This window comes from Puma concolor, chromosome B1, assembly GCF_028749965.1.
Source record: "Puma concolor isolate L17-30 chromosome B1, mPumCon1.1.hap2, whole genome shotgun sequence".
NCBI classification, from domain to species: Eukaryota; Metazoa; Chordata; class Mammalia; order Carnivora; family Felidae; genus Puma; species Puma concolor.
The window spans coordinates 119,055,614-119,199,792 of NC_141670.1; positions in this window are offsets into that span (position 1 = coordinate 119,055,614).

Sequence of the window (144,179 nt, forward strand, 5' to 3'; positions counted from 1 at the left end):
TGACCCATTTTTTTCAGTATAAATATAAAGCCAGGGTGACACCCTTACATAATTTATTACAAGTTATTACAAGTACAATTTATTGTAATACAATTTATTACAAGTTACTTAATTTACCCTAATCATGGATCTCCTTTTTTGTTTTCCTAAGAAAAGGGCTGTCATATTAAGATGACCACTGAACTGTTATAAATACAACATGTCCTTCAAATTTTCTTTATATGGAACTGGAATGGGGCTTGTGGGTCTCCCCCCCCCCCCCCATTTGACTGATAGAGTGCATTTTCAGAACAGTTTGTTGAGCTGAGGGGTGCTGTGGCAACCATTAATTGGAGCCAGGCTAAATGATCTGTGCACAGAATGGCCTCCCAGCCTTGGCTAAGCATTGAACCTCATGAGCCGGCCAGCTAATAGAACAGGCCAAGAGACCATTGCCTAGGTGTTGCTGGAGAGCTTATTATCAACTTTGCTGACATTGATATAATTGTTCTGTTAACTTATCCAGTAAGTCCTTTTTCTCTAATCCCCAACACAGAGCAAGAACTCTAATATCTATTTTAATATATCCTACAAAATAGCAAGTCATGTATTCTATAAATTAATTGTTCCATGTCCTGTAATCACTTAGCTGGAAAACAACTTGGTGAGCCCAACTATGCTGGAAGTGGCCTTGAGTTTTCTCTAAGAATTCTTAAGAGGCAAAATTTCTTCATAATCTACCCTAACACAAGTTTATGACTCTTATTCATATAGGAAATAGATTAGAGGGAATTTGTCACCAAGAGTAAAAGCTCTGGGACAATATTCCTGGTGGAAACAAAATACTCAAAATTGTATTTTACATACTTTAATTTTCTTGGAAAAGACTATTTTGGTGACAGTAAATTTACAGAGTCTAAGAAATAAAGGGAAGGACCCAAATTTGATGCTTGTTGCCTGTTGCTCACAATTTGAATTAAGATAGTGGTAGGAATGAGAAAATGTAAGGCTATATTGTCAGACGTTTTCATTGTCTTGGATTCACGGAGTATTCTGAAGCAATCTTTTCAATTAATTATTTTGATATGGTCATTGTGATATAGCGTCGTCTTTAAAATAAACACATCCCCTCGGGCTTGGCACCTGTGAAAAGGATGCCTGTCTTTTAGGGCAATTTAGTGAGGGGAACAGGTTGCAGTTCTACACAGTTCCAGCAGGGGTCAATATGTTTTCATCATTACATACTGAATGCTCGGTGAGCAAGCAGCTAAAGTGTTGATCCTAATTGGAGCAGACACAAGGATCTTCTATAATCCTCTGACATCCTTTTCAAATAATAATTCTTAGGTGGGTGGTGGGCTGGTGGCTGCAATGCCAGTGCAGGCTTCTCCACAATGAAGCCTAACCATTGTCAATTATTTTTGATGTATGCTAGCTTAACTTAAGTCTCCTTCTTACTGGCTTTTCCAACCCACACGAGGGTATTGCTCTTCCTAATTATTGAGACACAGTACCCAGGATGGTCAGGACAAGTGTGTTATTTTGGCTTAATGCATTCTCTAAAACCCATTTCCTTCTTTTTCAGCCTCACTTGCTCTTCCTACTCAGCACAAAGAGCTAGCCTACACCTTCAGTCAAATACCTTAAGAGTATTTTACTTATAACCTTAATTGCCATAGTCATTTGACTTTAACACATTAAATGCCAGCACTTGGAGGCACCTGGAGATACAATAATAAGTATATTTGCTTTCAGTTGCATGTTTATAACTTCCCACAGGTTAATAATTGAGTCTAAATCCTTCCCCACCCCACAGACTTTCTGATAATTTGTTTAGGGGCTCTGCCAGCCAGTGGTATTCAGGGAACAAATTGTCATCCTTCATGTGCACGTAAAAGGTGGTTGCCTGAGTCTCAAACTGTCACACACAAGCTTGAGTTCTTGGAGTCAAAGAAAAAAAACCACACATGTCCTGCCCCACATTTGTAAGTTCATTTTTTACTGTCCTTGGCCCTGACAGCAGCCCTTTCTGTTGAGCAGGGGAGTGAATGTCTCCGTGTAGAGACATTTTCAGAAATCGGATTCAGGAGAGCCAAGGAGTGATGTGGTGGGAATGCATTACCGGGATACTTAGAAGGTGGTTAACTGGCTGAGTGCTGCTGCCTGAGCTGAGGGAAGGGAAGCATGGCACACCTGATAGAGCTCTGGCCCCACAAAGCTTAACCGAAGTGGGATTTTCAAGCGATGCCCTCACATGTTTCCATAGGGAGGGGCATGTCTTTTGGAAGGTGAGATACTTTGAGCTGTGAAGGTGAAGTCAGACTTAGCCAGGCAAAATCAGCAGGGACTGCTGATCTGAGTTCATAGGGGCTGGGATCACTTTCCACTTACTTGTTAGAGCTTGAGGGGTGCCTGAAACACTCTCTTGCAGCCCAAAGCTTCAGTGTCAGCAAGGAACATATTTATTCCTACATGCAGGTACGTCTTAAATATCCTCTCTAAAAATGTGCAGAATTCTTTTACTTTCAAAGATTACCAGTACCCTTTAATGCATCGGTAATGAAAACAAATGAAGTCACCTCTATTATTCTTGGAAAAATCTGTCTTCAAAGCTCACATTGGCACATTTAAGCAGGCTGGTGATAAAATTCTTTGATGGGATTGTTCTTTAGCTCTTGCACTCTAATTCCATATTTACTGAAAAACCAAAATTTCCCTTCCTCAAATTCAGAGGGAGGTATGAGGCATACATGTTGTCAGCTGATGAAGAGGACAGCAGTGACTCCAGCTTGGGCCTGACAGTCCCCTGACAGGTGATACCCATATCTTTGATGAGTAGTTAGAAGCTGGGAGGAATTTTGAGCTTCTTTTGGCTGTTGCAGCAGACATATTAATTTCTCTATTTTTAAAAAGGTCATGGTTAACATGAAAGAGAAAATGGTTTAGATGCATAATAATGCATCTCTTAACAGAAGTATATATTTATTCAAGGAATGTTCACTGGGTGCCTACTATATATCAGGCACTGATAGAAGTATTGGGGCTATATTGATGAATAGGATAGGCAAGGGCTGTATTCTCCTGGAGCTTGCTTACTTCTTGTTAAGATATGCATGCTTTGAAAGTATGCTCCAAAAAAACCCTCAGTGTATTTTTATTTCCTCCCTTCACACATTTGCTTCTTCATATTTAAAATGTAGGCTGAAACACTCCTTGTATTCTTTGAAGGTGAAAAAAAATATGTAACTACAGGGTGAACTACAGAATTTCAGTGACTGCTGAATTGCCTCAAAACCTAAATTGAGAAAAAAGTGGCTGTAAGATGGTTTACAAATAATTAGCAGATTAGGATGCTTTTTAGTTAGTGCATCCATTCATAAAACTGAGCAAAATGCATCTGAAGCAGCTGACACCAGAGTTCAAGGTTGCCTATCTCCCCTGCAGGAGGTCATGACAACTAAACACGGCCATTTCTTGTTCTCACAGCACGGCTTCCGGAAAACCAAATGGTCTCTGCCCTCAGAATCCTGATCTCATGAATTAGGATAAGTGAGAGGAGATGGTTTCCAAATTATTTGTTAAGACCTGTAAGGATTTTTTACTATCGTCACAGAATTTATCATTAAGCACTGAAGCAACCTTGAAAAAGAAGAACTAGGTATCTGTTTCATTTATTTATTCAGATATAGCTCTCTGTACCAGAATGACCCCCTATACCTGGTGATTTAAAAAAAAAAAAAACCCACAATTCTGAAAACTTAATAGAAAACCATAATTTGAAGCTCTGCTATATCTTTGCTTATTATTAGGATGGTACCTTTTTCCAAGGTATCTGGGGAGCAGAGCCATAGGCATCTGCTCTAGACTGTGTAAAGGGCACGCAGCTATTTTACAAGCTCAACTTGGGGCCTTTACTACTCACTGATCTTGAGAAGAAAACTCTAGGACCAAAGATAAAACTTCCTCCCTTTTCCATTGCTTTGGCTTTGATAATTCTTCTCTCTTCTCTCTCCCTCCACTAAAATATTTGATGGCTGATGTTTTCTTGTGCAAATTTACCTTGGATTAATGAGTAATCACAAACTAGGTCTTTCTGCCTTTCACGCCTTGAGTACAAGAAATGCTCCAAAATTTCTAAAAGAAACGTAGAAATTTTCTTTTGGAAGGTGGTAGAAAATTCAGATACTCCCTTGCTTTTGAGAGGTCTGAATTCTTTCAAGAAAAGAGGCTACTATTTTCCTAAAGCAGACTTTGTTTCCAGATGTACTTACAGCTCCTTGATATTGTACCTTCACAATCAATCAATCAATCAATCAATCCAATAGGGAAAAATGTTATTGCTTCTCTTGAGAATTCCCCCATCCCCCTCCTCAAGATTGCTTCAATGTTTGTATATTTATTAAAAAGTGAGTATTTGTTTGTTACATGACTGGAATTTCTTGGTTAGTGAAAAGGTATTAAAAGTTATAGATACACTTAAAAATTAAAGTAGTTGAGCATGGTAGAGTCTTTCAGAAACTTCCCAGGCTGATTTTTTTTTTTTCAGGATGCCAATATAAATATTTAAGGAAATAATGATTTTTTTTTTTTTGGTTATCAACTTGGAGCAGGTGCCTTTTTTCCTTGTGAGAAAACTTATTTTTATCACAGTGAATTCTTTCCTTTTCTACTAGGTGTGGGATGATAGAGTTAAGTGAAATCTGGGAACTTTATTAAAACCCATTAATCCAAATCAGTGGGAAATAATTCAAAAGCTCAGGTCATATCTTGGAAATTTAATCTCCAAGTTCTAATTCCTCTCTTAACAATGTGTTATTACTTGATCTTGAAGAAAAAAAACTTTATTTTGGTTCTTAATACGGAGGGACTTTTTTCCTCTTTTCCCTTCCTCTGCTAGGAAACTCAAATCAAATTCAGGAACTAGGTATAGCAATTATATGTATCTTTAAGAATGTGTATTGTGTTTTAACTTTAGTTACTCTATTTTGCTTCTTATTTTTTTCCCTAACTCTATTTTTTTCCTGTTGGATTATATATGTTTGCATAAACTGTCTCAAATAACTTTGGAAGGAAGTTAGATCATAAATAAGTAAATAAAAAATTAGAGCTTACTGATTGCTCATTATGTTGTTAACACTCTTACTTAGGCATTTTACATATGCTATCATAATGATTTTCAAAACAACCACACGAAGTAGTAGTGGATCAGGTAGGAATGCATTCACCTGCAAGTAGTTGAATATCTAACGAATAGTAATGTATATAGGGGAATATTTAACAAGTCTAGAGAAAATGCTGTTAGCATTGATTTGAGATCACATGGGTTTTAGGACTAGTATCCCTGAAATTCTCTTGCTCTTTCTCTCATGGATTTAAAATAGCTACAGTAGCTCTGAATGTTATGCCTGTATTTAACACAGGATTAAGATGGAAGGGCGAAGACCTGTCATGTTTGTTGCTTTCATCAGGAAGCAAAGTTTCCCCAGAAACCCACAGTCAACTTCTGCTTACTTCTCTTAGATGTAAGAAATGGATGCTGGCAGAAGAGAAGGGATTTGGCAGTGGATGTGGAAAGTGTAAATTTAAAAATATTTAACAACTGTTACTGCACAGACACTGACAAATTAGAATGGGCACTGGTTGTAAATAATTAGTAGCACCTTACCAGTATCTATGGAATATCAGCTCTGAGAGCAGAATACCCTCTATAGATAGGTCGTTATAAGCATTTTATAAATAAAAAAAAGTTAGAAAATTTTAACAGCTCAAAGTCATAGAGTAAGTACATTCACTGTGTTGGTAGGGCCTAGATTTTAATCTAGGGTAATTATCTTGACAGTTTTTATTTTTAGCCAATGCACTACACTATGTATCCTAAATTAAATACATTTAAAAATAGTACACATGCATGTATACTAATACTATTGTAGTATTACCAAAACTGGGCTTTTGGAGTATGCTCTGGCTTACTTGGTACCTACTGAATTCGGCATACATAATATGTTTCAAAATGTACTAGGGAAAATCAGCTCTTGGTAGTAGCAGAGTAGCTTGTATTGGACAAGCCCTCTTTACAGATAATAATTATAAACTCTGGGGCCAATTCACAACAACAAACATTTGAAGGCTGAAACTGGAGGAGAGTCAACTCTTGAAAATAGGATGCTGCATTGGGTGACAAGTGAATTTATATAGTTTTTGGCTTGAGAGGACTCTCTGGTCTGTGAGGCTTGGAAAAGCTAGAACCTAAGTAATAAACCACAGTGTTAATGGTTTGAGCAGTCAGAAGATGAAGTCAGCTGCCAGGGTAGGTTAAAAAAAAAGGAAATCTCAGAAAAAAGCAAAATAAGGGAAAGCCCCAAATCTGCAAATAGCCTCGATTCTTGCCTAACCTTGAACTGCACAAGAATAGGTGGGGTAAGGGGGTTGTAAGGAGACTGATGAGAAAGAATAGATTGAAGCCTGAAGTAATTAAGTAGAGATTTCAGCCTGCTCATCACACTGTAGGCATGTTTTGAATTTGAATCCATTCAAGTGAAATACTTGCTAGAATAGAAGTAAATACTCTTCAGAGAAAGGTAACAGAATCCAGAGACTCTACAATGTAATATCCACTATGTCTAGAACACTAAAAAAAATTATTAGACATGGTAAGACACAGCAAAAATGTAACTTGTAGCAACGAGGTAGAGCAGTTCATATTGAAATTAACCCCAAGATGACATAAATGATAAAATTAGCAAAGGTTTTAATGAAGCTATTAAAATATGTTTAAGACTTTGAAAGATATTGAAATTAATGAAAAAATGGGAAATCTCAGCCCATAAGTGAAAATTATAAATAAGAACCAAATGGAAATTCTTAAACTGAAAAATTTAATAACTGAAATCAACTTCAGTGGAAGCCTTATGAGTTATATTGGAAATAGTAGAAATGTTCACTGAACTTAGATCAAAAGAAATTATCCAATATGAGGAACTTGGAATAAAAACTATTAAAAATAATGAATAGAATCTCAATTGTTCCTATGGGACAATAGGAAATATTCTAATATATGTGCAGTGGAGTCCTAGGCAATGAGGAGAAAGAAGTAGGGAGAGAGAAAATGGAGGCAGAAATAATATTTGAAGAAATAATGACTGAAAACTTAGCAAATTTGGAGAAAAATATAATCTATAATTCAGAAATTGCAGCAAGCTCTAAATTATCTAAAAATCAAAATCTCATATAGACAAATTGCTCAGATCTAACGATAAAAAAATCTTGAAAGCAACCAGAGAAAAATGACACCTTTCATATAGGGACTAGTGATATAAATGATGGGTGACTTCTCATCAATATCAATGAAACTTAAAGACAATGGAGAACCATGTTTAAAACACTAAGGGAAAAAAAAGAGTCGCTGTAAAATCTGTACCCAGAAAAATGCTTAACACATGAAGGTGAAATAAAAACATTTTCAGAATAAATGACAACTGGGGGAATTCATCACTAGCAGACCTGTCCTATGAGAAATATTAAAGAAGGTATTGTTATTGTTGTTGTTGTTGATCTCTTTAATTTCATTTATCCTTACCTATTAGAGAAATCACACTAGATGGAAACTCAGATTTATAAGACAGAACAAAGAACACAGGAAATGGAAATATGTAGGTAAATGTAAAATATTCTCTTAATCCCAGGATAACATAAATGTGTATTTGCCTAATAACAGAGATGCAGAATACACAAAGCACAGATGACAAAACAAAGGTGGGAAGAAAAATTTGCCATTATTGTTAGACATTTTGATTTGTCTCTCCATTAGTTTGCATTTGGAGAAGGCTTCAAGATGGAATGTCATATAAGAAATTTTTGGGGAGAGAAAGCAAAATAAGGAGGGTGTTTAAGAAAAGGGGATGGAAGTCCAAGGCTCCTAAAAAGAGAAGGGGAAGGAAAGAGGATTGGGTGGAAGAGTATTAGAATGCAAAACAAGAAAGTTTTAGCCGAGTGAATGGAGAGCTCCTGAGCCAAGTTTTTTTTTTTTTTTTTCAATATATGAAATTTATTGTCAAATTGGTTTCCATACAACACCCAGTGCTCATCCCAAAAGGTGCCCTCCTCAATACCCATCACCCACCCACCCCTCCCTCCCACCCCCCATCAACCCTCAGTTTGTTCTCAGTTTTTAAGAGTCTCTTATGCTTTGGCTCTCTTCCACTCTAATCTCTTTTTTTTTTTTCCTTCTCCTCTCCCATGGGTTTCTGTTAAGTTTCTCAGGCTCCACATAAGAGTGAAACCATATGGTATCTGTCTTTCTCTGTATGGCTTATTTCACTTAGCATCACACTCTCCAGTTCCATCCACGTTGCTACAAAGGGCCATATTTCGTTCTTTCTCATTGCTCTGTAGTATTCCATTGTGTATATAAACCACAATTTCTTTATCCATTCATCAGTTGATGGACATTTAGGCTCTTTCCATAAATTGGCTATGGTTGAGAGTGCTGCTATAAACATTGGGGCACAAGTGCCCCTATGCATCAGTACTCCTGTATCCCTTGGGTAAATTCCTAGCAGTGCTATTGCTGGGTCATAGGGTAGGTCTATTTTTAATTTTTTTGAGGAACCTCCACACTGTTTTCCAGAGTGGCTGCACCAATTTGCATTCCTACCAACAGTGCAAGAGGTTTCCCGTCTCTCCACATCCTCTCCAGCATCTATAGTCTCCTGATTTGTTCATTTTGGCCACTCTGACTGGCGTGAGGTGATATCTGAGTGTGGTTTTGATTTGTATTTCCCTGATGAGGAGCGACATTGAGCATCTTTTCATGTGCCTGTTGGCCATCCGGATGTCTTCTTTAGAGAAGTGTCTATTCATGTTTTCTGCCCATTTCTTCACTGGGTTATTTGTTTTTTTGGGTGTGGAGTTTGGTGAGCTCTTTATAGATTTTGGATACTAGCTCTTTGTCCGATATGTCATTTGCAAATATCTTTTCCCATTCCGTTGGTTGCCTTTTAGTTTTGTTGGTTGTTTCCTTTGCTGTGCAGAAGCTTTTTATCTTCATAAGGTCCCAGTAATTCATTTTTGCTTTTAATTCCCTTGCCTTTGGGGATGTGTCGAGTAAGAGATTGCTACGGCTGAGGTCAGAGAGGTCTTTTCCTGCTTTGTCCTCTAGGGTTTTGATGGTTTCCTGTCTCACATTCAGGTCCTTTATCCATTTTGAGTTTATTTTTGTGAATGGTGTGAGAAAGTGGTCTAGTTTCAGCCTTCTGCATGTTGCTGTCCAGTTCTCCCAGCACCATTTGTTAAAGAGACTGTCTTTTTTCCATTAGATATTCTTTCCTGCTTTGGCCATACGTTTGTGGGTCTAGTTCTGGGGTTTCTATTCTATTCCATTGGTCTATGTGTCTGTTTTTGTGCCAGCCAAGTTGTTTTTTGAACTCCCGTGTGCCAGAACTCCCGTGTCCTCCCTTACTACTCTCAACTCATGGGGCTGAGAACAGCCTGTGGGAAACAGCCAACATCATGGTCTTGTGTGAATGTTGTGGTGGCCCAGACATGCAGTCCTAGGGCCAACAGCCAATTATGTTTCCTACAGCAGAAAATCTAAGTGATGCAATTTCATGGTTTTTCAAACTTTTAGTGAGTGCTAGACTAAGTAGAAAAAAAAATCTTAAGGATAGAGAATATTGGAACAATGCTATTCAACAGCTTGACTATTTGATATTTATGTATCACCATACCCAACAACCACAAAATACACATGCTTTTGTACATGGAATAGTCACCAAAACAGAGTACGTGCTGGACCATAACATGTATCTCAATAAATTTAAAAAGATTGAAATCTTACAGAATTTCTAACAGAATGTTTCTGACTCTAAAAATGTTAGAAATCAATAATAAAATACTAGAAAGCCCCAATTATTTTGAAATTAAGCAACAAACTTCTAAAGAATGTATGAATTAAAGAAGAAATCACAAAAGGAAGTTAGCCAACATTTGAATTGAGTAAAATATGAAAATATGTCAAAATTTATGGGATACAACTAAAGCAGTGCTTAGAGGAAAGTTGATAATTCTAAATGTTTTATCTTGAAAGAAGAAATGGTTATAATCTATCAGTGATTGCATTGAGACAGCTAAGTAAACAATCAACAAAACTAAAAGGCAACCTTTGGAATGGGAGAAGATATTTGCAAAGGACACATCTGATAAAGGGTTAGTACCCAAATTCTATAAAGAACTTATCAAACTCAACACCCAAAATATGAATAATCCAATTAAAAATGGGCAGAAGACATGAACAGATATTTCTCCAAAGAAGACATCCAGATGGCCAACAGACACATGAAAAGATGCTCAATATCACTCACCATTCAGGGAAATACAAATAAAACCACAATGAGATATCACCTCACACCTGTCAGAATGGCTAAAATCAATGATAATGACACAAGAACAACAGGTGTTGGTGAGGATGTGGAGAAAGGGGAACCATCATGCACTGTTGGTGGGAATGCAAACTGGTGCATCCAGTGGAAAACAGTATGGATGTTCCTCAAAAAGCAATATCCAACAATATTACTACTAGGTATTTTCTCAAAGAATACAAAAACACTAATTCAAAGGGACACATGCATCCCAATGTTTATAGCAGCATTATCTACAATAATCAAATTATGGAAACAGCCCAAGTGCCCATCAACTGATGAATGAATAGAGAAGATGTGGAGTGTGTGTGTGTAGGTATATATATATACACATGTGCATACAAATATACAAAAATATACACACATACATATATACAGTGGAATATTAACCATAAAAAAGAATGAAATCTTGCTATTTGCAATGACATGGATGGAGCTAGAGTATTATGATAAGCAAAATAAGTCAGAGGAAGACAAATACCATATGATTTCACTCATATGTGGAATTTAAGAAACAAAGCAAATGAGCAAAGGGAACAAAAAGAGAGAGGGAGGCAGACCAAGACACAGACTCTTAACTATAGAGAACAAACTGATGGTTACCAGGGGGTAGGTAGGTGGGAGAATGGGTAAAATAGGTGATGGAGATTAAGAGGAGTGCACTTGTGATGAGCACCAAGTAGGTTATAGAAGTGTTGAATCACTATATTGTAAACCTGAAATTAATATTATACTGTTAACTGGAATTTAAATAAAAAAATTTAAAAAATAATGTAATTAGAAATTAGGAAGGAAAAATAAAATTAAGAGTGGAAATCAGTGTAAAAAGGGAGAAGGGAGGGACAATTCCCAGGATTAGGAAAAGAGAGGATACAACTGTAGATCCTGCAGACATTTAAAAGATAAGGGAATATTATGAATAACTTCATGGGAATACATTAAATAATTCAGGTGCAAAGAAAAAATTCACTGAAAGAACGCAACCTACCAACATTAAAAAAGAAGTAGAAAATCTGAATAGCCTCATATCTATAAAGTAATTAAATTCATTACCAAAATTCTTGTTATAAAGAAAACTTCAGTCTCATGTGTATTATTGGTGGCACTTATCAAATATTTAAGGAAGGAATAATGCCAAACTTACAAACTCAGAAAATAAGGAAAAAGGGAACATTTCCCAATTTATTTTGTAAGGTCAAGATAGTCCTCATTCCCAAACCGACAAAGATGTTACAAGGAAAAATAGTATCAACCAATATTCCTCATGAACATAGATAGAAAATAATCTTTAGGAAAGTGGAAGCAAATAGAATTCAGTAATACATAAATGAATGATATATCATGACCAAGTGGCATTTATCCCAGGATGGCGTTTTCTACATCATTTGCCATATTAACAAAATAAAAGAGACAAAAATATTATTTCTGATTATGCAGATAAAGCACCTAACAAAACTTAATGTCCATTTTTTTTTTAAAGTTTATTTTGAGGAAAAGAGAGAGTATGTGTGAGTGGGGAGGGGCAGAAAGGGAGAGAGCATAGAGCTGGGTGTGGAGCTGAGTCCCAGGAACTATGAGATCAGGACCTGAGTGGAAATCAAGAGTCAGATGCTTAACCAACTGAGCCACCCAGGCACCCCTACCCATTTTTTGATATTAAAAAAAAAACAAAAAAACTAGATGTAGAAGGGAATGTCTTCAGTCTAATAAAGGACATCTATGTAAAAACTTCAGCCAATAGCATGCTTAATGGTAAAGTATTGAATGTTTTTCTCCTAAGATTAGGAATAATATAAGGATATTCACTCTGCTTTATACAACTATGTACTGGCATTCCTAACTAGTGGAAAAATGAAAGAAAAAGGAAAGTTGTAAAGATTGTTCTAAGGAGACTGCAAAGCAACCACTCAAACTTATTAAGTGAGTTTAACAATCTTTCAGGGTACAATTTCATTACCACTCAATTTTCTATATCCTTGCTGTTAACTATGGGAAATTAAAATGCAATTTATATTAGCATTCTGATTATGAACTACTTAAGGATAAATAATATGTGCAAGATTTCTACATTGAAGACTAGAAAACATTGTTAGTAGAAATTAAAGAAGACCTAAGTAAGTGGGATCATATATCATGTTGATATATTGGAAGAATCAGAACGTTTAAGTTGTCAATTTTATTCTAGTTCAGCTATCCATTTAATCACATCCCAACAATAATCTTATGAGGCTTAAAAAATATTTTACAAATAGATTCTAAAACATATGGCAAGGCAAGGGAACTAGAGCAATGGAAATACTTTTGAAAAGCAAGAGCTGGAGGCTTTAAATTACCTGACTCAAGGTGTACTATAAAACTATAGTAATGAAGACATAATGAAGACATTTTTATTGGCATAAGAATAAATAAATCATTCAAAATAACAGAATAGAGCCCATAAATAGACCCACGCTTTAATGGTTAGTTAATTTCTTTACCAAGGTACCAAAGGAATTGAATGGTAAATTAAAACCTGGTTCAACAAATGGTTCTTGAACAACTGAATAGATGTATACAAAAATTATTGATCATTTCCTCACATTATGCATAAATATTTAGATTGAACATGGAGCTAAAGAAAGTTCAAACTTCTAGAAGAAAGTGTAGGAGAATGTCATACCTTGAGGTGGTCAAAGTTTTCTTCAAAAGAATACAGAAAGTACTAATCATAAATCCTTTTATGATTTATAAGCATTAATTTATAAGCATTATAATTTAGACTTTGTTAAAACTGTTTATCAGAGGATGTTATTAGAGAAATTAATAAGTAAGCTACATAGTGAAGGAAAATATTTGTAAACATATTTGACAAAGTACTTGTAGAAAGACTACATAATTCCTCCCAAGTACAGAAATGAGAAGATGAATAGCCCATTTTAAAAATGAGTAAAAATCTTGAACAGACACATGGCCAATAAACACATGAAAAGATGTTCGACATAATTATCAGGAAAAGTGCAAATTAAAAGTGCAATGGGATGTTAGAATGGCTAACATAAAAATGACTGATAACACCAAATATTGGCTAGAATGTGGTGCGACTGGAATACTCATACATCACTGGTGGGAATGTAAAATGGTACAACACTTTGAAAAAAGATTGTCACTTTTATAAAACTGAGCTTTCACTTTATCCTAGCAACCCCATTTAACAACTGAAATGAATCTTACAGATGATCTGTGGAATAAAAGAAGCAAAGACTAAAAACTGAATGATTTCCTTTATATACAGTTCTGGAAGAGACAACACTAATTTGACTTGTAAAAATATCAGGTTATGGTCTCTTCTGGGGCAGATGCAGAATTGATTGGGTAGGGTTTTAGGGAAATTTCTGGGGTAATGGGAATTAGAGGGGTGTGGATTATGTGGGTGCAAATATTTGTTAAAACATTAAATCATACACTTAAGGTTTGTACATTTTACTGTACATAAGTGATAAATGCTGCTATAGATATTTTGCTTTTCACAGTGGTATGGTAATCAGTTCTGAAACTACTTTCTGTTTATTCTAAGCCTTGGCAAATACATATTTTGGGAATAATGGGAACCAGTTTTCTCACTATTAAAGAGTTAACATGCATGGGGAAAAAATAAAAAAGGAGACTTACAGAGTGTGTGTATACTGTATATATGTAAATATATATGTAAATATAGAGATAGAAATGTAGATAAATATACAGGTGCATATTTATAAATTTTTTTTTTTAACGTTTATTTTTTTGGGACAGAGAGAGACAGAGCATGAACGGGGGAGGGGCAGAGAGAGAGGGAGACACAGAATCAGAAACAGGCTCCAGGCTCTGAGCCATCAGCCCAGAGCCCGACGCGGGGCTCGAACTCACGGACCGCGAGATTGTGACCTGGCTGAAGTCGGCCGCTTAACCGACTGCGCCACCCAGGCGCCCCTATAGGTGCATATTTATAACACACACACATTTCTGAGTTCTATCAGCTATGAAGTCCTAGAATCAAAGACACACTTAAAGTAATGAACAAACAGCATTCAGATCTTGATTTCATGATACTCTTCTCCATTAAAAGGAACCAGTGCTTCTGGAAGAATGGTTACTTCCAAATGGTGACTTTGTCAGTGTCAGAGTAAATGCAAGATGAGCCAGTGCCAGAAAGTAAGGAAATACTAAAAACAAATTATGTGGACCTGTGAGGAAGATATAGGAGCAGTTTCAGCTCTGACATGTAAAGATCTTGAAGGTTATCACTCTCATCTTTACAGTAAGGAAAAGGCAGACAAAATGAAAATCAGTGAGCTTCCTTGAACCCATCAGAGAATTGAGGTCACAGATCAAACCACTACCCTGAAACCTAGAGAGACTGGTACATCAGAAAGTTATGGTAATTGAAATCTGTTTATTTGGAACAGAAGCCACTAGAACCCTAAATAGGTACACTTAACCAAAAATAGGAACACTTAAATGGCAGTTTTGACAAAGTGATAGAGGCTGAGTATGCACTAAAATGAGAGTAAGAAACTCCTGAGGATCACATATCTTTCTAGTGTTCCCTTGACAGAACCTGCAAACTTCTCATAGCATCAGAGAAAGAGCCTCTCTGGCTCTGACAAGGAAAGGGGAAGAGTAAACATTAGAAATATGTCAGAGCCTTCTTCATAACCATGTCCATGGAGCAGGACTTTGCCAGAGTGCAATTCTAAAACCTTTGCCCCAGCTGGAGTGAAAGAATTTCCCCTACTCCTGTGCCCTCCAGCCTTCTTGTCTCACCATGGTAAAGAGAAAAAGCAAGACATAATCAACAGAGGACGGGGGGAAAGGATCATACTGACACTAGGGAACTAGTGTAGTGCTGTTCAGGCAGAAAAATAATACCACTGCAGAAATAGTTGCAAACTTTACATCCCAAGACACAGGCCCACTAGGACACTAGACTTTAATTGGAATATTATGGAATGTCTTCCCTCTTTAATACTTTACCAAAACACCAAAAAGTCGCCAGCATAACAGGAGATTATAGTTGTTAGAGCTGCAAAACACGTTCTTTTGTTGAAAAGAATAGGGAAGGCCAAAGTCAAGAGGGGAGACAAAAACAAGGACACTGCAAGAATTGAAGTACAACTAGTAGATACAGCAAGCATTAAACACAAGTCAACTCCTAGGAAGATTATTATATACCTTCAAAACTAAAGGACTATTTACCTCTGTAATTATTACCCAATACAACATGCTTGAATTTAAAAATTACAGAGCATGCCAAAAGACAAAAACAAAAACAAAAAACCCCACCACACTTTGAGATGACAAAGCAGTCATCATCAAAACCAGATTCAGGTATGACACAGAGGTTGGAATGATCAGACTGGGAACTTCACTATGGTTAATAAGTTAAAGGCTTTAATGGATAAAGTAGACAATGTGCAAAATAGTTGGGCAATGTAGGCAAAAAGATGAAAACTGTAAGAATCCAAAAAAAAAATGCTAGAAAAATAAAATGCGTCAAGTGAAGAATGCCTTTGATTGACAGATCAGTAGGCTTGACATGGCTGAAGAAAGAATAAGCGATCAAGAAGATAGGTCAATAGAAACCTGCAAAACTGAAAGGCAATAAGGGAAGAAGAAAAAAAGGGAAAGTTCACAAACTGGAGAACAATATTGATGTTTAACATATAGAATATTGAAGGGAGCAGAAAGAAGAAGAAAAAGTTGATATGATAATCACTGAAAACTTAACAACAACAACAAAATGACAGATCCAAGAAGCTCTGAAACACCAACTGGGATAATTACCAAAGCCAAAATCAAAAAATTACAAGCACACTTAGGCATGTCATAATCAAACTACAGAAATCCAAAGACAAACAGAAAATATTGAAGGAAGCCAGAGGAGAAAAATAACCTTATCTATAGAACAGTGTAAAAATTACGGTGGGGGAACCTTGATGGCTCAGTCAAGTGTCTGACTTCGGCTCAGGTCATGATCTCACGGTTTGTGAGTTCAAGCCCCTCGTTGGGCTATGTGCTGACATCTTGGAGCCTGGAGCATGCTTCAAGTTCTATTTCTCCCTCTCTCTGCCCCTCCCTCTCTCATGCTCTGCCTGTTTCTCTATCAAAAATAAATAAACATTAAATAAATTTAAAAATTACAGTGAACTTTTTGTCAGAAACTATGTAAGTACAAAAAGAATGGAGTAAAAATGTGTTGAAACAAATTTAAAATGTTGAAAGAAAAACCTTATCAACCTAAAACAGTATATCATCCTTTAAAGGTGAAAGCAAAAATTCCCATCAAAGGTGAAAGAGATAAAAAGACTTTCTCAGAAAACAAAACCAAAACCAAAAAAACCTTGAGGGAATTCATCTCCAGTAGTTGTACTCAATAAGAAATGTTTAAAGTTCTTCAGGCAGAAGAAAAAAATATAGACAGGAACTTGGATCTACACAAAGAAAGACTACTTGAGGAAGAATACATGAAGGTAAAATAAAACCTTTTATTAAAAACTTTCTTAATCTGAAAATTTACCATTTAAAATAGTAACAATAACAATGTATTAGGTGACAATAGCATATAAATAGTTTAAATGAAAACAGTATTGCAAGGGGTAGGAGAGAGGAATTAGAAACACTCAATTTAAAGGTACCTATAGTTCATGTGAAATGCTATAGCATTATTTGAATGTGAATTTAGATTAGTTTAAAATATAAATTATGGGGTGACCATTAAATTTTTTAAAAAAACTGTGTGATACATGCTAACAGAGAAAATGTTTACATCCAGGAAAGGCAGGAATAGGGTAGGCGGGGAACTAAATTCAATGAATGGAAAGCAGTTACAAATGTGGTAGATATTAACCCAACTACATCTATAAACACTTTAACTATGGATAGTATAAATATACTAATTAAAAGTTTGTGAGAGTGGATTAAAAAAACAAGACCTAACTATATGTTGTCTACAAGAAATCTTTTGTAAATACAAAGAAACCGAAAGAGGTTAAACACAAGAGGGTTAAGATATACTATGTTAACACCACTCAAAAGAAAGCTGGAATATAAAAGCTGGAGTAACTATATCAATTTTAGACAAATCAGGATTCAGAGCAAAGAGGAGTATCAGGAATAAAGAGGGAGAGGATAAAATAATTAAGACAAGACAATCCTAAATGTGTGTGCACCTAACACAGAGCATCAAAATACAGGAAGCAAGAACTGAAAAGAGAAACAAATCCTATCCATCAAAATAGCTGGGAAATTAGTGTTTGATAGATGAAAAAGGAAGAAAATCAGTAAGGATATATGGGACCTAAAGAACACTAACAATCAACAAGCTCTGTTTGATATTTATACTCTGTCTAACAAGAACAGAGTACACGTTCTTCTCAAGCCCACATGAGGCATTCATCAAGTTCACATTCTGAACGAGGAAACACCTTCACAAATTTAAAATAATAGAAATCATATAAAGTATATTTTCTAATCACAATGGAATTAAACTAGAAACTAACAGAAAGATACCTGAAACATTCCAAAATATTTGGAGATTAAACCACACACTTGTGAATAACACATAGGTCCAAGAGGTATCAAGAGAAACTTCATGGTCACCTGGGTGACTCAGTTGGTTAAGCCTCCAACTTCAGCTCAGGTCGTGATGTCATGGTTTGTGAGTTTGAGCCCCATATTGGGCTCTGCTAACAGTTCAGAGCCTGTATCCCACTTTGGATTCTGTGTCTCCCTCTCTCTCTGCCCCTCCCCAGCTCACACTCTCTCAATCAAAAATAAACATTAAAAAGTAAAAAAGAGAGAAACTTAAAAAATATTTTCAAGCGTGAAAATATTACTTATCAAAATCTGATGCAGTGAAAGCAGTGTTTAGAGGGAAAGTTATAGCATGAAATGAATATATTAGAATATAAGAAAGATTGACCATAACACCATAAACTTTCACCTTAGCAAACTAGAAAAAGAAGAGCAAACCCAAAACAAGATGAAGGAAGGAGATAAGAAAGATTTAGGAAACATTAAAAAATTAAAATATAAATTAAATTATTTAGAATGTTGAAGAATCCCAGGATCTAATGGAATCCGGGGTGGGAGGGGCAGGTAGGATCTAACTGCATTACAAATGTACAAACCAACTTCTCTGAGGAGATGGGGAAGAAAAGCATTCACTTAAGTGAGAAATGAATAGAGATTGTAAATCTGCAAGAAAAGGGGATGTAATAAGCACTGTCATCAAGTTGCTAAAGCTGTTCCCCATGGGGGGGGGGGTACAAGTTAACAAATTTAAACCACTATATATGCATACTAAAATTGAACAACTAAATAAATGGGTTGTGTATGGTGAGAGACAGGTTTCTCAGGATTGCAGGGGGAGGGTTATAAACCAGCAAGGGGAGCCCTCCACATTAATCCATATAACTGTGACAGTTTCTTAGACTTTCTCTTTTGTTTTTGACAATCTTGAAAATGGTGAAGAGTACTAGTCAGATTTTGTAGAATGTCTATAGTTGGGATTTGTCTGATGTGTACATACGTGTGTATGCCCAGGTTGTTCTACGTGTAAATATTTTGTTGCTTTGTCAGCTGAGCAGGCTTGGAAGCAATGGAACACTTGTAGCAATGAACATATCTAACAGCAATTCTTTGGTTTCTAATACCATTAAAAAAAAAAAAAAGGAAGCAAGGTTTCTTTGAGAAATAACAGGTCTTATAATTGGGGCATGGACTATAGAAGATGAGCCTGGAGAATATTGTAATGCCAGACAGCAGGGAAACACTCAAAAGAAATCCAAACAATGATGAAGGTGTGTTAAAGGAACTTAAGAGCTAACTGAAAGGGCTCCCAGTGGCCAAAGCTGGAATACTTTGAACAAACTATAGCAGTAATGGGTTTTAACTCAAAATATAAAATGTCCATAGGTACATACTGGTATAAAAATTATGGAATAAACGGAGAAAATAGACAAATCTGTGCTGAATGGTTTCAAATACTTTATCCTCAAGGAAATAGAGCATAACTCCACGTTCCTTAAGTGTGCGTTAACCATAGAAACTTTCTCCCAAAGAGTAAAGTATGGAAAAGGGAAAACAAACAATAACTTTATAGCAGAGAAACCTAACAAACACTACCTCTACTAGGTGATCAAAATTACCATCAACAGTGATGTCATACTGATAGCATGCATACTTGATGTGATAGGAATGTCATTTTGACTTCCATGGTCATCCTCCTAAAAACCCATAACCCCAGACTAATCATGAGAAAAAACTCAGATAAATGTGACATGGTATCTTGGATAAATGTGACACCATCCTGGATGGTGTGCTGGAATAGAAAAAAACAACATTGGGTGAAAACTAACAAAGTATGTAATTTAATTAAAAAATTGTTAAATTTTGATAAATGTATCAATAATAGGGCAAAGTGAATGTGGGTTATGGAAACTCTTACTCCGTTCACAACTTTTCTGTAGGTTTAAAGGTATTTAAAATAATTGTTAGGATGGGGCGCCTGGGTGGCGCAGTCGGTTAAGCGTCCGACTTCAGCCAGGTCACGATCTCGCGGTCCGTGAGTTCGAGCCCCGCATCAGACTCTGGGCTGATGGCTCAGAGCCTGGAGCCTGTTTCCGATTCTGTGTCTCCCTCTCTCTCTGCCCCTCCCCCGTTCATGCTCTGTCTCTCTCTGTCCCAAAAATAAATAAACGTTGAAAAAAAAAAAATTAAAAAAAAAAAATAAAAAAATAAAATAATTGTTAGGAAAAAAAGACCTATGAATTAATTTGGAAGACTTCTCATTGGCCAAGGTTGGAGCAACTTATTAAGATAAAAATGATAGCCAATTTGACATTAAATTATATTAAAAAAATAAATAAACATTAGAAAAAATAAAAAAAAAAGAAGTATGTTAAAACAGACATGCCCTTATGGAATGTAATGTACTTAATAATGTTAGAAAAATGTCTTGGACAAATTGAGTGCCATATTGTCTTTATGAAGAAACAAGTAGTATTATAAAGATGCCATTTACCAACAAATTAACAAGTAAATTTAATGTAATTCCAAAAATATTAAGGAAAGTAGAGCAAGAAGTATATATGCCATCAGATATTAAAACATGTGTTAATACTATCTCACAATGATTTTTTATCTTCTCTCATAATATTAAAATGTTATATTGTGTTTAAAACAATAAAAATGATATAATGGATTATAATCTATTGAAAACATAAAAATCCCTGAGCCCTACTGATAAATGAATAAAATAATTGGAAGAGAAGGGGATCTTCTTTATAATACCAACCAATAAATGTAGAAGGGATTATGTAATTAGAATTTTATCAGTAGATTCTTTTTTTTTTTATTTTTTTTATTTTTTTTTTCAACGTTTATTTATTTTTGGGATAGAGAGAGACAGAGCATGAATGGGGGAGGGGCAGAGAGAGAGGGAGACACAGAATCGGAAACAGGCTCCAGGCTCTGAGCCGTCAGCCCAGAGCCTGACGCGGGGCTCGAACTCCCGGACCGCGAGATCGTGACCTGGCTGAAGTCGGACGCCTAACCGACTGCGCCACCCAGGCGCCCCAATAGATTCTTAAACTAGTAAGTAAAAGTTTGATGAGAAAGAAAAAATTTATATAGTCTCAAATTTTCCCCACAAGTTACCAATTTACCATATTGAGGAAATTATGAACTCTATAGTTGAAAAACTTGGCAGAAACCATTTCAACCAAAGGACCAAAGTTAACATTACCAATATTGGGACAAACAATATCATCTGTCTACTGATATGATGTAGTGAGAATCACCCAGAATCATATCTGTGATATTCTTATCAAAACTCTACCCATGAGGAAACATCAGACCTAATTTGAGAGAAATTCTACAAAAAAATATATTTTTTTAAATATCAAGGTAAACACACACACACACAGAAGGGAAGGCCAGAGAATGGTTACAGATTGAAGGACACTAATGAGATATGACATTTGCAAGGTGTGATCCCAGATTGGATCCTGCGGTGGAAAAACATAGCTTTGAATATATTATGATAATTGATCAAATTTGAATATGGACTATGAATTGAATTGTAGCATTGTTAAGTGTTCAGATTTTGATAATTGTTCCATGGCTATATAAGAGAGTGCCCTTGTTTTACAAAGCACATACTGTAGTATTTTGATATAAATAGGTGCAATACCTTCAATCTACTCCCAGATGGCTCCCAAATAACCATATTTCTGTTTCTTTTTATCCATGAACTTATCTGGATAATGATAAAGTGAAAGATGCTACAATAATAATAAATTCGAGTGAAGGATATATGGCAGTTCCTTGTTCATTCTTGAAATTCTTCTGTAACCTCGAAATTATATCAGAATAAAAGTCACAAAATAAAGCCTGTGGGGAATCTGACCTCTGTGTACTTGCTCTTCAAAACGTGATCCACAACCAGCGGTATAGTCATCACCCGTGAGCTTCTCAGACCTGCTGAATCTCCTACCTCACCTCATGCTCTTTTAGAACCTACAGTATAACAAGATGTTGAGGTGATTGTAATGCACATTAAAGACTGAGCAGCCAACTCCTTGTTTTTTCCCAGCAGCCCACTCTTTAGAACTTTGTGTAAAAGTATTTAGCACCATCTGTAGGTGCTGTAAAGAATCAGAGTGGGTGGTCTTTTATCCTTTTGTCTCTCTAGGCAGGCCCAATGGATGTGCTACCCCATTCCCATTTCTTAACTTAATCCATGTTACTCTAATGTGCATGGTACAATGATACATTCAGAAACTTTTCATTCAGTAACATCTGTTTAATGTATATCTTCCCTTACTCTCCTCTTTCAAGCCTCAATTCAACTCTCACCTCATGCATGAACACTTTTCTAAACTCCTTGAATTTAAATCTCCACTTATTGTCATTCTTAAGAAACAATTTTATCTTTTACTTTTTATCAGCTGCTATTTTCTTGTTCTGTTCATGAGTTCCAAATAAATTGTATGTTTCCTACCGTTACAGGCCAGATTTTTATGGATGCATCTGTTTTCCACGTTCTCAATTACAACCCTCCCCACAGTGCGATGCTGATTCTCTAGAGTATAGGGAAGAAGATTCATTAGGAATGACAAAGGAAACACTAGAACTTCTGACTATTTATCAAAAACTGAAAAATATATCTTTTATAAATATGTGATAACTAGATTGGCAGAATATATATAATTTATGATTTTATAAAGCATAGTGGAGATGCAAGCTCAAAACGTTTTGCTGATGTGGGCATAAAATCAAAAAAGTTTGGAGACCATTGCTTTAGAGCACCATAGAAATTAATCAATATATGTTTCTTACTCCTTGTAGTAACAAAGGGAAAACTGAAGAAAGAGTCAAAGACAACCAATGTTTGAACTAAGAATCCTAATGGTAGAGATGTTGGGTTTAGAGACTAACCCATTCCTTACAGGCTTGGAAGATATGGTTACGGGGATCATTCTTAGGTGGCATTGTACCACAATTACTGTAATAAATTAGGATTCAAGTTTCTGCAGCTTATCAATGATTCCTCATTTGACTGATATATTAGGCATCCTAGCATAACCTGACGCTGAGTCAAATAAACTCAGGTTTTATGATTATAAGAAAGAGTATTTTCTGCAAAATCTCTAATCATTTTACATCCAATTTTTAAAAATGCTAGGTCTTTAAAATAATATGCTAGATGTAAAATACTGTGAAACTTTATTTGATGAAGTCCTGATTTGTATAGCTCTTTGATAAATATAAAGCAAAACTTTCTTGTAAATAACATGCCTAAAGTCTAAAGATCCTATTTTAGAGAAATGGAAACAGTTCATCTTTAAAGTATTTGCTGTTTTAGTACTTTTAAGACACAAAGTAACTTACACTAGTTCTAACTGTGAGAGTAGAAGTAGTTGGAAAGGTAATTCACTACAATGTATGTGTTATTTAATAATATGTCCTATTTAAATAGTTTTCTATGTGGTAAAAATAAAATTATTTGCAAGTCGTATTACAGATAAAGGATTGTTATTTCTAATATATAAACTGTTTGCAGAAATTTGAAAAAAAAAAGGAAAAAGAAAAACCACTCCAATGACAAAATAGACACTATGAAAAACACCTACTCAGATAATGCATGATGTTGAGCCAGTTGTATTTCTTTAAGAGATATCTGAATTAAAACTATACTGAAACATCATGTAGCACCCATAAAATTTGTAAAATTTTAAATATTCAGTAACACATCCTGTTGTTGAAACTATAGCATATACATTGTGTTGAAGGTAAGTTGGCAAAACCTTTATGGAGGGCAATTTGGTTAAAATGTTAACATAACAGACTACATATACATTTTGATCAAATGATTTTACTTCTGGAAATTTATTCTAGACATACTTACAGGTGTTAGAAATCATGCACATATTGGGCCTTTGAGTACAGAGACTCACATTGTATAGTTTTACATTTAAAAAAATGAATATTTAAAAAAATTTAAATCTCATAAATGTTATCTATTTAAAAAGTTACCTATTAAAAATTATGATTTTGTGTCCTTATCCGTGCATCCACCAAATTGCTCACATATCTTACTACAAATGATGGATACCTTGATCATATGATTAAGTTAGGATATATCAAATTTCTTTACCACAAAGTTACTTTTTTCTTTTATACTTAATAGTCTTTAATGGAAGATACCCTGAGACTAGACTAATCTTGTTTCTCCTTAAGATTTTGCCTACTAATTTGAGTATCTATTGGTGGGTCTTGGCTGCAATAATTATTGTGGTGCTTGATTAAAGTTGATTCTCCATTTCTCTATTCTAATTCACTAAGTAGGATTTTATTTTTAAAGCTATTCCTTCCTATTCCTTCCTCTATTTACTCAATTATGTATATCACTACAAACCCATGACTATTTAATTTATTCTATAAAATCCAATACCATTATTATTTTGTTGCTCAATTTGATCCAGCTTTGGTCATTAGGACCATTTGGTCAGAGGTCATAAGTCTTGTTGGCTCTTCTGTTCTTTCCAAAGTCCCCATTTTTTGAGCATTTTCTTATTTTCTTACATCACAAGATATTCCAGGTTAACCTTGTATTTTCATTGTCCCAGCCCTGGAATCAAGCACTTCTCTAAGCATCCTTAAAAAGTCATTTTTGTGGCATTTATGCCAAAAATGCATAATCTCATAGAAATTATGAAAAAATTAGACAAAACCATATTGAGGGAAATTCTATAAAATAATTGATTAGTATTTCTCGAATATCAGGGTCATAAAAGGCAAGGGAAGACTGAGGAACTTGTACAGACTAGAAGACCAAGGAGTTATAACAAAATGCAATGTGGGACTCTGGAGAGGATTGTGGAACAGAAAAATTACAATAGTGGAAAATTTGCTGAAATTAGAATAAGGTGTGTGGTTTAAGTGATAATATTGTAACAATGTTTATTTCCTGTTTTTGATAATTATGCTATGGTATATAAGATGTTAACATTATGGAAAGCATAATAAGAGATACAGGGAAATTTGAATATTTTGTAACTTTTCCGAAGTCTAAAATTAGTTAAAAATAAAAAATTAGAAATATTAAATTAACTCACTGAATAGTCTGGACAACTCTCCAACATATATTCTTGAGTCCCAGAAAGAAAAGTTCAATTGTATATTGTGTCAAAATCTGTGTTTATAGATATGTTTGGAAGGACACAAAGAAAATTATCAGTATTTGTAGCCTCTGTAGGGATCTGGGAGACACAGAGTGAAATAATTTCTATTGCATATTGTTTTTTTATGTGCATATATTACCTATGCAAAAAAATAAAAATAAAAAAAATCTAAAGGGCATTACATTGCCAAAGTAAGTGTAATGATTTACAGGGTTAATATAAAATGTATAGGTTATTATTTAAACATATAATTAAATAAATAATGATATTTTAATCTTGATGAGATTAATTCATACATATTAATATCAGAAGATCACTTAAATTTATTTATGTCTCTTTAATTTTTTAAATAGTTGTCTTCAGAGGGCTGTAGGTTTTGGACTCCACTCAAGTAAGCTATAATTTAAAAAATCCTTGATCACCACTGCTATAAAGCTCTTCTCTATCTGAATAATTGATTCTTTTCCACATCTGTTCTCTTGTCTAGAATGCCTTTCTGACTTTTCCCTTAACTAGCTATCTCCTTCTCTTTAAAACTCAAATTAGATTTAATCTTCTCCAGAAAGCTCTTCCTGATCCCTAATCCCCAAATTTGGGCTTGACACGAATCCCATATGCTTCCATTACACTGTGTCATAACCTCCATTTTATTGTAATTATTTATATTTTTAGTTTCCTTATTAGAATACATGCAGTGTAAAGGAAGAGACTCAGTATTTTGTCACTGTCCTATTTATACTTCAGAGAATGACAAACCTTTGTCTAAAATAAGATATTTTTTTAAAGGATGCAATTAATATAAGTTTAAGTATGAATAAAAACATCTTACGTTTCCTGCAATGAAGATCCACACAGGATTGTATCATCTGTATGAAAACAGAGTGAGATTACAAGACCTAAATTCTGAAAAAAAATACACTAAATTTAAAGGAAATAATAGATAATCGTACTTGAAGGAATCTTAGAGATGAACTATTAGAGCCTATTTTTTCCTTCTGTGCTTTTTTTTAAAAGATTGAGATATCGACATATAACATTAGTTTCAGGTATACGACACAATGATTCAATATACGTATATATTGTGAAATAGTCACCACAGTAAGTCTATTTAACACCCATTACCATACATAGTTAAAAATGTTCTTTTTCTCTTGATGAGAACATTTAAGATCTGTTCACTTAGCAACTTTCAGACATACAATACGGTGTTATTAACCATAGCCACCATGCTGTACATTAGATCCCCATAACTTATATATTTTATGACTGAAAGTTTATAACTTTGAGCTCCTTCTCTATTTCACCCACTTCCAATCCCACCCCCCACCCCCCTGGCAACCATCAATCTATTCTCTGAGTTTCATTTTTTATATATTTTTTAAATGTTTGTTTAGTTAGTTAGTTAGTTAAGTTAGTTAAATTAGTTGGTTGGTTGGTTAGTTAGTTAGTTAGAGAGAGGGAGACAGAGAATCCCAAGCAGGCTCTGTGTTGCCATTGCAAAGCCAAACACGGGACTTGATCTCACAAACCATGGGATCATGACCTCAGCTGAAACCAATAGTCTGACGCTTAACTGACAGAACCACCCAGGCACACTGCATTTTTTATGTTTTTACCTATAAGTGAGATCATATGATATTTTCTTTCTCTGCCTTATTTCACTTAGATTAATACCCTCGGGGTCCATCCATGTTACTACAAATGGCAGGACTTCCTTCTTTTTGTTAACTGTGTAATGTTTCATTGTGTGTGTGTGTGCACGCACGCACATGCACATGAGTGTATCACATTTGCTTTACCCATTTATCTATTGATAAACACGTTGTTTCCGTGTCTTGAATATTGTAAATAATGCTGCAGTGAACATAGAAGGTGTGTGTATCTTTTTGGATTAGTTTTTTTCCCCCCAGTAAGTACCCAAAAGTGGATTTGATGTATCATAGGGTAGTTATATTTTTTTAAATAAATTTTTTAAATGTGTATTTATTTTAGAGCGAGAGACAGACATAGAGTGGGGGAGGGGCAGCGAGTGAGGGAAACACAGAATCTGAAGCAAGCTCCATGCTCTGAGCTGTCAGCACACAGCCCAATGTGGGGCTTGAACTCATGGACTGTGAGATCATGACCTGAGTCGAAGTCAGATGCTTAAGTGACTGAGCCACCCAGGTGCCCATCTATTTTTAATTTTTTGAGGAAATTCTTCCTGTTTCCTATAGTAGTTGTGCCAATTTACATTCCCACCAACAGTGTATGAGGGTTCTCTTTTCTCTACATTCTTACTAACACTTGCTATTTGTCTCTTGATAATAGCTACTCTAATAAGTATGGGGTGATACTGTAAGAGCACGCTTTTCATACACATGAGGGAAAAATAGAGTAGCTTGCTGTTTATGTTGGGTACTTTTCTTTTTTTTTTTAATTTTTTTTTTTTTTTCAACGTTTATTTATTTTGGGGACAGAGAGAGACAGAGCATGAACGGGCGAGGGGCAGAGAGAGAGGGAGACACAGAATCGGAAACAGGCTCCAGGCTCCGAGCCATCAGCCCAGAGCCCGACGCGGGGCTCGAACTCACGGACCGCGAGATCGTGACCTGGCTGAAGTCGGACGCTTAACCGACTGCGCCACCCAGGCGCCCCTGTTGGGTACTTTTCATTTCAAAAAACAGATTTAAGTAGCAAAGCGGGACTTTATTCTCACATTTCACTTGCGTTGATATGGGTGGGGCCACAGCATGCAGATTAGAAGACACTGGAGTGGCTGTATGACTCCTACAAAGGTGTTCCTTTGTCCAGGTCACCACGGCTCTGAATGTAGGTGGGGTATCACTATGGTCCTCTGCCTTGGAGTAGACACTTTTATAAAGTACAACCTTTACAAATATTCATCATGGTCCTAGACAAGAGAAATAAAGCCTCACAGAAATCCCAGAAACATTACATATTTATAAAGTTAGTTCTGAATCCACTGTCACACTGGGATCCTAGTAGAAGGAATTCATGGCTATCCTTTCTACAGCTTTACCATTAACATGACTCCGTGGCTCTCCCCCTGACATTTTGCTTATTATGTCTGTTTTACTCCCTATTACCAATAAGCTACTTCTCTGTGTTTATTCAAGACAAAACAAAACAGAAACAACAAAAACTATAAATTGTAACTTCTAACCAGGCATTATGATTTTTTTTTAAAAGTTCATTTATTTATCTGGAGAGGGAAGAGAAAATCCCAAGCAGGTTCCATGCTGTCAATGCAAAGCCCTAATGGGGGCTTGAGCCCATGAACTGTCAGGTCATGATCTGAGCCAAAATCAAGAGTTGGATGCTTAACTGACTGAGCCAGTCAGGTGCCCCAAACTTTGATTTATCGTAACTCTAGTCTTTAGAATCCTTTATGGCCCTTCTCATGGCTTTTCTTTATACATATAAATGTATATATTTTAGCTATGCTTCTCAGTATCTCATTTTTTAATTTCCCAGTTTAGTTTCTGGAGACTCTTTGTGCCTACTAATTGAGTGTGTGTGTGTGTGTGTGTGTGTGTTTGTGTGTGCGTGTGTTTCTTTAGCTGGGTCATAGATTTGTATCTATTGTATGAAATAACCTTTGAATGGGTTAGAAGTCCACACTTGATGGGCTTAATTATGACTGGAGGAGAGTTGGAAGATGGGATGGGTTTTTTCCTCAAAATATGACCTCCTGAAAGTAAACATCAACACTCTAAAAAAATCAGAAATATAATGGGCAAAATTAAGATTATAATTCCTTAGACATTATTGGTCTGTCAAACAAAATCCAAATATGTCTTGGAAATAAGGCCAAAATATATTAGATTCAAAAAAGTCAATTTACATACATTTTGGACTTGTTTATTCATATGCATAGTAAACTGACAATTCTGGGGGTCCAGAACTGCTTTGTATGTGTTAAGTTTAACACCTTAGACACCATGGACATTCCATCAATATTAAGTGTGATAACAGCTAGAGATATTTCACAGGATGCATTTTTCCTGTCTTTTCCTATTGGTGTTCTCAAACTTTGCTTAGAATAATGTTTGAATGAATGTCCCACATTACTTTCTTGAATTCTAAATTTAGTGCCTATGGAAACATCCTGATATTCAAACATCTGAGCCTCATTTCAAATATTTTGGGTAGTTCATTAATTTTTTCTTTGCAATGAAGTGATTTTTATTTTTAAGTTACTATTATTTGAAAAATCACAACTAGAGGACAGAAGAAAACCAAGATATTGGTACTATTTTTCTCTTAGTAATCTTAAGCTATTTTTTTTCTACAAAATTAAAGAATGTGCTAAATCATCTCTTTTCCAAGATCTGAGATGGATTTCCTCACTGGTTCTTTAGTGATCTCTCTGTTTCCCTGTCTCATCTGTCACAAGAAGCATAAATATTGTTTAGGTTCGGTTCACATCTATAACACAGTATACTTAAGGTATTATGGGAAAAAAATCCATTTATGTAGAACCTTTATATGTGACTTAAAGGAATGTAATTCCTTACAGAAAGGTGATTAAAAGCCACAGGACCTAGATGTTGGATATTGGGGGAATAGAAGGGAAATCTCATAGAGTGCATTTAAAGGAAGTGTTGGTTAAATAATGTTGTTTGCTGATTGTATCTACTGTGTTCAATTCACTTGATAAAATGTTGTAACTTCAGGCATCATTTATATGTCATGGATCCCCACTTTGTATTTCCAATCCGACTTGTTTTCCTAATCTCCGGACCTGTGTATCCAACTGTTTACTGGGTATTTCTATTTGGATATTCTATAGAAAGATGAACCTAAAGTGTACCAAAATGTACTTGTCATTTAGCTTTAACATTTCTAAACTACCTTTACCTGGGTTCCTATTTTATTGAATGACACCAGCATCCACTTAGCTAGTTAAGGCAGAAATACATTAATCTCCCTTTCTTTCATCCTCATATTGGATACTTACCCAAGATCACCAAATCTTGGTTATTCTGTGTACAAAATATTTCTATTTCCTTTTGTGTTTGGTCTCCTTGTTCACACCACCAATTTCTTTCACTTAAAAAAAAATATTTCATTGTATCTCTAACTTTATTTTTTAACTCTTTCTCCCCTTGGGAGTTAAAATGATTTTATTAAAATGTGAAACTGGGCATTTCTCTCTTCTGCCTGCTTCTTTAGCAGAATCTGTCTCTTTTCTGATCTTCACACTACATTCTAGCCTTCTTGGATTTCTTTTGGTTTGCTCACTACATATTCTCTTTGCCTGTTTGCCTGAGAAACACTTTCTTTGCCTGGCTAATTCTTACCAGTGCTTTGGCTCTCTGCTTCAAGTTTCAAACTGAGACCTTCAGGTAGAATTCCTCAGCTTTACAAGGTTAAATATCTCACTGATGAGCTTCTAGACTACCCTTTCCTTCCTCTATCCTAATACCATGCTAAATTAAAATTGCTTGTTGAATAGACATCTACCTTGTAGGTTATAAAACTCGTAAGAATGTAAACCATGTCTAACTTCTTATTCCTCATAACCCCGATGTCTTTAAGAATTTCTGGACCTACTAGCTATCAGCAAACACTTGTTAAATAAATGAATGACTGAAAGTATCCTGATTTAACCTATTTAAGGGTATATTGATCCTATCCCATGCTTAATTGATTATCAAAGGCTTCCCATAATCGATATGCAGAGAACACATTTTTTCAGTCTAGATGCTTCTTTTCATATAAAGGGTAATCCATTCACATAACAATTATGGCCTATCTCCCATCCTCACATGCTTCTTTCTTGGGGGAAGTGGATAGGTTATGTGACCTACAAATTTTGGAAGAATAAATTGAATATGCTTGCTTAGTTATTTCTTTTTATCTTTCTCTCTGGGTCCAAAATTGTTCAGAGAAAGTATGCTTCTCTATGTGTTAAGGTTTAGGGATGTAGGCTCCCATGTGAGAAGGCCTGTGGTGTCCTTAATGCTTCATGTGCCCGAACTGGTGTCTGTTAAAATCTGAGTTCACAATTAGGAAATCTGCTTGCCGTAGCTATAACCCCATTATCTTTTATCAGATTATTCAGCATTAAAGGAAATGTTTGTAATAAGTCTTCTCTCTTAGTCTGTTCCATCTGCTACAACACTATACTCATAGCCTGGATGACTTGAACAACAGACATTTATTTCTCATGGCTCTTGAGGTTGGGAAGTCCAAGATCCAGGTACCAGCAGAGTTGGTGGTGACTGGTGAGAGCTTTTTCCTCATTTTCAGATGTTCACCTTGTTGTTAAATCTTCATATGGCAGAAAGAGAGAAAGAGAGAGGAAAAGGACTCTGATATTTTCCTTTTCTTAAGGACACTTATCCCATCATGGAGGCCCCACCCTCATAACCTCAGCTAGGTCTAATGATCTCCCAAAAGCCCCACCTCCAAATACCATCTCACTGGGGACTAGGGCTTTAATATGTGAATTTTGGGGGGACAAAAGCATCCAGTCCATAAAATCCTCCATTTGCTTTTCTTTATTTTTAACTGGCTCAGGAAAAAAAAAAAAAAAGGGAAATAAAGTACTATATACTGAGCCTCACTGAATCCCAGCGGTGACACTGTACCATTTCTGCATTCTAGGCTATTTTCTCCATTCATTTTTAGTCAACAAACACTTATTAAGTGTCTACTATATGCCAGGTAATCTCTAGGAACGTTAATTCTTCCACCTGGGCTTTGAAAACTAAAATAGTCATCAGAGTTCATGGCTTTATTCCCACTAGATTGTAAACATCATGTTGAAGTTGTGTTAGTGTTTAGAGTTCATATTATTCTAAGTGGATTTTAAAGTGTGCACAGTTTTCTTTGAAGAGTATTTTGTATGTATAATTCATTTTGGGAGGCAAGTTTATTCCTTTTCTAGCACTTTTTAATTCTTCTAGGTAAGTAGAATAAACTGTTCTTTAAGCCTCTAAATGTTTCCAACATTGTATCCCTGCCTTCAATTAATTTAATTTGTACTTAAAGGATATCTATAACTACATTTCAGCAAAAACAGTTTCCATGGTAACATCATAGATTTTCTAAATTCAGGCTATGATGTAATCAACTAAAATGACTATCATACCAAAATTCTTATTTATTTCATCTGCAGCATTCCTTATATAAATCTATTGTGATACACATGTATTTTCCACATCTGAATTTAACTTGGAGGTATAGTACATTTTCCAATTGCTTCTATTTTAGAAATTCTTGTTTGATTTCGCAGTATTATGGAATTCACATTTCTGCTAGAGTGAAGATATCGACAGAATAGGCTGGATTATGTAGAGTATATCTATATGATGTTGACCTAGTTTTTATAAAATTATGGAAATTTTCTATCCATGCTGACAGCTTGTGGAATATCATTGTAGTCAAAATATTACAGAAGAGTGAATTTCACACACTAAATTGATTGTTACTGTTAGATCTATTAACATATTACATTATGAAGTAGTTGAGGATCTCGCCCTTGATTTCCTAAAGAACCCAATCTAATAAGATTGTTTTTTTGCATGTATATACATTTTTTGCTTAATTGCTTTTTCATTAAATAGTTGTGGATAGTAGCTGTGAATGCCTATTCTGTATATTTGTATACAATTGGTATTACTCTCCAAAGGGGCTCTAATGGTAGAAAACCTCAAGATCTTTGCTTTTGGGTTAATATCAGGTATTTATTTGAATAAATCTAATCTCTGAAGCCTGTAAACTCTGAGCAGAGAATTTTGTAAATAGATTTTCTTTACTCACATGAAATCTTTCAATTTTGCTTATGGTTTCCTTTGTTCCTTAGTTTTGGCCATAGTTAGAAACAAAAATGTACAGGACAGAAAATCAAGAGCATATATTTGTGGACATAGTGAAGTTATATTGTAGAGGATAAAAGAAAAAAGGGACAAAGGAAGAAAGTCCTTAGGAATGTTAATACTACCCAAGATGGCCCATGTACTCTGTGGAGGCCCCAGGAAAGTTCAGTATAGTTGGGAAACTTCAGAGGGAATCCTTCATAATAATTTACCAAGATAAATCCAGTTGCTTTTTTCCTCTTTATATGCATGGAAGGTTTTTCCTTTTATAGCACATTTTATTACATACATATTATTATATATGTAAATATCTCCTCTACTAATCTCTAGGTTCTATAAGGATAGTAAGTTCCAAGAAAGCATTTGTCACATTGGCAACAGTTTCAGAGACACCAAATAAAGATGAAAATATTCTGGGTTTGGGAACTTTGGAGATTATTGGTGATATTTGCTAAAATAAATTCAGGGGGTGTTTGGGTGAATTCTTCAGAATTCACTCAGGTAACATATGCCATTCCATGTATTCTGTGCAGAAAGGGTTTCATATAGAATTAAAGGTTTACAGAGCTTGTTGGATGAACTGAAGGAATGAAGCTCAGGGAAGCTGTCACAGAGGACAAAGGGAGCTGTTGCCCAAAGGTCAGAGAAATGTACACACAATATTTCAGCATGGACCACTAATGTAAATCTTTCTCAAAAGTTTGCCAGAAACTCCAATGGATACATGAGAAGATGTTCAAAATCACTGATCCATCAGGGATCAAAACTACAATGACATATCACCTCATAGCTGTCAGAATGGCTAAAATCAACAACACAGGAAACAACAGGTGTTGCCAAGGATATGGAGAAAGGGAACACTCATGCACTGTTGGTGGGAATGAAAACTGCTGCAGCCACTCTGGAAAAAAGAATGGATGTTCCTCACAAAGTTAAAAATAGAACTAATCTATGATCCAGCAATTGCACTACTGGGTATTTACCCAAAGAATATAAAAATACTAACTCAAAGGGATACATGCACCCCAATGTTTATAGCAGCATTATCTACAATAGCCAAACTATGTAAACAGCCAAAGTGCTCATCAACTGATGAATGGATAAAGAAGTGGTATGTGAGACAGAGGGAAGATGGCGGCGTAGGAGGACGCTGGGCTCACTGCGCGTCCTGCTGATCACTTAGATTCCACCTACACCTGCCTAAATAACCCAGAAAACCGCCAGAGGATTAGCAGAACGGAGTCGCCGGAGCCAAGCGCAGACGAGAGGCCCACGGAAGAGGGTAGGAAGGGCGGCGAGGCGGTGCGCGCTCCACGGACTGGCGGGAGGAAGCCGGGGCGGAGGGGCGGCTCGCCGGCCAAGCAGAGCCTCCGAGTCTGGCTTGCAAAAAGCGGAGGGGCCTGACGGACTGTGTTCCCACAGCAAGCGCGACTTAGCATCTGGGAGGTCATAAGTTAACAGCTCTGCTCAGAAAGCGGGAAGGCTGGAAGACAAAGGGAAGGAGAGCTGCTGAGCCCCCTGACGACAGAGCTCAGTTTGGTGGGGAACAAAGGCGCTCGCCAGGGCCATCTCCCCCGCCCATCCCCCAGCCAAAATCCCAAAGAGAACCAGTTCCTGCCAGGGAACTTGCTCGCTCCGCGCAAACACCCAACTCTGCGCTTCTGCGGAGCCAAACCTCCGGCAGCGGATCTGACTCCCTCCTGCTGCCACAGGGCCCCTCCTGAAGTGGATCACCTAAGGAGAAGCAAGCTAAGCCTGCCCCTCCTGCCCCTGTGCACCTTGCCTACCCACCCCAGCTAAGACGCCAGATCCCCAGCATCACAAGCCTGGCAGTGTGCAAGTAGCCCAGACAGGCCACCCCACCCCACAGTGAATCCCGCCCCTAGGAGAGGGGAAGAGAAGGCACACACCAGTCTGACTGTGGACACAGCGGTGGGCTGGGGGCAGACATCAGGTCTGACTGCGGCTCCGCCCACCAACTCCAGTTATACACCACAGCACAGGGGAAGTGCCCTGCAGGTCCTCACCACGCCAGGGACTATCCAAAATGACCAAGCGGAAGAATTCCCCTCAGAAGAATCTCCAGGAAATAACAACAGCTAATGAGCTGATCAAAAAGGATTTAAATAATATAACAGAAAGTGAATTTAGAATAATAGTCATAAAATTAATCGCTGGGCTTGAAAACAGTATAGCTGACAGCAGAGAATCTCTTGCTACAGAGATCAAGGGACTAAGGAACAGTCACGAGGAGCTAAAAAACGCTTTAAACGAAATGCATAACAAAATGGAAACCACCACGGCTCGGATTGAAGAGACAGAGGAGAGAATAGGTGAACTAGAAGATAAAGTTATGGAAAAAGAGGAAGCTGAGAAAAAGAGAGATAAAAAAATCCAGGAGTAGGAGGGGAAAATTAGAGAACTAAGTGATACACTAAAAATAAATAATCTACGCATAATTGGTATCCCAGAGGAGGAAGAGAGAGGGAAAGGTGCTGAGGGGTACTTGAAGAAATCATAGCTGAGAACTTCCCTGAAGTGGGGAAGGAAAAAGGCATTGAAATCCAAGAGGCACAGAGAACTCCCTTCAGACGTAACTTGAATCGATCTTCTGCACGACATATCATAGTGAAACTGGCAAAATACAAGGATAAAGAGAAAATTCTGAAAGCAGCAAGGGGTAAACGTGCCCTCACATATAAAGGGAGACCTATAAGACTCGTGACTGATCTCTCTTTTGAAACTTGGCAGGCCAGAAAGAATTGGCACGAGATTTTCAGTGTGCTAGACAGAAAAAATATGCAGCCGAGAATCCTTTATCCAGCAAGTCTGTCATTTAGAATAGAAGGAGAGATAAAGGTCTTCCCAAACAAACAAAAACTGAAGGAATTTGTCACCACTAAACCAGCCCTCCAAGAGATCCTAAGGGCGACCCTGTGAGACAAAGTACCAGAGACATCACTACAAGCATAAAACATACAGACATCACAATGACTCTAAACCCATATCTTTCTATAATAACACTGAATGTAAATGGATTAAATGCGCCAACCAAAAGATATAGGGTATCAGAATGGATAAAAAAACAAGACCCATCTATTTGCTGTCTACAAGAGACTCATTTTAGACCTGAGGACACCTTTAGATTGAGAGTGAGGGGATGGAGAACTATTTATCATGCTACTGGAAGCCAAAAGAAAGCTGGAGTAGCCATACTTATATCAGACAAACTAGACTTTCAATTAAAGGCTGTAACAAGAGATGAAGAAGGACATTATATAATAGTGACAGGGTCTATCCATCAGGAAGAGCTAACAATTATAAATGTCTATGCGCCGAATACCGGAGCCCCCAAATATATAAAACAATTACTCATAAACATAAGCAACCTTATTGAGAAGAATGTGGTAATTGCAGGGGACTTTAACACCCCACTTACAGAAATGGATAGATCATCTAGATACACGGTCAATAAAGAAACAAGGGCCCTGAAATAGACATTGGATCAGATGGACTTGACAGATATATTTAACTCTGCATCCCAAAGCAACGGAATATACTTTCTTCTCGAGTGCCCATGGAACATTCTCCAAGATAGATCATATACTGGGTCACAAAACAGCCCTTCATAAGTTTACAAGAATTGAAATCATACCATGCATACTTTCAGACCACAATGCTATGAAGCTTGAAATCAACCACAGAAAAAAGTCTGGAAAACCTCCAAAAGCATGGAGGTTAAAGAACACCCTACTAACGAATGAGTGGGTCAACCAGGCAATTCGAGAAGAAATTAAAAAATATATGGAAACAAACGAAAATGAAAATACAACAATCCAAACGCTTTGGGACGCAGCGAAGGCAGTCCTGAGAGGAAAATACATTGCAATCCAGGCCTATCTCAAGAAACCAGAAAAATCCCAAATACAAAATCTAACAGCACACCTAAAGGAAATAGAAGCAGAACAGCAAAGGCAGCCTAAACCCAGCAGAAGAAGAGAAATAATAAAGATCAGAGCAGAAATAAACAATATAGAATCTAAAAAAACTGTAGAGCAGATCAACGAAACCAAGAGTTGGTCTTTTGAAAAAATAAACAAAATTGACAAACCTCTAGCCAGGCTTCTCAAAAAGAAAAGGGAGATGACCCAAATAGATAAAGTCATGAATGAAAATGGAATGATTACAACCAATCCCTCAGAGATACAAACAATTATCAGGGAATACTATGAAAAATTATATGCCAACAAATGGGACAACCTGGAAGAAATGGACAAATTCCTGAACACCCACACTCTTCCAAAACTCAATCAGGAGGAAATAGAAAGCTTGAACAGACCCATCACCAGCGAAGAAATTGAATCGGTTATCAAAAATCTCCCAACAAATAAGAGTCCAGGACCAGATGGCTTCCCAGGGGAGTTCTACCAGACGTTTAAAGCAGAGATAATACCTATCCTTCTCAAGCTATTCCAAGAAATAGAAAGGGAAGGAAAAGTTCCAGACTCATTCTATGAAGCCAGTATTACTTTGATTCCTAAACCAGACAGAGACCCAGTAAACAAAGAGAACTACAGGCCAATATCCCTGATGAATATGGATGCAACAATTCTCAATAAGATACTAGCAAATCGAATTCAACGGCATATAAAAGAATTATTCACCATGATCAAGTGGGTTCATTCCTGGGATGCAGGGCTGGTTCAACATTCGCAAATCAATCAACGTGATACATCACATTACCAAAAAAAAAGAGAAGAACCATATGATCCTGTCAATCGATGCAGAAAAGGCCTTTGACAAAATCCAGCACCCTTTCTTAATAAAAACGCTTGAGAAAGTCGGAATAGAAGGAACATACTTAAAGATCATAAAAGCCATTTATGAAAAGCCCACAGCTAACATCATCCTCAACGGGGAAAAACTGAGAGCTTTTTCCCTGAGATCAGGAACACGACAGGGATGCCCACTCTCACCGCTGTTGCTTAACATAGTGCTGGAAGTTCTAGCATCAGCAATCAGACAACAAAAGGAAATCAAAGGCATCAAAATTGGCAAAGATGAAGTCAAGCTTTCGCTTTTTGCAGATGACATGATATTATACATGGAAAATCCGATAGACTCCACCAAAAGTCTGCTAGAACTGATACATGAATTCAGCAAAGTTGCAGGATACAAAATCAATGTGCAGAAATCAGTTGCATTCTTCTACACTAACAATGAAGCAACAGAAAGACAAATAAAGAAACTGATCCCATTCACAATTGCACCAAGAAGCATAAAATACCTAGGAATCAATCTAACCAAAGATGTAAAGGATCTGTATGCTGAAAACTATAGAAAGCTTATGAAGGTAATTGAAGAAGATTTAAAGAAATGGAAAGACATTCCCTGCTCATGGATTGGAAGAATAAATATTATCAAAATGTCAATACTACCCAAAGCTATCTACACATTCAATGCAATCCCAATCAAAATTGCACCAGCATTCTTCTCGAAACTAGAACAAGCAATCCTAAAATTCATATGGAACCACAAAAGGCCCCGAATAGCCAAAGTAATTTTGAAGAAGAAGACCAAAGCAGGAGGCATCACAATCCCAGACTTTAGCCTCTACTACAAAGCTGTCATCATCAAGACAGCATGGTACTGGCACAAAAACAGACACATAGACCAATGGAATAGAAAAGAAACCCCAGAACTAGACCCACAAACGTATGGCCAACTCATCTTTGACAAAGCAGGAAAGAACATCCAATGGAAAAAAGACAGTCTCTTTAACAAATGGTGCTGGGAGAACTGGACAGCAACATGCAGAAGGTTGAAACTAGACCACTTTCTCACACCATTCACAAAAATAAACTCAAAATGGATAAAGGACCTGAATGTGAGACAGGAAACCATCAAAACCTTAGAGGAGAAAGCAGGAAAAGACCTCTCTGACCTCAGCCGTAGCAATCTCTTACTCGACACATCCCCAAAGGCAAGGGAATTAAAAGCAAAAGTGAATTCCTGGGACCTTATGAAGATAAAAAGCTTCTGCACAGCAAAGGAAACAACCAACAAAACTAAAAGGCAACCAACGGAATGGGAAAAGATATTTGCAAATGACATATCGGACAAAGGGCTAGTATCCAAAATCTATAAAGAGCTCACCAAACTCCACACCTGAAAAGCAAATAACCCCGTGAAGAAATGGGCAGAAAACATGAATAGACACTTCTCTAAAGAAGACATCCGGATGGCCAACAGGCACATGAAAAGATGTTCAGCGTCGCTCCTTATCAGGGAAATACAAATCAAAACCACACTCAGGTATCACCTCATGCCAGTCAGAGTGGCCAAAATGAACAAATCAGGAGACTATAGATGCTGGAGAGGATGTGGAGAAACGGGAACCCTCTTGCACTGTTGGTGGGAATGCAAATTGGTGCAGCCGCTCTGGAAAGCAGTGTGGAGGCTCCTCAGAAAATTAAAAATAGACCTACCCTATGACCCAGCAATAGCACTGCTAGGAATTTATCCAAGGGACACAGGAGTACTGATGCATAGGGGCACTTGTACCCCAATGTTCATAGCAGCACTCTCAACAATAGCCAAATTATGGAAAGAGCCTAAATGTCCATCAACTGATGAATGGATCAAGAAATTGTGGTTTATATACACAATGGAATACTACGTGGCAATGAGAAAAAATGAAATATGGCCTTTTGTAGCAACGTGGATGGAACTGGAGAGTGTGATGCTAAGGGAAATAAGCCATACAGAGAAAGACAGATACCATATGGTTTCACTCTTATGTGGATCCTGAGAAACTTAACAGGAACCCATGGGGGAGGGGAAGGGAAAAAAAAGAGGTTAGAGTGGGAGAGAGCCAAAGCATAAGAGACTGTTGAGAACTGAGAACAAACTAAGGGTTGATGGGGGGTGGGAGGGAGGAGAGGGTGGGTGATGGGTATTGAGGAGGGCACCTTTTGGGATGAGCACTGGGTGTTGTATGGAAACCAATTTGACAATAAATTTCATAAAAAAAAAAAAAAGAAGTGGTATGTATGGTGTGTGTGTGTGTGTGTGTGTGTGTGTGTGTGTGTGTGTGTGTGTAATGGAATATTACCCAGCCATCAAAAAGAATGAAATCTTACCATTTGCAATGATGTGGATGAGCTAGAGAGTGCAATGCTAAGTGAAGTAAGTCAGAGAAAGGCAAATACCATATGATTTTATTCCTATGTGAAATTTAAGAAACAAAACAAATGAGGGAAGAGGAAAAGGAGAGAGGCAAACCAAGAAACAGACTCTCAACTATAGAGAACAAATTGATGGTTACCAGAGGGGAGGTGGGTGGGCAGATGGGTGAAATAGGTGATGGGGATTAAGGACTTGTTATATGATGAGCACCAGGTGATGTATAGAAGTGTTGAATCATTATATTTTATCTGGAAACTAATGTAACAACTATATGTTAACTAACTAGAATTAAAATAAAAACTTTAAAAAAGTTTTCCAGAAGCTGTAACATGTCTGAACAATCTGTGGAAAGTACCTAGTAACTGTCTTAGTTTTGTGGGAAAGCATATGGGTCTAATAGAGCTTCCCCCAAAGCCATGGAGGCTCTCCTCTTTACCTTGCTCTTATGTCACCTGCTTTCAGAGAATAGTAACTTCTGCTTTGCCTCAGCCTAATTCTAGCATGACTTTCTCATGATGATAACCTCTAACCTAGAACCATATAGACTGAGGTGTTCTGGGGAGTGACTTTTCTAAGCCTGTATAGGAGGGGTAGTGCTGCTGAGCTGATGGCAAACAGCCCAGGGCAGCAGTACAACCTCCATACAAATGAGACCAGTTACCATGGCTTAAGAAAAAAGTGGGCCACAAAGCAGAGGCATTTTTTTTAAGAAAACTGAGAAAGGATGAAGGATATAGGGTGTATGAAAGACCGTTAAAGGATTTCAGATTTTTCTGACTTAGAACTAGATGGTGGGGAATATCTGTGGTCGTGCTCATAAGGAGATTGACAAAGAAGTCCAGGCTGAGTAAGAAAGAAAGTGAGGCCAGGAAGGGGGCTGAGTAAAAGGGGTAACAATGCTGGGAACAGGGGAAAGAAAAATCTGGAAAGGTTGAAGAACATATTTAGTGTGAATAAAGGAATGAGAAAATGAGAAAAACAACAAGAATTGTAGCAAAGAGTGGATTACTGGGATTATTTTTAGAGGTGTAGCACTTACACATGACAGAGAAAAAGGTTTCAGTTACAGCCATGGAATGGGTGAAGGGCATTGGAACTAACAACATAAAAAAAAAAAAAAAAAACTAAAAAATATGGGTAGTGAGCAGGGCTACTTCTTCAACTGTGTACTACACTATTCTAGTCTACATCATCATCCATATGGACGGTGCCCACTGCAGGCATGCACTACACATGAGTGTGGTCACCCATGGTGGTCCTGGACTGAGTGTTATTTCTGTGAACCTTGTTCACATGCAACCTTGTAGTAGGGATTGCCATATGGTTCTTAGTTACATGAGTAGGAAACTCAGGTCACCATGTGTTTGGAGGCTCTCTGGACAGAGCAAAAAAAGAAATAAAATCCATCAGAGATGCGTTTTACAGAGTTTAGGAATGATCCCTTGAGATATGAGGAACATTTTGATTCACAGAAAGATACTTCACAAATGGAGAGAGCATCAGGAACAAAGGCCTAAAAGCCAGAAAGTGCTCTGTTTGTGTAGACAATACATTCTGTACTTTTCAGAGCTGTTCAGAAGACAGAACTTACTATGATACACCTCATGATATTATGAGGAAAATTATGAATCATGGCATTGTGACGAAAATAGATATCCTGAATGTGGGAGTTTTTTGACCCGTGGAGAATATATTCCAGTGAAGGGAAGCAATTTTGGAGACCTACATGAGAGGGTCAGGGCAAGAAGTTATCTACTTTTAATGGATGGGCAGAAGGTACAAATCACAACCAGAAATTCTCTGCTATTTTTATAAATAAAGCTGGTTGGATTAAAAAAGAAATGGATTAGTTTTTCTTTGTTACTGGAAATAATTATTAGTCCTTTCTAAGCATTTTAGCTTTGTAACTATGAAAATGGAAGACAACAGAATGGATAGATAGTACATGTGCTTTCTTAATTTGTTCCATGAAATTATTCTGATATATTCAGAGTGTTTACTTCAGAGAAACAATTGTTTCTGTAAATAGTTGTTTTATATTTATATTATGCAGTATTATTCATTAAAATTATAGTGTATAATAAAATGAGCATCATTACATTGCTTTATATGGAGTCTTTGCTCCAAGGACCCCTGAAAGATTTATGAAAATATTACAATAATCCCTATAACATCCTTGTGTAAGAGGTACATTTCATTAAAAAATTCTGTTGGTAGTAACTCTCAGAAACAGTGAACCAGTCACCTACATAAAAGCAATATTAGTAGAGAGAAGATGGTGAGAGGCAGTCAACATATAGGATCTTCTAAATTTATGCCATTGTATCAGCTTTGATTGGCTGCTGTAATAAGTAAACCCTATTAATTCAGTGACTGAATACAATAGAAATTTAGCTTCTCTAAAGTTCAGTTGATGGTGAGGAATAATGTAGGGGCAAAGAGGGAAATATGTAGGCACAGAAGTTATAGGAACCTGTACCATTTTCAATGTATGCTTCCAAAATTGGCCTAGACCTTGTCATATAGCCTATGGATGGTAGAATTGAGAGACAGAGCATCATACAGGAGATTTTTATTGGTTATGTACTTTCCATAGGCCAGAGCATAATCACATGACCACATCTAACTGCAAGAGACCAGGGAATGTCAGTGTGTATATCAGGCAGAAAGAGAATGGGTTTGATGAACAACCTGTGAGTTTCTGCCATAATAACTAAATAACAGTTCACAAAACCTGCACATTTTCTTATGTGTGACTATAAAGTATGGCCTGAGTTTTTTTTAAGCAACTATTTGGCATCTTGACATAGGCAACAGTACAGCAAAATTTTCCAGGAAATAGACTTCCACAATAGTACTTCCAGAGTGGCTTAGTAACACAGCTCTCAAGCAAAAATTTCTGGTATGATATAATTATTTGAGCCATGCATACATGAGGGGGTGTTGCAACTAAATGTATCCACAATAAAGAAAAAAAAGAAGCAAGAAGGCAGTCCCTCTCACTCATCACACACATATCCACCCTAACCACACATACAAATCCTGGATACAGTAGTAATGCTGGCTCACATGAGGGGGAAGGGGGCAAGCAGCTCAGATTTATTTGGCAACCCAACATGAAAGTGGGCTTGGATTTATTTCAGGAAAAGAATAAAAGAGGCAAAGACTATCTTGATTATAAGGATCAAGACCCTTCTCAGAAATAATCCCTATGTCATAGGAATGATACTTGCTAAGGATAGAAACGGTGCCTAGAAGAATCCTTCTATTGAAATAATATAACAATTTCCAGTGTGGGTCACTGGTGGACTGAGTGGTTGTGGACTCTCCTTCTCCCGTCATCACAAAGAAAGCGTGAGAGAAGAGATATAGAATACAACCCTGGTTTTTTTAAATGCTTACTTATTTTATTTTTGAGAGAGAGAGAGAGAGAGAGAGAGAGAGAGAGAGAGAGAGAGAGAGAGAGAATATGAATGGAGCAGAGAGAGGGAGACAGAGAACGCCAAGCAGACTCTGCAGTGTCAGCAGGGAGAACTCATTCAGATCATGACCTGAACTGAAACCAAGTCAGACACTTAATCAACTGAGCCATCCAGGTACCCCCAACCCTAGTTATTAAAACATCTGTCTATAAGTGTGTTTTCAAAGAAAACATCCAACTTAAAACAATTAAAAATATAGCAAATGCAAAGTACTCTTGCATATGTTTTTCAGGTAGCTTAAATGCTTGACCTTTACCTAAGTTCCATATTCTTTCTTAAAAAGCCTCCAAGACTAGTCCCAATTAGTTTCAGTCATGCATCTTCACTTTATAGATTTTTCCTTTTCCTGAAAAAATAGCAATTAATAACTAGTGCATATATATGTCTACACAAATATATAATAGAAAATGATTGAACAGACTCAGAAAATCTCTGGGCCTTGTTGACAACTACTTTTGCTTGTTTTCTTAGGAAAATTTGATGAGTTGGACTTTGCTACTGAACAATTCAATAATAGTAAAAGAATTCAAGCACACTAACTCATTCAGAAATGTTAGTGATGTCAGTAAATCCACAAAACTAATAAGTTGGTATAGAAGTATTAAATAACCTGAATAAAAATATTTTATAATTGTTTCCCCAATTTATTAGCTCAGAGGTTAGATGGTAATGCTTTATAATCTCTTTTGAGAGTGAGAGTATCCATCTTGGGGATGACTGGGAATAATCCTGCTTCCGTATGGAAGTTGGCTACCATAATAAAAATGGTGTTAATTGGCAGTTAATTCATTCTCTCACCTAATCCATGATATATACTTCTACTGACTTTATCTTGCTCAAATTTCTTTTTCCAATCTAATATTGAATAATGTCTTGAAATTGAACAATATTCAAAGTGAAAATGGCATAAATATTGGCTTTCATTTTAGATATGTTAATATTTTCTAATTTGGCATTTTGCAAATTTTCCATCTTGTAGGAATATTCTTTTCCGTTTATATTTTTCAGATTTCCCAGTAAAGTTCACATTACTTCTTCAATTTTCTTTTGAAATTCAGGAAGCAAAATATCTCCTTTAAGAAATTCTATGGCAGTTACTTCTCTCTGTTGGGAGGAAAAGGAAGCCAGTCATTGTGACAAACTAATGCTGTCTATTATTTTTTCATTTATTTCTCTCCTGTACTTGGGAATTTATAGTCTAACACTGATTTCCAAGAACTCCTCAAGTACTCCACCTAAACAGGAAGCTTCCTTTAATTTCAAAAACAAATTCTCAAGTTAAGTCATTGAAATTTAATTCAATCAATATTTATTGGTTTTCCAACTAGTGTGGGACATTTAAAAGATACACAAATGAATAAGACATTTGCTGATCTTAAAGAATTTACAGCTCACCGGAACTATTACTAGTTTTTACTTCCTTCAATACATATCCTTATATGTATTAATGGTTGTTAATGGTTTTATTATCTTCAAATTCTGGAAATATGCCTGCTGCAAAATTTGCAAATGACTTCTCTGTGTTATTGTAGTGGGACAGTTTTAAAAAGCCCACTGCTTTTGGGAAACAACATACCTCGAACATGGATGCTGTCATGAATCTTTCCTTGCATTTTTAAAGGATCTTTACATGATGTTTACTCCCTGTGTAATATTATCAGTTTTTGTAGCACCTTTGGTGGCTAAGGTTAAATACTATTCATTTTCTGTTTCACTGTGGTTTGGCTGTTTAACTCTTTCATGCTTTCTCATGTGTGCATTACAAGGAATTTAAAATACTAAAACACCTTGAAAATGTTTGAGGACCTGATGTTTCAATAAACATATTTTAATTCCAGTTATTTCCTCTGTAATTCCCGAGCTTCACTTTTGGGGCTCCCCTCCATCAGGCATACATTCATACAGATATCTGCCCTAAAACCCCAACTGTATGACAGACAAAACACACACACACACACACACACACACACACACACACACACACACACACACACACACACACAGAAAGTAAGATGAGGAGAAATAAGGAACATGGGGAGAATGGTCCCTATGGGAGGGAGGAAATAAAATCAACCAGATAAAATAATCTGAATGATAAAACTGAGTACATGTTTGCATAAAATTAAAAATACAATACCGCTTTTAAAATTTTGAGAAACTCAGACATCTGATTTGGCCATGAGGGGGTAAAATGGCAATAAAATTAATCTCCTGCTACAAATCATTGTAAAAGCTGGACAAAAATAGGAGAAACAAGTATTTCAGGAGCAGGATGAAAGGAAACACAGGACTGAGAAAAGGGAAACAAAGTGGACTCAACAACTACCCAGATATTAGAAGTTTTAGTAATTTCCCGACTGTGGAGCAGGAAGGAGGAACCCAAATGTGGTCTGGTAATTTCATAAATTGAGAAGACAGAGTTCAATGTTCAGGGGGACTGAGTTGGCTAGAATTCATGGGACAGAGAACTTGAGATTATGGAGTTACACAGAAAAGGAACCTAAGGGAACTACTTGCCAAAAAAAAATTAACACTCCTTAAAGGAATAAAACAAAAATGGGTCTTCAAAGATGCAAAATTCGGAGTGTCCAATAACCAATAAAAAATGTCTCGGTATGTGAGTATATACCTGCAGTGGAGAGCATGGTTGAATGGTCTCTCCAGTTATTGTCATTCTGGATTCACTCATAGTTTGGTGCTGAGGGCATACTGCCTTCAGGTTGTTCACAGCCAAAGCCTTAGCATGGTGAGGGCCCTAATGTGGACCTATTACAGAAAGATCTGGGACTCCTTTAATGGGTGACCTTGGCTGAAACTCTCCCTGTTGACCATGTCAATCATTGTTTTAGAAACATACCACAGCTCAAGAGTTTTCTCTTTCCTTTATTTCTCCTTCTATAGATGTAAGATCTGTGTCATGGTCTAAAGATACTCTATCCCTTCTATTGCTCCCTTCACCATTTAAGCTGTTGCCTACCTAAATCCCATCATGCTGTTTGATTCTCAGTAAACCCAAACTTGGACAGATGGTACCAGGAATTGTACCAAGTAAACAGGCATAGGCATTAAGATTGGACATAGGACTGGCTCATTCACTCAAGGGCAGGCAAAGGTGAAACTATCCTGAATGGTAGGTAGGACATGGAGAGTTCCTGGCACATGGTAGTGGCATGATTGATTGAGATTTCACCATTGTTGAACTAAGTAAATGTGGCAGTTGAACCAAATGCTCTTGAAGTTTCAGTGAGACATTTGAAAGAAATGGCAAAAAAAATTACTGCAAAGATAGTGGAATTGACTGTTTACTGAAATATTGTATTTATGCTACATAGAGGGATAATGAGAAACTGAGGATTGTTAACAGGTAAATACTAAGTGTGAAAGCAGGAGGCCTCATTTGTAACTTTCATAAAGATCCTTTTCTCCTGCAGTACAAGGGCAGATATAACTGAGTAGTGAACTAATGATCTGATAGTTATAATTGCAGAGTTCCAGAGTCCTTTGAATACTCATCCATGGCTTATCTGTTATGCTGAGGTTAGGGCCCTGACTGGGGAAGCTTAGGACCCTCAAACATGGAATGGGGGCAAATGGTTGGATACCTTTGAGGAAATACTATGTACTCTCCCTCTTCTCTCAAACCTTCAGAACTTTGAGAACCCGCTGTGTTTCTATAGGAGTTAGTACTTCTCAGATAGACAATACTGCAGAGGTGTCTCTCCCAAAAGACAGAAGATGCCCCTAAAAGAGGTTGCCCCAACTTGTCTCTTGCTTGCCGTATTGGTTCATATTTGATCAAGAAGACTGGAAGGAAAGATTGAAAAAGTAAAAAATAATTAATTCAAAGCACTTCCTCAGCATGAGATTTATTATCCTGGTAAGGACCCTAGAGAAAGGGACAAAGTTGTTATTATGGTTGCCCTTGAGAAAAGTGGTGGTGGGGGTGCCTGGGTGGCTCAGTCAGTTAAGTCCGACTTCAGCTCAGGTCAAGATCTCACAGTTCGTGAATTTGAGCCCTGCATTGGGCTCTGTGCTGACAGCTCAGAGCCTGGAGAATGCTTGGCATTCTGTGTCTCCCTCTCTCTTTTCCCTCCCCTGCTCGCACTCTGTCTCTCTCTCTCTCAAAAATAAACATTAAACAAAATTAAAAAAAAAAAAGTGATGGTGGATGCACCTAGGTGGCTTAGTGAGTTAAGGGTCCAGCTCTTGATTTTGGCTCAGGTCATGATCTCACAGTTTGTGAGTTCAAGTGCCACGTGGGTCTCTGTGTTGGCAGCTCGGAACCTCCTTGGAATTCTCTGTCTCTGGCCCTCTGCCCCTCTGCCGCTCAGCCTCTGTCTGTTTCTCCCAAATAAACATTAAAAAAAGGAGATGGTGATGGTCAATGCTGAGCAAAGTTAGAAATGTCTGAATTGTCCTGACATACTTAAAGGAATGAATAAAGATGCTGAACAGGACACCTAGGTGACTTGGTTAAACGTCCAACTCTTGATTTCAGCTCAGATCATGATCTCATCATGATTTATGAGTGCAAGCCCCACATTGAGTTCTGTGCTGACAGCATGGAATCTGCTTGGGATTCTCTATCTCCCTCTCTTTCTGCCCCTTCTCCATTCTCTCTCAAGAATAACTAAATAAATATTAAAAAGATACTGAGGGAGTTGGAATGGACATGTGAAATAGGAGGACCCATTAAGCACTGGTTCCATAGGAAGTCTCAGAGGACATACTGTTTATTAAGGCCATTAAGAACACACTGATAAGAGAGGCACCATCATCACTAAGTTCATTGGTGTCCTTTGCAGGACAGGGCTGAAGATAGGAGAGGTAGTCACAGACCTGGTCACAGACCTCAGCTTGTTAACATACACGAGAACGTTGGGGCCCTGAAGTAATGGAGGCCAGGAGGTGGCACTTAACCATCATAAATGAGGAGGCTGAAATTGCTTTAATTACCAGCAAGATCAAAGGGGCAGCCAAGAGGACTTGTCCCTGAGGAAATTATAGAGATGGTTAACAGAGCATGGTATCTCTTGGGGCAAAACGGTGTGGCAACCAACAAGCATACCAGTAACATCTATGACCAAAGAATTGTAAGAATGGAGGTGTGGAGGGTGGTCAGCCCAATAAGAAGTTATTACCTATGACTCATTTTCTGAACCTCAGCCAGTTTTCAGATCCAGAACCTACTGACCAAAACGGGAGCTGGGTCCATAGGAGGAAATGCTCTGTAACACCATAGCACATGGATGCTGTAGCCTTCTCATTTGCCTTCCCCAAAGAGAACTATGACCGTTTATTTCAATGACCACACGTTAGGGAAAAGGGATGCATTTCTTCCTGTTTGCAGCCAGAACACACCACAATAATTTTAGTAGCTTAAAACAATATCCATTTATTATTTCACAGTTCTGTAGATCAGAAGTCAGAAGAGCGTAGCTCAGTTGACTCTGTTTAGGGTTTCATAAGGCCAAAATTATGGGGTGGGTAGTGTCACATTCCTTTCCGGAGGCTTCTTTCTTAGGAAAAAAAATGCTTCCATATCACTGAGGCTGTGAGTAAAATTCTGTTTTTTAGTGTTATAATGCTGAGGTGTCCCTTTTCTTGATGGCTGTTAGATAGGAGCCTCTCTTGGCTCTTTAAGGCCACATTTATTCCCTGTCACATCGCCCTCTCTATTCTCAAACTGGCAACAGTGCATTGAATTCTTCTCACAATTACAATATTTTACTTCTAATGGGTCTCTGACTTTAGTTGAAGAAAGTTCTCTGCTTTTAAGAGTTCATGTGATTAGACTGGGCCTGCTTAGATAAACTAGACTAATTTCTGTACTTAGCCTATAGCCTTAATTATGTCTGCAAAGTCCCCTTTGCCATGTCATGAAATATATTCACAGCTTTTAGGGCTGAGGGCATGGCTATCTTTTGAGTCCATTCTACTTACCGCAGCAGAACGCCAAGACCTTTGAGGACCTTTGGGACTAGGTCTGAATTGATATTGATGCCTAGATGGCCTAAGAATCATCACCTTATCAATGTATAATTGGAATTGATATGCTTGGTAGTTGGAGCAATTGTCACATTGCCTGTAGACTAAGAGTTATCATAATGGGGAACATCAAGTGGGAACTTCTGAAATGTCTTTGCTGTTCCTCTCCCACTCCTCCCAGGTAAAATAGTAAACAAAAAGTGATATGACACCTTCAAGGAAAGGCAGGTATTAGTGAGGCCATTAAAAACCTATAGCAGAAAGAGTAGGGGTTCCTATCTTACCTGTTTAAATTTCCAGTCTTGCTCCTGTATAAACTAGATAATCCTGGCAAATGACTATAGATTAGATCAATCTCAGTCAAGTGGTGGCCCCCATAACATCTATTCTTCCTTATGTGATTTTTTTTTTTGCTAGAGGAGATTAATAAGGTCTTAAGTACATGGTATGTAGCCATTGATTTGGCAAACTCATTATTTTTCAAGTTAAAAAGTGGATCTGAACAGTTTACATTTATGTAGGATTCATAACAGCGTTCAGTTACAATTTTGCTTCTGGACAATTTTAACACTCTAGTATAGGCTGAGGAAGTCTGAAGTTTTGGATATCCCACCAGTCTTCATACTGGCCTGTTAAATTTATTGCATGATGCTGATGAGATAAGATGAGTACGATGTGGCTAGTGAATTGGAGATTTTGCAAAGACCCATGTGTACCAGAGATTGGGAAAGAAATCCTCTGTAGTTTCAGGGACCTGCTTCAGAGAAAAATTTAGGGGTCCAGGGGTCAGGGTGCAATGATATACCCTCCAAAATAAAAGACAAATTGTTGTATCTTGTACCCTCTACAACAAAAAGTGAAGCAAGTATTTGGTATACCTGTTTGTGTTCTATAAGCATCCCAAATATTCTACAGACACTAAAAGTATAATAAATGGATATTACAAATAATCTGATGACAATGATTTGAAAACCTAGGTGAAATGCATAGATGTCACATAAAGCACCAATGACCAAACCTGATGAAGAAATTGAAATCTTAAACAGTCCTGTATCAAGAGAAATTTATAATCATATTCCCACGCAAAAGTCCTCCATACTTAGATGACTTTACTAGCAGCTATAACATTTAGAAGACGTTATGAGGAATTCTGTTTCTATACAGAAGGATAGACTTTTCTAATGACTTTACAAAGCAAGCATTACTTTGGCCCCCAAATTGCACAAAACATTGTATTAGTTTTCTGGGGCTGCTGTAACAAAGTACTACAAACTTGTTGGGTTGAAACATCTGAGACTTACTCTCTCACAATTATTGAAGCTAGAAGTCTAAAATCAAGGTGTTGGCAGGACATTGCCCTCTCCAAAGTCTCTAGGGAAGGATTCTTCCTTGACTCTCAGCAACTGGTAGCTCTGGGCATTACTTGGCTTTCAGCTGCAGTACTCAATCTCTACCTCTCATTGTCATATGGCATTCTCCCTATTCCTTCTTCTTAAAGAATAGTAGGCCTGGGGCGCCTGGGTGGCGCAGTCGGTTAAGCGGCCGACTTCAGCCAGGTCACGATCTCGCGGTCCGTGAGTTCGAGCCCCGCGTCGGGCTCTGGGCTGATGGCTCGGAGCCTGGAGCCTGTTTCCGATTCTGTGTCTCCCTCTCTCTCTGCCCCTCCCCCGTTCATGCTCTGTCTCTCTCTGTCCCAAAAATAAAAAAAAAAAAAAAAAAAAACGTTGAAAAAAAAAAAAAAAAAAAAAAGAATAGTAGGCCTGTTGGATTTGGGCCTTCCCTAACGACCTCAACTTAACTTGATTAGTTGTGGTATTGACCTTGGGGAAATGCAAAGATTTCTTAGGTGTGAAAAAGAAAACTGAAATGAAACTACATGAAAATTGAAAACTTCAGAAAAGGCAATTCATATATGGGGCGAAAATATTTGTAATACATAAAACTACAAAGTACTTGCTTCCACAACAGGTAAGGAACTCATAGTTCAATAATAGAAAATCCAATAATAATGAACAATATAGTTTAACAGTCACTTAAAATAAAGGATATATAAATGGCTAGAAAGCCCATGAACACAGGTTGAATATCATTAATATCAAGGCAATGTAATTAAAAAAATAAGTTACACCAATATTTCCATTAGAATGGGTAAAATTAATGTGACAATGTCAAGTCTTGTAGAAGATTCAATGCACGTGGAACTTCCACACATTGCTTGCGGGTAACCAAGATCTTAAACTACTTTCCCAAATAGCAGACATCCACACAAGAGAAATAAAAACACGGGTCAACACAAACACCTATACAGTAATGCTCTTAGCAACCTTATTCATAGTGGCTCCAGATGGGATAAAACCCAAATGTATATCAGCAGGTTAATTGACAAATAGTGTTATATCCATGTAATAGAATACTGTTTTATGCTATTTGTATGTAATTAACTATAACTGTACTATTTAATTATAAGAAAGAACTGGTGTACCCAACACCATGGATGAAACTCAAAAACATTATGCTGAGTCACAGAGCCAGTCCAAAATAGTACATACTTTATGATTTCATTTCATGAAACAGATAAACAGAGACAATTGTGATAGCATATCAGTGATTGTCTGTGGCCCGGGTTAGGATGGGGACTAATTCCCAGGAGTACTAGGAAAATTTCTGATGTAATAAAACTGTTTTAGATCACTATTATTTTGGTGATAGTTTCAGTGCATACATTTGTCAAAATTCACATGTACACTTAGGTGGGTTCAGTTTACTGTATTTAAACCACACCTAAATGTAGTTGTTTTTTATAGAACTTTTACCAATCTGAGAAATTGAAGTAAGAGTATTAAAGTGGTCAGAGCTATCTTTTCTATTTTATTCCAATAATGCATAAGGACATTTTCTCATTAGGATTGGTTACAGACCCTGATAACAATAAATATGATTTATTCCTATGGGCTATTAAAAATATGCCTTTATTAAAACATATACATAGATTTTTCTTCCAAGTTTTTATTTATTTATTTTTAAAGTTTTGGTTTATTTTTGAGAGAAAGAGCCCAAGTGTGGGAGGGGCAGAGAGAGAGAAGGAGACACAGAATCCAAAGCAGGCTCCAGGCTGTCCGTGCAGAGCCCCACGCGAGGCTTGAATCCATGAACTGTGAGATCAGTTCTGTGAGATCAGACCTGAGCTGAAGTCGATGCTTAACCGACTGAGTCACTCAGGTGCCCCTCCAAGCTTTTATATAAATTTTAGTTAACATACCGTGTAATATTAGTTTCAGGTGTAGAATTCAATGATTCACCACTTACGTACAACACCTGGTACTCACCACAATAAGTGCCTTCCTTAATCCCCATCCCCTATTTAATCCATTGGTTAACCCACCTCCTTTCTAATAACTGTCAGTTTGCTTTCTATAGCTAAGATTCTGTTCCTTGGTTTTTTACTTTTTTTTTTATTTCCCATATGTCCGTTTGTTTTATCCACATATGAATAAAATCATATGGTATTTGTCCTTCTTTGACTGACTTATTCACTTAGCATAATACTCTCTACCTCCATCCATGTCATTGCAAATGGCAACATTTCATTCTTTTTTATCGCTGAGTAATATTCCTGTGTGTGTGTGTGTGTGTGTGTGTGTGTGTGTGTGTGTGTGTATAAACCACTTCTTTATCCATTCAACAGTTGCTGAACATTTGGGCTCTTTCCATAATTTGGCTATTGTTGATAATGCTGCTACAAACATTGAGGTGCATGTATCCCTTTGAATTAGGATTTTTGTATTTTTGGGGTAAATACCTCATAGTGCAGGATCATAGGGTAGTTCTATTTTTAACTTTTCAAGGAATCTCCATACTGTTTTCCAGAGTGGCTGCACCTGTTTGCATCTCACCAACAGTGCAAGAGCGTTCCCCTTTCTTCACATCCTTGTCAAGCCAACACCTGTTGTTTCCTGTGTTGTTAATTTTAGCCATTTTGACAGGTGTGAGATGATATCTCATTGTAGTTTTTATTTGTATTTCCCTGATAATGAGTGATACTATCTTTTCATGTGTCTGTTAGCCATTTGGATGTTTTCTTTGGGAAAATATCTATTCATGTTTTCTGCCCACTTTTTAACTGGATTATTATTTTTGGGAGGTGTTGAGTTGTATAAGTTTTTTAATGTATTTTGGATAATCTATATCAGATATGTAATTTGCAAATATATTTTCCCATTATTTAAGTTGCCTTTTAGTTTTGTTGATTGTTTCCTTTGCTGTGCATGAGCTTTTTATTTTGGTGAAGTCCCAAAAGCTTATTTTTGCTTTTGTTTCCCTTGCCTCAGATGACATATAAGTAAGAAGTTGCTATAGCTGGGGTGCCTGGGTGGCTCAGTCGGTTAAGCGTCCGACTTCGGCTCAGGTCATGATCCCGCAGTCCATGGGTTCGAGCCCCATGTCGGGCTCTATGCTGACAGCTCAGAGCCTGGAGCCTGTTTCAGATTCTGTGTCTCCCTTTTTCTCTGACCCTCCCCTGTTCATGCTTTCTCTCTGTCTCAAAAATAATTGTTAAAAAAAATTAGAAGAAAAAGTTGCTATAGCCAACTCAAAGAGATTACTGCCTGTGTTCTCCTCTGGGATTTTGATGGTTTTCTGTCTCACATTTAGGTCTTTCATCTATTTTGAATTTATTTTTTTGTATGGTGTAAGAAAGTGGTCTAGTTTCATTCTTCTCCATATTGCGGTCCAGTTTTTCCAACATTGTTTGTTGAAGATACTATCATTTTTCCAATGGATATTCCTGTTTTGTCAAAGATTAATTGACCACATATAGTTTTAAAAGGTACATACACACATTCTTTGAAAAAGCATTAGCAGGCTAAGCTTGTCAATGTTCTTCAGATTAGAAATTCAGTTTCAATAACTTGAATGAATATGTGTAGAGACAGTTGTCTCCCACAAGATGAGTAGTGATGAAGAGGACAGTAGGGGGTTTTGCATGGGAAGCTGTGGATGAAGTTGGTGGTATGAACTGGGAATTACTGTAGGACCAGCAAGCAAGTCTCTACTTATATCTGCTGGCAATGCAGAGCCTTTGGGCGTAGGTTTTAGAGCCTGTGTTTTTGTCCTAATGCTCCAAGACCCATTAGTGAATTGATCTAAATGATCCTACTTCTTTGATGGTGTCTCCTGGGACTTAAGCTTCCCAGGAATCACCATTTCTCTCTTGTTGTTCCCCCCTGTACTTCCATACTCGAGACAAATGGTCACTTTACATTCCCTTGTCCTATCAGTCAAGGGAGCAGCACTTCTTTTCCACTTTTACTAACAACTCTTTCTCACTTTTCAGTAACTTCTTAATGTCTGAAAGGTAATTCATATGGAACAGAATCTCCCATGATCACACACAGTATTTCCAAAGACCCACATCTGGGTCTTTTCTACAAGCCCGATATTGTTCTAGCATCAACTCTCATTTGCCTAGTATGCTTGGCTTGTATCCCTATATTATAGTAAGCAAATACTATGCAGAATGACGAAAAGTTAAAGAACCACTACATACCTCTGTCCTCTCTCCCCTCTGCTGCTCCTTTCCATGTGCCCCCACCTTTCCACCACCTATTTATACCTTCTGTTCCTTCTAGGTTCCAGAGTAGATGTCGTTAATCTTTTTGTTTCTTCAGTATTCATTGCCCTCAACCTCACCTTGCTGCTCTTGAAATCCTCTGACAACCACTCATGTAATCTGGTTTACTGGGAGGCAAATTTGCTTCTTCCTTGAAAACTTCAGTTCCCCATATTTACACAGTGATTACCGTGATCACATTTTCTAGACTTTACACATACATCCACTCCAAAACAGAAAATAATAAGTTGAAACAATTTCTCCTTACTATACTTGACACATTCATAATTGTAGTTAAAAGCATTTAGGAACAGCTTTAACCTTGTCCTAATACCTTTCTCTTTCTACTAATAATATAAGGAGATGAGAAAAATAATGTTAGTCATCACGTCTACATTTTCGTTTCTTTGCAAAGACAGCCAATTTTCCCTCTTTGTGTCACTACTCTCTGAGGAACTTGTAGTTTGCTTGTGTTCCTTTTTTTTTTTCCTTATGGATTTGTTTTCATTAGAATTTCTCTTCTCATTAATTCTGGTTTTAGTGTCACATGGGGCCTGAAGATGTTCTGAGGAAACTACATCCTTAACAAGATTATTGGGGTTCAGAGTTGATGTTCAGTTACATTTTATTCTTCTTGGTTCTGTTATTTCTGATCAGTAAAGCTCATTCTGCCTGCTGTTTATAAAGACCATAGCTACTGAAGTTGGGAGAAGTTCTTAAGATTAGTTACATAACATTTTGTGTTATGTGAATATTTCTCCATCCCCAGCTTGTGGACAGAAAGCCAAATTACAGCATGGTATCTGAGACATAGGATCTCATTAATATTTGTGAATTGTCATTAGATATTTTCGCCATGTTCAATATGTTACCTTTATTGGTAAGGATAGAGGATGCCCTGTCTCTAATTTGAATAATTTTTTAAATGTTTAATTTTTTTAATTTTTTTTAAATTTGTGTGTGTGAGAGAGAGACAGAGAGCAAGCAGGGGAGGGGCAGAGACTCTGAAGCAGACTTCAGGCTCCAAGCTGTCAGCACAGAGCCCGACGCAGGGTTTGAACTCACAAACTGTGAGATCATGACCTGAGCCTAAGTAGGATGCTTAACTGACTGAGCCATCCAGGTGCCCCCTTTTTTTTAAATAATTTTTTTAATGGTTTTTTTTTTTTTTTTGCCCTATCTCTAATTTGAATGAGAGATTTGTGTTGCATATGGGGAAAATTATGGCAAGCACTTGGGCATTTGTATCATGCATTAATGGTCAAAAGAGATAACAGAGTCTCTTAGCCTGATTTCCCCAGAAATCAGAACCAAAGCAAAAGGCTAATGTGCCATTATGTTATAGGGGGGAAAATTCCAAAAAGGAAAGAGTGAGGAACAAAAGGAGTAATTCAGGGAAAGAAGCAGGGCCAAAAAGCGGCAGTACTATTGAGCTGACTGCAGTACCATACCGTGGGGATGCCTACAAATCACATCTCTGGATGACCATTCCTGGGGAAAGAAGGAATAAAGCAGAAATAATGTATCCACTGGCTCTTAAAAGCTATTGGCAAAGTCTACCTCATGGCATATTAGCTTTCCCATACTTCCAGGTTGTATGTGCAGGGTATGGGAACCGATCAGAGTCCTATGGTATCATCAGCAAGGCAGCCCTGGGGTGGGAAATCAGAGATACACGATAGGGGTCAAAGACGGGGCATTATCCAGTTGCATCTGTGTGAGCTTTGGTCAGAAAATGTGGAAATCTGCAACAAAGATGCCAAGAAGATCTGAAGAGAAGGATAATTGGTATCTGATCCAAAAAGTCTTTATTTCTTTCTGCAGACATATATGGTATAGCCATATCTTTGTGGACCTGAAACCTTGTAAGCCCAGTCTCTGCACTGCATACTTCTTTCTTATTGGAAGTATCTCTTTATTGGATGTGGCTGGTGGGATTTCTGCTACCAAAGGCTGATGCATGGGGGACATTCTAAAGTAGATGGAGAGTCTTGTGGTCCCTACCTGTAGAGAGAAAAATGTAAGAGCATGGTTGGAAGTACAATTTTTCTCTTTTGGTTGCTTTTTTGGGAGTAATCTTTATGGAGAATTTCTGCTTTGTTACAAGGAGAACTCACAAATGGAAGGCTGTACATTGCACACTTCAGAGTGGCAAAGAACAGCTGGTCATCTTGCTGCCAACACTGTAACTGACAGAAAGATGATGCTTTGAATGAGGATCATTCCGCCCAAGTGAGGATGTGCGGAAACCTCTAAAGGGGTTAACGACATGCTGAAAATAATTCTTAGAAACAAGTCTTGGTTCATGAGTCAATATTGATTTCAAATTTCTTTAAGAACTTTCAGACATAGACATTATTTCCTTAAAGTATATTGCTGTGTGATTATACTATTTTCAGAAAGGAAAACTGAGTAACAGTTAAACAGGTTGGTTTTCTGTTCACTTTAGTTTTATCCCAGGACTAGAACCCAGGCAAATTCTACCTTTTCAGGGGAGACAGAAGTCCATCATGAAGAGTATGGCTGCTTTTTCCAGAAAAAAGTGCACTTTTCACTTGTCATCTTATGCATATTGGTGCAAATATACAAGTGCATAAAATTTCAGACCTTTGAAATCTCTTTCTCTAATGAAAGCAGAAACAAAAGGATAATACTACATGGTAGTTATGAAACTGTGAATAAGAATTAATTTTAAGCAAACCTATTTCCCAAATAGAATTTCATGCTTACTTTCCAAAAAATTACATAAATTATATATAGCACTCTTTATTTTTTCTCATTTTCAGGAAATTACTGAATTTTGAATGCATTTTTTCTCTCTGTGGACAAATTAATGTAATTCAGAGGAAAGCCGCAAAATATAAGAAATCCAGGAAGGATTGGATATATGATAAAAGGTTAGTAGAGCTGGGAATTTCCAAATCTGGAGAGAAGAAAGCTAAGGGTGACATGATAGTTTCTGAAAATACGTTAAGGGATATTATCAGGAGGACAGGGACCCATTCTCATTAGTCAATGAGAGCAGAACAGGAAGTAATGAGCTTCAACTGCAGCTGGGAAGTGTAAGTTAAACACAAGAAAACTTTTTAACCGTGAGAACAATTAAGCGACGGTGCAAATTGTCAAGGGAAATAATGAATTCACCTCTACTAATAATATTCACAGTAGCGCTTGACACTCATCCATCAGGGATAAATTAGGAATAATAAAAATCAATTCTACCAACATTCTGGGAATAGATTAGATGATCCAAGTGGGAATACTTCTCAAAATCCCCACAATGTACAAAAATAGACTCATTGGAAAAGTGTAGTTTTTAAAATGCGTGAGAACAAAATATTCTACAAATAGTTGTTCATTTTCTACCACATACAAAATTCAAAGCTAGTCTCTATGGAGGAAAAATAGATGAATTTCAAATGGCTCAAGTCCTCAAGTTGCTTATTTCCTGACAAATTGGCACTCTCAGATTTTTTATTATATATCCTTATTAGGAACCTTTATTTTCAGTGCCCAACCATAATAAAAATATATTAATGTATGGATGTAAAACATACACATTACAGAACAAATGTAAATAAATTAAAAGGATGAGATGAAGATGAAATTTTATTTCAAGAATATTTTGCTACTTATGATACCTTCATCTATCATTAGCTTATTATTTAAACCTACAATAACCAGTTAGGCAAGTTTCATCTTTAACCAGGCTAAGTGTTATTGTCTATGTCAAACCATCTTCTAGCTAATTTTAAAGTTATTGACTGACTTCTTGTTACATTTGGTTAGACTGTCATTATTTTTACCTTGTACCATGGTATTTTATTGCTATTTATTTATTTTAACTAAAGCACTCCTACTAGGCATAGGAGAGTCACCAGCTCTGCTACTTAAGATTAGTTTCTATGCTTCTGTTGTCAGTGTTACAACCATCTGTGATTCCTCCACAGGATAATTTTTTAGGCTCCTCCCTTGTGTGAGGTCTGTTTTCCTGAAACTACATAATACAATCCATAAAGCTACTCAATTGACATGTTGTCAAGGCCTCACATTCTGTTGAACTTAGAATCTAGACAGAGTGATGGTACATCCATCAATCTATATGTTGAATATTGGTAAAGTTTAATTATGTTTATAGGAAATATAATGGAAACAGACTGCTGCTTCCAGAATTATAGTAGACTAGATGATTCTAGAAGACTTTTAGCAAGTCAATTTAGATATAATTTTTTTTAATGCTTTATTTACTTTTGAGAGACAGAGACAGAGAGAGAGGCAGAGAGGTGGGGCAGATAGAGGGAGACAGATGTTCTGAAGCAGGCTCTGCACTCCCAGAACCCAAAGCAGGGCTCAAACCCATGAACAGTGAGATGACCTGAGCCGAAGTCCAACACTTAACTGACAGCCCCCTAGGTGCCTGAATCAATTTAGACTTTAAATAAACGTACTTTGGAATATGTTCAAGAACTCGGGAGAATTTTAAAGATTCCCAAAGGGTTCTCCCCATCAATAAGTATAAATCTAGAAAAAAAATATTTAAAGAATACAGACAATAGGAAGATATTTTTCAGAAATAACAGTGTTACAAACTTATCATCCTTAAAAAGAACTCCTAAAAGATGTTCAAAAAAAGAAAAATGATTTTAGAAGATCCAAAATGCAAGAAATAATGACAAAGATATTGGTAAGCATGTCAACAAATATAGGCTTACGCTGTATAAAAAAATAATGACCGTGTCTAAAGTGTGAGGTTCAGAATCAAATAGAAACCAAGGGAACTAAAATATTAGACAATAATATAAAGTAATTGTGGATGGAGGCCATCAAATTTAAAGTACTGAAGTAGAAATATTGTAAGATTTTTATACTGTTTTGTAGAAGGGATAAAAAAGGGATTTTTTTTTAATGTTAAGAATGGAAGATGGAACTTCGAAGATAACCACCAAGAATATATTACTTTGATATAGAGCCAAATGTTGTCATGAAATAGTAATTTTAAAAAATCAATGCAATCAATGCAAAAGAAAGAAGAAATGAGAAAAAGGTTGCATAAAAAGTGGGACAGATAGAAAACAGAAAATAAGAAGGAAAAGTACAAATATATCAGCAATCACAAAAATGTAAGTGAATAAACTATTAAACCAATTAAAATACTGGTATTTCTTGATTGCATAAAATACCAACATCCAGTAAAAGCTATTTGCCAAGGACTCACCTAAAACAAAGGTAAGCACATATTTTAGGGTAATAAATGGGAAAAATATACCAGGCAAATAAGCCTAAAAATGATAGATATGAATAATCATTTCTGACATTTAAATCAAAAGTAATACGAAGGATGAAGAGAATCACTAGACACTGATAAAATTCCAACTCACTGAGAACATATAACGATCGTAAACCTGTATATACTTGATGAAATATTGAATATAAAAGGCAACACTTGACAAAACTATAAGGAGAAATGAATAAATCTATTAGAATGGGAGATTTAAACACCTCTCACGCTTTGTGATATTATTTAATCGGAACAACTCAATGAACAACTGTTTCAGTGAACTTCTGAGGAACTCTGCAATCAACAATTATAGAAAACCCACTCTTCTTCAAGTGCCATGAAGAAATAGAGATTTCAAAGGACACATTCTGTGGATACAAGACAATGAAATTAAGTGAAGAGATAGAAGACTTTTCAAACATTTAGGGGAAATAAACTTATAAATAGCATATGAGTCAAGAAGAAATCTTGGGGTGCCTGAGTGGCTCAGTTGGTTAAGTGCCCAACTCTTCATCTCAGCTCAGGTCGTAATCTCAGGGTTGTGAGTTCAACCCCTGCATTGGACTTCATGCTGGGCATGAAGCCCACTTAAAAAATAAAGTAATCTTAATACAAATTTGGAAACACTCAGAATTGGGTAACAAAAATGTGTCAGTTTGTCCATTCAAGTCCTCTGAGACGGAATACAGAATTAGATGTACAAGAGATGCACTGTGGAAATGCCTTTGAAGGATGAAGTGGGAGGAAGCAGGAACAGGTTGTAGGAACCTTTAAACTGTATTGCAGGACTGATAATCTGTGAAAAGAACAAAATGGGAGGAAAAACTTCAGACAGTGGCATAGTTCCTAGAAATCCTCCACCAAGCTGATGGGAGTCCCCATGTCAGATCTGTCCATTGGAGGAGTCCCACATCCAGCAAACACAGCCCTGCTCTGGTACCCTTGCTATACTCAGTCTCTGGCCAGAAGCAGCCTGGAAAAGTGTGGTCTTGGTGAACGCCATAGTAGATCACAAGTTGCAGCAGCTGGAGCTGTCATTCACTGGTGTCCCCAGAGCACATCCTTTTGAAGGAGATAACAGCACACCTTCACGGCCACCAGAATACAAAACATACAAACCTATACTTCTGGAGTAGAATTAGAGGGAAATATAAGTAAGTATTCCTGTTAGAATAAAATTTAATAAGCTTTATGTTCACCCTAAAAAGACAAAAAGTCAGTAGAATAAGTCCAAAGAAAATAGGAACAAGGAAATGATAAAGATAGCAGTATATTGTTAATGTGACATAAATTAAAATATATATCTATGGGAGAGGCACCTGGGTGGCTCAGTCTGTTTGGCATCTGACTTCGGCTCAGGTCATGCTCTTGCAGTTCATGAGTACAAGCCCTGCATTAGGCTTGTTTATCATTTATAAAATGATAAAAGAATAACATGAACAATGTGAATGATAATATATATGAAAACTTAGATGAAATGGATAACATTACTAGAAAAATGACACACTAGAAGTGATTCAGGAAGAATGAGAATACCAAATAACTCTAACTGGCCCAGAAATTAGATCAATATTTTTAAATCTTTCCACCAAGGAAACACAAAGGCCAACTAATTTTTAGGTAAGTTCTGCCAAACATTTAAGGATATGATCATTCCAAATACAAAAAAAAATTCTTCTAGAAAATATAAAATGGCAAAACTGTCTCATTTTATATAATCATATATAAAATTATAGATATTTTATATGTAGCATCTACATATTGTATAATATATATAATATGTGAATATTATATAGTATAACGTTATATATTTTATAACAATGTAATATTATATATTGTATAATCATGTAATATGTATTATATATATAATATATATAATACTCATGAATGTGGATGTTAAAATCCCATCATTATTATACATCCAAATCTAGAAATCCCTGGGATATAGGCAGACAAAAATTGCAGGCATTAACTATAGATGAGAGGAGGTCTGTCTACAATTTTGGATGCAAAAAGGAATGATAAGAGAGTTTTGTTAAGATGATGATCAGATTCTATTTTCTCTGTGAAGGTGGAGGGAAGGTCATCAGCTGCTGTGAGTTGAGAAGGAAAAGTTGAAGGTCTGAGGAACAGTGGTTTTAACCAGTGGCTCTTACCCTTGTCTGCTCATTGGAATCACTTGCAGAGTTGTCAAAACTCCCATGCTGGTACCTCAGGCAAATTAAATTAGAATATGAGAGGGCAGAACCTAGAATCAGTACTTTGAGTAACTTCTCAGGTGATTTTTATCTGCTATCAAGGCTGAGAACGCTGTCCTAACTATGGGCCCTGAATTAGAATCATTTCGGAGAGCTTTGAAAATTACCCATGTCTAGATCCCACCACCAGAAAATCTGATTTTATGGGTCGCGGATTAGGCCCACATATCAGGATTTTTAAACAGTGCTGCAGGATTCTAATGTGTAGCCAGGGTTGAGAAGCCCTGAGGTACACTGTGGTCGGGCAACACTGAGGACTTGGCGGAAGTTGGAAATGTCAGGTTTGTACAGCAAGAGCTTGCAGAATGGATGTATGTGGCACTCAGCAGTCCTGTTACAGAGCTGGAAAGGATGGATAGTTGGATTCGTCCGAGCTCAGGGTTTTATTGTTACTCTCTCAGAAGGAAAACAGAGAAGGAGACTTTAACAATAGAAGGATTTGAGTGATGGATTAAGAGGTGTAGGCTTAATAAGAAAGGAGGTTAAGACATGAGGGTTTCCGTAAGGAAGAAATAAAGGGATCCTGAGTCAGGAGCTTCCTGTGAGGTTGAAGAATAAATGTAGAGCAAGTAACTGCATGAACGAACCGGTAATGTTTATGGAGGATAATCTAAGATGGATTTTATTTTTTAACTTTTTCTTGTTTATTGACATTACTGACATAGGTTAATACTAATGTTAGTAGTTATGCCAAAACGAATGGACAGGTAAGTATTAGACATGATCCTTAAATAAAATGCTGTGCAATTTTAGGATAATATGGAGTAGCTGCAGGGTCTTAACATTTCTGGGTGTATTTTGGAAGTGTTGACTCCTCTTTGCCCTTGGCGGTTACAACAGATGCCCAATTCTGATGCTGTTTTTAAAGGTTGGCGTCCTTTAAGACCCTGCTGTTTGCAACAGTGAATGAACCTGGAGGACAGTGAAGTGAATAAAATAAGCCAGACACAGAAAAATTAAAGCTGCATAATCTCACTTATATGTAGAATCTAAAAATACTTGAGTACAGAGAAGCAGAGAGTAAAACAGTGGTTACCAGGGATGAGGGGGTTGGGGAAATGGGGAGATGTTGGTCAAGGGGGTACAGAGTTATGTAGGATGAATAAGTCCAGAGATCTAATGGACAGTACGATAACTATAGCCAATAATACTGCATTGAATACTGTAGATTTGCTAAGAGAGTAGATTTCAGGTGCTTTTACCATGCACAAAAATTGGTAACAATGTGAGGAGAAGATATATTAATTGGCTTGCAGTGATCATCTCACTATGTATATGTCAAATCACCATGCGACCTTACATATAATAAGACAAATACTATTTTAAAAATAAAATTAAAAACAAAATAACAAAAAAGAGGTTGGGCTCCTTTATAAAAACCCTCACAGAAATCTCCAAGGCTTAATTTAAGATCTCTCTGGAGAGCTTTCTGTGTGGCCTTACACAAGACATTTAGCTGGACCACACCTCCTAACTGTGTACCCTGAAACTGATCTTCCTTTTGGGGGTCCCTCACCCTGATGAGCTGCCTCCACCAATCTTGGCCTTTGGGGATACACTGCTGTCTTATTTAAATGTCTGCTCAAATGGTGACACTATTTTTTTTGAAAGGGTGTTAAGGCAGACAAAATGTTTAAGTGATAAAGGAGAAGGAAAAAGAAAACTTCAGAAAATAGGAAAGTAAGAAAAAAAAAATGACGTTTCCAAAGCTGAAGTTTCTGTTTCTAACAATTTAATTCTAAAACTGAAGGCATTTGTTGGTCTTGAGTCTCTCCTTGCCTCTTTCAGGGCTTACATGGTGTGTTTAACTTTATTTCCTCTCACACAGAAAAGTTTATACAGAACTTGTACCCTTTTGAAGCATGTCTTAGGCATTTGATGTAATTCTTCTTCCATTCTGGGGCTCCCCTATTCTGCATGGGTTTCCACTGTTAGTGCCAATGGCAGGGCTACAGTGAGAGGTACTCAATTATGGAGTAGATCCCTATAATGCCCAGTCACCAGAAAATACCTTTTATCCATTATACAACAACTAAATATGTAAATATTTATATATATTACACGTATTTATATATAATATGTTACATATATTTACATATAATATACATAATATACTTATATATAACATATTACACATATTGTATAACTTAGTTCATATAAGTAATAGCAGCTAATATTTATGGAGTATGACTATGTATCAGACACAACTCCAGATACACCACGTAATCTTTACATCAGCCCTCTCTTTTACAGATGAACACGTTAAGATAGGTTTCTCAAGATCATATAGGTAATACATGGTTGAAATCTATTTTTGATTTGAAAATTATGTTCCTGATAAGATGGCTAACTATCCCCAGCTGTTGATTCTGTCTTCAAATTCAATATAGGAAATACCAAGGTGGTATCAAAAGATGGGGATTCCTGAATTAACACAGAAGCTGTCAAGATATCCCTGAGGAATTTCCCCTTCCCATCATCACTACAAAGCTAACAAAGCAAAAGCTCTTGGCTAAAGTGCAAGATATCAGCAAGAGGGGATGATCTTTGAGTTTAATATAGTTTCTGTGTGATAGCTATACATTCTGGAATTACCAAATATCAGAGCCGGATCTCCAGGTAAGGAAGTATACTTCCTATCCTTTTTTTAAATTAAATATAATTTATTGTTAAATTGGTTTCCATACATCACCAAGTGCTCATCCCAACAGGTGCCCTCCTCAATGCCCATCACCCACTTTCCCCTCTTCCCCACCCCCCATCAACCCTCAGTTTGTTCTCAGTATTTAAGAGTCTCTTATGGTTTGCCTCCTTCCCTCTCTATAACTTTTTTTTCCCCCCTACCCTTCCCTGATGGACTTCTGTCAAGTTTCTCAGGATCCACATATGAGGGAAAATATATGATATCTGTCTTTCTCTGCCTGACTTATTTCACTTAACATAATACTGTCAAGTTCCATCCACATTGCTACAAATGGCCAGATCTCATTCTTTCTCATTGTCAAGTAGTATTCCATTGTATATATAAACCATGTCTTCTTTATCCATTCATCAGTTGATGGACATTTAGGCTCTTTCCATAATTTGGCTATTGTTGAGAGTGCTGCTATAAACATTGGGGTACAAGTGCCCCTGTGCTTCAGCACTCCTGTATGCCTTGGGTAAATTCCTAGCAGTGTTATTGCTGAGTGATAGGGTAGATCTCTTTTTAATTTTTTGAGGAACCTCCACACTGTCTTCTAGACTGGCTGCACCAGTTTGCATTCCCACCAGCAATGCAGGAGGGTTCCCATTTCTCCACATCTTCTCCAGCATCTATAGTCTCCTGATTTGTTCATTTTAGCCACTCTGACCGGCGAGCTTGTATCTCAGTGTGGTTTTGATTTGTATTTCCCTGATGAGGAGTGACGTTGAGCATCTTTTCATGTGCCTGTTGGCCATCTGGATGTCTTCTTTAGAGAAGTGTCTATTCATGTCTTCTGCCCATTTCTTCACTGGATTATTTGTTTTTCTGGTGTGGAGTTTGGTGAGTTCTTTATAGATTTTGGATACTAGCTAGCACTGTGTCTGATATGTCATTTGCATACAAGTATCTTTTCCCATTCCATCGGTTGTCTTTTAGTTTTGTTGATTGTTTCCTTTGCAGTGAAGAAGCTTTTTATCTTCATGAGGTCCCAATAGTTCAATTTTGCTTTAACTCCCTTGCCTTTGGAGATGTGTTGAGTAAGAAATTGCTGCAGCTGAGGTCAAAGAGGTTTTTTCCTGCTTTCTCCTCTAGGGTTTTGATGGTTTCCTGTTTCGCATTCAAGTCCTTCATTCATTTTGAGTTTATTTTTGTGAATGGTGTAAGAAAGTGATCTAATTTCATTCTTCTGCATGTTGCTGTCCAGTTCTCCTATCACCATTTGTTAAAGAGACTGTCTTTTTTCCATTGGATATTCTTTCCTGCTTTGTCAAAGACTAGTTGGCCATACATTTGTGTCCGATTCTGGAGTCTCTATTCCATTGGTCTATGTGTCTGTTTTGTGCCAATACCATACTGTCTTCGTGATTGCAGTTTTGTAGTAGAGGCCTATTCTTACCTCTCTTCTAACCTAGCTTTCCCAGCAGGAAAAGAATCTGCAACACAGCTTGGTTGGAGATGGTTTGTTTTGGGAAGTGATTTCTTGGGGGTGGTAACATTCTCCTACTTCCAGGAGTGCTCACATTCATACCTGGTGGGTAAACCCTACCTTGGAAGCCTTCTGACCTGCACAGCAGGACTTGAGTTGATAATTGGCTAATCTGAGGTTGTCTTCTCTTTTTTCAAAGTTAAGAAGTTAACCAAGGGCTTGTTAATGGGACATTATCTCCCTTTCACTTCCAGGCTGTTCACATCTGAGTGGCTGACAGTTCCTAATGTCCCAAACTGTTGTGGAGTCATTGAAACCCCACGAAATAAAATCAGTGATATTTGGAGTAGCTTAGCCAAAGTGCTGTCAAGATTCATCCTGTATTTCTGGTTACTGCAGCAGAGGCTAACATACAAGGTAAGCCAAGGGAGGAGCACAGAAGAAGTCCAGTATACCTTCTTCCCAAATGCTTCTTAAGTAGAGCCCTCTATTTAGATGATGCTACAAGTGCTCTACTATAACTGTTCTGTCATGGAATATCAGAGCAGTAAAGAACTTCAGGGATTTTCCTTCACCACTGTCTCAGATTGGGGCTGTAGTACTTTGGTAGTCCATAGTGACTAGTTGTAACAACATACCAACATAATCTATTGGTGAACTGAGTCTACATTTTTTCTCTTCTGCCATTTGAGTTATACCATTGGCAACATCTGTGACACATTAGGTGTTAGTTAAAAGAAGGCATTGGTGATAAAAAGGTAGAAGAAATGAGATTCTTGGCCACATATTCCTAGAATTTTCGTGTATTCTCTGAACGTGCTTGCATACAATCCATCATACAATGGGTCACTGTCTCATTTACCCAAATTTATACCTCAATGGTTGGGGTAATATTCAGCTTTGGTGGCATATTCTTTAAACCCCACAGTCAAGGTATTCTTTCTCTACTAAGGCTTAGTAAGCCAGGAACTGCTTTTCAAATGGAGAATGGTTCTCTATGCTAATACTCTCCTATTGGAATTTGCTGTACATTATACTCAGCATCAGAACCCACCACAGACACTTCTAGAGCCATTGAATCTGTTATGTCCTATGGCCCATTGGTCAGGGGAGCTTGCACTGGATTTAGGAACTGCTGAAATGCCATCTCTTGCTCTAAAACACACTCAAAATTGGCAACTTTCTGTGTCATCAGATAAATGGGTTTGAGAAATATTCCCAAGCATAACATACAGTGTCACCAAAATTCAAATAGGTTTACTACATGCTATACTTCTATCTTAGTAGTGAGAATACAAGGTCTGACATCTTGTCTTTTGTCTTACAGGGTTAGGTTAGGGTTTTGGGATATCTTGGCTTGCTCTGGACCTTTGACCCCTAGAATTTTACTGATGTGGCAGCTTATAGGCATAGATGCTCTAGCTTCACATTTAAACATTCTCCTATTTCTTTTTTCTGAGGTTATGACTCCTTTCTCAATCCTTTGCTAAGGCAGTTCTCATATCTCTGTATTATTTATCGTAGACCAAGCTTCAATGTGCCATCCTAACAGCATATTGAGACTGGTTCTAGGTTTCTTCACTAGAATGTTAAATTCTTAAACATTAATGCTTTGTGTCAATAGATTTTCTCTTGTGCAGTTTTACAGACTAACCACCTGCTACAAAATGTCCCCATATCAAGACTTGGAATGCCATTTGTTTTCCCATCCAGTCTTTGAAGTTGAGATATAAAAGTTATCTAACCCATGCATTCGATCTCTTTTGTAATCCTGTTCTTATAATTAAATCTGAGGCTTAAATTTCAATAAAGTCTGTCCTGTAGATACAGGAGACAAGACCCTCTCTGAATGTTTTCTTGGGATCCTTATGACTTATATAGTTGGGAACTAAACTCTGGTTCTCAGTGTTGTGGTACAGCATGTCAGGAGTTATCAGGACCTCACCTGCTACTACAGTGATGGGGTCTTTATCTCAGTGCACTTGTTGAATCATCCAGTTCCCAAATCCCACATAGAGGGCCTGCTTTCCAAGGCCACTTGTTTCCTAGTCTGTGATCCACCAACAAAACATAGTTTGAGATAAGGACTAGTATTCAAGCAGTATATTTTGGGAAGTGATTCCAAGGCACAGGAATCGTGGATTAGGAAACATTAAACAGGGAGTGGGAAAGCCAATAAAGATGTAATTTTGAGTTGATCATCACTGAGGGGAAATGGGATTTCATCCTACCAGGATCCTTGGAGAAGCTATGTAGAATCACCTCAGAAATGTCTACTTGAGGGATAAAAAAGAGGAGTTTTGTCCACTGACTCTTGTCCTGTAGTGATGAAAGTTTCCCTCATTGGGCTTTAACTTCCTTGCAGTCTCAGGCTGCACATATGTAAGTGCCTGATGGATTTCCTGAAGCATCCATATTGTGTGATGAGATTACAACTGAGGGAAACCAGTTGTTTCCCTTGCAGTGAGGACTGGAGTGAGAGCTGGGCCAAGAGGCTATAAACTGGGCATAAGAAGTGACCAACAATACTCTTTTCTTTTTTATAGCACTTTCCACCTGTCTGATCTTACATTTTGGATCTGTTCCAGGTGCCCCATTAATCTGTTTCTGTCATGGAACCATAAACCATTAGAGCAGAAAGGAACTTCAGGGAACTTTATGAAGGCCCCATTGCACAGATGATAATACTGAGGTACAAAAAGGCTCAGGGCCACAGTTAGACCTAGAACCAAGGACTCTGGGTTACCTGCATTTGGTGCCTTGAAACTTTCAACCTCTGGAGTCCAGGAAGTCATATCACTGCTAATATGGGAATAATCTTTACTTCCATAATCTTTACTTCGTGTTCTTTGTTCTCTGAGAATATCTTTAGTAATGCTACTTATATTTATCCAGTACTTCACATTCTGCCAAGCAATTTCATGCACATCAGCCCATTTAATCCTCATAGGAACCCTGTGAGAGCTTTGTTATTGTCACTCCATAGATTAAGAAATAGAAGTTTAGGGATTCAGTCACTTGTCTGCCTATGGTCTCAGAAAATAGAATTCTGTCTTCTGAAATAGTTAGAGTTCTGTCTTCTGAATTCATTTATTAAAGCCATGGGGAAATGCTTTATAAACGCTGAAGGAGTACACACAGACAAAAATCATGTCATTATTGTGGAATCTTCAGTCTTTCATGGACATGTGCGAAGTCAAAGCATCTCTCTCTCTCTCTCACACAAACACACAGAGAAGATTTACTAACTTCAAACATATAAGCTCTTGGTGTCATGTGCAAAATAATTGTTGTTTATGGTATTTATTCATTCATTTAAAAAATATTAGTCACTTATTACAGGCCAGGCGTCGTTACAGCCCTGCAGATTATAGTCAGAACATATAAAGCCTTGCTTTCATTCACCACATTATTCATATCAAAGTCCACATAATTTATTGTGCTCATGGCTGGAACTCAAACTGACCTCTTGTGGTATTTTTACTGAAGCAAACCATGAACGAAGAAAGCACTTAGTGCCTCAGAGAGGTGAGCTGGAATGCACATTCTTTACATTGTAGGTTATTTTCAAAATTGTTCCTCTGTGAGGACAGAGACCAACAGGAGAAAAGAAGGTGAAACAAGGAACTGCCTCCAGCTGAGAGTGTTGTTACTCACTGATAACATTTTCACTTAAGTCAAATTATCATCCCCTCTTCTCTGTTCCTCTAACAGGGACCAACTTCCCTGTTCTTCTCAGCCACCAATAAAAGCACTGTCCTCATTTCTAACTTTCAACACTTGCCTGCTGCTTTTGCCAGCATGTAGTTACCTATGGGAAGGCATTTTATGGACTGAAAATGCCTGGCTTAAGAAACTTCTTTCCCCCCAAATATGCATAGCAAAACTGATGGTAACATATGGCCCTATATTTTTTCCCTTCTTGCCAGTTCACTAAAATAAATTTACTTTCAATTTACATATTCTTGTCTACATTTCAGAGCTTTAAAATATATTTGTAAGGTCTGTCCTGTCTATCTTTTTCTAAGATTATGCAACAGCTCTGCATGCTGTTTAGGAAATAACAGGAACTTTTATGATTTTTAGAATCTTTCATTTCCTAAGAAATTTAGAAAAGTTTATGAGATCAGAAAAAGAAAGGCCAGAATATCCTTAGAGATGTAAAATTATGTAAAATGTATAATAATTGTTTCCATAACTAGCTGGTAATATACCTTTCAAATTTAAAAGCTAGTCTACTGTCTACAAAATTCTAATCAAATTCTATTAGGTAGGTTTTGCTGTCTCTATACAATTCTGTTTGGACTCCTTAAGCAAAGGTCATATTGTTATAATTTGCAGAAATATTGAAGGGGCTCATGGTGGGGATTTCAAAATAAGCAGAAACTTATAGACTACAGAATTTGCTAAAATGGAAATAATATTTTCACTCAAAGATAAGACAACTTTGTTTTTCTGTGAGGGAAATTGGTAGGCTTTGAGAGAATATCTCCAAAGACTGTCTTCCCTCTTCTGGGTTCCAACCTCAACCATTCTTGAGATTTTTGTCAATGGGGTGTTAAATGTAGAGACATGTTCTGTAGGCAGAATATCATGCACCTGTGACAAGAGTGTTCCAAAAGTAGGATATGGAGACACCTGGTCTGCTTTACTTGCTTGTTTCTAGATTTCATTGTGGAGAACAGAGCTGTGACTAGGGTTTTATAAATCTATGATGGGATGGGTCACCAAAATCCTTTTCTGATTGTGTGGCTAACTGAACACTACTTAGCCATTACTCATGGGTCATGGGTCAAGAGTGTGGAGTGCTTAAACTCCAAGGACCATTGCCTTTGCACTGAAAATCATATCACAGGTAATGTTAGGGATGCTTATGAAATCAAGAGTAAAGTGAGACATCTTAAGATTGTTTTAAATGGTGGCTCTCAAATGGGGGAAGCTTTGCCTTCCAGACAGGGGACACTAAACTGTGCCTGGGGACATTTTTTGGTTGTCACAAGTGGTTAAAAGCCTACCAATATCTGATGGGCAGAGGCTACGGGTTTTGCTAAACATCTTTGTTTTGGTTTCTTTTGTCTTTGACATAGTCATTTGAATGTCTCAAACAGCAATATCAAAATGTAAATACGGCTTATTGTTTCCAATATGTGCCAAACTTTGTACCATTCCAGAGTTTATCCTCTTCCTCCCTTCTTTGCTAAGCCTCACAACATTTCTCATAATATCCTCAAATCTCTCCCCATTCCAGACACCCTTCATATCCTATTCCTGACCCCATCCCCAAGCATCGTCTCATACCTCAGTTTCAACTGAAGGATTGGATTCAAAGATGTTGTAGTTTAAGGGAAAAAAAGACAGATGTTATATTTCTTTAGGCTGCAGAATGGCTTCATAGAATATGATGTGCCCACACAGGAGGACTCTTCAACACATTTTGCCTACAATACTCAGGTGAATTCTGACTCCTTTTCATTAGTGGTATTTTGCATTATGGAGAAAGCATCCTCTCACAGAAGAAATGCCTATTGCTGCCCACAAATTTGCTACAAACAGTCCATATTGGCCATGGAAAGGAGATACAAAAATCATCAATAATAAAAACTATAGGTGACCATTTTATTTAAAAAGGAAAAGAATATGACAAAGCATCACATACCACTTCTTTTCTGCATAACAGAGTAGGTAACTTATATTGTTGTCAAAAAAGAGGAGTAGGATTCAGTCTCTGAATTTTCAGAAAGGTAGATATTTCTTAAATCGGTGAGAACTATTAGTCATGGTCAAGAAAGATAGAATGAGTACATAGTAGAAGAAAGATTACAAAGCTGGACAATGATTTAAGTTTTTTAAAAACAATTTTACATTTGAATTGTATCTAGAGACATGAAAGACAAGATTAGAGACAGTCAGGGAGTGGTATTACTGCATGTGTGCTCAATCATGAAGGTTTAAAAACAGTATAATTAAGCTTGCGATCTCAAAGACAGTAGCGTGTCTGATTGTGGGGAAGAGTCTCATTGTGAAAGATGGAGCAGATGTTCATGCTTGTGAGACACGGTGACAGAGATGTCTGATTTGGAGAGATCAATACTTTATGATTGTGGAGTTTGACATTACTAATCTGATAAAGAGAAAACTCTCACATGGTACAGACTGTTCTGCCCCTCTTGAAAAATACAGTGCATTTAGAATGTTATTTCTCTTTTAGTTAGGCAGACAATAAATGACAGTCATATGAAACTATTCCTTTCTAGGCATTTTCACTAGACTAGAAAGTCATAAAATTGCAGAGGAAAAGAAAAGAATAATGAGAGCTAAGGGTCCATTTTGCTCTGCAAATTCTTTTGGAAGGATGGTCTCACCTTCGGATCGCAATGGTAAATCACACACTCCCCCCCCCCCCCATTCTAAATTAAGAATGTGTCATCTATGTTAGCCTCTTTTGATCACTTATATCTCCACCCAAAACACTTTCCCTCAAAAGGAAAAGACAATACATGTATAGTAGCCAGTGGAGTCTTTTATTTTTAATTTTACTTTATAATTTCTCTAAGCCACTTTTTGTAATCGCTTACTTCAAACAAATGAGCACAGCCAATTTGCCTGGGGAGACAAGAAATGCTTCATGTCCTGAGGACTTTCTGTCTTCCATAGAGAGCTGAAATTTGGCATCACGTAGCCCCATCATAGCCAAGAAATTAAAGGATTTTCTATTCCAATAGCTAGCTGAATTCAGTGATGTTAGCCTATTAGGAATGTGTGTGTACAGTCAATAGCACCTAAGACTGATAGGAAATGAGATGTGTCAGAGAATTCTCTCAAAAATTGCTGCAGCTGCTGGGTTTCTGCTAGAAAGTAAATAACAAATATATTGACATGCATTTTCCTTAGAAGAGCAGCAGCTCTGATCAATGCTGTTAGAGGGCTGCCTGGCCAAGTCGGGAGTTGCCTATGACAGTCTGAGCTGACGCCACATACACTGATGTCCTTGTTAGTCTGATTTGCCAGAGGAGAGCCCAATTCTTCCCAGTCAAATTCTCTAGATACTCTTCTAAATTGACACTAAAATTATATGCCATTTGGGGAATGATAACGTGTATCTCTCAGTATTTTCTCGTCACTGAAATTTCCTGAGTTGAACCATGAGAGAGGCACATGACTCCCCTGCCCTCACTCTCCCTTTCTGTTTCTCCAAACAGGCAGTGAAAACATTTTGCATAAACAAACTCCCAATCATAACTAATCATATGGTAGCTGACAAAAGTATGTTATCTTACACTATGAAAATACTAATCAAAGCAGCTTGTCAATTGTTAAAGTTAATGATTTAGATATGCAACACTCTGTCTAAATTTTAGTAGGTAATTACATAATTATACACAGGTTAACACAATCAAAAATAGTAATTGCCTCCTCAGTCTTTAGACTATGTCAGGGGACTGCAATCCCATTCTGGAAATAGCTGCTTATCTCATGGTGTTTGAAAGCATGGGTATGACGTAACTATTTTGCTTAGGAAGGAATTTCACACATCTGGATTCAACTCAATAGATAGGGTCAAGGTAAAGAAAATATTTATCTGTTGGGGTTCAATAAAATATGCTCTTAAAAGCACTGTAATTACAAGTTTTTATCTCTTTTTTTTTTAACATTTATTTATTTTTGGGATAGAGAGAGACAGAGCATGAATGGGCGAGGGGCAGAGAGAGGGAGACACAGAATCGGAAACAGGCTCCAGGCTCTGAGCCATCAGCCCAGAGCCCGACGCGGGGCTCGAACTGACAGACCGCGAGATCGTGACCTGGCTGAAGTCGGACGCTTAACCGACTGCGCCACCCAGGCGCCCCAGTTTTTATCTCTTTTGAAGGATGAGCAGGCTTGCTGTTAGTTACACAGTGATCCATTCTAATTCATAGTGTCCCTTTTCCCCATCTCAAGCTTCAGAATTTAAGTACAAGTATTTGTTAATTTATAGATCTAAAGCACTTCAGGACAATTTTCCTCAAAACAAATTTCTGGAAAGCAAAACTTTTCTTTATTGATTTTTATTGTGCTATTGAAATCATGTTTCATTCAGAAAAAAATAAATCTCCAGAAATTCACTTACAGTATTTTGTGGTATAGAGCATTGAAGTACTGGGATGTTTTCTAGAACTTTCAAAGCTGTTTAGATTATTTTAACTTTGGACTCTCTTCCTCAAACCCAAAATCTGGGAAGGAAGGAAAAAATGGAAGGAGACTATTGTACATTCACTGTACAATGAATCATATACATTCTTATGTTCTTTCCCTTTTTCTCCTTTTGGCCTTCTTCACCCCTTTCCCTTTGTTCCTTTTTACTGAATCTTTATCATGTGTCAAGAGTCATGAGACATACTGGGGCTATAAAAAATGAAAGTAACACAATCTGAAAATTTAGGAAATCCTCAATAGAGTTTAAAAAAACAAGTAGATAGCTGCTGTCTGTGAGCTAAGGTATCAGAATAGCAATATAAATTGGAAATTATGAACATGGAGGCAGGAGCTTTTAATTTTGTAATAAGAAGGGAAAATTGGGAAAGCTTAGAAAAACCAAGGCCTTTATCTGAATCATCAGTTATTCAAAGCAGAAAGTGTATGTGTTTTGGGAGTGAGGGGGCATTCAGGTGGAATGAATAGCCTGTGCAGAGACATGGAATTCTGAGAGCTTGATAGAATTGTTTGAAGAGCTTTGATATATCCAGAATTTATGTGTAGAAGTATTAAAGGGGACCTGTAGGAAAATCTCTTATGGTGCCTAATGCTTCTAGGACCACAACATAATGACTTCTCTCCCCCAACTTACATAAACATGTAGAATTAACAAGCAGTGGCTATTTCCCTAAATTAGGATATGCCAAAGTCTTCTTGTCCTTTCCTTCAGAAAGTCAGTATAGCATCTGTGCCATCTGTAAATCCCCCACGGAAAACCTTTCGCTCGTGCTTCTTTTTCTTTTTATGTTTCTACAAAAGAATAGTGATACACTTGTTCTGTGGTATTCTAAATGGGTTAAAGACTTTTGATTGGACATTATTATGGGCCAATAATTTCTGCTCATGACGGCATTCAATCAAAATAATGAAATTTATCAGGCATTCTCTCTTAGCCTTAGAAAACAGAATGAATCTGAGGCAAAATTTATATGCTAATGCTTTATTGTAGAATATAATTCAGGGGCAGCAAGAATAAAGGGAAACAAGAAATGAGGAAGGGACAAAGGGAAATGTAATGTAATGTGATGTGTTGAAGTGGCCACAGCTTCAAAAGAAAATACAGACATTTACTTAGCTTTTGGGATGTCTCTGGAGAACTATAAAGACCATGTTTTTTTTTTTGTACAATTTGCAAAGGGGAGGGATGGAGAGGAAATTATCTTCTGGATCTTTCTGTTTTCTGTTCAAAGTGTATCCCATGCCATTACCTCCCTCACCCTCCCAGGTAGTGTGGCCAGCACATGCAGTATGTGGCCATGCTTTAGTCCGTGCTTCCAGAAGGAGAGGACTCTAGAACATAGTAAAGCCCAATACATATGGGACAGTTTACTGAGAGGAAAGGACCAGTCTGTGGAGTCTTAGACATGATTCTTTTGGCCAGAAGTAGCATGCTGAATGCTATCATGGACAGAAAGGTCCGCTCACCTTAACGATATACTTAACTTACTAACCATATGTTTTGCAAAAGTTTCTAGGTCAAATTCAGTCCTTGGGGAGTAGTTGTAGATTAAGTCAGGCTGGAGGGAATGCAATCCCTCTGAACAGACCTATTTACCATAGGACACTGGGAAGATCTGACCTATGGCTTGCTGTGACTGCATGTTATATGGCTGGAGGTCACTTCCAGTTTGATAGTTAACATTAAGAACATTTATCAGAATGACTTTTCCTCTTGCTAATAGAGGCTCTTCCCACCACCTCATCAGAATATGGCCTTTCTTTAAAAATATAGCATACAAGTGTTAAAAGTTTTAAAACCTAATTCTAAGTTTCAAAAACAACATTTTGTAAATGTCATTACAAAAATAGGATGTTTTCCATGCAGGCTCATCAGTTCCTTCTAGGCATAATTCCTGCAATGTAGGTAGCCAATCCTAAGTATACAGGATTGGCCATAGGTTGTGGAACTCAGACTGAATAAGTCATTCTTTTCCTAGTACGATTACTTGAGATAAATGAAAAAATTCACACTTCCCTACTAGAATGAAATCTTTTAAAATAGATATATATGTATATATATGTACATATATATGTATAGATATATATACACACGTAATATATATACAGGTGAAATACATATTTTGATGTCACCTTTCACTTTTAATTTTGATTTAGATGACAAGAATTTAATTTCTACTTTGCAATTACATTTAAGAGTTCGTGTCTTAGATTTGAGAGTCATGGCTGAAATAAATACCAATATCTATACATAAGTTTGTTTTTAATCTATTTTTAATTTCTGTTTCAGTGGAACCTGAAATGTTGATCTATTGTCCTTCTTTGCATTGCATTGAACCTATCCGTTGCTCTGCTCTCAAATGCTAATATTTCTGTGACATGCAGAGCCTTGCTTCTATAGCTTTTGCTTCAAGCATCACCTCATTATTCTTTTTAGCTCCTTATTAGAGAAAAGCCACTGACCTCTTACCTGGGTCTCCCTATCCAGTTAGTACTTGTGAAAGGGCAACTCATCTCAAGGCTTCTATGTACCTGCTGTGTTTCTAAATCACCTTATATTCTTATCTTTCCCATTGCCATCTCAGAATAGAAATATATAGACAAAGTAGTATCTTTCTGCTATTTCTTCCCTTATCAAAAAGCCCATGATAACTTACCTTCATTTAAAAGATGGCTGCTTTATAATGTTATTGCTGATGAAAAGAAAATTTCCTAATATTTATCTTTCTAAAACTCACTTCTATCACTTCTTTCTTTCCTTATTAATGACTACTAATTAGCGTTGCTTAGAAAATACAACTCTGATGCTATATTTTCTTTGTGCTTTTAAGAAAGTCCAGTTTTCCTCATCCCACTCCTAGTTTTAAATCTGAGTTCTTTTACTTCTTACATTTAGACATATTTTGAACATAACATGTCAGAACTGTTTTTAAATGAAGTGTTTGGTCACAGCAACAAATACTGAAGTCTTTCTGTTAATGGAAATCTTTCCCAGGGCCCACACCTTCAGGTGCTTTAAAGCTGATGGAAACAAAATATCATTCTAGTACCTGAATTTAAGATATTTCCATACAAATTCAAACCAAACAGACAATTTTCACAGATGACCCCAAATTTCACAGTTTTTTTTTCAGTGAGACTGATTTATGTAAGACTTTTACTTTGATCAGTGACCCTGAATGAGAATCCTTCTACCACTTCTGACCAGGTTTGAGGATGAAGTCAAAGGGCTGTATACTATGTAAAGTGAAAATATTAGTGTATACAGATGATGGGTTTACAGTGTGTGCCCTATCAAAAGCCAAACTGAATACCACAAAGGTATAACACTGAGAGATGAGATAGGAGCAGTTTCAGGAAAAGGAAAACAAAACAAAACAAACCTGACTAGTAAGAAGGTAACAGATTTATTATAAGTAACTCTAGGTGAATTACTTTTGGCTGCTATAATGTTTCTCAAATCAACATAATCTCCACTTTTGTCATTGAGTAGCAAGGTAAAGGCAAGCATTAAAACTGGATCAGGTATAGGACTCCTGGGTGGCTCAGTCGGTTAAACTTCCGACTTGGGTTCAGGTCATGATCTCATGGTTCGGTTAGTGAGTTTGAGTCCTGCGTCGGGCTCTGTGCTGACAGCTAAGAGCCTGGAGCCTGCTTCGGATTCTGTGTCTCCCTCTCCCTTGGCCCCTCCCTCTTCCTCTATTTCTCTCTCTCTCCCAAAAATAAGTAAAAATTAAAAAAATGTTAAAAAAACTGGATCAGGTAAAGCCTAATGTTTACAAGGAGGAATGCTGTTGCATGCATCAGCAACTTCTCATGTGCCAATTTTTTTGGAGTACACAACCTTTGGCCAAGGTTTCTTCCTCATTCTTCAGAATGCTGGAATTGGTGGTGAGGAAGCATAGTGTGTAAGGTCTCTGCACAAATGAAGTTTTAAAAAATATGTTTAAAATTTTAAAGCCTTAAATTTTAAATTAAAATATTTATCTTTTATATGGAGAGGCCCAGAGTATTGAAAAAACCATTGATAAAGCACAAGGGAGAGAACTATTTTCATTGATGGCACTGTATAATACTTGTGTTTTTGCTTATAGCAGTGTTGGTTACCAAGTGATTTCTCCAGATGTAGAAGAAGACTGAAGATGGTTATGTCTTTGTTAACCATGAATGAAATCAGAACTGGGGGGAAAAAAACCCAAAATTATGCATAGAGGCAATAGACTTGAATTGCTGATCTAGACTTGGAAAGCTAGCATACTAATGTTTAATGAGAAGCTTCTGGGCATTACATAATAAAAATCTGAGGGACACTTACTTTTCAAGTTGTAAGACATAGCAGAATTATTTCTTGACCACTAGGTCATGATCAATTCTGGAAAAAAAAGGGGGGGGTGGGGAGAAAGTGAGAAATTATCCTGATCCCCTTTATCACCTAAAAAATTTAAACCAGTCATCCCCCATGTCTTATACTGCCATAAAGTTTGTCCATTTCGTGTTACTTGCCTACTTGAAACCCTTTATCAGATAATGTATAATTTCTTGAATAGTATAGAAGTTCTTTCGTCTTTCAACTCTTGAAATAAATATTCAGTTTTGTCAAGCCACTTCCCCAGTTAAACCATGCACTGCAACTGTCTGTATTATATATAATTCCCTGAACATGATGACTTTTGCATACATTGTTCCCTTAGCTTGGATGCCTTAGCATCCTACTGTTTCTATGTCTATCAGACTCCTACTTATTTTTGAAAATCAACTATCACCTACAGACAAAACTATATGGATATAATCCTATTTACATTGTTTCTATTCTCTGTATATGTTTTCCTTATTTTTCTCCTGTAAGTTTGTCATTTTACTTGTTTATCTCTCACACTGTAAGCAGTTTGAGGGCAAACTCTAGACCTTTTTCAACCTGCACACCAGTATATAGCTTGATATTTAATGCACAAGAGTTACAGGACAGAAATTCTTGTGGGAATAGTGAATGGATGAATCTAGGAAATACAGGTAAGTAATAAGTATTTTCTGGATACTAGTTAAATCCATCTCACTTAGTTTGGAAAATGGATCCCAGCCCAAAGGGCAGCTTTGGATTTAGGGATCTCTCCAAAGAAAGCTTGGAATTCTGTTCTTCAGAATGGAAAGCCAGCTTTCACAAATCCAGAATTGCCTTAGCTGTCCCTCATTGGAACAATAAAGTTGATATTACTGGGATAAGTCAAAGTCCTTTCTTCCAAACCAGTTGTGTTGTCTGGTATATTTGTCTTTGGAAGAAACCACAGAATAAATATTGTGGTGGATTACTTAATTTTGAGTTGGTTAAGTCTTTTAAAGATACATTCATGAAAGTATAAAAGATTGACACTTCAAGGTAGCACTTCTGCAAAACACTGAACCAACTTGCAAACTGCTGACCTACAGAGGATCATAAGAATAAATAGGGAAGATGGGGTAAGAGTGGCTCTAAAATGAGGACAGAGTTTATCATGAGAAGAAAAGAGGAGCATTAGGAGATGACTTATTCATCTTGCATTTTCAGCACCTAGAGCAGAGTTTGATACTTGGTAGATGCTCAATATAGTTTTGTTGAATAATTGAATGAGTGAGTGAATGAACAAGCCAGGCAGACAGAAGGAGGGAGATATGAAGAGCTGCTATATTTGGTGAGTTTTCAGTAGAAGATCACAGAATGAAAAATGTTCTACTCTGATCATGAATAAAAAGCAGAGAAATATATGAAGTATTAGCAGGAGAAGAATAGAACAAGCCTAGATTTTTAGAAGCTCTATGTACGTGTCATTTACCATTAAATCTACTGATATTATATGTACACTTTGATGGAGTTTTATTAAATTTACAGTTGTTCAGTCAGCAACACAGTCTAGTTGTACAACATTTCATTACCCATCAAAAGTTCCCTAATGCCCATTTCAGCAAGTTCCCATTGTTATCACAGCCTGAGGCTAACACTGGTCTGCTCTTTGCCTCTGTAGTTTTGTAGTTTCTAGAAGCTCCACATAAATGCACTCCCACTGTACATAGTCCTTTGGGTGTGGCCCATGTCACTCAATGTGCTGTTTCTGGGGTTTCAGACTACACTACCCAGGATTCCTTCCCTTTTCCTTATTGAGTAGTATTCTATTGAACGGACATACCACAGTTAGCTTTGCCAGTTACTCTGGATGGACATTTGAAGTGTCTCCATTATTTTTTAATTATCAACAGTGCTCCTATGAACAACATTCACTTTACATTTTTTCATGACAATATACTTTTATTTTGGGGAATGTGGGCAGATTCTGTGGAGTAGATTTGCTTGGTCATATAGTAAACACTCATTCAACCTTTTAGGAAACACGAATCTACTTTCCAAAGTGCAAAACTGCATCTAAACTTAGGTTTATTTTGTTGTTGATAGTTTTTACTGAAGTTGTTTTCTTTCATAGGTATTGGTGTTAAGTAATTAAACTTATCTAGGGTCAACTAAGCCACTTTCCCCAAATTTGTAAATGGAGATGGGAGAGTCACTGTGTTTTATTTTATTATCTTATTTTGTTTAGTCTTATTTTATTTTATCTTATTTTATCTTATTTTTTAATTTTATTTATTTTTTGTTTTGTTTTATTTTATTGCCAAGCAAATCAAAGCAAGACAAAACCCAAGAGCAAGAACATAAAAGCTAGAAGTGTGCAAACTTGAAAACCAGAGTCTGTTTTCATTTAATAAATCTGAGAATTGTGATACAAAATATACCTTGTTTGTATATATATCTCATATATCCTTCCATATATATATATATATATATATATATATATATAAAATTTCAAATATTTATGTTATTCACACTGTACATTTAAATTATACACTTGAATTGTCATAATTTTTGATAAAGGGGATATGTGATTATATAATCTAATTCATAATAAATTCTAAATGTCTGTGATGGAGAAAAATCATTACTTCTAGTCCATATAACCAAGTGCTAAATGCTATCACTTTCCTATATTGCAAGTAATAATGTATAGTAAATGCTGAAAAACAGAACAGCATTTTATTGGTAGAATAAGTTTCAGTTTGTGAAACTAGACAATTTTATTATTCCCACTTAAAAAGTCTCTCTTTTCAGTTTTAAACATTGTAGCATAAAGTCACTTTTGAACATTCATTATACAACTTGGGCCAGGCTCAGCCACAAGTGAAGATGACCATGATTAACTCCAAACCGCAAAAGAATACGTTTTGGTTAGTTACACAAAATAGCACATGATTCCTTATCAGCCCTGTGTATATCTGGGCATACATATGAGCATACATATGAGCAAGAACCATTCATGTTTTCCAGGTTTTGAAATCTCTTAATTACATGAAAGGAAAAGCATTGTCAGAGAAAGGCACGTTAAAAGCTTCCTGAATAAAATTGCTGCTTTGGCTTGAGAATCTATTCTCTTAAATCACTCTAGTTGCACAGGGTTTGCATTTCATTTCTTATAGTCATAGTACACATGGTATGAGACAAAAAGGGTTGAAGATAAACATCAGGCACAAGAAACGAAAAAGAAGAAAAGGAAATGGCTTCTTTGTTTTAGTTCCTGGACTTGGCTCTTTAAAGCACTCTCTACAATGGGAAGGGGAGAGGCAGGTGGTAGGTAGGGTGGAGTCACCCCAGTGGTTCCTAAGGATGAGGCCACCTGGTTTAACATCACCCTCCTGGGTCCCAGCTTCCACCTTGATGTGTATGAGACTACACAGCATCTCTGCACTGACTTGGCCAAAGTCCTGGCACTGGTGTTCCTGAGAATGTCTTTTATTTATGCTTGTGTTCTCCTTGTCTTGTTCTCTTCCTGAGAAATATAAGTAACACAAATGATAGGGTTTTTGAAATCTGTGCTTCCATGAGACACTCATGTTTCTCTTTACAACCAGAGAACAAAGTTCTCCATCCTTAAAATGCTGTAAGGTGAGTCAGCCAGTTAAAGCAATGAAATCACCACTGTTCAAAGTGGAACTCACTTATTTAAAAAAAATAATGGACTAGTCTATACATTATGTAAAGCTAATCCTTGGCTATTTTTAAAGCCAGTGATCCAGAATTAAGGTGAAAATAAACATGGCTCAGCGAGTGGCAAGTAATTTTACAAAAGAAAAGAGGAAGTTTAAGAGGTTAACAGAGGTGATCGTCTGCTCATAACTCTAACTATTGATGAGACTTCTTTGGCATCCTAATATTTTGTCTCTTGTCTCTTCTGTGTGTTCTCACCATACGTTTGCTTACACCTATATCTTATTTATAATATCCGTAACTATAATTTTGAATAGTCTCAACTCTACCACACTTACAAAGAAGATACAGTTTTTTTTTTTTTCTCAAATGACCACCTTCAAATGGTTTTCCCATCTAATAACAGGTGAATTCATGGCTGCCTGATCACTTTCAGGTATTATAAAGAAGATCAATCCAGTGAAACTTAAAATTACAATCTTACATCCAGTGTAATTCCCCCTTCTCTCCAGCCCAGGTTTGACCAATAATTGAAGTTTGGGGCGGAGCTTATCTGCTACTTAACTCCTCCTCTCACAATTTGGTTTTGTGTTGGGGCGCCTGGGTGGCGCAGTCAGTTAAGCGTCCGACTTCAGCCAGGTCACGATCTCACGGTCCGTGAGTTCGAGCCCCGCGTCAGGCTCTGGGCTGATGGCTCGGAGCCTGGAGCCTGTTTCCGATTCTGTGTCTCCCTCTCTCTCTGCCCCTCGCCTGTTCATGCTCTGTCTCTCTCTGTCCCAAAAATAAAAAAATAAAAACGTTGAAAAAAAAAAAAAAAACAAAAAAACAATTTGGTTTTGTGTTGAAATAAGCAGGAGGGATCTGTCATGGGGTTTTAAATTTTTTTTTTTCAACGTTTTTATTTATTTTTGGGACAGAGAGAGACAGAGCATGAACGGGGGAGGGGCAGAGAGAGAGGGAGACACAGAATCGGAAACAGGCTCCAGGCTCTGAGCCATCAGCCCAGAGCCTGACGCGGGGCTCGAACTCACGGACCGCGAGATCGTGACCTGGCTGAAGTCGGACGCTTAACCGACTGCGCCACCCAGGCGCCCCTGTCATGGGGTTTTAGTTGTGTGTCTTTTGTGGATGCTGCTGCAGACTCCTGTCAGTCATTGCTCTTCCCTGGCGATCTTCAACTGGTCATAGATACTATCTGGGTGGCACAGTACCTAAATGAGAGCACTTATTTGAGGTTCACATGTGGACTCTTCAGGAGCCTCATTACACAGTGTTCTGACGTGAGAATCTATTCTTGCTTGAATTCTTCTGAACGCTCCTCAGCTCCTCCTTGATGAACCTCCCACCCTCACTCCACAGCCTCCAGATGCCTGGATATCGCTGCCCAGTTGCTAGCCTTCTTAGGTGTGATATCAACATACTGATTTAAGCCTAGCTGCTGCTTCGACCATAGGAAAGGCATCAATTCTTGCTAATCCACTTCTGAGGCAACTAGTATAGCACCATGCAACATTCTAATTACAAACCCTATTTCAGTTGCTGACGGCTGACTTCTACTTCATTGCCCTGAAACGACCTTGAGGACAAGAGATGGAGAGGATCATGGTCATTTGTGAATTTGTGCGTGGCACAAAGTATGAGTTCGTTAAGTAACTGAAATTAGTGAACAGAGGAATTAACAAATGCATTTTTTATAATAAAAAATCACAGGATATTGATATCATAAAGAAAACATAAAATATAATCGTTTATTGAAGTATATTAACCGACTCTTTTCCTACTCTTTATTTTTAAAATTCCACATATCCTATGATACTTCAGATGAATTAATCATCATTTGTGACATATTTACACTCATTTTTTCTAATACTCAGCACATCTTGGGAAAAGCTGCATTGTGGAGTCTGTGTGATAGACAGACTTTGAGACAACTCAGCCAAGTAATCACTTCATTTAAATGTCTCAAGTCAGAAGTAGCCCCACAGCTTGGGAGAAGCAAACTGTCCTTGGCATCAAGATGAGTAGCATTTCTGCGGGTCAGTTCCTCCACACTCCATTTCACCTCCTTACTTCTGTGAACATGGTTTCATAGTGAGCATCTGGGCCTTCAGGTCAGACTGTGGGGGTTTTCCTGTGTGTGTTTGTTTTGTCTAGGCAAGGCCATACGGAAAACATATAGTAGTAGCAGTTTCATTTTTGATCAGTGACAACAATTTTTTATTACATAATTTTAACCATATTCTGATTTTTAATGAACATGAAAAATGTAAAACTGCATTTCCTAACTTAGCATTTTTGTTTACCTTTCTATAACTTTTCCTTAACAATCCCTACATTTCAGTCTCCATCCCCACATTCTCTCACAAAAAAAATTCCAGACAATCCTATTTGTTAACAAAGCTTTCTAGAAGCCACTCTCAAATATCAGTGGAAACAAAGACAAAGGCCTCATTGGACCTGTGACCCGGTAGTTAAGATGATGTGGAATCAAGTCCCAGTTTCATAACTGGGGACCCTAGGACAGTAGCTAAAACTCTTTGTATCTTGGCTTCCTCATCAACAAAGTGAAGAAAATAATACAACCTACCATTAAAGAGAGCCACGAACGAAACTCATTTATCAATAGATAAAACGTTGACATTTTACCAAAGATGTGTGTTTGCTTTAAGCACTGATTGCTCAAAACCTCTTATAACATGAGAAAGATCAGTTTTAATTTCATGACCCAGGTTGTCTCTAGATTAGAAACCTGCAGCATAAAGAGTGATTTGCTGACAAATATTTGTGCCTCCTCTGCTCAGTCCAAACATCGTGAATGCAGGAAGTGCTTGAGAGTCATGCTCTGGGGGTGGTTTCGAAGGGTACTCCTAGAGGTCCTCTGCTTGCTGAGTTTCCGTCTGAGAAGGGCTTTTACAGTTGTACAGCACTTTTCCCTTGAAGATGTGCTATGAACTTTACTAAAACTCTGAAAAATTGTCAGAACAGGGATTACTGTCCCCATTTTACAGATAAGGAAAATGAAGCTCCCAGAGGTTAACTGAAGTGTGTAAGGTCCACATACCTATTTAATAGCAAAGTTAGGATTAGAACCCTGTTCCTGATTTTCAACCCCGTGTTCTATCTGCTGTGAGTTGGCAGGGAGCTGGAAAGGTTATCTCATGATAACAGAATGAAAGTTAATTCAGCAGATTGATTAACCCGAAGGGGAATCCTTTCAGTGTTGAAGAGCCAGAAGAAGCACTTATCTTTCTACGCTGATGCTTTTACCAGGACAGTATAATCTCTCCTTTCTGGATCAAAATCAGAATTCCAAATATCAGAACAAGTTAAATCACTCTTTCCTCTCTGTCTGTTTTGGGGTGGTACTTATAATTTATATTGTTAAAATTTTTAGCGGGCAGCTTGGAGTTAACTCTGTTATACTAGTCTTTGTGGTCCTCCCCAGCATCTTTCTGGATTTGTGGTTGTGGATGATTAATCTAAGAAAAGAATAAATATTCACGTGATTCAGAATAGAAGTGTGAAGGCAGCTTAGAATTTCTGTTAGGTCAATTACCACTCAGGAGGATATTTCTAAAGCAAAACTTCCTCCTTTGAGTGGACTACTGGCTCACATTCAAGAAACAGCGTTTTGAGTGTGGCCTTCTACTTGCATGGAGAGCTTGTTTCGTTTTAACAGCCCGAGGGAATCAAGATCCAGTTAAAACCAAGAGGGTCAGATTTTATGACCTCTTTACAAATATGAAATATGTGTGTGTTATTTTCATTTTCATAACAAATAAATAGTCATATTTTAAACTCATATATCTGTTGCAATTTTGTGTTGCTGTAATGCTGTTTTAATTTTGTTTTTTCATGTTCCATTTTTCTCTGTAAAGAGAAAAGGCTGAGTATTCATTTTGTGTTAATTTGAATGCATGTGCTACTTTTAGCATAAATACCTATATTTCTCATTATAATCAATATTTTCTCATTAAATCTGAAACCATCCCACCTTACTATTCTGTTTCTAAAGCACCAGTCTGCTCTTGCACATCCACGACCTCATTTGATTTTTGCAACATCTTATGAAGTAGAACTTTATAAAAGACACTGTTTGCCATTGCAAACCCATATATGAAAATCTGGCTTTTTTGCTTTGGGGGAAATTTTATTTTTGGCTTGAGTATTACCTCATTTGTGAACGTGAGAAAAACTGGAATAGTTCTTTCATTCGTAACTTCCTAACTTCAGGTGGTTTTCCAGAAATGTTTATACTGTCAAAGTTTAGATGGATTCTAGGGAAATTTGAGGTATTTTTAAAGGGTGTTTTAAAAATGAGTTACAATGATAATTTTATTTAGGGGAAAATTGGGGCAACTTCATATTTTTATCAGTTTCTTGGGATATTACTTATTTTTAATTTGAAGAGATTTTCTCTTTTATGTTTTCTGGTTATCCAAAGTATGTTCGAGTTCTATTTTCATTTGGACATGATCTATTTAACAACTGATACCTTGTTCTTTATCATTATTTTAGGTAAATATCAACAGAAAAATGGAATAATTCTGCAATCTAACCTGTCTCTTTAAGATGTGCAGCAAGGGCCAGGAGCAAAGAATCTGCAATATTCTTTATAATTTCATGGGGTCTTCTGAGGAAATGTGCCAATTTTATGGGGACTCATAGGGAAAAATTTTGATTTCATGTGGATTCGAGTGAAAAGGTAAATTTCATGGGATTTCTAAAAATGGCTGGATTTCTCAGGATCCATGAAATCTATGACAGCCATGGAGAAAATGCACTGCTCTTGTCATGGAGTAAATTTTAGTGCGGTTTGGCAAAACTTTATTTCTTATACACCTGCTATGTGTACATTACACATTTTGGGGTGTTTTTTTTTTTTGACCATTTACCTTCTTATAGACGTGTGAATACTAAAGATGTACTTTGTGTACGTAACAATAGTGTGGTTACTTTGTTGGTTGCTGAGAGCATACGTTGTGTGGTCACTAACACATGTGATTCATGAGGTCAGTTATGCTGCTGTCAAGGTCAGGATAGTGGTGCTTAGAGTTTTGGTGGTCCTAGTCAGGGAATGGAGAGAAGACTTTCACCCCCATTGTCATAGCTTTCAGAAAGTCATAGAATATTAGAGGAGGCTTTAGATGGTATCCTGTACAGTGGTCTTTCAAGGGTGTCCCAAAGTCTGAACATCTACAACAGAGTCCCCTGGGGAACTTGTTAAAAATTTATACTCCTTGGGGCTCCTGGGTAGTTTGGTTGGTTAAGCATCCAACTCTTGATCTTGGCTTAGGTCATGATGTCACCATTTGTGTGAGTTTGGGCCCAGCATTTGGGCTCTGTGCTGGCAGTGCTGAGCCTGCTTGAGATTCTCTCTCTCTCCTTCTCTCTCTATCCTTCCCCCACTCATGCTCACTTATGCTTGCTCTCTCTCTCTCTCTCTCCAAATAAATAAATTAATGAAAAAACATAGATTTTCACTCCTTAGCCTTACTCCAGACAAGTCAACCCAGATTGTCAGAGGGTAGAACTTGAAATCATCATTTTGAATTCAACTTTCTGGGTAGTTCTGATCCTGCAGTACTGTCTAGTTTGGAAGCCACCGTTCAAATCTAATTTCCTTTCCAATTCAGAACTGTCTACTACATTGTCTCTCGTGACTTCTAGCTCTTCTCTAAGACATCTTCTTGAAGCAGGGTCGTGACCTGGTGAGGTGTCATTAGTTGGACTTATGGCTGGAATTAGGGCCATAGGGAAGGCTGTTGGGGAAGAAAAGATGCTGAAGTCCAAGCCTGGAAGCTTGTGCCCATGGAAGCCCAGGGAATACAGCAGCTGTAACAACTGACTGATTCCGGTGTGTCACATTGGTGACAGGCAGTTGTTATTGTCACTGTTGTTGTTTCTGAACTGGTGAACAAATATTGACAAAGTTCCAAGGAAAATAGAATAAAATTGTACCTCTATTTGGATGGCTTCTGCTGCCATGTAAAATTCAGTGTATATTAAAACAGTAAAAATCAACTTATTTTAATATGTGAAATGATGTTAGATTCTAATTCAGATAATCAGTGAAAGGTTTTTCACACACTTGAATGTTTAATAGGTCGTTAGAAAGTAGTGTCAGGTACAGGAACCATCTCCCTTATTCAGGACAATAGGCACTGCAAAGTCTCTAGCATCCCTGTACTTTAATTTTCTAAATGCCATAATGCCTCTGAACTGCCGTGATAACAAAAACCTCAAATTTCCAAAACGTCTTCTAGGGTGGTAGGCATTTTGAGAACCGTTTTCACTGGTTTTCTTACTTCTCAGCCATATCATATGCAGATCTTTCTGAAATGGAAACTTTCTCATGTGATTCCCTTGCTTGAAATCTTTCGATGTTTCCCCATTCCCTTTAGCGTAAAGGGCAATGTGTTAGTTTAGCCTACAGAAACCACCATTGTCTGCTTATTCTCATTTCTCTGGTTTCATCACTAATGACTGCAGGTATATTGCACTGTTTAAATACTGTGCTACTTTATGCCTCCCCATCTTAAGATGTGCATTTTGCTCTTCCTACAGTATGATCTCTCTTCACTTTGCTCATCCAAAACTCAAGGATCACATTTTTGATAAGGTCTCTTGGACAGCCAGCTTTGATTACATTGACTCTCCACTGTGCTCTTATAGCAGTAATCTAGGCACACATTGTACTGTGTTATTGCTGCATTCAACCTCTTAAAATAAGAAGTTTGATATTTTTCTATAAGGTATCTGTATTTCTTATCATGGTCTACCAAAAAGTCTTTCAAGATATGATCCCACGTATCCATCTAGCCTCATCACTCTTCCCACCAACACTCAGCATTTCACCCACATCTAAAACTTGTTTTACTGTTCTAAGAATTTACCTTACCCTGCAGCCTCTACTCTTGGACATGCTGGAAAAGAAATTGCTGTTGTCATCACCTGTATAACTCCTGCTCATTCTGTGAGACTCAGCTGAGATTGTCACCAAAGTCTTTGAGAAGCTTTTAGAGGTCGTATAGAAAGCTTGGTACTGAAGTTGTTGAAGTATGGAGGCATGGTCTATGTTTATAGAGAGCTAGTAATCTAGTTATAAATCTTCCCTCTCTCCTGAGGCTGGATTAAGAGCCTTTCTTCCACCCAGTGTCTGGCACAGTACTTTTTTCAGAGTACTGTGTTATATGTGGACTGTGAGCTTCTCGAGGAAGGCCAATGAGCCAACTTCACTTCTGTGTGATTAGCACCTGGCTAACCATAGTAGACACTGAAAGAGTAGATAAAAACCTGGGAGGTTTACTAATGATCAAGACAACTTTTATTAAAAAGTTCTCGAGTGGCAGTTTTGAGGATACCTCTTCCATATTTTGAGTCCTGATCAGTAGCAAGTACAGTATTTTGAAATAGATCTTCACATAGTTTTCTAATGACTTTTTCTTCTTCCTCACTTCTATTAGAGTTTTCCTTCTTCATAGCAGCGCTGGAGCTCTGACTTGTCACCCCTGATCTCTCTAACCTCCTATAAAGGGCAGGTTGGGGAAAGCAGGTTAACATTTGCACAATTCACCTTGTGTGGATTCTGTGTGCAAGTGATGGGGGTCAGCTACATGGTTACCCCCCAAAATTAAATAACTGAAAGGAAATGTTTCTTTTTGAAACCCCCTAGTTACCAAAAATTTAAAAATAAAAGAAGTCTGGATCCTACTTTTACCTGATCCTTCATGGAATGCTTGATTTTCTAGGTAGACAACCTCTGATTTTGTTTTCTTCCTATGAGTAGGCTCCTGCTTAATATGAAATAAACTCATATTTTGAAAAAAATGTTCTGTGAGTTTATAATTTTAATTTCCAGAGCACAAGTCTGTAAGACAACCAGATGCCCCCTTCCCCACATAACATAAATTGAAAAATTGAGTTTCTTACATTTTGTTATTCTGATTATTTGTAATGAAATTAAAAAAATTAACTTTCTAGCAATACAAATGACACTGAGAAAAATTATAGAAATTGTCATATGGATTCAGAGGTAACTTTCAAAAAACGAAACTTACCATCTTCTGTGAAGAAATACACTCAATGTATATTTTAGAAGTATCGCCTAAAATAGTTTCTTTTTTAAACATAAAATCCAATAAAACTATAAATATTAGAAGCTATAAGATGTTTACATAATGATTTTAAAACAATCTTATCGAATTCCCTTCCAGTAAACATTTCTACTTTTGTCTTTGAATCATAAAATCATAAATTTGGGAAGTATGTTATTTTTATAGTAGAAAGCAAGAAAGACAATTGCTCATATAAGAGATCCATAGACGTAGGACACAGTGGTTTCAGAAAAACCCCGAATAATTTGGGTTGGGTACTGGGCCCATCCTTACAGGTGGTGGTGTTCTCCTTCCTTGTAGAATTACATCCATTTTATTTTTTCCTCTTAGAATCACAGTCTCAATTTTTGCTAGCTCCTGGTATAGATTTCACAACTGAATTCTGGGAGTATTATCCTGGGCAATCAAAGGAGCTCATTCAGGGGCTCCCACCCTCTTGAGACATGAGCAGAACACAGGGCTAAATTCAGGGTTAGGGGTTAATGAAAACTCCTGCACTTACCTTCTATACATCGAGTAAAGCATTTAAGATCCAATGGACGATGGGTGTCCTTGCAGCATCCATCCCTTAAATTTGGTAAGAAAAGAAGAACTGCTCATATCTTTAGCTTGTAGGAGGAGATATAAGATAAAATGCAAGAAGAACTTTGGTATAAAGAGGAGCCGAAAACACGATTTGTCCCTAGGGAATGTCAGCTCTCCTCTGTCTGACTCTCTTTTCACTCACACACACAAAAAAAAAATACTGAGAAATTTCAAAGTCACTGGGTTAAAAGAAAACTTTAAAACAGCCAGGGTACCTACAAAGCAATCCCTATTCTGCCCTGAGTTATGTAGAGAGCAGCTTGGATCTTCACATATCTAATACGGTGTCAGAGCCCAGCCAGTCCCCAGATTGTCATGAATCTTGCATGAAGGCTAAGTGTGGCTTCGGTACACTGCCATTTGGGGGTAGGAATTGGAACCCCTTTTTATTAGAGTCCCAAGATCCCCAAATCCCTAGACATTTCAGAAGAAGCATTTGAAATTGTCATTTAAAAAGCAAATGATCAAGTGAGATTTTCCTTGTTGCATTCTTTATCAAGAATTAGCTGGAAGTATTTTGTTGTTGTTTTTCCTATTAAGACAGAGAGAAAGGTAATAGCTTGTTGTGTCCCAAAACCACTTGGATATGTTGCTACATAATTTAACCGAATTTCTCCCAAATTCCTAGTGATTAGGTATTATAAATGCAATTTTAGATGGGCGGGAACTTGCCCAGGGAGGTTAGGTGACATGTTGAAATCACACAGGGTTTAATATGTAGTAGATCCCAAATTTAAAATCAATTTTGTCTGATTCCAAAACCCATGCTTTTTCTACTGACTCCTAAAGCCTCATAGAAAGTAACGAAATTGTGGGGCGCCTGGGTGGCGCAGTCGGTTAAGCGTCCGACTTCAGCCAGGTCACGATCTCACGGTCCGTGAGTTCGAGCCCCGCGTCGGGCTCTGGGCTGATGGCTCAGAGCCTGGAGCCTGTTTCCGATTCTGTGTCTCCCTCTCTCTCTGCCCCTCCCCCGTTCATGCTCTGTCTCTCTCTGTCCCAAAAATAAATAAATGTTGAAAAAAAAAAAAAAAAAAAAAAAAAGAAAGTAACGAAATTGAGGTACCTGACCTAGCCAGCGAACTGCAAGGCGGTATGTTTCAGTTCCCTGGTTTCTGAGCAATTTCTCCATGACACCATATTACATCTCAGCATTGTCAAAAATAGTGAATACTGGTAAATTTTTAATTGGGACCAGTACAAAACTTAGTATCTCTCCCTCTTGTCTACTCACAAACCTGAAACTTCTGTATACACTCTCTCTGAAGAGATTTCTCCGACCTTCCACACATGCATTGCTCTGTGTTAGCATTTCCTTATCAAAACACCTGTTTTCCTACCTTATTTGCCTCATGGGAGTTTGAAATAGCGAAGTAGATAAAGGTTTCAGAGAAAAAGGAAAGAATAATAGGTCAGTTGGTCAATCACACATTCTCCTGGATTAAAAATGATGAGTGAGGAAGTATGATAATAGGAGTGCATTGTAACTTCTAATTAAACAAATAGATCAGGAATGAAAAGAATCATTTTGCCCTTGCCTCAACTCTACTTCGTGGTCCACAGTTGGCTTGAGTCAAATGAATTTTAATCCTTATTTGCCACTAGCAATAAAGTAAACCATTATCTGGCTGGAAGCAAAAGGTAGGCACTTCTGTAGGAGAGAGCTAATTTATATATTTATTTGGTAATATTTACTCAGCCTTAGAACTGTGTTTGGGGCTTCAAAAAATTTCTAAGGAAATGCAGTAAAAAATATACCATCCAAGATTTTCCTGTCACTGTCAGCTATTTCTTTAATAATCTTCCTTTGCCTCTTTACCAGATTTTAAACTCTGTGAGGGCAAAGAGTAATTTATTCTCATAACTTGTCTGTTTTAAGGTTTTTGCTATATTTCAGGCATTGTTCTAGGTACTAGGGGGATAATGGCAGGAAACAAAACCAAGGACTTTTGATAAGTAGCTAGTATTCTAATGTGTGTGTGTGTGTGTGTGTGTATGGGGGGTGTTGAGAGGGTGTTTATATGCGTGTGTGTGTGTGTGTGTGTGTGTGTGTGTGTGTGTGTGTGTATTGAAGGAAACTGATAATAAAAAAGATAAATGTTTCAGGTGCCATAAATGGAGGCCAGTGATGCTAGGTGCCACAAAGAAAAATAAAACCAGGGTAAGAAGTTAGAGAGTGGCTGGGGAGAATGGTACTTCCTATCTTATACTGAATAGTCAAAGAAGATTCTGAGAGTTTATGTTTTGAGCAAACACCAGAATGAAGTGAAGGGATGAGCCCTGTAGTCATCTGAGTAAGAACATTCCCAGCAGAGGGAAAAACAGAGACAGTGGCTGTGGAGTAGGAGCATGTGTGGCACTTTTCAGCAACAGCAGAGAGGCCACTGTGGCTGGAAGAGAGGAAGGAGGACATGGTAAAACAAGCAGTCAAGGACCCTATATATAGGGCCTTGTAGGCCATGGCCAAGATTTGAGATTCTACTTTGAATGAAATGGGAAGCGTTAGTGGGTTTTGAGCGAATAGAGCTTGCTCTGACTGCTGTGCTCAGAATAGAGTGGAAGACCAAGCATGGAGCTCTGTTATGCTTATTTCCTGCCTGGATAAACTTAGAAGGATGTAGAGGGATTGAGTGAGATGATACACAGAAAAAGCAATGAAGTGAGTTCATACACCTGAGGATCCCAGAACTTGGGAGTCTTCAGTGTGTTAGCTTGGGAGCCAGAGATGAGCTTGGCCATGTTACTGTCTGTGTCCAATTCCAGCTCCATTTCTTGTGTCATTTGGGAGAAGTCACTTCAGTCCTGCATGCCTTGAATTTCTCATCATAAAGTGTGAAAAATAATAGTATCTACTTTGTAGAATCATTGTGAAGATTAAAATGAGTCCATATCAGTAAAATACACTTAGAGCACCACCTTGCACACCGTGAACACTCACTAAGTTTTCAGCATCATCGTATGATGTTTATACTTGGCAAAATGGTTCCACGTGCTCCGTTGTCTCACAAGACTTAAATAGTAAATTGTGTAATTGTTGTTATTCCCATTTTTGTAAACAAGGGGGTTGAGGTTCAGAGAAGTAAAGTGGCCAAGCTGGAAAGCAGTGGTGCTGGGACTCAGCCCAGATCTTCCAGGCCCCAGTACTCGTGTTATTATGTGTTCCTGCATGTGACTATTTGCATGTGTCTGAGAAGAACTCATGGTCAGGCTCCCTCACTCTAAAGTGGTTAATTTTCTCTTATCATGACCCTTAAAACCTTTGTAAGATATGTGGATGTATGCATTAATAAAAGAAATGACATGAGAGAGGAGGACCCTTTAGACAGGAGACAACAAATTTAGGTTGCTAGAACATGAAACATGGATTTAGGAGACTGGATACCAATCAGTTGGTGACACATTGTGTAATTCTGAGAAAATTGCCTAACATCTTGAGTCCTTGGTTTCTTCATATGCTAAATGAAATCTCAGTATATTCTCATATCTGCTGGCTAGATCTGTGAAAATATATGCCAAGATAAAGATGGAAACATTTAGGAAAAAAATGCTACATATACCACATGTGTTGCTACTATTAAACTTCTCTAAGAAAATTCAGATCTAGACACCTCTAAAATACCTTCTGGGGTTGGTTAGTAAGCATTTGCTCAAAAACTTGAATTCTTTGCACTTTTCTGGGGGAAGGGTGAGTGTAGATTTAAAAACTTTTCCTAGTGTCTTAAATTCATGGGGAGTTTTCTGGCTAGCTTAGAAAAAGGTGTCCAGTCCCACCTTCTTGACTTTCTATGGTAGAAGAAACCACCTGGAATGCTTTCCCAACCATTGTTACCGTGGGAACTCGAACATCCCACAACCAAAGTTAACAAAGCCCTTTATTGATTTCACTAAGTAATTCCTGGGTATCTGTCTGAACCAGTTACTCCACTGGGGTAGGCCAAAAAAGATAAGACAACATCCCTGACCTCAGGGAACTCAGAATCCAATGGGGAATAGGGTGTTGCAAACCATGCAGAGACCACATGTCATAAGCTTACAGACTTCCACAAAGTGCTTTGGGAGGATCAAAGGATGCCTAACTCTGACTGGTGTTGGGTGAGGAATATCAAAGAGAATGCCACAAATGATGTTTAAACTAAGCCTTCAAGCCTAAGCAAAACTTTTCCCAGGTAAATAATTGGAGTGAGAGAAAGGTATTCCAGTAGAAGAGGACTTTTGCAGTGTCATCAAGGCACAAGAGAGTGTTTTGTTCTCAAGGACATTTAAAGACTCAGAGAAGGTTGGATGGAGCACACGAGGGATGAGACTGGATATGTAAGCTGAGTTTAGAGAACTTTTTTTCCAGTGTTGATGCAGTAAGCAGCCTGGTCTAAGCAGGACACTATGTGATCAGATTTGATTTATGCAAAACTTTTCTAATGGACAGACTGGAGAGGAGCAGGACTGGAGTCTAAGATACCAGTGAGGAAGCTGTTTCAATGGGTCAAGTGAAATCCAACTGAAATAGGAACTAAGGCTGGGATGCCAAAATAGAAACTGAATCTAAAAAAATGTTTAAAATAAAATGCATAGAACTTTTGGCCACTTGGGTAAGGATGTTGAATAAAAAAGAATAACCTAGAATTCTCTCTCCATTTATGAGTTTTCATTAACAGAGGCAAGTAGAAGGACGAGGGGAAGGTTGGCAAAGGGAATGATGGTCAATGAGTTACAGGGTTACAAGTAATAGGCTTGGGGTATGTGAAGGACAGTCAGAAAATGTCTTGTGGACAGTTTCACTTGAGGTTTAGAACCCAAGGAAGGTTTGGAATGGAAATAAGAGACTTGGGATGTTTGGAATGTGGATGATATTTAGATATCAGATAAGGAAGATTAGAGGAAATAGGAGAGTGAAGACAAAGAACAGTGAGATAATCTTGCAAAACACCAACTTGAAGGAGTACATAGAGTAAGAGGAATCATGGGAAAAAACAAGGAGGAACAAACAGAAAGGCAGAAAGACAGTGAGAGGCCTTGATGGTTATTTTTGATGTTGTTTTGTTTTTTTAAAAGTAGGCTCCACACCCAATATGGGGCTTGAACTCAGGCCCCTGAGATCAAGAGTTGAATGCCCTACCTATAGCCGCCCAGGCACCCTGCATTGATGTTTTCGACGCCAAAGAAAGCGAGAGTGTGAAAGAGAATGTAAACTCTCCAAGAACACCCCAGACTACAAAATGTTCATTGATTTTGTTATTAGGTGGGCATGAGTGACCTTTACCAAAACAGGTTTAGTGTTGAGGCCAGCAGCCAAATTGTAGAGGCTGGGGAATTAGTGGGTGCTGGGGACCATGCAGAAGCAGGGCCCATGAGTTTGTGTCTTTTTTTTTTCCAGAGAGAATTTTCTTTATAAAGATCTGGACCACAGTTGTAGCTAGAGGGGGCACTTTGGGGGGAGGTATTCAGACATATTTATGCGTTGAAGGGAAAGAATGAGACTATTTTATTTTCTTTTTTAAGAAAATCTTCTTTTCTTTTTTCTTTTACTTTCTTTTTTAAAAGTTTATTTACTTTGAGAGAGAGCAAGCGAGTGCAAGTGGGGGAGGGGCAGAGAGAGAGGGAGAGAGAGAATCCCAAACAGGCTCTGCACTGTCAGTGGGGCTCAAACTCATAAGACCCCTGAGATCATGATCTGAGCTGAAATCAAGTCGGGTGCTTAACCAGCTGAGCCAACCAGGTGCCCCACGACTGACATTTTAGAAGAGAAATTTAACACAGTAAGATCTCCTGGATGCAGGAATGTTGTATTAGTTTGAAAGGAGAATGATGTTCAGTGAGGCTGACCTTCCACCCTACAAAGGGATGGAGGTGACTCGAGCAGTCATCATGGTGGGCATGTTCTCTGGGATTGGACACCTTTCAATGTTCAGGGAAAGTGGAATCTAGGGCATACATCCTCCTAGAGAAGAACAAGTACTGGTTTGCCCTGAACTCAGACATTTTATCAAAATATTTTGTAACAATAATAAATCAAATTATGGAAAAATTCGTTTGTATGGATTACGTTTTGAATTTTTACCCTGCTTCTAGAGAATAAGAGCTAGTCGGGTGATTGGAAAAAAGTCAGCGGCTCTATGGGACTGACCAGCTGAGATAAATTCTCAGTACAATATGGTGTTTATCAGGACTGAACCTGAATTTCAGACCTGGAGGTTTGTCCAGCTGACATCCTATCTGGTTTATGCTTTTTCTGATAGGCAAGTGACTCGGGATCTGACATACAGACACCAGGCCATCCACATATTGATGATATTATAAACTTGCCATGAAGTGGACTAAGCCAAATTAAGCATATTAGGAATGAAAAGTGTAGATGGAAGCTGATGTCTTTGGGATTCCAGTAGGTGACTCTGCCAGATCAGTGTGTTAACTTAATGAGGGAAAGCAGCTCCCTTTTTCAGGAAGGAAAACAGCCACATTGTCCTGACAAATACACCAATCCCTTCATGCAGGTCCTGTGTCTGTAGAGTGTCCCCCACCCCCAACTTATCCCCCAAAAGCACTCATCCGACTCATTGTAAAAATACACTCAGGGTTTAGATGTTGCCCTTCTGATATCTGTAGCCTTTTCTGCAGACCAATTACTCTGTAAATACGTTGCTTCTGAATTCCCTTTAATGCACAGTTCTTTGTTCCTTTCTGTTGACGTCTTCTTTAGTTTGTGAGCCATTTCCTGCTTCTCTCTTCTCAATACTCATCAGAGTTTTAGACACCTCAATAATTATCCCTCCTAATCTCTTCCTTTCTAATGAACATAAAGCTAATTTTTCTCCCCTTTCTTTGCAATTATGAACCCGGGTACCACTTATCATTTTGTTACTGTTTCTGTATTTCTTCAAGTCTTTGATACTTTTTCTGGCAATAATATACTTGAAGCCTTGCACAGTATTTCAGTGGCCCATTGTACTGTGATTAGTGTCCTTTGCTAATTTTTGTCAGATTTGTACTAGTTTTATGTCACTCTTTGTTTAGAATGTTTTAGATGACATTGAAGCATTGGTTTTGAATTTCTGTTTCCTTTTGGCTCTAGACCTCTCCCTTAGTCCATATAAACTGTCTTAGTCTATTGGGGCTTCTATAACAAAAATAGCATAGACTAAGTAGCTTAAACAGTAAATATTTATTTCTCATAGTTCTGGAGGCTAAGAAGTCCAAGAACAAGGTGCTGGCAGAGTCTATATCCGCTCAGAGCTGGCTTCCTGTTCATAGTCTTTTGGCTGTGTCTTCATATGGCAGAAGGGGCAAGGCAGCTCTGTGGGGTCTCTTTTATTAGGCCACTAATCCCAATCATGAGAGCTCCACACTAATGATCTAATCATGCTCCATAGGCCCCACCTAATACCATCACATTGAGGGGTAAGATTTCAACGTATGAATTTTGGGGCCACACGTTAATCCAGAATATGCTTCACAGCTTGTGAGCATTTGGGGTTTTACTCTCTGTAGCTTTTACACACATTTACTTCTCTATCTGTATTAACACAGTCTTAGGCTGGACCCATACCTAAATCATTCATATCCTTACTTGTAGAATGCTTGAGTAATCAATTGTCCCAGACTCAGGAAAAAGCCAATATGCCATTTGTATTCCATTTGTTTTTGTTTTTTTCTTACATAGCTATCTCCCTATCTTAGGTCCCAGCCTGTAAATAAAAAAGGACTTCCCTTATCAAAGCATAGAATGTAAGGGAAAATGTCAAAGCTCTTCTAAAGAGAATTTGTGGCTAGAGTCCATTATATCAATGTTTTTCAAAGTGAAATGCTGTCTCTTTTAATCTATTCCTTTTTGCCTACCAAGCTTAGAGATACTGTCTACTCTTATTTCTTATACCCATAACTTCTTATCACCCAAGCCAACACCTAGCTGCAGAGCTAGATTGGGGGGAGGGGGCAGAGCTCTAACTGTACCAGATGGCAACCTGGCATAGTTAGGATTCTCTGGAGTTCTTCTGTCCCTCCATCCCACTGAGCTTACCATACGCTGAGAGACTTAGACTTGACGAAAGTCTAAGGAATTGACCTGGCTGGAGCAGAACCTCCATATTTTCATTGCCTGTACACAGCAGTTGACTCCCCAAACAGACTTACTTCCTGTTACAAGTAACATGTATCACACTCACCTTTCTGTCTAGGAAAGGAAGTTTTATGTGGGGCTTTTCCATTTGCACATTTGATAAAACCGAACTCCCTGGGAGACAGTACCATTTTGCCTTTGTCTCATTTGGGTGAGACAGGGAAGGAAAGAGGTCCAACAAAGGAATATTCTGGGAAGAAAGTCTATTCCCTAATAGTTCCAGTTTATATATAGAACCTCAAGAACATCATGAATTTTAAAAAGGATTTAATTTAGAAGTATGTACATATTTTATCTTCTAGAGATGTGGTGGCGTCTTTATGCAAAAACTCAAATAAGAGGATACTTGTAGGGCAGTAGCTGTAGTGATTTACTGAAATTGTATCTTCCATGCTGCAGCAAGCCTCCACAACACAAAGGGTTGAAGCGGCCACAGGAGGACTCTGGCAGAGTTAGCAATCTGTCCATTTAACAAAGAGGACAGTGAAGGGTTGGTAGTGTTAACTCACAAGGTAGAGAGAGGTTGGAATAATTGAGGGAAGTTTTCCACTACCGCCCAAAGAAATTCTAAGAAGCCCATTGTGGGACGAGAAGAGGAGACCTTCCTATGTAAGATGAGCCTATAGGAAGAGTAGAAAGGGACCGAAGAGGAGGTGATACACACAGCGGTCTGTCTGGGATCCCAAGATATAGCATCTGGACAAGGATTCCCTTGCGATAGAGTCCAGACTATGGTGGCAGTCCCTGCATGGGATGGTGGCTGATATTGCTGCAGCTGCCACATCTATGAAAGAGGATGGTAAAGAAGCAGAATTATGGTCTTTACCCATTCATTTTCCCCTTACTGGTTCCTGGGGAAATATTATTATTTGCACAGTTATGAAGAGAAACATATTCAGGTCAATTTAACAGGCACTTATTTGGCCCTCTCTACATATCAAACACTTTGCTAGATTCTGGAAATACAGAGGCATAGTACACGATTCTGCCTTCAAGATATATTTTCGGATGTTTTGCTCATGTGAGAAGATCATTGTTTTTCGTGAGGTGATGTATAAGCCCTCACACAAATGGTCCCTAACTAGTTAAAATGACAAGTTTATACAGGTTGCTGATGAGGGGCCATGCATTCTGTTTCCTGTCCAAACATCACAGAAGGTGATTTCATGTAATAGAATATATTCAACCGGTTAAACCCTTAGAGAAACTTGAGACCACAAGGCACACATATTCTGGTTCCCGAACTCCTTGTCTCTTTAAAGAATATATACACTGCATGCTGGTGTAGTACAAGAATGAAGAGTAAGGCTGTTTGATTCAGGGCTTTCAAATGACTTACTTATGCCCAGGGAAGCATTCAAGTTCAAAAGGTATGGAGACAAACAATTTGAATTACAGAAGCATAAATGGAGACAGTATCAAGTTTGTGACAAAAACATGGGAAAAAAAAAAACAGTCATAGATGAAGTGGAAATCTTGCTTTAGATAATACTGAAATATCTGCCTTATTTCTGACAACCCTCCCCTGTTTCTACTACAATTAGGCTTTTGGTTTTTTTTCTGTTTTTCTGCCCCCCCCCCCCTCCCAAGAGACAGGAACATACTCAAGGACATAGAACCCTGTATTGGAGCCGGGGTTGAAGCTCAGATATTTTTGGCTTCTAATTCTCTGCCGAGTCCATTAGACTGTGTCTCCTCTTAGTTCTATTATTTGATTTTCTGTTCCCTGTGTGTTTACATACTCAAAGTGATAAAATACATTTTTGTTCTTATGTTACTAATGCAGTAGATGTATTTTTCAATTTTGCTGAACTACAACACTCTTAACATGGCAAATAACTGCTTTCAACAAAATGTTTTCAAGGCATGCCTTGAAATGGGAGTTAAAAATAGGAATGCAAATGCTAATAACAGTATTGATAAAAGAAACTCTGGCTTCAGAAGTGAGAAATTCAATTAGAAAAAAAAGCAAAAGTATTTGAGGACAATACAATGTATGAGAGTACTAATGGAAAATTCAGTTCCATGGCATTATTACAAATTAGATAAAGTTTTCTGCAACATAGTTACCTGCAGGTCAGCTAAAATAATAAGAGGAGTGGGTTCTGGAACTCTCAATTCTCATTAACTTTCCATAGGTTACATCTTGGAACTTAGATCACTTTGACATTTGTAAACAATGAAAAAACAAGATGACTAAGTCCAGGATTTACCCACTGGACCCAGCCTGATAGCTTAATGTTCAGCTGTTCAGACCTATCAGAAACTTTATCTGCCTACATCTCAGAGGTAAATGCCTCACTGACTATCTATTTTAAGATCATCTAATATACAAGTGCTTAGGTACTAAGACAAATGCTTTTATATATATAAAGTATTTCTATATCTCTATCTCTATCTATCTATCTATCTATCTATCTATCTATCTATCTATCTAAAGTATTTTTTATATGGTCGTCCCCAAAGGAACTCAGAAGCATTTATCAAACTTCCTGTCATTAATTTTCACAGCATCTTTGTGATGGAGCAAAAGTCATTCTGTTCATTGTTATCATCAACATTTTTAGATATTATATACTTAAGATACTCTGTAAGACTTAAGAAAGCTGTTGTGTCCATCTGCATGGAAGTTACAAGCTAGGAAGACCTGATAAGATCAACATCACAGATATCAAAACCATTTATAGCAATGAAGAATTAAATGCCCTCCAGAGCCAAAAAGAGACTGTGTTCTCCCTCAGTAGATTTCAGTTAATAATTGAAATCTTAATACTTTATGTTTTGATATAAAGCTGCTTACTCCAGATCTTTTCTTAACAGACATGGAGTTCAGCCCATCATAAAACTTTGTGAAAAGGACTTAAAGTTTTTGTTTTTGTTTTTGTTTTTGTTTTTTTTCTGAAGGCCTTAGGTGAGTGGGAAATTGGCATATCAGAAAGGAGTTTTAATATAGCCTGATCATTTGCTCATAGTTGCAGTGGGGATCGTCATGACAAAGACTAGCCTTTTAAATACATATGGATATGTGGGATTACTTTATATGCTTCATATAAATAATACATATTTATATTAAAAGAGAGTTGGGGGGGCGCCTGGGTGGCGCAGTCGGTTAAGCGTCCGACTTCAGCCAGGTCACGATCTCACGGTCCGTGAGTTCGAGCCCCGCGTCGGGCTCTGGGCTGATGGCTCGGAGCCTGGAGCCTGTTTCCGATTCTGTGTCTCCCTCTCTCTCTGCCCCTCCCCCGTTCATGCTCTGTCTCTCTCTGTCCCAAAAATAAATAAAAACGTTGAAAAAAAAAATTAAAAAAAAAAAAAAAAGAGAGTTGGGTGAATACTAGCTCTTAAGCCAGGCTTTTAAGAAGTATATATTCTGGAACACTAGTTGCATAAGATACTCTTGAAATAAAAGGCCAATAAATTTGATAAACTTTTCATTATTATTCCCTTTTAGATATTAACCATATGTAGTCCTATTCTAAAGACTCTGAGACATCTTAAAGAAACATGTTTTAATCTTGTAAAAATTGCCTGAACTTATTTTAATGCCAAAACATTTTTCATGTAGCATTGGGAAAATAAAAAACACTGAGAAAATAACCTTAATTCATTTCATCTGAATATTTAACAAGTTCAGCACATTCCTTCTATATGAGGGATGAGGGGAGATGTGTAAGCCAAGAGGTGTAATACAGGGAGAAGGATTTTATGAAAGGTTGGTGCCATCGACTGAATGTTTGTGTTCCCCTAAATGTGTATGTTGAAAGCTGATCCCCAATACAATGGTACTTGGAGGTGGGGACTTTGGGTCGTGACTAGATCATATGGGTAGACACTCATGAATGTAACTATTACCCTTATAAAAGACCCCAGAGAGCACCCTGGACTCTTCCACCATGTGAGGACACAGAGAAAAGACAGCTATCTATGAACCAGGAAACAGGCTCTTGTCAGACACTGAATCTACCAGCATCTTGATCTTAGAATGTCTGGTCTCCAGAATCATGAGAGAGAGAGAGTGTATTTCATTATTTGTTTTTAAAAAATTTTTTTTCAACGTTTTTATTTATTTTTGGGACAGAGAGAGACAGAGCATGAACGGGGGAGGGGCAGAGAAAGGGAGACACAGAATCGGAAACATCCTCCAGGCTCTGAGCCATCAGCTCAGAGCCGGACGCGGGGCTCGAACTCACGGACCGTGAGATCGTGACCTGGCTGAAGTCGGACGCTTAACCGACTGCTCCACCCAGGCGCCCCATCATTATTTGTAAGCCTCCCAGTCTTGGTGGTTTGTTTATAAGCTACCCATTACAGCAGCCCAGATGGACTAAGACAATTGGGTAGTCTCAAGCGATGCCGAAAGGGGCAAAACAGTCAAATTGTATGGGGCATGGTCAAATTGTGTGGATTGGAGAATGGGAGAAGGGAAGGAAGCTAAGCATGATATTCCATCTTCCAAGGATAAGCCAAGAATGTCTGATTGACTGTATTCATGCTTAGTAATTACAGTTTAAGGAAAACAGGCTTTATTCCTCAATCACTAGGCTTAGATGTATCAGTAGATCAGTAGACTTCACCTCATAGACTCCAGTGCGGCTGCTGCCACCAAAATTGCTTACAATAGAAAGATAGCCTCAGGCTCTGTTCATTTCCTATCAGACTTCTCACTTCTCTGTCCAGGGTCTTCTGATACAGCTCCCAAACACATCCAGCCCTAATCCCCAGAACCTGTAAATGTGAGGAGATGCTGCTCATTAGGTAATTTTGCATGGCACAGCTTTCATCCTAGATTTTCTTGGTAGACCAAAGTAATCATATGAGCCATTAAAATTACAGCGCTTTCTCTGCTAGCTGAAGAGAAAGTCATAACGATGAAGAGTCCATGAACTGTTGCCATTCTGAAGAGGGAGGGGCCTTGTGAGAAGAAATGCAAGTGGCCTTCAGAAAATGAGAGAAAGGCCAGTGGATGATGGCGAGAAGGGAAAGGGAACTCAGTCTGACTGAATTCTGCCAAAACGTAACTGAGCTTGGAAGCAGATTCTTCCCCAGATCCTCCATAAGACCATAGCCCAGCTGACACCATAACTTTAGCCATATGAGACCCCAAGCAGAGAACCTGTCTGAGCCCATTTGGATTTCTGACCTACAGAACTGAGATGATAAATTGGTGCTGTTTTAAGTTAGTAAGTTTGTGGTAATTTGTTTATGCAGTCATAGAAATCTACTACAATACCCTTAGAGTTTATCTCAGGAAAAGATAGTAAGGGACTTACAAACCATACCCCTTTTCGTCCTACACTTAACCCCATTCTTCATATAGTCTGAGAGACTTAACCATACACATTTCAACTTTATCTACACCTTCTGAAAACAGCTATTTCTTGGCCACTCTTTGGACCTAGATATGCACAGATTTGCCTCATGACTCATTATTAGAAGGACGGAGTCAGGAAAGAGGCTCACACAGGCAGAACCCAGGCAGGTATCTAGAGCATAGTTCCACTTAGGGAACAAAAACCTCTCGGTGGGTAACTACCCTGGCCTATAGATTGCTTGTCAGAGGTAGAAGGTGGGGGGTTGGAGGGAGTCATGGTCAGATGAGGGCTCAGTGGGTCCTCCAAGTGCAGAATCCATGATCGGGCTTCTGTTAACAGGGTCTAGTTATCACACAGTCTCTGATTAGTGCTTTTGAAAACTCAAAAAAGCGAGAGTTCCTATACAAAATAGGTTAAGAAACCACTGTAATGGAAGGCTAATTAGGTTTTTTTTTCTTTTAAGTCAGCAGAATAATAAAAATGGAACTTGAGTTCTCTTTGATTCAAAGTTAGGTATAAATTGGATTTGAAGTGGAAGAGATTGAAAGAGGAATTAGCAGATGAGGATGCTTTGCAATAATCTGAACACAAGGTGAGGATAACTCAGATGCAGGTAACAACACTGGAAATAGGTAAAATAACAACAACAACAACAACAAACAGTGCAAATATATTTTGTAGTATTATTGTATTTGAAATTCAATAGTATTTCTAACTGGAGATGTTTTATATGTAGTTAATGCTATGAAACAGATTGAAGAAACAATCAGCATGGATAGAAAGAGGCACTTTGCTATAATTAGCATTATGGGAATACCCGCAACTGTTAGGATATAAGGTTTTTCAGTGGGGTGAAGTACAGGGGATGAAAATAAACCTTAGAGAACTATGAAAGATCAGGAACAGAATAAGAAAACCTGGAGGCAGAGAGAAAGGGTGTGCACAGAAATACCTTTCTAGACGATCCCTCTGAGATGGACCTGAGGAAAAGAAAGGGTGAGGCTCTGAGTCAGGTGAACATGAACCTGGAACATCCTCTCTCTCCTTCCATGATCTTCTCCCTTACATTTCTGGCCTCTGAACCAAACTTCTGATTCTCTCTATAGTATTCTGACTTTGGATTTATAACCATGTTTGGATTTTCTATGTCTCTGAACTTGTTCTTGTTTACTACCTCTGTTCCTCAAAGGTCCTAGATTCAGTGCTCCTGGTATCATCTCTGCCCTCATTTCTATCTCATTAGAACTGACGGAGTTCAGTTGGCTCAAGACTTTTTATCCAGCAATACTGGGTGGTCCTTGAGGTTAAATGAAGCAAGAGGGAGAATAAAGATTAAGGAAAGGAGTTAGAGATTAGGTAGTCATTACTGGCCTTGAAAAAGACCATTTCTTGCCAGAAAAATTAAAATAAGTTGATAAATCAATCATCTAACCTTAGTCTTCTCACTCTGTAGTATTGATTTTGCAGGGAATTTTAAGAGTGGCCAATATGAAAATTAATTTTGTGCTCATTGTTTAGAGGAAGAAGGTAGAGCCAGAGTTCAGAGAGTTTGTCATCATATTTCTCATTTCTGTCTTCTCAGAATGTTAGAAATGACTTCAATTTTATTGACCTGACAGGCTCAGAAGTAAAATATTGCATGAACACTTGACTGAAGATGTGACGTAAACTATGAGGATTCCTCTAATCATGATCTCAATCATACACAATGCACAGTCATCCAGTGCATACATACTTATTGAGTCTTACACTGTTTTGTGGGCTATTCCACATGCTGAATTTAGAGTGGTAACAAGAGTATAAAATCCTTGTCCTCAAGGAGTTTACATTTTAGTGATGTGGGGTAGACTAAGTTAAACATGAGAACAAATAACATGTTTGCAAACACAGAAATCATCTATCTTGTAATTTCACTTATTTATTTATTTATTTATTTATTTATTTATTTATTTATTTATATTTTATCTTGTTTTTTGAGAGAGTGCTTGCACACATGCATGCGAACAGGGGAGGGGCAGAGAAAGAGGGAAAGAGAGAAAATGTTAAGCAGGCTCCCTGACACAGGGCTCCATCTCACAACCCTGAGATCATGACCTGAGTTGAAATCAAGAGTCAGACGTTTGACTGACTGAACTACCCAGGCACCCCTCTTGTAATTTTAAATGCAAATTGCCTTTTCATGTGTTCTCCAAATTCTAATGGGGCCGTTTTCTAAACATCACTATACCAAAATTTTCCAACGAATTTGGAACCTAGCCTGATAGTTGGATCTTTGTTAGATGTTGCTTATTTGTGTCCTAGTAACTGTAGCGTTAACCTCTAGTATGCTCTTGATTTATGCAGTAAGCAAATCAGAGAACTGGGAATCATTGTACACTCCCTAACAAGGAAATCTATTGGTCTACATGATGCCATTTCTCATTTTTACCTCTTTAACATATCTAGAATCTTCCTCATCTACTCCAACTCCATGGTTACTTAACTAAATGGCATTATTTATTGCTTTGAATTATTTAAATTGTCTACTAACTTGTCTCTCTTCCTTCCAATTTGAGTGAGTCTTACCTCAAAACCTTAAAACTTAAACCTTAAGGTTTTAAGGTTATACCTTAAAACTTCAGTACGATCATGTCATTTACTCATTTAATATCATTCAGAGGCATCTTGTTAACCAAAAGTAAGGTGTAAACAGCCTCCCTTGGCTTACACAGCTTTTTGTGACCTGGCTTCTGTTCAACTCACCAGGCTCAGTTCCACCACTTTCCTTCTCGTCCACTCTGATCCAGATGCACTAGTGATCCTATGACTTGGAAAAGAACATAGACTTTATGGACCGTTTGGACTTGGCTCCAAGCCAGGCTGACATACAGTGGATTACTCAAAGCTTTCTTATGTTTAGTTTTGTCTTAAATAAATATGATATTGCCTACTTTAATAGATTGCTATGGGGACCACATAAGATACTGATTGTTAATTTGATAGTTATGAACCCTAACATGTAGTAAATGCTTTAAATGATAGCTATTATTAAAATTCCTCTCTGTCTAAAATATTCATTCTCTAATGTTTACCTGTTCATAAAACAGGCTTTAATTCTTTTTTCATGATTCAGCACAGACATAACCTTCTCTAAGACACTTTCCATAAACTTACAAGAATAAAGTTCTTGAGTTTGTTGGAACTGGGTTCAATCTTAGTTCCATTATATTCAATATGTATAACTTTCAGCAAGTAGCAGTTTCTCAGATCTTCAGTTTTCTCATTGGTGCAATGAGGATGAAATCCCTATCTTGTGAGTTTCTATGAGTATTATTTTTGAAAAGACAAATAAATCTGCTCCTTCTTTCCCAGTGCACAAATGTTCTCTCATGCTCATGTTTTTTGTTTTTTTTTTTCCTCCATCTCTTCGGTGTTTTTATCATTTTCAATATTAATGGAAAACTGGTCCTATTTTTTGAAATTATAGGCTTATTATTTGTCTCTTTAAACTTTCTTTCAAAGCCACTACCAATGAGCCTGAATTATTTTAATTATTTCTTTCTGTATTCCTTTCAGAAACAGGAAGACTTTTATTTATTGGTAGAATCAGAGCATGAATCATGTGCATTTATTTGTTTATATTTTTCAAGTATAAATGCATGATGCTACATAAAACCTGCACCTTAAGGAGTCCACCATCCATGGAAATAACCATGTATAGCAGACAAAATCATGTGGTCTGATTTTGTGTTCGGTAATGGTAAATGAGGTGTAGGTCCTGTTTGGGGTGAGAAACACTTCATTTTCTCAAAAAAGAGAGAAGTTATTTCGTGTGGTAGAAGAGATCCTTTACAGGAAAATAAGCCAGCACTAAAAAAGACCCATGGTCTTGAGCAGAAGAAATTTTAAATAGGCACCTTTAAAAAATTACTACATGGTTATTTCTCTAAAGTGCATAAAATATATATTGATCGTTACCTTCTGAATAATAATGATCATAATGGAATACTGTGAAATTTGCAATCTCTGATGTTTATACATTTTTTTCTTTCTGTTATCCTTCTTTAACATTATAAATACATTCCTTTGTAAACCTCTCCTGATAAAACTTTAAAATCTATGCACAACCATGTGATTTGAATAATACTATTTGAATGGTCATATGAGATGATGAACTGAATTGATAGCAATGGCTTCTGTCGTTTTAATAATCAGAGAGTGCTTATGCTACCTGGTCCTTATAATGCTTAACGATTGGTCACTCTATGAAATCTACAGTAGGCAGCCTATAGTCTTATTTCCATCTCTCTTTCTTTCTAAACATAATTGTCTTCAATCAGTTCTTGTTTTATGGGATTTTAAATTTGTGTAGAATAGCTTCCTTTATTGATATAATATGGAGTATCTCAGCTTTAGCCCTCATACCCTGGTTGAAATGTCTCTGTAATAACCTTGCAAATTATAGGTATTATACTAGCAACCAATTGCTGATGGTTTGTTTCGTCTTGAGTAACCTTATAAAAGATTCAGCTTTCTTTCAAAATTTTTGCAAACTGTTTGGATCAGGCTGAATGATTTCTTGAATGAGTTGAGTCATCTCTGGCTGTTTCACACACACACACACACACACACACACACACACACACACTCCTGAAAGAGATGAGTCACCAAGAAGAGTGAACCTTGAGCACAGACTGAAGCTCTGCCAAGTTAAATATCAAACCAAATAAATCAGTGTTTCCTTTAGCTGGGTTGCCTGTAGACTAAGGAAGAATGGGCTACACATTAACAGAAGCCTTCAAATCTCACTGAACAGAGTAGAGAGAAGCTCCAGGGATGGGGAGATCCTGACACAGTCAATCAAATCATTCTGGATTGGAAAGGCTCAGAGAAGCTAAGAGAGAGAGAATGCCGTAAAAATGCGTCAAGTTAATTTCACGCTTTTCCACCTTCAACTTTTGCGCAAATTAAATTTAATGCTCCTCAGCCTGAGTGGTCTGCATGCAAAATGGTACCACAGTGGCTGGGGCTGATGGAGATAAAAAGGGTTTAGTGTTATTTACAAAATAGTAAGAAAATATTTGTGATCATGAGTGGCTTCACAGTAATTAAAATGTCCTCTCCGCTTCTCTTTAAATATACTAAAACTCTTGTAATTCACACTGCATTAACATTAAACCATTTACTGTTCCTTAATATGAGATACCAAGTTAAAGTAACTAACTACCTCAATGTCTCAATTTCAATCTCAACATCAAAGTGAGAAGTTTTGTTCATTAGATGATTACCTTTGGCACTTTCCTGGTCTAATGTTTTAAAATCTAAATGGAGTCCATCCTTGGTGACTGTCTCAATATGAAGGTTAAAATAAAACTCTGCAGGACAGGGAGATGTGTGTGTGACCTAACCATATGTTAACTAAACTTATTATGGTGATTATTTTGAAGTATACACAAATATTGATTCATTATATTGTTTACTTGAAACTAGTATAATGTTATATGCCAATTATACCTCTTTAAAACAAAGAATAAAACTCCACAGGACTGGGAAATGTGGTGTGTGCATGGCCTGAGCTGTATCTGAGAAAAGATACAGACACATTTTTCTTTCTTTCTTTCTTTTTGACACATTACTAATATTCACTAGAATTGATGACACCAATCTTCACCTATGATGAAACAAATCCAAATTAACCATGTTCAAACAGGACAACCCTTAGTAGTAGCTAAGAATTAGAGTGTTTGACTCTAATTCTGTAAATATTTGTGCAAAAATCATATACAAATGTGTATGTGTATGTAGAATATAACATCAATTTACCTCGGCACTTTGAGTTTTTGGGCTTAAGGAAGAGCTCACCTTCTTCCAGATCTGTTTCTTCAGGAATGAGGAAAGGATGGAAGCCCACAGGAAATGTGTAGGGTGTAAGAGCTCGGGGGAGAATCTAGGGGAAAGGAAGGGACTTGATAGAGTTGTCAAAAAATAATCTCTCCATTTTTCACCTCAGTTAATATACTCCTCTTGCACTTCAACACCCTCAGAACATTTTTTTCTCTGTTATCCTCAAATATGGTTGTGTCCCTAATAATTATTGAGGGAAGCTTTTCCCAGCAGCAACTCCTAGGTAATCCACTGGTCTTGCAATGGTGAGTTAAAGGAAGAAGTCAGGAGATTGCCCTCACTTGGTTGGGCTTAGTTTGCCATGATGTTACTTTTTGTTGAGGCAAATGAGGTGGTGAGAGATTTTTTAAAATGTTTTCCCAGATATTGTATGATTTCAATCATATATGGAATTTGAGAAATTACGTAACAGATGAACATAGAGGAAGGGAAGGAAAAAATAAGATAAAAACAGAGAGGGAGGCAAACCATAAGAGACTCTTAAATACAGAGAACAAACTGAGGGTTGATGGGAGTAGGGGGTGGGTTAAATGGGTGAAAGGCATTAAGAAGGGCACTTTTTGGGATGAGCACTGGATGTCATGTAAGAGATGAATCACTGGGTTCTACTCCTGAAGCCAAGAATACACTGGATGGTAACGAACTTGAGAACTAAAAAAAGTGTTTTCCCTAGTCTTGAAATGTATATAAGGACATTATAGATGCAGAGACACTGGATTGCCATAGTTCTTGTCCTTTCTTTACAATACAAGGACACTCTTGCAAGGAGAGGAGAGTGCTGTCACCTACTGAACTGCTTCACAAGGAGAAGGCAGAAAAAAAAAAAGGTAAGAGAAAATGTGTTTACTTCAAACTAAACTGAACCTTCTTTCTTGGATGATGCTTAGATGTGCCTTGATAATTTTTGTTTATCACAGCATCTCTATAAAATATGACATGAATCTCAAAGATTTCATCTTTTCAGTAGGAATTACAGTGAACACATATGCTCTTGCCTTGAGCAATCTCAGGCATTTGTGGAAAAGAAACTGTTTTTGCTTTAATCCCATAAAGTATTTGAGAAATATTATTTTATTTTTCCCTGAATTTCATTCCATTTTTTTCCCCTAAGCCTCCCTTAAAATCTTATAGCTAAGCCAATGTCCGTGCTTTTCTCTGTTGGAATCCCTCCTCCATCTACCCAACCCCTTAAACTGTAGTAACTCTCTCTTTCTTCCCCATCAACATTGCCACTTCATGGACTGGTGGCCCTGTAATTGTCCTTTTAAAAGTTGCTCAGATAGTTCTGTGAAACCTTCTCTGCCTGTCCCAGAAGAGTTAGCTGCCTGATCATTTGTGCTTTCAAAGTACCTTGGAAACCCTTCCATTACCACCTATCTGATTGCACTGTGGTTATCTGCTCACATCTATTTCTCCCACTGGACTGTGATATCCCTCAGGGCATGACTGTGCCTTTGTCAACTCTGTATCCCTATTGTCCAACCTAGTACCTTGCCACTCAACAAATGTTTGATCAATGTATGAATCAAGAGTAGGAAAGAAGAGAGGAAAGCAGAGAGCAGCATGAAAGAATTAAAGCAAGCATATAAAGGATGGCATTAAAGGCTGTCTGCTGTCCTACTCCCTGTCCCCACATCCCCTGGGGAAGACATTGGGCAGTATCAATGTGGATAACAGGAGTCAACTTTGAAGAGGTAGCTAAAACTGGTCAACAGGATGCAGTAAAGCAAGTGAAGTCATGATCTGGTGGATTCAGCTAGGAGGAAGTTGTTGTCACGTACCTGTGTGATAAAGGACTAGTGATTTTAAAATCACTTAAGTGTGCTTGTAGTTTATAGGCACAGTAGTAATTTGCAATAAGCAATAATAACAATGATGAGTTCCAATATATAAAGTACGTACAATGTGGTATATGTCTATTGTGCTAGGCATTTTTCTATATTATTGATAAGGATCTCATGAACCTTGTATCATTTTCACAATTTTAATATGAAGAAAAAGAAGCTATGAACTTTTTAGTACTTCTATCTAGACCACACAACTTTTAAGTGTTAGAACAGCCTAACCTGGCTCCATCAGTTGAGGCCAGAATCAACTTTTGCCAGAGATCCACCCCAGGAAAAGTTTGTAGAAACCAATTAAATCATTACCTATGCAACAGGGGTGGATTCCTCTGATGTATGATCAAGTAAGGCTCCAGTTGATTCTGAGTTGCTGGACTCCTATGATTTGCTACCTTTTTGCCAGAAGAATTTCAGAAAGTCCTTAATCATTTTTTGACAGTGCTTCGTTAGACCTTGGCCAAATGCTACATTTTGCCAGAATAACCAAGCTTGCAGCAGTTTTGGAGCTTTAGCCTACAGGAGCATTAATACAAGTTTCCTGAGTTTTATTTAGAAGCTTACAGAGGAAAAATGCTTCATGCCTTACATTCTCCTTTCTTTGGCCAAGGCCCATATGAAAGTCTTTGCTGATTGTTCCCTTAAGGTACACTCAGTCTAGGACTATCATCCAATTCTTTGCAGATTCATTATTCCACTTCTTAACTCCTCCCAACCATTTTCTTTCCTTCCTCTGATACCTCTGAATCATGGTAAACACAACTTCCCACCTGTCCAACTTCTTCATAGAAGGTTCCTCCTATCTTCTATTTTATCTGAAAGTGGAATCTCCCTTAAAGACACACATTTTTTCCCCTGCACTCATCCATGGGGGCAAGCAGTTGATTATTTTCTGTCTGGATGGCTGCAGGTGAGGGCTGCCTTGTCTTATAAGTTTCAAACTCTACAACTCAGCTGGGACCCTTCAGGCTTTATTTACAATTCTCTGCTCCTACTGACTAATCGTCACTGTTTTATTTTGATTTGTGTAGTCTCCTTTAAAGGCAGGGACACTTTCATACCTGCAACTTCTCTTCAGCAATCAACTGTTCTATAAAAGTCAGCATTTTCCACAAATAATAAAAATAATGACAAAATCCTTCTCTACCGAGACTCTTTCCTTTTCTCCCACTGCTTCCTCCCCACTGACTTCTGCTCATAACTGATTTAGTTGTATCACACTGTACTTACTATTTCAAATCGTTTTTTTGCTAGTTATTTTAGCCTCATGCATTCAGAACATTTAAGACTAAAATTTCCCTTAAGTTTCTACTTTGCACTGCATCTCAAAGTTTGATATAAAGTATTGTCATTGTTCAGTTCAAAATTATTATTTGTTATAATTTCTTCTTTGATCAATGAATTTTTAGAAGTGTTATTTTTATTTTAAAATATATCTTTGCTCTGGTTTGTAACAATTCGACTGTAGGCAGAGTCCACATTCTACATGATCTATATTCTTTGAAATTAGTGGAGGATTATCTAGTATTTGCCTCTCCTGTACCTTTAAAATATGGTTCATGTGTGCCTGAAAAGAATTACAGACCCAGGATTCTATATATGTCCTCAAATCAAGTTTGTTGTATTCTTTGTCGACAAGTTTTTGTGTTGCTTTACCTAAGAATAATATGGAGAGGTGTGTTGAAACCTCTCCCGATGGTGGTGAGGCATCTGCTTCTTTCTGTGGTTCTGGTTGTGTGTGTGTGTGTGTGTGTGTGTGTGTGTGTGTGTGTGCGCGCGCGCGCGCGTGCACGTGCGCAATTTTTAAGCTATTTTATAAGCCCCAAGTTTTGAATACATTGGTCTTCTTAATGTTCGATCTTTTATCAAGTTGTAACACTCGCCTTTTTAATCTCTACTAATTCTTTCTTTGGCATAAAATTGGAATAGATCCCATAGTGTTATTTGGGCTGATATTTCCTTAGTATCTCTTTTGCATCCTTTTACTTTCAACCTTTTAACAGCTTACATTTTAGGTGTGTCTCTTTGGAAACAGCATAAGACTAGCTTTATTCCCCAAGCTGAAAATCCTTCTCTCCTTTGAAAGGAAGTCAGTTCAACCAGTTTTATGTTTGCTGATATTTGGATATGTTTCTACTATCTTATTCTGTGTTTTCTTGTTGTCTTGCTTTTCAATGCTTTTTTTTCCCCCCTTGGTTTATTAAGGTTTGTTTTCTCATTCCATTTTTCTCCTCTACCTCTTTAGAATAATAATATATATTTAAAAAATGTTTATTTATTTTTGAGAGAGAGGAGGAGAGAGTGAGTACAAGCATGTGAGTGGGAGAGGGGCAGAGGAGGGAGGAGAGGATCTGAAGAGGCCTCTGCACTGACAGGAGTGAGCCTGATGCAGGGTTTGAACTCACAGACTGTGAGATCATGACCTGAGCCGAAGTGAGACACTTAACCAACTGAGCCACCCAGGTGCCCGAATAAAATATATTTTCATTTCCTTATTGATTATTCTTGATATTTTAACATTTATGCTTAACAAGGATTCATCTATCTTAACCCATGCCTGAAGAACATTAGGACTTCAGAACACTTTGAGATCACCTTTCATTGTTTATATGCTATTGTGGTCCAGTATCTTATCTTCCCCTTAAAAAGACTTGTAAATTAAATATTTTTATTTTTTGTAAGGTGTAATTCTCTCCTAACTGATCACCCTACTCCCACTCTGCCATCCCTAAGGTTCTATTCACAACAGAGCAGCCAAAGAATCCTTTGTCTTAAAACAAAAACAAACACAAACAAAAAAATTCACTTTTATTAAAATGTATAATATGCATGCATATAGACCAGACCTTATGTGTACAGGTTGATGAATTTGCAAAATGAATACATGCGTACCACTATCCACCTCAAGAAGTGAAAAATAACCAGTATCCCAGAAGCATCTGTTGTGTCCTCTTCCAATCATGAGATCTTTCCTTCTCCTTTATGAGAGCCACTAGACTGATGGGTAACACCATAGTTTGCTTCATTTTGAATTTCATGTAAATGAAAACATGCAATGCATATTATTTTGTGTCTAGCTGTTTCCACTCAACGTTATCCTTATGAGACTCAGCCATGTTGTCTCATGTAACAGCCACCCATTCATTTCCATTGCTGTGTAGTATTTCACTGTATGAACAAAGCAAAATGTATCCATTCTACTCATTTTTTGAAAAAATAAATGTTTATTCTTTTTTTTTTTTTTTTGAGAGAGAGAGAGAGAGAGAGACAGAAAGAGAGAGAGACAGAGAGACGGGAGGGGACAGAAGATCTGAAGCAGGCTCTGCACTGACAGCAGTGAGCCTGACGCAGGGCTCAAATTTACAAACCATGAGATCATGACCTGAGCTGAAGTCAGACACTCAACCAACTGAGCCACCCAGGCACCCCATAACCATTCTACTATTGATGGACACTGGGCTTGTTTCCAGCTTTTTGCTATATTTAATAATGTTACCAAGCACATTATTGTATAAATCTTTTGGAGCACATATGTATACAAATCTGTATGACATGATATATCCTTAGAAGTGGAATTATTGCAAAATACAGCATCTATAGGGTTATTTTAAGAAGAAGCTGTTAAATCATTTTTCAAAGTATTTTTAACAATTTAATTTTATGCTGCTGATGAATATCAGTGTATGGATTCCCATCGTTCCATGTCCTCAATAGTACTTCCTCCTAATTTTTAATTTTGCAATAATTTTAGACTTACACAGGAGTTGCAAAAGTGTGACAGAGGATGCCTGTATCTAATAACTAAAGGAGAGTCTGGGTAACATCATGCCAAATCATCATATGTTTGTCAAAGCTAAGAAATGAACATTGGAATAATACTAGTAATTAGACTACACATCTTACTCAGATTTCACTAGTCCTTTAAACGTCCTCCTTTTTTCAGGATCCAATCCAGGATCCCACAATGTGATTAGTTATCATGTCTCCTTAGTCTCTTCTACCTGATGACTTCGTCTTTCATGACTTTAACATATTTAAAAGGTACTGGTGGATATATATGTAGAATATCCTTTTATTTATGTTTGTCAGATGTGCTCTCATGATTAGATCAAGATTATGCATTTTTGGAAAGAATGCTACAGGGGTGATGTATCCTTCTCAGTGCATCAAGTCAGGAAGTAAATGATGTTGATATCCATGACTTGTGATGCTGATCTTGACCATTTGGTTACAGTTGTGTATGCCAGTATTTCTACTGTAAGCTTGTTATTTTCCCCCTGTGTGATTAATAAATATTTGGAGGAATATACTTTGAGAATCTGTAAATATCCTGTTTCTGATTAAATTTTTATCACTACTTTTAGGATCCACAGGTGAATCCTGCCTGCATCAATTATTATCATGCAGTTCCAATGGTGACTTTCTATTCTCCTCAGTTATTAATTATAGTTCTTCTGTAAGGAAACATTATACCTTTTAACTCATTTATTCACATTTTTATTTATATTGTCAGGATGGACTCATGGATATTCATTTTATTTCTGAGATATAATCCAATACTATTATTATTTATTTTGCCCCTAACGTTGTTCTGATTATAGCAATAGGAGCCAATGGGAGGATACACCCTCATTCTTTTTTTTTTTTTTTTTCAACGTTTTATTTATTTTTGGGACAAAGAGAGACAGAGCATGAACGGGGGAGGGGCAGAGAGAGAGGGAGACACAGAATCGGAAACAGGCTCCAGGCTCTGAGCCATCAGCCCAGAGCCTGACGCGGGGCTCGAACTCACGGACCGCGAGATCGTGACCTGGCTGAAGTCGGACGCTTAACCGACTGCGCCACCCAGGCGCCCCAACCCTCATTCTTAAACATTTTTTTGCATTAATTTGCTAATAATTTTTACCTTCCTAATACCACAGATGCTTCAGGTTCATCTTGTATATTTCCTGCCCTATCCTTGGAAACAACCACTTCTCCAAGGACCTCTGGTTGCTTTTGTTGAAGAATAGTATTTAGAAACCAAGAAATCAGATACCAGTTGTGCTCAATGCCATGGGGCTGCCACTGCTTCTAATACCTTTCAGTGGGTAGAGCTATTTCTATTACATGTATGTATACTAACTCAGGTGTAGACATACATCTTTGTTAACTGTCTAGCATCTACTTCTGCATTCTGTGCCTCTCTATGGATCTGTCTTAAATCCATGATTCCATACTGATAGATGTGACTTCTGCACACCAGTGTTCATGCTATCCTTCTCTTTTTCTTTATTTGTAATTTATTTCTTTGGCAATTAGCAACCTGGCTCTCATCTTCAAAATATGTACTTATTTGTTCAAGCCTAATATACATGTACTCTAATTACATAAATTCTAAACATAGTCTTGTGAATGGTATATTTAACAACTACACCATAGTATTTGCACAGATCTTTTATTTTAGCTTTATGGTATTGCTCAAAATACTTTTTGTCCAAGTTTCTTAGGACAACTTTCTTTCCCACATCTTTCAGTGCGGCTATGTAATTTATGTTTAATAAAGTTTGTGTCATTGTTACAGTTGGCATTCCTTCTTGAGTTTCCCCAACATCCTAGTTGATCTTCAAAATTCGCATATAATAAAACTCACTCTTTTTGGTATACAGTTCCATGAGTTTTGGACAAAGACATGGAGTCAGACATCCATCAACAGATTTTCTTACAGAAGAATTCCATCACCCCCAAGATTCTCTCATGTTGCTTCTTCATAATTAATGTGCAGTACCTTCCTATTCCCAACTTACCTATTTTCTATGTGTATATTTTTGCTTTTCCAGAGTATTATATAAGCGACATCATGCTGTTTATAGTCTTTGGGATCTGGTTTCTTTCATTTAGTAAAATGTGTGTAAGATCCACTTATGCTACATGTTTGTTCCTTTTTTATTGCTGATCGGTATTCCATTGTATGGATGTACCACATTCTGTTTTTTTATTTACCATTTGAAGGACATATGGATAATTATGAAAAAAGGAATTGCTCTAAATATCTATGTACAGGTTTTGGCATGAAACTCAGTTTCCATTTCTTTTGAGCTAATAACTAGAAGTGAGATTGATGGGTCATATGGTACCTATATGTTTAAGTGTATGAGAAACTGCCGAGCTATCTTCTGGAGAGCTGTACTGTTTTTAATTCCCATCAGCAATGTATGAGAGCTCCAGATGTTTTGCATCTTTGTCAGAACTTGGTAGTGCTATTCCACCCCCCCTACCTTTTAAGAAGAATGGGTGGTATCACATAGTTTTAATTTGCATTTACCTAATTAACTATCTCTTAATGTGCTTATTTGCCATTCATATATTCTTTTTGGTGAAGTGCCTGTTCGGATCTTTTGCCAATTTGTTTTATTGGGTTGTTTGTTTTATTACTGTTGTGCTTGGAGAATTTGTTTTATAGTCTGAATACAAGTTCTTCGTCAGAAATGTGATTGCAAGTGTTTTCTCCTTGTCAGTGGTTCTTCTTTTCATTCTTTTAACTGTGTATTTACCAGAGCAAAAAATTTCAATATAGGCAAAGTTTAATTTATCAATATTTCTTTTACACATTGCGCTTTTGGTGTTGAATCTAAAAACTCATCAACAAACCCAAAATCATTCAGATCTTTTCTTATATTTTCTTCTAGACGTTTTATTATTTTGTATTTGCATCTGGGTCAATGATCTGTTTTGCATTAATTTTCATGTAAGGTATGAGATACAAGATTGCCTGTTGATTTTCAATTATTCTAGCACCAATTTGTTGAGAAGACTAACCTTACTTAATTACTTCACTGAATTGCCTTTACATATTTGTCACAAACCAATTGTCTGTATTTGTAAGAGCCTGTTTCCAAGCTATTTTGTTCCATTGATCTATATGTCTATCCTTCACCAACAGCACACTTCTTTGATTAATGTAACTTTATGCTAAATCCTGAAATTAGGTAGTGTGATTCCTAGAGTTTAGTTCTTTTTCAGAATAGTTCAGCTGTTCTAGTTCCTTTAGAATCAACGTGGCATCTAAAAAAAAGTCTGCTAGAATTTTAATTTATACTGTGTTTAATCCATGGATTAAATTGGAGAGAATTAATAATATTCAGTCTTCTAACACATGAATATAACATATCTATATATTTATTTGTATTTATTTATTTCTTCAGTATTATATAATTTTTAACATACATTCAGCTTATGTTTTTAGATTTATATCTAAATATTTTATTTTTCAGTGCTATTGTAAATGGAATTAAAAATTTCAAACTCATTGCAAGCTTACAAAAATAAAATTGATTTTTGTATATTGACCTTGTATCCTGCAACTTCACTAAGCTCATTTGCTAGTATGTTTTGTATAGATTTTTGAGAAAGACAGATTTTATTTCATCTTTTCAAGCTGTATGTTGTTCATTTTTTTCTTGCCTTACTGCATTAGGTAAGACTTCTAGTCTGATATTGAAAAGAAGTGATAAGTGAAGACATTCCTTGCCGTGTTCTAGATCTTAAGGAGAATACATTAAGTTTTTCATCCTTATCTTCTGTTTTTTTCAAGACACCCTTTTACAGGTTGAGGAATTTTCTGATTCCTAGTTTGCTGAGACTTTCATCACAAATGAATGTTGGAATTTATCAACAAGTTTTTCTCTATTAAGATGATCATATGGTTTTTCTTATTTAGTCTGTTAATATGGTGAATTATGTTGTTTGATTTTTGAATATTGTACCAGGCTTGCATTTCTGGAAAAGCATACCCACTTGGTCTTGATTTATTAATTTTTTTTATATTTACTGGATTTAATTTGCTAATATTTTGCTGATGATGTTTGAGTCTTCATTCAGAAGGTATATTGATCTATAGTTTTCTTTTCCTGTAATGCCTTCCCAATTTTAGAATTAGGGTATGCTCGCCTCATAAAATGAGTTGTGACTTGTTATCTCCTGTTTTATTTTCTGGAAGAGATTGTACAGAATTGTTTTTTGTTCCCCAAATATGTAATAGAATTCAACAGTGAAAACACATTCTGAGCCTTGCTTGTTTTGGAAGATTTTTAACTACCAATTCAATTTAACAGATACAGGTTATTTATTCTTCTTAAGTGAGATTTGGTAGTTTGTGTCTTTAAAGAAATTGGCCCATTTCATCTATGTTTTTGAATGTATGCATACAGATTGTTTCTAGTATTCTCTTATTATACTGTTCAGTCTCTAGAGTCTGTAATGATATCACCTCTTTTATTCCTGATATTTATAATTTGTATTTTCTCTCTCCTTCCCTCCCTCCCTCTCTTTCTTTGTCTCTCTCTTTATTTATTAGTCTAGTTAGAGGTTTATCAATTTTAGTGATTTTTCAAAGTACCAATTTCTATTTTTATCTTTTTTTCTATTTTTGGTTTTTAATTTCATTGATTTCCACTATTTTTATTATTTACTTGCTTCCGCTTAATTTGTGTTCATCTTGCTCTTCTTTTTCTAATTTCTTAAAGTGGAAACCTAAGTTATTGATGGAGAACATTTACTTAACTAATACAGCATTTAACACTATAAGTTTCTCTGTAAATATTGCTTTAGCTGTATCCTACAAATTTTGCTATGTTGTATTTTCATTTTCAGTCAGTTTGAAATATTTTATTTTTAAAAACTTTATTTTGAGAGAGAGAGAGAGAGAGAGTGTGTGTGCATGTGCGTGCATGAGTGGGGGAGGGGAAGAGAGAGATTCCTAAACAGGCTTTGTGTGGCATCAGTGCAGGCACTGACATGGGGCTTGATCTCATAAACTGTGGGATTATGACCTGAGCTGAAACCCAAGAGTTGACCGTTTAACTCTCTGAGCCACCCAGGTGCCCTAGTTCAAAATATTTTCCAATTTCCCTAGAGATTTCCTCTTTGACATAACATGAGTTATGTAGAAGTGTATTGTTTAATTTTCAAAGACTTGAGAATTTTCTATAGGTCTTTCTGTTTTTGATCACTTTAATTCTATTACCTGAGAAGTACTTTGTATGAAATTTCAATGTGAAATTGAAAAAATATGTTCATATTCACATTTGTATCTGTAATATAGTGTTATTGTTGGTAGAGTGCTGAGGACACTCAAAATTCCATCACTAGACAATCTTCTAGTCTCATTCTTGTTTAAAAAAACATTAATGTTTATTCATTTTTGAGAGACAGAGACAGAGAGTGAGTTGGGGAGGGGTAGAGAGAGAGAGGGAGATGCAGAATCCAAAGCAGTCTTCAGGCTCTGAGCTGTCAGCACAAAGCCAGATGCAGGGCTCAGACCCACAAAGTGCGAGATCATGACTTGAGTCAAAGTTGGACGCTCAATGGACTGAGCCACCTAGGCGCCCAAGTCTTATTCTTATTCAAACTCCTGACTACAACTGTGATATACATTTTAAGAATTCTACCTGCAGCATAGATACCTATTTTTATGTCTAGGCTTTTATATGCGCTCAAATATTGATTATACTTTTGGAGGCTACAAAGACTCTGAAATCAATAGGCCCTCAAATAATTTAAAATAAACCCATTCTTCCTAATTGGGTATTATTTTCATAATCTACCCAGTTGCCCAACTGAGACATGTGGCTCATTCTTGACTTCTTTATCTCCCATTCCAATAATCAAATCAAATAATAATAATCAAATAATAATCAAATAATAATAATAATCAAATCTTGTCAATTTTCTTCTCATTTTCATAAAACATCCTTATTTTTTACCCTAATCTTTCCAGTAGTTTCCTAATTTGTCCTTTTTTCTCCTGATTTGAATATCATCGACTTTAGTCCCCGTAACTGTATTGATCTGTTTGAAACATGAATTTAACAATTGCCACTTGCCAATTTTTCCTTAAATTTTTCTATGACTTTTAATTGCCTTAAAGATATTATAACAAACATGCACATACCTTAGCCTGATCCAGCTGGTTGCTTGTAATCTAACTCCTCTCTGCTGTATCTCATTTTACTGCCACTCTTCCATTCTTCCTGCACCTTACATTTGACCACACTGAACTGCTAGCAAAATATCTCCTGCCCTTCTCTGAAATCTTTTCATCTCTTATGCATTACATTTGCTCCCGAAATTTATGTTTAATCAGTTAATGTATCATATCATCATCATTTGCTATTTGTATATTTCCCCTATTAGATTATGAGATCTTTTAGGGTAGGAAATGTAATTTCATCATCTACACAATCCCTTCCTGTACCCAGTGGAGTGTCTGACTTATAATAAATACTTAATAAATCTTGTTTTGAATGAATGGCTAAATGAATGATTTATTGAATGAAAGAAGAAGCAATTGAGGCCAGACTGGAAACTGTGTATTCTACTTCTAACTAACACACTGCTATTTTATGTATGTATGTATGTATGTATGTTAGCAGAACAATAGTTACCTACTGCCCTATGTGCCATTTCAGTAAAGGACAGGTCTTATTTAAATGAGTAAAACAATGTTTGCTCTTTGATTTTACCTTTTTTTTTTTTTTTAACATTTTTGGTTTATGGAAGCAACTGTTACAATGTCTTAGATAAATATTCCACAAAGATATTCAGTTCTAGTATTCTTAAAGGATGTAACTGATAGCTAAATGCATGCTTTTCACTTGCTCCCGCAGGAACTTGATTGCCACTTTTATGCCATCTCATGGTATCATGTTATCTTGCTACACCACACTCTCATCAGTTTCTCTTTTCTCTAACTGTCAGAGCTTAGTGTTATCCATAACTCATGAACTCCCTCCAGTTAATTCATAAAAGGTTAAAGAAAATGGTCCCAGTCTAGGTTAAATAACAAAATTCTTTAACTGAGTATTACAAAATACTCTTTATTTTGTAAATCTTAACTAAATGTCTTTTTTTTAATTTTTTAAAATCTTTATTCATTTTTTTTTAATTTTTTTTTCAACGTTTATTTATTTATTTTTTGGGGGGGACAGAGAGAGACAGAGCATGAACGGGGGAGGGGCAGAGAGAGAGGGAGACACAGAATCGGAAACAGGCTCCAGGCTCTGAGCCATCAGCCCAGAGCCTGACGCGGGGCTCGAACTCACGGACCGCAAGATCGTGACCTGGCTGAAGTCGGACGCTTAACCAACTGCGCCACCCAGGCGCCCCTCTTTATTCATTTTTGAGAGAGGAGTAGGGGAGGGCCAGAGAAAGAGGGAGATACTGAAATGGAAGCAGGCTCCGGGCTCTGAGCTATCAACACCGAGCCTGATGCGGGGCTTGAACTCATGAACTGTGAGATCATGACCTGAGCTGAAGTAGGACACTTAACTGACTGAGCCACCCAGGCGCCCCAATCTCAACTAATTTCTAATCTGTACAATAATACTCCAAATCTTCCGTGCTAAGCTTTGCCAAAAATATTTTGAATATTTAGCTACATTAAATTCAATGTTTTTTCCTTGTATAAGCATATTTTCAGCCTCACACATCTTTAAGGCATTAGCCAAAATGCAAATTGCCATATAGACATTGAATTGATGTGGCATGATGAAGCTGTTGGTATTAACACATAGATGCCATAGATTGCTTAAAAAGTACAATGAAGTGGGGTACTTGGGTATCCTGTTAAGAAATTTAGATGATGAGGGGCACCTGGGTAGCTCAGTTGCTTAAGCATCTGACTTCAGCTCAGGTCATGATCTCACAACTTGTGAGTTCAAGCCCCGTGTCCGGCTCTGTACTGACAGTTCAGAGCCTGAAGCCTGCTTCCTATTCGGTGCCTCCCTCTTTCGCTGACCCTACCTTTCTCTCTGCCCCTCCCCTGCTCCTGCTCTGTCTGTCCTGTCTCAAAAATGAATAAACGTTAAAAACTTAAAAAAAAATTTTAGATGATGATTTTGTGCTATAAAAGTTTTGAAATACTGCCTCTTTAGGTCTGTTGGCAAGGATGAATTATGGTGGTTTGTAAACCATCAAGGCAACCCATTAAGTAAGCATGGGCATTAGCACATAGTAAAGTCTTAATAGATGCAAAGATGCAAGCCTTTATAATTATTTTTTGTTCAAATTTATTCTTCAGGAAGCTGTAAAAATGAATGCATTAATTGCTATAAAATTCTTACTAATCCTAGAAAATAGAAAAATGAGATTTTGCAGTTACTGTTCTTGTTAATGATATATTTGTTTTGATTCCCGGATTATGTTCTCTAATATCAAAGAATTATTTGGTCTCAAAAAGACTGTTGTGGAGGTCCTGCTCAGGGCTTTTCTATTTATTTCTAACAGCAACTCAACATTTGCAGCAAAAATTATCAGAAAGATGAGAGTTAAATACCAACTATTATGATTTTATTGTTTTCTTATTGAAAAGAGAATAGTGTGCATAATGACCCCTTTCTTGAATGAGGAGGATAAATGGAATGCCATTCATAATGGCACATTTCCTCTTAGGGATTAAGTTAATTTCTTCTTCAAAATGTCCCTCTGCACCATCTCATGGTCTTTTCCGAATTTCAGATGCTCATTCACAGAATAGGGCGATATTCTGCATGGAGTAATAAAAACGAAATGTAACAAAGATGGAAAATCAGATCTGGCATTTAGGAGACAGTTTTAATATGCCACAAATTCTCACATCCTAAGACCGTTGCAGATTTAATAGACTTATTGTATGTCCTGTGGAACCATGGTACAGAAATAACTGATAAGGAAACAAATTAGCTAAATCATAGTTAAGACACTGCTTTTGTAGTGATTGATTAAAATTTGGTTCACGGAGTATTATTTGTGACTGACGCAAAACAAGGAGTCAAACCAATTAAGGTCATTAAAGAGCCCAGAGAACTTTACTCCAAAAATCATGTTTACGTTTGCTTTCAACTGAAAGTAATTGTTTTCTGTTCACCTGAATTTTCCACTTCACTCACCCTATTCCTTGAACAGAAAACCTCAGAGTGCTTTCTCATTATTAATCTTGATTTGCTTTCTCTCCCTCCTGTCCTGCTTCACTATCTGCTCTCCTCACTGCACCCCCACACCCAGCACATCTTTTTACAAGCAGCTTTATTTAATTATCAGTTTAGCACCTTCTCTTAAGATGGTCATCTGCTGAGAAAGCCATCATCTCCCCAGCTCTGCTTCCCTTTACCGGAGGGAATAACTTTCACAGATATTCTGCAACAATAGGATGACAAGTGATAATCCTGGTTCTGACCCTTCAAACTATATCCTCCACCTCTTTTCTCCACTAAACGTGTAATTCACGTGCATTAGCCTCTGTTAAAAGAAATGCAGTACACCAGGACCCAGTAGCCCCACTGTCCTTTGCAGGGGTCAGGGAACAACGAAGTGCTTCAGTCAGTGCTGGCACCACTTTTTAAAGGGGACATTGTCAAACAAAAAAGGTAACCAGTACAAATGTCCAGGATATTCAGGAGTGTTAAAAAGATAGCAGAGGACAGTTGTAGGGAAGTAGGGCTCTTCAGTATGGAAATGAGATTTCAGAGAAGTCACATGTGCTGCTTTTCAATGCCTGAAGGGATTAAATTGAATCTGCATTTCCTTAGAGGGCCAGACCAAGTCAGTAGGTAAAGATTACGTGGAGATTACTGTAACTCAATGTAAAGAAGCAAATCTTATTGACTCTACTTCTACATCATATTCTGATCTTTCCACTTCTCTTTTCTGGTCCAAGGCACCATCATCCCTCACACCAAGTGCTTCACTAATCCACCATCTGGTCTCCCTGCTTCCACTTTTTTTTTTTTTTTTTTTATGCCTCTCCAATCCATCCTCTACGGAGCAGCCAGAGAGATCATTTTTAAAACCTAAATCAGGTTGTGCATACCCTGCCTCTCTCTAGTGTTCTCTTACTTAGCATAAAATCCAAGTTCCTTTTCATTGCCTACAAGGCCCTAAATGATCCAGTCCCTGCCTATCTATCCTCTTTCCTGCTGCTCCGTGTGTTCCAGTCATACTGGCCATCAATCTTCTCTAGGAACCTGCCAACACTCCTTCCCAGCTTCAGAACTTTGCATTGGCTATTGCCCCTGAAGGAACACTCAGCCCCCTCAGACTCCCCATCACTGACTCCTTCTTGCTATTCAGCATCAACCCAAATGCCGCATTCTAAGAGAGACTGTACCTTGCTACTCACACTAAGGGAAATTTCTCTTGTCTTTGTAATATATCTTTATTTTTCCCTATAACCCTTATGACTCTTTGAAATCATCCATGCTATTTATTTTTGTGTTTTCTAACTGTAGCATTAGATTCATGATAGCAGAACTTTGTTTAAATCACTACTACAGTTGATGCTGGAACAACATAGAGGTTAGGGACACTGACACCACCCCCCCATGAAGTCAATAATTCATGTATAACTTTTGACTCCCCCAAAACTTAACTACTAATAGCTTATTGTTGACCAGAAGCCTTACCAATAACATACATAGTGAACATTTTTTTTCTATATTATATGTATTATACACTATATTCTTATACTAAAGTAAGCTAAAGAAAATGTTATTAAGAAAATCAAAAGTAAGAGAAAAAATGTATGGTCCTATACTGTAGCTGTTGAAAAAAACCCCACATATAAATGGACCTATTCATTTCAACCTTGTGTTGTTCAAAGGGTATATCCACCATGTGTAGGGCAATGTCAGACCCATGACAGAATCACTAAAACTTTGTTAGATTTGGTTACCTCTCTAGCCCCTTATATTCTAAAATTCTATGATTCTAGATCTCAGTATTCTTAATTTCATTATGTCCAGAAACAAGTTCAATGTGGCTTATTTCTTAGGTGAATAGTTATTTACATTTAAATATTGTATCTACAGCACATTATATCTACCATATGATGGAACAGTAGTTAATATGATCCTCAGACCGTGAAATTCTAACTAGATTCTGTCAAGCAGCATTGTGCTAGTTATTTAGACTTTTTATTTTAAATATCTGTATTTACAATCTGGGGATAATAACAGTAACCCCTCATCATGTGTTTAGTTGAAAAAGTGAGGACATGTGTGCATGGTATTTAACACAGTGCCTGACAAATGCGAGGCTCTAAATTAGCCATTAGGAATAGTAGCGGTTTTAATGTTTTTACACAATTGTGCAACTGTCAATCATGTCCTTTTATACGAGGATAAGTCAATACCAATTGAATAATGGCCAAGAATTTAAATATGCCTTTAAAGTTGTTTAGTCCAGAAAATGAAATGTATACCATTTTTCATTGTTGCCCTTTCCAACCTTACATGTTTATTTTGACAAGTGATAAGCTTTCTGATTACTTCAGAGGGAGAGGGAAAAAAGAGATTTGATAAAAGAGTATTTCCATCTTTTAACCATTACATAACTCAGGAATGTTCTCAACTGTACTCATATTGTGTATATATTATATGCATTGTAGGCTGTTTCACTTTTATGTGTTTTATGATAGAAAAGGTAAAAAGAAATTACATTGATGTTCAATATGAAAGTAAAATGATTTTAAAATATCAGTATGTAATCAACATTATTTAGCAAAAGAAACAAACTCTACATGTTCTTATCTGCATTTGTAAGAGCATATAGAAGTCAATATGATAGACACATAATTATGCATATCTACTAGCTGTTACAATTCACCTTAAGTATTAATTCTTCTCCATTCATATGAATAATTCATATGAATAATTAGAATTAGTTTTTTTTAGAATAGCTTTACTTTAAGTTTTTTTAAGTATTTTTGAGAACTAGCACATTTCTAAGGACTAAATACCCTTGATCTATGCTTTTTGATCATGATTCAATGAGATTGTTTTTCTTTCAATTTATCTTTTTACAGCATATAAAATAGCCAGCCCACAGTTTGTATTTCATGACCGCCCCCAACTCTTGTCAAAGAATGACAAAATTGCAGTCCTGTCAAAACATATTAGCAACTGTGGACAATCTTTGGGTACCTATAGTTTTCATGCATATTCATATCCTTAATATTATAAATATAATGCTTGGTTAAAAAGGTGTATTGATCTGATCCTATTTAGAAATGCCCTCTCCTTTTAGGAATAAATGATTATTCAATTACTCTGTACACTGTATTTCTTTATCATCTTAAGTATGATTTTCTTAGCAAGGTAAATTTTCTCTGACTTGTGAGAAAAGCAAATTGGAAAGCTAAATTATTTTCAATAGAAACTCAAGGAAACATGCTTGCACGAATTCCAACTGTTAGTTAAAAGAAAACGATGTATGGATTGATTGTCTAACTAGGGTACTAATTTCTCTACACATATTTATCATTAATCTATGAACCTAGCTACTCATTTTCACATCTGGGTACACATAGTGGTTATTGTTACAGAATCAGGTATGCCACCAAACGTACTCATTTAGCACAAAGTAAATATACCGTGTCCACCACTTTCGTTCAGTTCTCAGCAACAAAAGCTTAAGTCAAGTAGGCATTTTCCTAAATCTAATGAAACCACCATCAAAACAGAATGACAAAGTGCCAGCTGTCTCCTGTTCAGCTTTTGGGGGCTTTATTTATTGACTGAGTGGCTTGTGTCTCTTCAAGGCCCCCATTCACTTTTCTAAAGCCTTGACCACAGACCACTCAATTGCTTGGATGTTAAATTTTCAGCAGGCAGTGGCTATTTAAATATAATCTACCAAAAGTCCAATTTTCTGACACAAGCTACAGTGTAAATAGATACCCCTCCCAGAACTCACCCTAGGGGAAGCAATTCTTATGCTCAGGGAGATATAACAACATCTGAAAAATGTGACAGGGAGAGCCGAATATGCCTACATATTAGTTGTTTAAGCTTTGACTTAGTAAAAGTTTTATGTTGAGGATACTCACGAACCATGCTTTACATACAAAATAATACCCACCCTGAAGATATATTGCCAGGGAATGATTCTCCTAGTAGAGGATATTGTATGTATCATGATCCAGCCACATCTGAAAGTTTTCCGTGTATGTGAGGGAATTTGACAGTGACACCTACCACTCTTAATAGACTGGAAGCTCTTGATATGACTGCTAGGAGAGTGCTCCTTTCTTCTTCTTGGCTTCAGAGGCATTGCTCCTTTGTCTGTAGACTCCCTTTGGAGTATCTTTATTTGGAAAACTGGCAAGAATTTAGGATACAGTTAACTTGGGGTTACAGGCTTAGAGATAAGAAACTGAAGTATTCTGTGAGTTGATGAAGTGGGTCCATAGGGGATATATACCCTGGTCTCTTATACTAAGAAAGAAGTATGCAATTGGGCACTGGCATTTCTTCTAACCCTAGGATCTCAGTAATGTCACTTCAACTTCTCAAGCCAGGTAATAAGAGCTGTGGGATTGGAAGAGAATAGAGGAACCCACAGAGAGAAACAAAAGGATAAGCACTACAGTGGATGCTAAGCCCTCAGGAGAAACTTTGAGACTTTTATCATGATTTTAAAACAAAAACATTTACTGTTTGCCAAAAAGACAACTTACTGTGCCTAAAATATTGTAAGAAAGACATAAATTTGTATGCTGATCAATGCAGAGGTATACAAGTAACAGCATCAACAGTCAAATTCATGGGGACAGGCAGATAAAATGGAAAGTAGATAGAAGTGGCATTATGACAATGTCATCCGTGATAAAAAATATATAAAAAAGTACCTTTTGTTTTCATTCAGTTAAACATTTGTCATTTGCTGCTGAATTTCAGTAAAGAGGTGCAGCTTAGAATGATGAAGCAAGGTAAGGCAACTGGCCATAGTTACATGCTCCAAATTGGGTGAATAGACACAGATGGCATCAAATACCACTGGCATGTTGAATAATATTTGAGACATCTGTGTGATTAATCATGACTCCCTTCTCCACCAGTGTGTTATTAGAAATAAGGCTTACTTTATTTCTAAAAGACAGCTATCCAAATGGAGATTATAATTATCTATGGACAGTCACATAGAATGTCTGATGCACAACAGAAGAAAAGTAATGGTACATTCAACTAACTGTAAATCTGTGAGTAGATGTGTAAGCATGGAATATGACACCTTGGAAACACAAAAACAGATCATGCAGAAATAGTGCAGTCAAATGTAGGGGAGGAGTAATTGGAATGACATGTCATACCGACATTACTAAAAAGCTGGGTAGCAAGCGGTAGTAACCACTGTGGGCAGCAGCTGATTTACAAAAGGATGCACACATAATGGTAAGGGACACACTGGTGCCCACAGAGGTACTACATTGAAGGATAATGTCCAGGATCCAAATCTGAGCTCCGTGATGCTAACCAATGCTCTTCTAGGATTTCTGGTGCCTGGTTCTGGAAGGATATTTGTATATCACTTTGTGATGAAAGTTTCTGGAGTATTTCTGTCTGTTGTTTTGAGCATATTAATACACATACCAAAAAAAGGGGGGGCCCTTTTAGTGATTATCATTATCAATTAGAATCATCAAATATTCACAGAGAGTGCAATTCTGAACATTCTGTCAAATTGTTTGAATAGATCTGTCACGGGAGAGAGGGAAGATGGCGGCGTAGGAGGACGCTGGGCTCACCGCGCGTCCTGCTGATCACTTAGATTCCACCTACACCTGCCTAAATAACCCAGAAAACCGCCAGAGGATTAGCAGAACGGAGTCGCCGGAGCCAAGCGCAGACAAGAGGCCCACGGAAGAGGGTAGGAAGGGCGGCGAGGCGGTGCGCGCTCCACGGACTGGCGGGAGGGAGCCGGGGCGGAGGGGCGGCAAGCCTGCCAAGCAGAGCCCCCGAGTCTGGCTTGCAAAAAGCGGAGGGGCCTGACGGACTGTGTTCCCACAGCAAGCACGACTTAGCGGCTGGGAGGTCATAAGTTAACAGCTCTGCTCAGAAAGCGGGAAGGCTGGAGGACAAAGGGAAGGAGAGCTGCTGAGCCCCCTGACGACAGAGCTCAGTTTGGTGGGGAACAAAGGCGCTCACCAGCGCCATCTCCCCCACCCATCCCCCAGCCAAAATCCCAAAGAGAACCAGTTCCTACCAGGGAACTTGCTCGCTCCTCGCAAACACCCAACTCTGCGCTTCTACGGAGCCAAACCTCCGGCAGCGGATCTGACTCCCTCCTGCTGCCACAGGGCCCCTCCTGAAGTGGATCACCTAAGGAGAAGCAAGCTAAGCCTGCCCCGCCTGCCCCTGTGCACCTTGCCTACCCACCACAGCTAAGACGCCAGATCCCCAGCATCACAAGCCTGGCAGTGTGCAAGTAGCCCAGACAGGCCACCCCACCCCACAGTGAATCCCGCCCCTAGGAGAGAGGAAGAGAAGGCACGCACCAGTCTGACTGTGGCCCCAGCGGTGGGCTGGGGGCAGACATCAGGTCTGACTGCGGCTCCGCCCACCAACTCCAGCTATACACCACAGCACAGGGGAAGTGCCCTGCAGGTCCTCACCACGTCAGGGACTATCCAAAATGACCAAGCGGAAGAATTCCCCTCAGAAGAATCTCCAGGAAATAACAACAGCTAATGAGCTGATCAAAAAGGATTTAAATAATATAACAGAAAGTGAATTTAGAATAATAGTCATAAAATTAATCGCTGGGCTTGAAAACAGTATAGCTGACAGCAGAGAATCTCTTGCTACAGAGATCAAGGGACTAAGGAACAGTCACGAGGAGCTGAAAAACGCTTTACGCGAAATGCATAACAAAATGGAAACCACCACGGCTCGGATTGAAGAGGCAGAGGAGAGAATAGGTGAACTAGAAGATAAAGTTATGGAAAAAGAGGAAGCTGAGAAAAAGAGAGATAAAAAAATCCAGGAGTATGAGGGGAAAATTAGAGAACTAAGTGATACACTAAACAGAAATAATCTACGCATAATTGGTATCCCAGAGGAGGAAGAGAGAGGGAAAGGTGCTGAAGGGGTACTTGAAGAAATAATAGCTGAGAACTTCCCTGAACTGGGGAAGGAAAAAGGCATTGAAATCCAAGAGGCACAGAGAACTCCCTTCAGATGTAACTTGAATCGATCTTCTGCACGACATATCATAGTGAAACTGGCAAAATACAAGGATAAAGAGAAAATTCTGAAAGCAGCAAGGGGTAAACGTGCCCTCACATATAAAGGGAGACCAATAAGACTCGTGACTGATCTCTCTTTTGAAACTTGGCAGGCCAGAAAGAATTGGCACGAGATTTTCAGTGTGCTAGACAGAAAAAAATATGCAGCCGAGAATCCTTTATCCAGCAAGTCTGTCATTTAGAATAGAAGGAGAGATAAAGGTCTTCCCAAACAAACAAAAACTGAAGGAATTTGTCACCACTAAACCAGCCCTACAAGAGATCCTAAGGGGGACCCTGTGAGACAAAGTACCAGAGACATCACTACAAGCATAAAACCTACAGACATCACAATGACTCTAAACCCATATCTTTCTATAATAACACTGAATGTAAATGGATTAAATGCGCCCACCAAAAGACATAGGGTATCAGAATGGATAAAAAAACAAGACCCATCTATTTGCTGTCTACAAGAGACTCATTTTAGACCTGAGGACACCTTTAGATTGAGAGTGAGGGGATGGAGAACTATTTATCATGCTACTGGAAGCCAAAAGAAAGCTGGAGTAGCCATACTTATATCAGACAAACTAGACTTTCAATTAAAGGCTGTAACAAGAGATGAAGAAGGACATTATATAATAGTGACAGGGTCTATCCATCAGGAAGAGCTAACAATTATAAATGTCTATGCGCCGAATACCGGAGCGCCCAAATATATAAAACAATTACTCATAAACATAAGCAACCTTATTGATAAGAATGTGGTAATTGCAGGGGACTTTAACACCCCACTTACAGAAATGGATAGATCATCTAGACACACGGTCAATAAAGAAACAAGGGCCCTGAATGAGACATTGGATCAGATGGACTTGACAGATATATTTAGAACTCTGCATCCCAAAGCAACAGAATATACTTTCTTCTCGAGTGCACATGGAACATTCTCCAAGATAGATCATATACTGGGTCACAAAACAGCCCTTCATAAGTTTACAAGAATTGAAATCCTACCATGCATACTTTCAGACCACAATGCTATGAAGCTTGAAATCAACCACAGAAAAAAGTCTGGAAAACCTCCAAAAGCATGGAGGTTAAAGAACACCCTACTAACGAATGAGTGGGTCAACCAGGCAATTAGAGAAGAAATTAAAAAATATATGGAAACAAACGAAAATGAAAATACAACAATCCAAACGCTTTGGGACGCAGCAAAGGCAGTCCTGAGAGGAAAATACATTGCAATCCAGGCCTATCTCAAGAAACAAGAAAAATCCCAAATACAAAATCTAACAGCACACCTAAAGGAAATAGAAGCAGAACAGCAAAGGCAGCCTAAACCCAGCAGAAGAAGAGAAATAATAAAGATCAGAGCAGAAATAAACAATATAGAATCTAAAAAAACTGTAGAGCAGATCAACGAAACCAAGAGTTGGTTTTTTGAAAAAATAAACAAAATTGACAAACCTCTAGCCAGGCTTCTCAAAAAGAAAAGGGAGATGACCCAAATAGATAAAATCATGAATGAAAATGGAATGATTACAACCAATCCCTCAGAGATACAAACAATTATCAGGGAATACTATGAAAAATTATATGCCAACAAATTGGACAACCTGGAAGAAATGGACAAATTCCTGAACACCCACACTCTTCCAAAACTCAATCAGGAGGAAATAGAAAGCTTGAACAGACCCATCACCAGCAAAGAAATTGAATCGGTTATCAAAAATCTCCCAACAAATAAGAGTCCAGGACCAGATGGCTTCCCAGGGGAGTTCTACCAGACGTTTAAAGCAGAGATAATACCTATCCTTCTCAAGCTATTCCAAGAAATAGAAAGGGATGGAAAACTTCCAGACTCATTCTATGAAGCCAGTATTACTTTGATTCCTAAACCAGACAGAGACCCAGTAAACAAAGAGAACTACAGGCCAATATCCCTGATGAATATGGATGCAAAAATTCTCAATAAGATACTAGCAAATCGAATTCAACGGCATATAAAAAGAATTATTCACCATGATCAAGTGGGATTCATCCTGGGATGCAGGGCTGGTTCAACATTCGCAAATCAATCAACGTGATACATCACATTACCAAAAAAAAAGAGAAGAACCATATGATCCTGTCAATCGATGCAGAAAAGGCCTTTGACAAAATCCAGCACCCTTCCTTAATAAAAACCCTTGAGAAAGTCGGGATAGAAGGAACATACTTAAAGATCATAAAAGCCATTTATGAAAAGCCCACAGCTAACATCATCCTCAACGGGGAAAAACTGAGAGCTTTTTCCCTGAGATCAGGAACACGACAGGGATGCCCACTCTCACCGCTGTTGTTTAACATAGTGCTGGAAGTTCTAGCATCAGCAGTCAGACAACAAAAGGAAATCAAATGCATCAAAATTGGCAAAGATGAAGTCAAGCTTTCGCTCTTTGCAGATGACATGATATTATACATGGAAAATCCGATAGACTCCACCAAAAGTCTGCTAGAACTGATACATGAATTCAGCAAAGTTGCAGGATACAAAATCAATGTGCAGAAATCAGTTGCATTCTTCTACACTAACAATGAAGCAACAGAAAGACAAATAAAGAAACTGATCCCATTCACAATTGCACCAAGAAGCATAAAATACCTAGGAATAAATCTAACCAAAGATGTAAAGGATCTGTATGCTGAAAACTATAGAAAGCTTATGAAGGTAATTGAAGAAGATTTAAAGAAATGGAAAGACATTCCCTGCTCATGGATTGGAAGAATAAATATTATCAAAATGTCAATACTACCCAAAGCTATCTACACATTCAATGCAATCCCAATCAAAATTGCACCAGCATTCTTCTCGAAACTAGAACAAGCAATCCTAAAATTCATATGGAACCACAAAAGGCCCCGAATAGCCAAAGGAATTTTGAAGAAGAAGACCAAAGCAGGAGGCATCACAATCCCAGACTTTAGCCTCTACTACAAAGCTGTCATCATCAAGACAGCATGGTATTGGCACAAAAACAGACACATAGACCAATGGAATAGAATAGAAACCCCAGAACTAGACCCACAAACGTATGGCCAACTCATCTTTGACAAAGCAGGAAAGCACATCCAATGGAAAAAAGACAGTCTCTTTAACAAATGGTGCTGGGAGAACTGGACAGCAACATGCAGAAGGTTGAAACTAGACCACTTTCTCACACCATTCACAAAAATAAACTCAAAATGGATAAAGGACCTGAATGTGAGACAGGAAACCATCAAAACCTTAGAGGAGAAAGCAGGAAAAGACCTCTCTGACCTCAGCCGTAGCAATCTCTTACTCGACACATCCCCAAAGGCAAGGGAATTAAAAGCAAAAGTGAATTACTGGGACCTTATGAAGATAAAAAGCTTCTGCACAGCAAAGGAAACAACCAACAAAACTAAAAGGCAACCAACGGAATGGGAAAAGATATTTGCAAATGACATATCGGACAAAGGGCTAGTATCCAAAATCTATAAAGAGCTCACCAAACTCCACACCCGAAAAGCAAATAACCCAGTGAAGAAATGGGCAGAAAACATGAATAGACACTTCTCTAAAGAAGACATCCGGATGGCCAACAGGCACATGAAAAGATGTTCAGCGTCGCTCCTTATCAGGGAAATACAAATCAAAACCACACTCAGGTATCACCTCACGCCAGTCAGAGTGGCCAAAATGAACAAATCAGGAGACTATAGATGCTGGAGAGGATGTGGAGAAACGGGAACCCTCTTGCACTGTTGGTGGGAATGCAAATTGGTGCAGCTGCTCTGGAAAGCAGTGTGGAGGTTCCTCAAAAATTAAAAATAGACCTACCCTATGACCCAGCAATAGCACTGCTAGGAATTTATCCAAGGGACACAGGAGTACTGATGCATAGGGGCACTTGTACCCCAATGTTCATAGCAGCACTCTCAACAATAGCCAAATTATGGAAAGAGCCTAAATGTCCATCAACTGATGAATGGATCAAGAAATTGTGGTTTATATACACAATGGAATACTACGTGGCAATGAGAAAAAATGAAATCTGGCCTTTTGTAGCAACGTGGATGGAACTGGAGAGTGTGATGCTAAGTGAAATAAGCCATACAGAGAAAGACAGATACCATATGGTTTCACTCTTATGTGGATCCTGAGAAACTTGACAGGAACCCATGGGGGAGGGGAAGGAAAAAAAAAAAAAAAGAGGTTAGAGTGGGAGAGAGCCAAAGCATAAGAGACTGTTGAGAACTGAGAACAAACTAAGGGTTGATGGGGGGTGGGAGGGAGGAGAGGGTGGGTGATGGGTATTGAGGAGGGCACCTTTTGGGATGAGCACTGGGTGTTGTATGGAAACCAATTTGACAATAAATTTCATATATAAATAAAAAATAAAATAAAAAAAATGAATAGATCAGTCACTGCCTTCTATATATCTTGCTACAGGACTCAGTGTCTGAGGGTGGAAGGGTGGGAGACGTTGGGAGGGGGTCAATGAAACCAGTGAGAGTTCTGGGTTAGACTGGAACTGAATTGATTAGCAAGAGCAAAATAAGAAAAGATAATTGATATATATTGAATGCATGTTATGTACTAGACACTTGTTCATGTGCTTTATATATTATATCTCATTAAATAAGAAAGCCATCATGGGATGCCTGGGTGGCTCAGTTGGTTGAGCATCTGGCTCTTGATTTCAGCTTGGGTCATGTTCCCAGGGTTGTGGGATTGAGCCCCACATGGGGCTCCGAGGTGAGTGTGAGTCCTGTTTGGGATTCTTTCTCTCTCTTCCTCTGCCTCTCTCACTCACTCATGTTCTCTTTCTCTAAATAGTAATGATGATGATGATGATGATGATGATGATGATGATGATGATGATGATAATGATGATAATAATACCACCATTCTTACCCTTTATCATTCAACCCTTTAACACTACTCAAAAAGCTGTTTTCAAGTATCACCTGATAATGACATTTTTTCCTCTATGCTGAAAGTCCCTGGAATTTTTTTGTCTGTCATTTTGAGCATGTAAAAAAAAAAAAAAAGGATTTTAATGACCATCATCATCAATTATCCCTTATCAGATATTCAGAATCCAATTCTGATCATTCTGTTAAATTGGTTGAATAGACCTGGCGTAGCCCTACAGGCAGTCTTCTTATAAATTTTAATGCTGTTCCTTTACTGAATTATTATATGAACTCTAGCAATTTTTTGGTTAGAGTCTTTTGGGTTTTCTATGTAGATTATCATGTCATCTGCAAATAGTGAAAGTTTGACTTCTTCCTTGGTGATCTCGCTGCCTTTTATTTCTTTTTGTTGTCTGATTTCTGAGGTTAGGATTATGTGAGAGTGGACATCCCTATCTTGTTCCTGACTAGAGGAGAAGCTCTCAGTTTTTCCTCATTGAGGATGATATTAGCTGTGTTTTTGTTGTTGTTGTTGTTGATTTGTTTTGTTTTGTTTTTGTAAAGGGCCTTTATGATGTTGAGGTATGTTCCCTCTATCACTACTTTGTTGAGGGTTTTTATCAAGAATGGATGCTATACTTCATCAATTGCTTTTTCTACATCTATTGAAAGGATCATGTGGTTCTTATTCTTTCTTTTATTAAATAAATGTGGTGTATCCATATTAATTGATTTTTGAATACTGAACCATCCTGCAACACAGGAATAAATCCCACTTGATCATGCTGAATGATTCTTTTAATGTGCTGTTGGATTCTATTCACAATATACCTACAGAAATCTGTGTACTTCTATTCACCGATGGTGAGAAAGAGAAATCAAGGACTTGATCCCATTCACAACTGCATGAAAAACCATAAGATACTTTGGAATAAACCTAACCGAAAAGGTAAAAGACTTGTACCATGAAAACTGTAAAATACTTATGAAAGACATTGAAGATGACAGAAAGAAATGGAAAAACATTCTATGCTCATAGATTGGAAGAACAAATGCTGTTAAAATGTCGATACTATCCAAAGCAATCTATACATTGAATGCAATGCCTATCAAAATACCACCAGCATTTTTCACAGAGCCAGAACAAACCAATCTTAAAATTTGTATGGAACTATAAAAGACCCTAAATAGCCAAAGAAATACTGAAAAAGAAAAGCAAAGCTGGAGGGATTACAATTCTGGACTTCAAGTTATATTACAAAGCTGTAGTGATCAAGACAGTATGGTACTGGTACATAAATAGACACATAGATCAGTGTAACAGAATAGAAAACTTAGAAATAGATCCATAACTATATGGTCAACTAATCTTTGACACAGCAGGAAAGAATATCCAATGGAAAAAAGGCTGGTGTTGGGAAAACTGGACAGAAACATGCAGAAGAATGAAACTGGACCACATCCTTACACTATACACAGAAATAATTCAAAATTGATGAAAGACTTAAATGTGAAACAGGAAACCATCAAAATCATAGAGGAGAACACAGGCAGTAACCTCTTTGACAACGGTTGTGGCAACTTCTTACTAGATACGTCTCCTGAGATGAGGGAAACAAAAGCAAAAATGAACTATTGGGACTTCATCAGAATTAAAAGCTTCTGTACAATGAAGGAAGCAATCAACAAAACTAAAAGGCAACCTTTGGAATGGGAGAAGATATTTGTAAATAACATATTGGATAAAGGATTAGTATCCAAAATATATAAAGAACTTAGCAAACTCAACACCCAAAAGACAAATAACCCAGTTAAAAAATAGGTAGAAGAAATGAATAGACATTTTTCCAAAGAAGACATTCAGATGGCTAACAGACCCATGAAAAGATGCTCAACATTGCTTGTTATCAGGGAAATAAAATCAAAATTACAGTGACAAACTACCTCATACCAGTAAGAATGGCTAAAATTAACACAGGAAACAAAAGATATTGGTGATCATGTGAGGAAGTGGAACCCTCTTGCACTGATGGTGGGAATGCAAACTGGTGCAGCCTCTCTGGAAAATAGTATGGAGATTCCTCAAAAGTTAAAAATAGAACTACCCTACGATTCAGCAATTGCACTACTAGAAATTTATCCAAAGGATACAAAAATACTGATACAAAAGGATACATATACCTGATTTTATCAATAATAGCCAAAAGTTCATTGACTAATGAATGGATAAAAAAGTTGTGCATATGCATACACACACACACACACACACACACACACACACACACACACACTGGAATATTACCCAGCCATAAAAAAGAATGAAATCTTGCTATTTGCAATGATGTGGATGGAGCTAGAGATTATTATGCTAAATGAAATAAGTCAGAGACAGACAAATACCATATGATTTCACTCCTATGTGGAATTTACGAAACAAAACAAATGAACATGAAGGGGAGGGAGAGAGAGCAAACAATAAAAGAGACTATTAACTATAGAGAACAAACTAAGTGTTGCTAGAGGGGAGATGGGTGTGTGGATGCGTTAAATAGGTGTTGGGTATTAAGGAGTATACTTGTTGTGATGAGCTCTGGGTGTTGTATGTAAGTGATGAATCACTAAATTTGACACCTGAAACTAATATTACACTATATATTAACTAATTGGAATTTAAATAAAAACTTGAAACTACAAAAATAAATAAATGAATGAATAAATGAATACATTTAATTTATACATTTTAATGCTATGTTCTAATTAAGAAATTAATACATAATAGCATTAAAAAGTGGAAAATAGGGGCGCCTGGGTGGCGCATTCGGTTGGGCGTCCAACTTCAGCCAGGTCACGATCTCGCGGTCGGTGAGTTCGAGCCCCGCGTCGGGCTCTGGGCTGATGACTCAGAGCCTGGAGCCTGTTTCCGATTCTGTGTCTCCCTCTCTCTCTGCCCCTCCCCCGTTCATGCTCTGTCTCTCTCTGTCCCAAAAATAAATAAACGTTGAAAAAAAAAAATTAAAAAAAAAAAAGTGGAAAATATTGACAAGTATAAAGAAAGCAAAAGTCAGAAACCTCTCAAATTTGACCACATATAATATCTGACCAAATTTGACCAATATGTATGTATTAGTGTATTTCTTTTCATCTTCATGTATACATGCATATTTTAGTATAGTTGAGAACACATGATATATACAGTGCTATGTTCTATTTTTTACTACACTTTACTTTTAAACAATTTCTTACATTATTAAGAACCCTTATAATTTTGGGGTGCCTGGGTGGCTCCATTGGTTAAGTATCTGACTCTTGGTTTTGGATCAGGTCATGATCTCACAGTTCATGAGATCAAGCCCTGCGTAGGGCTCTGTGCTGCCAGTGTGGAGCCTGCTTGGTATTCTCTTTCTCTCCCTCTTTCTCTGCTCCTCCCCCACTTGCGCACATGTGCTCTCTCTCAAAATAAGTAAATAAATATGTTTTAAAAAATAGAACCTCACAATGTTAGTGTTTATACAGTAAATCCAATTATTTTTATATACTATAATTTATTTGACTATTCATTAGATCCTTTTTTTCTAATCCTTTGTTGTTTCAAATAATACTATAATGAATATCATTTTTCCTTTATTAATTTGTTCATTCACATTTTTATCAAAATGCCTTTATGCATTTTATCAAATGCCTTTGCTTGGCTTTGGAGGTACCAAAACAAATAAATGAGGAAGATAGTTTATAAAAATAATTACAATAAAGTATGATAATTGCTAATATAATTTTAACATAAATATATGCTTATATTTCTGACCATTTATTTACATATATTATATAATAAGGATTATTGGGTCAGTGTGAATAAATATTTTGAAGTCTTTAGATGTGTACTGCCTAACTGCCATCCAGAATGATTCTATCAATTTACAAATACATTGGTAGTGTGTTATATTACATTACTCACTAAAGCACTATCAGCATATTATTACCATTTGATAAATATTTGCTAATTTAATATTTTAAAATGTTTCATAATTGACATTTCTTATTTCCTTATTAGTGAAGTTAAACATATTGTCATATGCTAGTCAGTTATTTCTACATCTTCACTTTTGAACTTTTAGTCCATTATCTTTCCATATTATCCCTTTGGAGCATTAGTGTTTTTCTCATCAAAATGTATATTCTTTTTATAAAGTTTTTTTTATCATTTTATGATATAATTTTAATAAATATTTAGTCTCGATTTGTATGCCCTTCAATTCTGCTTGTATTTATTATACACATTAAATATAAAATTTTAGGGGTGCCTGACTTTGGCTCAGGTCATGATCTCATGGTCTGTGAGTTTGAGCCCCATGTTCAGGCTCTGTGCTAACAGCTCAGAGCCTGGAGTTTGCTTTGGATTCTGTGTCTCCCCCTCTCTCTGCCCCCCCCCGACTCATACTCTATCTTTCTCTCTCTCAAAAATAAACATCAAAAAATTAATAAAAATATATATACAATTTTAAACGCTTATGTTGATATTTTGTGACTCATTTCCACATAGAATAATATATTTTCTCACAAACATAAAGTTGAAGAATACATTTAAGTGTTTCTCTTTCATATACAATTTTTTTTTTTTTTCAGTTGTAGAAACAGTTTCTCATCTGGATCACTGTAAGATACAGAGGATTTACTGGCTGGTACTGGAATGGTTCAAGGTAGGTCAGATCAAAGGGAGCTCTGGCAAGTCCCTGGTTCTAGCATCTCCCTCTGGTGGAATTCCCATTATCTCTGTATACATTGCCCCTTATAACTTGGCCTTGTGGTGATCGTATATGGCTCTGACTTACATTAGTCTCTCTAACTACGTATTTTTAATATCAGAACCTTTTGCTGACTGGTTGAGGCTCTCTGTGTTTTCCTTTTCAGTTTCCAAAGGGCATGACCCAGTTTATCTTTCTATACCAAATCTCAACCTGGATTATAGGTCAGTATATGGATTGGCTGTTCTTGTGTTGGGGACTGCTCTTAGACCACTCACCTGAGACACATAGGAAGGAGTGGTAGTTCCAGTGAGTCAGGTTGAACAAGGTTTGTCTGTGGGCTGGCCAGTCTCCCTTAGAATGGATTGTGGGTAGGGGCGCCTGGGTGGCGCAGTCGGTTAAGCGTCCGACTTCAACCAGGTCACGATCTCACGGTCCGTGAGTTTGAGCCCCGCGTCGGGCTCTGGGCTGATGGCTCAGAGCCTGGAGCCTGTTTCCGATTCTGTGTCTCCCTCTCTCTCTGCCCCTCGCCCGTTCATGCTCTGTTTCTCTCTGTCCCAAAAATAAATAAACGTTGAAAAAAAAATTAAAAAAAAAAAAAAAAAAAAAAAGAATGGATTGTGGGTATTGGAAGTCCCATGATTGACATTGCTGTTAAGAAACAGTTGCAGGTAAGAATGTGATTGATGTGATTCAGGAGATTATAGTAGAGATTCTCAGCTCTGCTGCCAACCAGCTCTGGGTCCTTATACAAATCCCTTAACCTTTCAAAGCACAGTCCACTCGTCTGAAAAGTGTGATGGTTGTAGAGTCTTTAAAGTTCATTTCAATTCAAAAACATCTATACTTCTTTTTTGCAGTATTTGACCATCCGAAAAAAAAAAAAAAAAAAGAAAGAAGTGAAGTAGTTTTCTCTATTTTGTAAACCTATCAGCTTTGATGAAAAATCAGGGAGAATCATCATCACTTAGTTGTGAACTGAACGAAGCAACATATTTGAGAACAGTTAAGTCTGATATAGTTCAGAGCAGTGATATCCAGGAGGAACAAGTATGCAAAGTTGACAGTCCTCGGTTGATTAGAAGGTAGTTCAGTTAATAATGTATTGTGAGCAACCCATCTATTTTTTTTTTTTTTTTTGGTTATTTCTTTTGGTCTCAATAATAAAACTTACCAAACTCTAGAAAGGAACAATACCACAAAATGTTCCTCAAACTACCAAACCTACCACTTAAATATACAATCAATAATGTCAACAGAAAAACTTTGCAGAGCAAGTTTGGTATCTGGGAGAGTGATTAATGCTCACTGTCTTTTTTTAAAATTTTTTTTAATATTTACTCATTTTTGAGACAGAGAGAGACAGAGCATGAACGGGGGAAGGTCAGAGAGAGAGGGAGACACAGATCCGAAACAGGATCCAGGCTCTGAGCTGTCAGCACAGAGCCGACGCGGGGCTCGAACTCACAGACCGCGAGATAATGACCTGAGCCAAAGTCGAACGTCCAACCGACTGAGCCACCCAGGCACCCCTGCTCACTGTCTTAAAAACAACCCCCACCTCTCAGTAACTTAGCAAAATTAAGTTTTTCTTTCTAGATCATAATACAGTTTG